This window comes from Camelus bactrianus, chromosome 35 (genome assembly GCF_048773025.1).
Source record: "Camelus bactrianus isolate YW-2024 breed Bactrian camel chromosome 35, ASM4877302v1, whole genome shotgun sequence".
In the NCBI taxonomy this organism is placed as follows: Eukaryota; Metazoa; Chordata; class Mammalia; order Artiodactyla; family Camelidae; genus Camelus; species Camelus bactrianus.
Genome location: NC_133573.1, coordinates 11,421,740 through 11,565,918, shown reverse-complemented (window position 1 = coordinate 11,565,918; position 144,179 = coordinate 11,421,740). Strand labels below are relative to the sequence as shown.

Below are 144,179 nucleotides of genomic sequence, written 5' to 3'. Positions count from 1 at the left end.
GGAAAGATATTCCATGCTCTTGGATTGGAAGAATCAATATTGTTAAAATGGTCACACTGCCCAAGGCAATCTACAGATTTAATGCAATCCCTATTCAATTACCCAGGACATATTTCACAGAACTAGAACAAATCATAATAAAATTTATATGGAACCATCAAAGACCTAGAATTGCCAAAGCATTACTGAAGAGAAAGAAAGGGGCTGGAGGAATAACTCTCCCAGACTTCAGACAATACTATAGAGCTACAGTCATCAAGACAGCATGGTACTGGTACCAAAACAGACATATAGACCAATGGAACAGAATAGAGAGCCCAGAAATGAACCCACAAACTTTTGGTCAACTCATCTTTGACAAAGGAGGCAAGAATATACAATGGAATAAAGACAGTCTCTTCAGCAAATGGTGTTGGGAAAACTGGACAGCAGCATGTAAAACAATGAAGCTAGAACACTCCCTTACACCATATACAAAAATCAACTCAAAATGGATTAAAGACTTTAACATAAGACAAGATACAATAAACCTCCTAGAGGAAAACATAGGCAAAACATTATCTGACATACATTTCAAAAATTTTCTCCTAGAAGAAATAAAAGCAAGAATAAACAAATGGGACCTAATGAAACTTACAAGCTTCTGCACAGCAAAGGAAACCAGAAGTAAAACAAGAAGAAAACCTATGGAATGGGAGAAAAATTTTGCAAGTGAAACTGACAAAGGCTTGATCTCCAGAATTTATAAGCAGCTCATACGACTTAAGAAGAAAAAAATAAACAACCCAATCCAAAAATGGGCAGAAGACCTAAACAAGCAATTCTCCAAGGAAGATATACAAATGATCAAAAAGCACATGAAAAAACGCTCAATATCACTAATTATCAGAGAAATGCAAATCAAAACTACAATGAGGTATCACCTCACACCAGTCAGAATGGCCGTCATTCAAAAATCCACAAATGACAAATGCTGGAGAGGCTGTGGAGAAAGGGGAACCCTCCTACACTGCTGGTGGGAATGCAGTTTGGTGCAGCCACTATGGAAAACAGTGTGGAGATTCCTCAAAAGACTAGGAATAGACTTACCATATGACCCAGGAATCCCACTCCTGGGCTTGTATCCAGAAGGAAATCTACTTCAGGATGACACCTGCACCCCAATGTTCATAGCAGCACTATTTACAATAGCCAAAACATGGAAACAGCCTAAATGTCCATCAACAGGTGACTGGATAAAGAAGAAGTGGTATATTTATACAACGGAATACTACTCAGCCATAAAAACCGACAACATAATGCCATTTGTAGCAACATGGATGCTCCTGGAGAATGTCATTCTAAGTGAAGTAAGCCAGAAAGAGAAAGAAAAATACCATATGAGATCGCTCATATGTGGAATCTAAAAAACAAAAACAAAGCGTAAATACAGGACAGAAATAGACTCACAGACAGAGAATACAGACTTGTGGTTACCAGGGGGGTGGAGGGTGGGAAGGTATATACTGGGATTTCAAAATTGTAGAATAGATAAACAAGATTACACTGTATAGCACAGGGAAATATACACAAAATGTTATGATAACTCACAAAGAAAAAAATGTGACAATGAGTGTGTATATGTCCATGAATGACTGAAAAATTGTGCTGAACACTGGAATTTGACACAACATTGTAAAATGATTATAAATCAATAAAAAGTGTTAAAAAAAAAAGTAAATTCAGCAAAGATTTATTGAAAAAAAAGTAAATAAACCCAGGTTATTTGATTCCAAAGTCTGTTGTTTTTTTCCCCCATTATACCACAAGTACCAAATTAGGCAGATCTTTAATTATTTGATAGCTATGATTAAATTTTTGAACTATAATCAAAGGATGTAATTTAAAAAGAAAATCATTGCGTTTATATTCCCAGCACTGTGCTGAAGGAAAAGCTTAGAAAAAGAAACTTATACTCTGATCAGGGAAAAGGGCCACAGAGCCAGGCAGCAGGTAGGACAGGGAGAGAGCCACAGCTACCCATCCAAGTGCAGGCCCTACAGGCCTGGGTGGCTTCCTGGAAGAGACTGTGGTTGGACCTTAAGGGCACAGGGTGGCATGGTGGTGGTCAGGGGGAGGTTAGGGAGGGTGGAATTAGTTGACTGGAAAAGAAGTAGCTTTAAGCACAATCTTTACCCTTGCCAAGCCTGAAGTTTCCAGTCTGGCCCCTTAAGGGAGTGAGAACAGAGTCCCTTGAGAGCCCTCCCAGCTCTGAATTCCAAGACTGCCCAAGGGAAGAGCAGAAGCAAAGGCCCTGGGGCTGGATGGAGCCACAGTGAGGTGTTGGTTCACCCTGGAGCACTGCCTGCTCAGAACATTGGCTCTATGTTAGGGGACTAAAGGGGAAAGACTGCTTAAGTGCTAAAAAGATTGGACTTGGTGCTTTAGGCAGTGGGAGCCATTGTAGGTCCTAGAGGAGGGAGGTAGTCCAAACCACTGAGGAAGCAGTGAGGAGAGAATAGGCCCCTGCTTATAAACTGTGTTAGATGTTTTGTTTCTGCTGATCCATTCTCTTCCCTGCTCCGGGCTAAGGAACTGGCATCAAGGATGGCATCAAGGGACTCCCTTGCTAAAGGAGGTACAGCTGGAGATCAGAGGAGGAGAGAAAAAAGTGTGGGCATTTACTCCTTCCCTCACCACCCCCTCTGCCCATTCCCTCCTAGCCTGGCTGAGCTCTGGCTCTGGGTTGGCTGGGTTCCTCTGCCCACGTTGCTCCACCAGGTTGCTGAGGGGCGGGCGGTTTCCCTCCCATCACCCTCGTGGCCCAGCTGTCTGCTGTAGCTAATCCTTGGATGTCCTTAACTTTGCATTGCTGGAGGAAAAAAAATACAGGATGCTCTGTTAGATTTGCATTTCAAAGAAATAAATATTACCTGACAACTGTGGTTCACCTCTTGGTGGGTGTCGAACCAAAAGACACAACCAAGCCAAAGAGAAGAAGGAAGGATTTATTACTTGCAGCAAGTAAGAACAGGGAGCTTTCCCAAAGCAGTGTTTCTCTGAACAGCAAAACGGGAAATTTTAAGCCATGGGTACATGCACATTCATGACGGGATTTGGACGGTAGGCAGAGTCCAAACTTAAGCTGAAGTCATGAGGGTCAGAAAAAGTCAACATCATCATCTCTCAGATTCCAGTTGATCTGGTTTTTGAGCTCCTGAGGCAGGATTTAAATTCCCCAAAAAGCTCAAGACAATGCTTTAGACTAGTCGTGACCAATGAAATGGAACTGGGAGTCTTTACAAGGGATTTGTTTTCTTTGCTATTGTCGCTTCTCTTTGTCCTTTTGTTCTCTAAAGATCATTGTCCCTGAGACCTGTTCAAGGACAAGCATTGTGGCCAGGCTTAGATCTCAGAAAGACTTGGGCCAAAAATGGCTTCTCTTATGACAAGAAAGCCATGTCTAGTTCTCTTTCTCTGGGGACCCTCTGCCCTATCTGCCTACATAATAAATAATTCTTTCTGTGTGTGTCTCCAATATGATAGCTATAAGTAATCATCCTAAAAAAAATTGTTGTTTAGATGAAGTTCAAATTTAACTGTGCATCCTGATTTTTATGTGCTAAATCTGCCAACACCATTGGAATCCCCCTAACCCTGCCCACAGGCTGTGCTGGACCTTTCTTCTTTGTTGGAGGGAAACCCTTGGACAGGGCCTTCCATTTCCTGCTGTTTCTGACCCACACACAAGCCATCCTCTTTCCATTGAGTTTCTTGGCATTGCAGAAGCAGTAGGCCCTGCCGTTCAGGGAGGGTGAGGTTTGCCAAGCCTGATCCCCCCGAGCCCAGGTCGGTGGCCAGCACACAGTCCCTCCTTCTGCCACTGCCTCCCATGGTCCCTGATGCACAGAGACCCTGAGGGACCCTCATGTGAATCAAGAAGCCAGGTTATCTGCGCCAATGCAGGGTGCATTTGGCCTGTGCCTGAGAACGACAGCTGAACAGACTCAGCCTCCCCGACAAGCTGGGCTGTCTGGGAGGAGACCCTTGTGATTCCCAGGGCATCATGGCTGGAGGCGGCCGGGGCAGTGGAACAGCCTGGGAGCCACAGATGTGAATCTTGCTTTGCCACTTACTGGATGGGTGGCCCTGACCACTCTGAGCTTCAGGTTCCCCCATCCGTAACCTGGAGACATGCCCACTCTCAGGGGTGTTGGGATGAATACATATGTAAAAATTTTGGCACATAGAAGGTGTCTCAAAAATAGGAATTATTTGTAGATATCATTCATTGTATATGTCTGTCTCTTCTGTGACTGTGGGCCCTCGAGGCCAGGAACCATGTCTTCTCAGCATCTACCCAGGGCCTGGCAGAGGGCAAGGCTCAGAAATGTCAAAGGAGTGTGAGGTAAGCTGCGTTCGCCATCTGACAAAAGTTGCAGAATCAGCAAGAGAATGCTGTTTCTGAGTTAAGCTTCTGGGGCAGGAGAGCTCATTATGAGGGACCAGATCCAGAACTTTCGAGGGCCCTGAATCCTGTGTGAGGAACAACAGAGTTAGCACGAGCCCTTGGATGGCTTTTCCAGCTCTCAGGCACCCCCCCATCTTTTTTGTGCCTGTGATCCAGCTTTGCTGACGTGTTGAGTATAAGCTTTGTCTGTTTGCTATGAGGTCTAGTACTGGGAAGTGGGGAAGGGGCAGGGGCAGGGCATTCCTGGGGCAAGAGACCTCCTGCCAGAGAGCAGGCAAGCCCTCCCACAGCCCTCTGGCACCTTCTGTCCCTGAGGAGAGCCAGGATTTCTCCTCCAGGGCCACAACTTGGCAAAACCAGCCTGTTCTTGGTTGGTTTCCCCCGGGCCACAGCCCACTCACCAGCTCTGGGATGCCCTGGGCCAGAATCCCAGGAGTTTCAAGTTGGATTATCAAAGGGGCAGGGGTGAAGGGGACCTTTTAGGGAGTACAGCTCAGATGCCTCTACTCCCAGGTAACAGTGGGACTTCTGAGGACACTGGGTCTACTGCTGGAGCCAGCTGACTGCTGGCTTGATGTCAGGCTGGCTGTGGGCTCCATCACAGACCACCCAGCACAGGCTTCATCTGGGCTTTGCCAAATAAACACAGCAACACCTGACCACACAAGACCAGCCGCCTCCTGGACTCGGACCTCCCCATGCCCACATCTCACTGAATTCAGTGCTTGGAGCCAGGTCAGGCCAGGACAGAGGTATGCCAGTGGAGGCCAGGGAGATTGGAACCACTGGGTAGGTCAGAAGGCCTGTCCATCTGCCAGGGGGACACAGGCCAGAAACCTACCCAGTCCATATCCCAGGCACCCTTCTGCAGAGAGGAGGGAGGAGGGGATAGAAAGCTGAGCTAAGCTGTCCAAGTGACATCACCCAGAGGAATCATTTAAACGAAGTCATCTGATGAAGTCTCTGGAATGGACAAAAGGTGTTTTGCTTTTCTTTCTCCTTTGTGGTTGGTAGCTTATTGGGCAGATTGGATCTACCTTATACAACAGTTAAAAAGCTGTTTTCTCTGCAAGTCTGAGTTGTGATGTGGATCAACTTGGGACCTTGCAGCAAATAGAGGAAGTGTTTCAGCAAAGTCAAGAATTACAGAGTCATCGAGGCCACCCGGGGGACCAAGGGTGTTTTAAGGACATGTCTGAGGCTGGGGTCCAGGACGGCATACTTGTACATCTGTTGTAAAGTGGACTTGAGCCATGGCATAGAGATCTTCTGAGTTCTCTCTGTCTGGTCATTTTAGCAACAAGCCATCTCTCTGTGGCCCCGTGTCAGGGGCCAGAGGACCTGAGCTCGGAGCGGCCACAGGCTGTTGACCTGCAGGAGGGCTGGAGGGGCTCCCGCTGGCCGCAGCTGAAAGAGGCCCCCACACCCCACCCTCTCCCTGAAGTGCGTCGTCCTGAACCCATTTAAGTGTCTGGTGGGATCTCTGAGAGATGTGCTCCAGCCTTTCTCAAAGGATGGCAAGGACCCTGGCACAGCCTCCTGGCCTTGTTTCAGGAAGGCCCTTGGAGATCACGCAGTCTGTTTCTCCTGCCGGTTGGTGAGCTCTCTCTCTCTCTCAACAGTGGCTGCTTCCCTCCTGCCCCCATTCTCTTGTGTATTTGTTGACCTGAAATAAATAGACTGCTATATATTTCTCCAGCAAAAAAAATAGGCTTATTCGAGATCAGGAGAGAATTGCAATTTGGGGTCTGTGACCATGGCAAGCCATGGGCAAGTCCTCACACAGCAAGGAAAGAAGAATGCTTTTATAGAGGGGAAGGGAAGTCAGGATGCCGCTGGTAGGCAGAACCAATGGCTTTTCATTGGCTGAGTACTTGCCAGGAACAAAGAGGAGTCTTTCTTCCTCCTGTTAGGCTCTGCTATTGTGACAGGGCGTGAGAGCACAGCCCGCAACACCCCTACCCCACCCCCTCCCCTCTTTTGGTCTCTTGACTCTATTTAATTGAGGTTTCTGTTTATTAATTTTTTACATATTCCTTCTGCCACCCCTTCTTTGCTGTGATCTGCCCTGGGGGGCTGACAGATAGGGACTGCATCACCCGTGTGCCCCTGCTTCCTGGCTTCTGCTTGGGTTTGGTCAATGGGAGGCACCAGTAGAAGATGGCAGGGCAGGGGGAGAGAAAGGACTAGGTGTTCATCCCCATCTGTACACATACACACACACGCACACCACACACACAAATAGCCCCCTCGCAGGTGACACAGTTCCCTCCCCTGGTCCCTTCAGCCTAGAACTGTTCACACTTCCTCGGAATCTGGTTCTAGGGGCTTTGACATCCCTTCGGCTCCCTTAACTGTGTCCACACCTTTGACCAGTCCTTTGATTCCTTTCAGTTAAACCTTTGTGAGTCCTGCCAGGAAGACCACCTCAGAGAGGTCCTCGCTGCCCTTCTAACACCCTGGACACCTCAGGGCCTTTACAATGGTTCCGGAAAACCCCCGGGCTAAAGACTGGGTCTCAGCTGAAGGGCAATGTTAACGCTACCTGTTGCACTTCTCAGATTCCCTTCCCTCCAGGACCTCTGAAGCCTGATGACCTGAGAAGGTTTGGAAGCTCCTGCCTCTGGACCTGTCTGCCACAGAGGTCACCTTCCCTCTAATCCTAAGACGTTTCTAGTCAGTGGATGCTTTGGCAAAATCATCATAACCTTTCTAAGAGACAAACCCACTGGATCTATCCCAGGACCCTGGGAAGATATGGCATCTCCTTTACCATCACCATCACCACCATGATCTCAAAAACATGAACAGAATAGCCCTGGGGTCAAGTGTGGGTCACATGTGGCAGAGGCTGGGATAAACGGGGCTCCAGAACAACCAAGGGAACTTTATGCCTTGGGCACCTGCAAACTGGAAGCTGAGAGCTGGCTCACTTTCCACCTGACAGACTCATTCAAGGTCCAGCTCAGTTCTCAAATGTCACCTCCTCTGTGAGACCTCCTTCTCCAGAATTAATTATGGATTGTGTCCCCTCAGAGTCTGGGGACATATCACATTCTGTTAGTTATTGGTTTACCTGCTGACCCCTGTCCTTTCAATCAGGACTTGGGTCAGGCAAGTCAACATTTTCTAGATGTTCACAAGTATGTATGACAAAACATGCCTCAACTTTAACTTGCCCAGGATCAAGGCCAAGAAATTAACCTAGACAGTTTCATTTGCCTTTCCTGAAGACCAGTGGGAACCAGGAACATCCTAGGGTTTTCAATGGTTGGAAAATGAGCTCACTTCACAGGCGTTTCCTTTGCTTAGATTAATAAGAGGACAAAATGCTTGACCTCAAGTCAGGAGACCTCAGCTGAAATCCACACTCCACTGCTTGTTTCTGGGTAACCCTCAGCAGTTGACTTCAGCTGTCCTTCCCTCAGGCTCCTCATCCAAGAAGCCCTGAACACAATAATGGATGCGGAGAGCATGGCCCTATAAGGAAGCTTGGTAAGGACAGGAGTCTGGCTAAGCCCTAGTGCTGCAACCCTGAAGGAGCCACACAGCTAGAAGGGAGTGGTGGCCCCCAGGACTGTGTTTGGCAAAACAATAGATGAACTGCTTGATTTGGCTCTGCACTTGAGGACACAGACACCCCAGATTTGGAGAGGGAGGAATTGGGGAGGGCGCTTGCTGGAACTGTTTGGTTTGAGACGAAAAAGAGGAGACTTGGGAAGCAGAGAGAGAGAAGGAAGGAGGAGCTGCCCTAGGGAGAAGAACTTGAGGGAAGGACAGACTTAGAGCAGACATTTCTGAGTGAGTGCAGAATAACATCTCTTCCTCACGAAGTCCTCTATAAGGCTTACCCTGTGCACCAGTGTCTTGGCGGTAGACAGGTGATTTAAGGGGCTACAGTGATGAGCTGAGACTAGTCACAAGGGAAATGGGATGAGGAACATGACTGTCCCCAAAGCCCTAATCACATTGCACTACACAAGGATGGGCTGATTTGTAAGTGAGTATAGCAGGCATGTAACAGAGGGGTGTACTAGTGCCCTCTCCACATGTTCTAAGTCTTGCCCATTCAACACCCCCTCCTCCCTGGAGTACGGCCACAGAGTAGGAGTCAGACCTTCTTGCAGACACCTAGACTTTTGTACACAGGAGATCCTGCCTGGTCAATTAAGAACGAGCTTCAAAAAAACAAGGTTCTACCATATAGCACAGGGAGCTATATTCAGTACCTTGTAATAACCTATAATTAAAAGGAATACAAAAAAGAATATATATGTATAACTGAATCACTATGCTATACACCAGAAACTAACACAACATTGTAAATTAACTATACTTCAATTAAAAAAAAAGAGAGAATGGGCACCAGGTATAGGGTTGAGACCTAACACATGTGCAATTACTCCATTTCTGAGTGCATAGATGACAAAAATTGCTACAGAAAGAAGAGAAGCAAGTTCAGAAAAAACAGAGCTAATCCAAGATGAATTAAGCTTTTGTTGCTCTAGGAGGAGGGAGGATGAAGAAATGTCACTTTCTCAGAAGGTCCTTAAGAACATGAGTTTATAATGGTTCAGTAAGCCAGGTCATTGCTGATCTGAGTGATAAGAAAACAATTAACATAGATTTAATTTCCATAGGACCTGAGTGTTCAAGACGAGGGTAGTCCCTTCAATGACTCTCTGCCCTGAAAGTCCTCCTTGCTACCCCAGGCTGCCACATTATCTGATCTGGTGACTCCTTCCCTGGAGCCTTGGCTGGGCTCCTCACTGCTCTCAGGTGCCACAGGACTTTATCCCTTCCCATCCCGGGAATATCTCATCTCTGGCTCTGCTGCTGGATCCAGACACACTCTTCCCACGCCCTCCAGGACCTCTAGTGAATTGGCATCTCTGTTTCTGGCTCCCACAAAAACAGGGAAATTGTTAGGCTGTTTTACAGCCGTACTGTAATTCCAGGACTGTGGGATTATAAGGTCTGCTTGAAAAATGAAGTGGTAGGCAGAGGAGTGAAGCAAAGAAGGAAAAAATAGAGAATTTTTTTTTCTTTCTTTCTTTCTTTCTTTCTTTCTTTCTTTCTTTCTTTCTTTCTTTCTTTCTTTCTTTCTTTCTTTTTTTTTCTTTTTCTTTTTCTTTTTTTTTTTTTTTTTTTTGGTGAGAGTATGAGAGAGAACTTTTCAGTAAAAATTTCTGCCATGAGTGAAAGCAGAGAGTCAGGGAAACCCCTGCGTGTTCAAGGCAACAGAAAATGGTAGCTTGGATTAGAGTGATGGCCGTGGAGATGGGGAGAAAGAGCCACTTGTAAACCATATTTTGGTGATAGGACCAATAGTACCTGCTAATCAGGGTGGATGAGGGGCTTGAGTAATCCTTTTGCTTAGGCATTTGGTGTAAATAACTTCTGGTTTGGAGACTGGCGTCATTGACCACACACCAGGCAAGAATGTATAGCAGACATTTATTTTTGCCTCAAGTGGGATGGTTCTGGCAGGAGCGTGGAATCGGGCTGTCCATCCAAAGAGCAATGCTGTCATGTGAGGGTGGTGGTTACATCAAAGCAAAGAAGCTGCCACCGGCACTGTTGGATCTTGGAAGCTCTCAGAAGCCTTGGTTATATTTGTCTTTTGGAATAGGGTGCTGGAAACATGATGCAAGATAGTGAAGATACAAGCTGTACTTTTCTCAGAAATCCACCAAATGCACTTAAACCTCTTCAAAGAGTCCAGGAAATAAACAAGCTTTTAATTACACATTACAATGAAAAAAGAAACTTACATTTTTAAGGACAGATAGACCAGTGGGACAAATGCCTTTTTAAACTTTTTCCTTCTGATTTTAGTAGGACATAGCAGTTGGTTCTTCGCTGGGTCCTGAGCCATGATATGTTGGCTTTCTGGGAAAAAGGGAAAGGAAAAAAAAGAAGAAAGAAAAAACATCTATTAAAGAATTCCCTTCCTCCTCCTCCCCAGAGAAATGCCAATAAAACAGTGGAAATACCAAAAATTTGCTTTAAAATGTGTCCATGGGTTGGTTAAGTGAGTGGCAGCAGGGCTGGGGTTCTGTTCACTGCTTTGAAAACATCTGACAAAGGATGGAGTGGGGTGGTCAGGGTGAGATGGGGAAGTAGGGAATCAACTCAGCCTAGAGTCCAGGGAAGTCAGGGGATGTGGGAGAAGGGACTAGGGAGGGAGGGACATGGGAAAGAGGGAAGAGAGCTGGGGAAATTTGGAACTTCACAGCACATGACAGCATTGCTGGTAACCACTACCATATGTTGATCATGAAGTTGCAACACATGCTGGTTTTTCTTTTCTTTCTTTCCTTCTTTCCTTCTTTCTTCCTTCTTTCCTTCTTTCTTCCTTCTTTCCTTCCTTCCTTCCTTCCTTCCTTCCTCCCTCCCTCCCTTTCTTTCTTTCTTTCTTTCTTTCTTTCTTTCTTTCTTTCTTTCTTTCTTTCTTTCTTTCTTTCTTTCTTTCTTTCTTTCTTTCTTTCTTTTTCTTTTATCTTTTCTTTTTTGAGCAAAACCTTATTGTGGAGTCCAAATCTTTAAATTGCTGACAAACAGAGGGTTTACCTGTTCACCTCATGCAGGGATTTCCTCTTTGGGCCCCCTGTAGAGAGTGGTCTCTTTACATAGGTTTGCAAGGCCAAAATGTCAGGGCAGAGTCTAGTTTAGAAAGAGATTTCCTCTGGGTGAGTTTAAAGGCCTATGGGATTTATGTCATCTTTCCCATCTTTGGATGGAGAAGTAAACAGGCCTGACTTCACTGCAAAGAAAAAGCTTGGCTTAGTGGAGCCATGGTGCTTCTTAATTGACTCAACCTCATCCTGATTCTCACAGTGCCCTGTGCCACCCCCATTTTCCCAAACTCCAGCCTTGTCTTCCTCAGTCTGTGGCCTGGACTGTCCATCCCACAGCAAACGGGTGAGGCCATGCCACTCTCAAGCATTCTCTGGTCTTCATCCCAGCCCATCCCCCCTTATCATCATTTTTGCTCTAAAGTAGCCACCCCTGTGCCTGCAGCCCTCAAGGAGGAAAGACTGGGACACATCACTAATCTATGGAGCTGACATTTAAAGCAAAGGCTTCGATACATGCCAAAAAATAGGAAAGATGTAGACTGAAATAAAAAGTTGGTCTATTTCTTTTCAATCCCCTAATCACTCAGTTCCTCTTTTTGGAGGCAACCTCCTCCACCCCCATAATAATTTCTTGTATGTCTGTTGAGATATATACTATGTATCTGCAATCAGAACCATGTATGTTATTAAAATTTTTTACAATAGTAGCATATTTTACATAGTGTCTGCAGTTTTTTTTTTTCCACTTAATAATTTTTCTTGGAGAGATATTCATTTTGGTATATATAGAGCTACCTTTCCTTTTTAATGGCTACTTAGTATTCCATTCATACCTTGGTGGTTAATTTTATGTGTCAATTTGGCTGGGCCATGGGGTGTCCAGATATTTGGTCAAACATTATTCTGGATGTTTCTGTGAGGGTGTTTTTGGATAGGGTTTACACTTAAATTAGTGGGCTTTGAGTAAGAAGATTGCCTTCCATAATGTGGGTGGGCCTCATCTAATCAGTTGAAGGCCGGAATGGAAAAAAAGCTGAGTGCAAGCAGAGTGTTTTTGAACTTGAGCTACAACATGGGCTTCTTCCAGGCTCTCTAACCTGGATGCTTTGAACTTGAACTGCATAGGTAAAAAAAAACTCATCAAATTGTACACTTTGAATATGTAGTTATTGTAATTCAATTATATTTTTTAAAGCTATAAAAATCTTGAGTGTCAAAAGGTTAAGTATTAATGCTTTCTTCCTTTCTGTATTCCCTCTAGCACAATCTTAATCTTTCCCATGTAAATGAATGCTTCAGGAAAATTAGAGAATGTTACATACTCAAAAAGGCAAAAGGGCAAGCATATTAATATTTTTCCAAAATATCACCCCCAGTTAGTTACAAGTTTATATTGTGAGTAAACCCTCTACCCCATACCCTGCTCATCTCTCATCACATTCAAAAGGCCAGAAGCAACACTATCCTGAACTGTCAGATCCCCAGACACCAGCTGTGGTCACTGACCTGCAGAGTGGGCACAGCTGAGACCAGCTACAGCCTCCAGAGCAGGAGCTCATTGCTGGCCTTGAGGGCAGAAGCCTGAGAACATCCATGGGGCTGATGCCTTTTGTTGCTCCAAACTGAGCTCTCCCTCCCTGGCTGCAAGCTGTGGGAGGAGAAAGATAAGTCAGAGCCACAGTGCAGCCTGCAAGAGACCAGCTGAGAGGCTGGGGCACTCCTCATTGCTGGCAGCCTGTGCAGATGTCCTCCTGCCAGGCCCAGACAGGCCTTCGGCAGGTGCCTTAGATATAGGGCTGGACACTGGATGAGCAACCAGAACGTCCTATTCCAAAGCAGCCAATCCCTTGTGGCACAAGCCAGAAGCAAGAAGAAAATGGATGCACGGAGTGAAGGAGGAAGGGCAGTCCACTCCAGGTTATGGCTGAAAGGTTTTGACACTAGTATTCCAGCCCCACTTCATTCCAGAGAGGGGCAGGGGCTTTTTCAAAGTCTCATGCTCACTGCAGATCAACAAGCTCTGAATCTTGTGGCTGGGATGGTCTGAGAGTAGAAAACTCTGGGAAACTTTGTCTTCTAAGTAATTTTCACTGACATCAGCTGTTGCTATGGGGACCCCCTCCCTCCCCATCCCAGCCTACTCTCAGCCCCTCGAAACCTCTGACAGAAGGATCTACTGGGCTCATTCTGTTTCCCTTGGACTTCAGAGGACAATATTCTCCATTGTATAAACTGCACAAAAAAGGTCAACCAGTCTTGCCCATCCCCTGCTCACCCAACAGGGACAAACATTAATGGAATCTGCATTGTTTATTACTTTTAAAAATTATAGTCCAGGTATTTGGCAAGTTTATATTTGCAGAATAAAGAGAGGGATGCTTAAATGCTCAGATCTTGAAAACTCTGGGTTCTTTAGTCTCACTTACCCAAGACCCCTTTTCAGCCCCCAATTCCAAAGGGAGCTGGTAATTCTCCCAATGTGCAGGATTGTTTCAGCTCACAGACCCAGGATCCTTGTATTTCCTGGAGACTTACATTCTTGGTTATGCTTGGCTATTTGTCTTCACTTTAGATGTTTAAGAGCAGCTGTTAACTGAGTGATAAGGGTGGTGGAATATTCCATTCTCAGTAAGATGTATTTGTTGGTTGGTTGGTTGGTTGGTTTTTTGCGGGGGTTTAGTAATTAGGTTTATTTATTCATTCTTTTTATTTTTATTTTTTTAACATTTTTTTGTATTGAGTTATAGTCAGTTTACAATGTTGTGTCAATTTCCAGTGTAGAGCACAATTTTTCAGTTATACATGAACATACATATATTCATTGTCATATTGTTTTTCACTGTGAGCTACCACAAGATCTTGTATATATTTCCCTGTGCTATACAGTATAATCTTGGTTATCTATTCTACATGTGCCTGTCAGTATCTACAAATTTTGAACTCCCAGTCTGTCCCTTCCCACCCCCCTCCCCCTTGGCAACCACAAGTTTGTAGTCTATGTCTATGAGTCTGTTTCTGTTTTGTATTTATGTTTCCCTACTTCAAAAAGACACCTGCACCCCAATGTTCATAGCAGCAATATTTGCAATAGCCAAGACATGGAAACAGCCTAAATGTCCATTGACAGATGATTGGATAAAGAAGATGTGGTAAATTTATACAATGGAATACTATTCAACCATAAAAATGACAACATAACGCCATTTGCAGCAACATGGATGTCCCTGGAGAATGTCATTCTAAGTGAAATAAGGCAGAAAGAGAAAGAAAAATACCATATGAGATTGCTCATATGTAGAATCTATTTATTCATTTTTAATGGAGGTACTGGGGATTGAACCCAGGACCTTGTGCATGCTAAGCTTGTACTCTAACCACTTCCCCCTTTCTCAGTAAGATGTATTTAGAAGATCTTACCATTAAAAGTAACATCAGGTGAACAAAATGTGCAAAGAATCCCAAGATCAAGTAAAAATCAAGTAAATCAAGTAAATCAAGTTAAAGCACAAGTGAGGGATTGAAAAACCAGCAAAGGCAAAGCGTTCAAGAGCCTCATTTTACCTTGGCCAGAATGTGACTGAGAGTCAGGGTAAATTAATTCTGCCTAGGTAGGAAATGCTTGATACACATTGTCAAGGTCATGAAGGTCTGGACTAAAAATTAGGGAGCCCCATTTCGTATTTTTCAGAAATAGCTTAGAGGCAACTGGTCAGACCAGAGGTGGCATAGAACAAGCTACTGGGCAGGGTTCAACCAGAGAAACAGAATGGGTAGGAAGTATTTATCAAGAGAATTATTGCATGGAATTGGCTTAGTGACTGTGGGTACTGGCTGGGCAGAGCTGAAATCTGTAGGGTAAGCCATCAAGGAAGGCAGGTGGAACTCAGGGACATGGATGGAAGCTACTGTCTACGGGTAGAATTCTTCTTCACGGAAGCCTCAGCTCTGCACTTGAAGCTTTCAGCTGATTGAAATAGGCCCACCCAGATTATCTAGGATGATCTACTTTACTTAAAGTCCACTGATTATGGACTTTAATCACATCTGTAAAATAACTGCACTGCAACACCTGGATTTATGTTTGATTGAATAAGTGGAGGCTGTTAAGCTGACACATGAAAAAAGCCATTGCAACAGATTCTGCCTGTTGACCTCAGTCTAAGACATTTTCACAAAGTCCTCCTGAGAAATCTGGACCAGTCAGTGAAGTGGCAGCTGGGGCACCTAAGGGATAAGTCCCCCTGTGATGGGTGAATGGAGAGGCCCAGCCCAGATTATCTAGCACTTTCCAGCTGTGTACCAGGTGGGACTTTACCCCAGGGCATCGCAGGACAACCAGAGTATCAGAGCTGGGTAAGCCTTTAGACACTCTGAATCAAACTCTCATTGTCTATGGAGAAAAATGGGGCCCAGATCAGTAGAACAGCCAAGACCAGCCAGAAAAAGAACCAAGATCTCCTGCAAGAATGGGGGAAAGAATTAGAAGATTGAGAAGATGAGGAAAGAAGGAGGAAAAGGGCCTGATGGAGAAGGAAATGCAAACAGCCTCAAATCTCAGAGTCAAGAGGGACCCTGGGACTATTTCAGTCTACCCCTAATTGCACAGTTGGGGAAACTGAGGCCCTAGAGGGGAAAGAAGTTCCTCAATGTCATTCTGTGAGTTCAGGGTAGAACTGGAACTGAAGCCAGGCCCAGGTCTCCTGAGATGGTGCCGGTCCCCCCACTGCCTTCCCAGGGAGCTGGAGACTCTAAAGGCTGCCCCCTCATCCTTGGGCATTTGGAGACTGGCATTCTTGGAAAAGAAGAATCAATTCATTGATCTCAATAATTAGTTTAGGAATCAGAGCTCTGGGGCACTATGCCATGAGAACAATTCCAAACTCAGTCTCTGACCTGAAAAAATGTAACCACCTCTGTCCTGTGACCAAGGTGTCATCCCCACCCCAGTCATCCATGCAAAGGGTGCCAGGGAAGGGCTAGGGGGCTCGATGCTGGCCTGTCCCATCCCACCCTCCTAGTTCTCATCTGCAGAGGTGCACAGGGTTGGGGACAGGAGTCCTGTGGATGGCAGGGGATGACACTCTTCTTGTTCCATCTTAAAAATAGCAACATGGAGCACAGAGAAATCACCGGCTCAGGGCCATCCAGCGAGCTCCTGACTAAAACTCCAGTCCTCTAATTCTCAATTCAGCACCTTTGTTTGTTTTTTTTCTTCCCCCTCATTGTTTTCCAATCACTTACAGTTGATTCCAGCAGGGCAGCCCAGCATCCAGGCAGTGCTGTGACAGTGCCTGAAAGCATTCGTACTGTGCACTCATTGCCAGATGGAAGGTAGGCAGCCTTGACAGGGCTCAATAAGGCATCATTTAGCTGCTCATACTCATATATTAGAGGAGAAGTATTCAAGTATGGGGTTGAGATCTCATGTTTAAAAAACAAAAATCACAGAGAGAACTACCGTGGGCCTCTGGGAGAAACGTGAGCCTGGGCCTGCTCGGAGGCTGCGTAAACAGTGGTTATGAGCACGGCTAATCCCAAGCCCACTCGGGGCTCTGCAGGGCGCGTCAGCTCTGCCTGCGGCTCGTGAAATCCCTGTTCCAAACCGAACCCCTTTAGGGAGGACGCTAGCCAGGCCAGAAAGCCACCGTGGGTCAGGTCACAATGATGCTCGGAGAGACCCTGTGTCACGGAAGGTCACATTTCTGAATGACTAATGCTCATATCAGATGCCAAAGCTGGGCAGCAGTGGGTTTGCAGAGCTCTAAAATAGATGCTCTTCCAAGACTAAACAGTTTCTTTTATCTGTGATTCAGGGTTGATGACCCCATTTCGGGATGGCCCATCCATCAACAAATATTTACCAAGCTGGGCTCAGCGCTAGGTGTTTTGGTATTTAAAGAGGTTTAGAAACTTGCCCTGGCCTGCCAGGAGCTGTCTTGCTGAGGTAGTTAAGACAAGCTCATACACCGATACTGAACAGAACCAGCCTGGCTGTGCATAGGAATGGCGCCCTCTGGAGTTGTGTGTCATGACAGCCCTGGCCACGGTGGTCAAGGCTGGAGAGCTCAGGGGAGGAGAAGATCCCGGTGGGCTGAGCCGGTTGGGGAAGATGGCTGTTCACTGCCTGCACCCCTCCTCTTTCTTTCTCCTGCTGGCAGTCACTGGTTGGGCCTTTTGACAATGACAGAGGGCAGAAGGCCTGGTGACGGGCCTGCTTCTGAAGCACTTGAAGGAGGAGGGCATCTGCGTGGCAGGCAAGCCAGGTTGCATGTTCATGCCAATTTCCTTGGGGTCTTCTGCTGCATCACCCCGCCATGCCCAGCTGGCCCCTTGGCAAGTCCCCATGGCAGGTTTACTGGGGGCAGCTCTCCATCATGCTTACTGAGGCCCCTTGCCACTTCCCATTTCTCTAACCAATTTTGTGATGTCAGGGGCAAAAGTAACCAGCTAGCTTTTCCAAGCATCTCCCCTGATGCTTTTCCCTAGGGGGAAGTTTTACCTAAAAATGTTACTAAAATTTTACCATGATAGATAGGTTAACTTCAATGGAGTTAAGTGGTACCCTCCCCAGCCTCCTTTTTTGAAACACCAATCAGGAGGTGGGGGGACTTAAGTCATTATTACCTTGATGTGGGTTGTTTGTTCAGCTTTGCTGCATCAGCAGAAACCGAGTCTTAGATTAATGGTTCTCAAACTGTTTAGTCTTAGAACCCTTTGCACTCTTAAAAATTATAGGGGACACCAAAGAGCTTTTGTTTATCTGGGCTGTAGGTCAATTTCTGGTGTACAGCACAATACTTCAGTCATATAGGAACATACATATATTTGTTTTCATATTCTTTTTCACCATAAGTTACTTACTACAAGATATTGAATATGGTTCCCTGTGCTATACAGTATAAACTTGTTGTTTATTTTATATGTATTAGTTAGTATCTGCAAATCTCGAACTCCCAATTCATCCCTTCCCATGCCCTTCCCCCCACTCCGTAACTATAAATTTGTTTTCTATGTCTGTGAGTCTGTTTCTGTTGTGTAAGTAAATTTGTTTTTTTTTTTTTTTAAGGTTTCACATTTAAGTGATATCATGCGGTATTTTTCTTTCTCTTTCTGGCTTACTTCACTTAGAATGACATTATCCAGTTTTATCCATGTTGTTGCAAATGGCATTATTTTATTATTTTTATGGCCAAGTAGTATTCCATTGTATAAATATACCAGAACTTCTTTATCTAGTCATCTGTAAATGGACATTTAGGTTGTTTCCATGTCTTGGCTATTGTAAATAGTGCAGAAGCCATTCTTGACTTCTTTCTCTGCTCCCCACTCTCATCCCTTCTGTCACCAACTCTGTCAGTTACACCTCCTGAATAAAAATATCTCATATCTATACCTTTCCATTCTACTGCCACCATCTTACTTAGTATGCCACTATCAGTCACACATATATTTCTTTGACAGACTCCTCTCTCCAGTATGCCCACTTTAATCCATTCCCCATACTACATCCAGAATAATCTTTCCAAAGTGCAAATCTGATAATGCAACTCCCTTGCTTAAAACCCTTCAATGGTCTCTCATACTTCACATGAAGTCCGAAATAGCTTATGTTAAAGAATATTACTTTAGAAAAATAAAATCATGATTCTCATACAAATATACACTTAACACGTCAAAGATTTTATTTATCTCTTTATTTAATGAGAGAACCAGTAGTATGTTACAACCAGTTCAAAATAGAATTCAAAGTACCACACCTACATAGGTCAATCAGAAATGTTGAAATAACTTACAAATAGATGCAAAACTGGCTTTTCCTATGGGTGCTGGGAAAATGCATGTGACTCCGTGGATCAGAATTCATCTTCAGGTCTATAGACAAAAGATATTTTGCTATCAGTTATCTATAATTTATAAGCTTTAAATAACTCCAAAGGCAAAGAAAGGCACAAAGACCCTAGAATCAAATCATCCAGAAGGGTGACTTAGACAGCATACCCAGTTGGCTTTTTGGTCCATGCCAAAGCCTTTCTCAACTTTCTCCTGCACTTATCAGATCTTCTTGATCTGGCACAGGCTCTCCTGTTTCACCTCAGCTCTTACTCTTCTCTTCCCATTCCTCTCCACAACCCTCCCCCGAATCCCATTTCTCTAACTGTACTAAATTTCTTTCAGATTGGGATTATGCTAGCTGCTACAATAAATGAACCCCAAAACAGTATTGTTTTAAACCATTAAAGTTTATTTCTGGGTAGGGAGGGTAAGCTCAGTGGCAGAGCGAGTGCTTAGCACTCACAAGGTCCTGGGTTCAATCCTCAGTACCTCCATTAAAAAATAAATAAATAAATAAATAAATAAATAAATAAATAAACAAACAAACAAACAAACAAACAAACAAACCAAATCCTTCCCGCCCCAAGCAAAAATATAATAATAATAATAATAATAATAATAATAATAATAATAATAATAATAATAATAATAATTCCTTGTTTGTGTTACCATCCAGTGTCACCCTGTGGCTTTCCTCTGTTTGGCGGTCCCATCTTGGGACTCTGCCATGCCCCAGGGCCTCAGAGTTCTCTGCACTCAGCCATCAGAGAATGAGGGGAAAGGAGAACAAAGACGTTGTGGGGGGAACCACCCCACTCTTATTAAAACCCCTGGCCCAGTTTGACTCAGGTTGTTACTGCTCACATTCAGTTGGTAATAACTCTTCACACAGGCACCTGGACATAAGAGGTGCTGGAGAAGGGATGCTAGGAAATGTAGTCCCTGGCAGGGCCATGACCCTTTCTGCTACACAAACATCCCCTACTCTGTCCTCCCTCTCCACTACACTTGTTCCACACTATTGCCTCTGACTTGGCTCAGCCTTTCTCGTTCCCAGCCTAGTTTCCATCTACTATCAGCTTAGGTGTCCCCTCCCCTGGGAAACCTATGCTGTAGATTAGATGCTCTTGTTCCATGCTTCCATAACACCCTCGTGACCCTGTGACAGCAGATATTACCTCTCCCATAGTGACCACAATGGCTTCCTATCTTTTCCCCTCCAGACTGTAAAAAACTACAGAGGAGACACAGTATCTTGTTCATTCTTATATCCCCATCCTGTGGTATATCCTCAATAAAAATATGCTAAAGTCACATGAATAATATGAAGCCATTATTTAAAAGAGAAAAGTAGGTTAAACTTTGCTATTTGAAGATCTTCAAACTTGCCCTAATTTATTTTATTGTGGATGTTTCTGTATGACTTTCCCCTAGAAATAACAACACCAGAAAGGATAAGCTGTTTGCTAATAGTATCTAAAAATTATTTTCTCCCCCAAGATGGTGTGCATGTTAGATAAAAATTATCCAGACAAATCTTCGGTAATCATATTGTTCTCCCTTAATACACAAGTAGTATGCTCTCTAGTGGTTGACATTTAGCCACCATCTCATGGTCCATTTCACAGAGTCCTAGCACAGGGAAAGCAGACCTTAAGAGCTGGTCTGATGCTATGTTAAATATAATTTATTTGGAATATGGATTGATTTTGGCTTATATAGATGAACCAGATAACTTTCCCCCATCGTATCTTTCTATTCTATCTTATTGTTTTTATTTGATTATATGGTTTTTTTCTGTCTGCCACATTTTATATCAAGACAGAATAACATAGTGCTGCACATGAGAATTACCTGGAGAGCTTTTTCTATTTCCAATGCCCAGGTCAGACCCATAACAATTAAATCAGGATGCCTGTGGGTAGTAGCCAGGTATCAGTGGTTTCTAAAGATCCTCAGGGGAGTCTAATGTGCTGCAGAGTTTGGAAACTGGTGTGGTAAGTTTTAATCTCAGTTCTGACAAATACTGGCTTTGTAATTTTGGACACGGAATTTAACTTCCTTGTGGAGTTAAATAATATAAAAGTATCTTCCTTATAGTGCTGTTGTAAGGATGAAATGATTCAAAATAAACAAGGCCACTGGACCCGTGCATAGCACACAGGAAGGGCTATGGAACTTTGTGTGTGTGGCGGGGGGTGGTATTGTTAGTCTACACCTGGTAAGTGGAGAAATGGCATAATTCATTCTGAGCTAAATTGCTACCACCCCATTCCACCCTTTAGTGTAGCTTGGCTTAACTATAGTCTCCCAGATAGTTTGGAAGTATTATTCAAACTAGGATAATTGTCCGTGGACAACTCCTTCAATGTTGCAGAAGTAAACAAGGTCTCTGCTCTTCTAGAATTTACATTTTTGTGGAGGAGATAAATGATCAACAAATCCACATATAATTTCAGGCAGTGTTCACTGAGGCCATGCCAATGCAATAAACTTTACATTGAATTCAGTGTGGTCTTCAGCTAAGAATGGCAGAGAGGAAGGCCTCTCTGTTCCCTAAAAGGAAGTGTACTTTCCAAAGAGTAAAACCATGTATTTTCTTAAAAATGTAAAAGTTATAAGTCACATACAAATACAGAATGAAGACATGTCAAAGATTTTATTGATTTAATTAATTAATTAATGAGGGGGACACAGAGGTGTCAGAACCTGTTTAAAGGACAATGTTAAGTGCTCACTTACATTGCTGAAAGCAGGAATAGGAAATGAACTTACAAATAGTTGCAAAATGGCTTTTTTCAAGGAGGGGTATTCAATACAAAGTTCAATGGACAAGAATATTTCCTCTTGCTATTAGTTATCTATAATTTAGAGCTGAATAGATGTCAACTGAAAAAAAATACGTACAACTTGAAAGTTGAGAATTACATTTTATTTAGCAGATTTACTGAGAACTTAAGCCTGGGAGGAGAGCCAGGATGTATAGATCTGCCTTTTCCTAATGCATTTCTCCCCCTGCTCATGAGACATTTTTCATATCAGACCCATTCCTTCTTTTTTATGGACTTTACTGAGAGCCTACTCTGTTTTGGCCACATACTCATTCCCTAGGTTCCAGGACTTATACAATATTATGTCATAACCAAATTGACAGTGTTCTTGATTGGTGGTTCACTAGTAATACTTTTTGTGATGTCTTACCACTGTCTCCGGTATCCATATACATTGAAGCTAATTTGTGACTTGTAAATACCTGATTCTGTTCAGGTAGTTTTAGGTTTTGATGACTTTACAGAAGTTTTGACAGACATATTGTTTTGGCCACTTTTGCTAATTAGTTTGTGATTAAATTTTTTTTTGATTTAGTTCTGATTAGGGAGGTTGCAGCATTAGTGATACTGCAATTTCTGATAACTCCTGCAAACTGCCAAAAAGGAAGAGCTTTATCAGAGACATTATTTTTGTCCTTCTCTGTTTTCATTACTTCCCGACCCACAGCCTCAAAATTATTACCATTTGACAAGCACCAGACAAGAATCATCTTCAGTTAGGCAGACAGGTTTCACGGCCCACCCTCAGGGGACCTGAACTCCATTATTCCTGAGTACCATGTTGTTGTTTTTGTTTTTGTTTTTTACAGTCTTCTTCATTAATGTACATCAAAAATAACAAAACTTGAATGTGTAGGCTTATTTGCTTGTTTCTTTTAATATTTCCTGTACTTTTATATTTAGAAACATCGTTTTATTGCTGTATCACATTTCCACACAAAGACCCCCCCTTATATATTTTAACTGATTTATAATACTGGACATTGATCAGGTCATGGCAATAGCAGCATTGTATTTCCAACTTTTACTTCTTCTGCATTTTACTAAAGGCCTGGGTTTTCAATTTCTTTTGTTTGTCCTTAGCCCTGCCTTCCACTCCCCTGAATGAATAATTCAAATCTTTAGGGTCCTCAAACCTGTCACTCAAGCCTGCCTCCTTCATCCCTAGAAGATGACCTTCTCTCCTACTTAACTGAGAAATAGAGTCCAGCAGCCTTGGACTCTTGCCTGCCCACTAAATCTTCCTGTTTTCAGATCCTTCCCTCCATTCATGGAACGAAGGATTTCTAACTCCTCCTCAAGAAGAAAATAAGCACCATCTAAATTTCAACCATCTGAATGTAATTGGCTGTATTTCTTTCCAAGGCAGATTTTTTTTGATGCTGTGGGCTTGGCTCATAAAAATGAAAGGAATTGTAAGGAAAAGTGCGAGTTATAAACAGTGAAACTCAAAATGCAGCGAGAACAACTTTTGTAAGGGCATTTATTCCCCCAATGTGGGGATCAGGGACTTTTAAATCTGTTCCGCACTGGAAGCACTTGATGTGAAAACATTTCACATTATCTTCCTTTTTCCATGTTTTAGTTTCACGGTTTTAAAAAAGACGGCAAAGCTCTTGTTTCTTTGCGTGGATTTTTCTGTTTAGTAGAACATTATAAGCTGCTTAAATCAGTTAATCTATTTTAAGAGATTTATTGACCATCTACAGTGTAAAAAGCTATGGTGCACATGCAGAAAGAATAAATCACAGGGACATGTGTTATTCGTCTTCTATGTTCTTATTATCTGCCACACAGAGGCTCTCAGATGTTTCTTGTCTTGAACATAGTATTTGCCCTTAAGATGTTGATGGTATTACAAAGAACTTTGGGGCACAGATATGAAAATGAAGCTTATGGCACAGTGTCGGGGAAGGGAAGATAATCAGCAGTATCAGATTCAAATTGGATTAAGAACTGGAAAAGGGTGTTGGTTTTGTTGATTACAATATTGCTAGTGACTTTCAAAGTTGTGGCTTCAGTATCACAGCAATATAAAGACACAGTTTCTGCCTAGTTGGGGATACATGTAACATTTAGAAAAAACAAGACCACCAAGACATAAAGAGGACTTATCTAAGCAGTGCAGTTTTGTTGCCAGAAGCTTCTTTACGAAGGCAAAGAAATAATACAGGAGTGGGTGAAGTAGAATGTCACTTCCCTCTCCAAGTACCTTGTCAGAATAGTTTTCCTCCTCTATTCCAGGTGGGAGACAATTTATGGTTCTTTTTAGATTGCCTCTGTGGGGTTTGGAACCTGAGGGGTGTAGTCCTCCCTCCTCCTGGGTGCAGACACTGTATCAATGACTTTGTATCTGACACAGTGTCATTGCTTTCTAGCAACTGCTTCTTCTGAGCTAGTGTTAAGGTGATTGCACACTGTATATCAAAGGATTAATTGTATGGTATTAAATAGGGCAGTAGGACACAGAGAAGCCAAAGCCAACTATTATATGCACCAGCCCTGAAGTGTTAGCCTTTGGCATTTAGATTTGAAAGAAGCCGTCCTGGCTTAATATGGTTTAAGTAATATGAAATTTCAGTGTAAGCTCCAGTTTAAACTGACAGTCATAAATTGTTTTCTCTATCGATTATTGAAAAATCTGAGGTCAGATGATTTAAAACAGCAGTTTCTTGTGTGGTATAAGTTCAAATGTTTATTGTACAATTGAATGAGCTTAAAAGTCTGCTGCAGGGTTGTCCTCCTTCATAGTAATGCTGTACCAACAAGAAGACATTTTGAGAAGTTGTCATAATTTTAGGTCTTGGAAAGATTTCATATATGGGTGATTTTTCATGAGTGTCTTAACCATAAACAATCTAAAAGCTAGGTAGCTAGGAAGGAAGCAAAGACAGGCTTCCTCAAGCTGTATTCCTTTCCAGCCCTCATCATGGACTTCTTTAAACAAGTGTACCTTGTTTATATTTCAAAGTTAAATATCTTTCCTCAAACATGCTTTATGCCTTGGTGCCTTTGCATATACTATTCCTGCTCCCCCAAATTCTCTTCTCTAAGGTCACTTTTTAAAAACTTTTTTGAGAAAAATCTCAAATATGCAAAAATAATGAAATGGTATAAAAATCTCTTATTTACTCATTACATACCTGCAACTAGTAGCAACCATTTTGCCAATTCCACTTAGTTTTTTTTCCACAATTGTTTTCTTGGTGAAGTTCCTTGCTTCCCAGCCAGAGGGATCTGGTTTCCTCCCTGTGTACCTCGAAAAGTTACTGCATACCTTTTGTATGTACGTATTCAATAGCACTAATTACACATTAGTGTGATTGTCTTTTTAAACTTTTTCTTCCCCACAATAAGATATACCTTCCTCTATGAAGTGTGTATAGTAGTAACTTATTAGAGCATTTGGAGTATTCAATTAAATACTTGAGTTAAATGAATTCTCCAAAAATAGTAGGAATAACTCATTTGTAACTGTACATAATGGTAAACAACTATAGATACATGTATAGTGTACATTTAGCAAAATTTTAAAGATAATCAATTTTGGCCTTTATCTGATGAGAGTCTTTGTCTCCTGAGGCCTTTATCAGTATGTTCTAAAACATTGCTCTAATTATATAGTCTTAGGAGATACTGAGTTGTGGGAAAATATGCTGTGTTTTGGAAAACTAAAGAGTAATGATTTAAAACAAAAACAAAAACAGAAATACAGACAGATCCTCAGTGAATCTTCTGGGATGGGTGTGGTAATCAAATGAGAAAGCAAAGAGAAATTACTCTCCTGACAGTAAGTGCTTTCAAAGATTTGATATTGTTCCTTTGAAACAAGTGAAATCAAACATATTTTTTTAACTTATATAAGGTATGCAAAAGGCTTACAAAAATAACACAAACCATGCTGTTTAATCCACTAAATACAGTACCTTTCCTACACTGGTGTGTCCATTCCCCACGCTGGTAACTTATACGAGTATTTGCTGCATTCACTACCTTTCCATATTACTAGGTTTAGAAGTGATCATTATTTTAATTATATTCTTATTAATTTTCTTTCCTGAATGCAGTAAAAGGGAAAAATTAATCAGGAATAAGTGTTCTGGAGCTGTGTGTTCCTAGTTGCTCTCTTTAGAGAAATTTTACATTATAAGACCAAAAAGTAAATTTTATGTATGTTTTGAAAAATACTACATGGAACTTAGAAATATCAACTGTAATCAAAAGTAAATAGGATAGGGCCTATATATGAGCACAGGATAGGTGTTCAGTGATGAATCTTTTAAGATCTCAAGGATAGATTTTCCAGATTAGTACTTTAAAATGTAAGTTGGGGTTCTAATGAAATATAATTAATTCAATGAAGATTTGAAAAATTGAGCTTTTAATGAAGTAGCACTGAACTTATTTTACCATTTCTTGGTCCTTTTGATTAGACCTATGATTTGTTTAATATTCAGGGATATGACTCCGAAATGAAATTTGAAGTGTCACTAATACTAGAAGATATAATAGTGGGTGAGTCTGTGACTTACCCATGGAAGAGAAGAAAAGAGATTTTTATAAATTCTACATGTGATAAAAATAAGGGAAAATTAAGCTCCTAAGTAGTTTGGTGTGTCACGTCTTTCATTTAGTAATTGAGTTTGCATGGTCTGTTCTTTTGACATGAGTGTTTTCTGTACAGCGCAGAGCTTTTAACTTATGACTATATCATGCTTAGCAGAGTTTGCTGAGTTGATTTCAAACTGATTTCCATACACAATATTTTAGTAGATATATCTGATTGTTCAATAATTCACCTAATCATATTAACTCATACATCACATACACTGTGCAAAATCCATTGCAGTAAAGATGAGCCATTAAAAAAAAAATCAGCCTTCAACTGGGGAGCCACCTTGCAAATATAATTATCTCTTGTAAGACCTTTCAAGCATTGAAGGATAAAAGACCTTGCCTTTGAGCAATGCAAGGAAAAAGGCATGTTACTGAACATATTTATTTAGAGAGTAAAGTATAAACATTTTATAGCCTCAGAGAATGGTTTCTTTTGGAAAGCTCTCAAAACAAGAGTTGCTTAGGAATGGTTATAAGTAATTATGTAGTGCTAAGAAGCAGGATGTCTTAAAAGGAACCAGATTTGTATGCTAGCTCTATCCTCCTACAGCTCAGTGAGTGAACTTAACACATGCTATTTCACTTTGCTGAATTTTAGTTTCCCCATGTGCAAAAGGGCTTAAGTAATATTTAATTTCACAAGGCTATTGTGAGGAATAAGTGAAGTATATATGTAAATATACTTGATTTATAGTGTATTCTCAGAAATATCAGACGATTCTGAATTAGATATTGTGACATTGTTTATCTTATTGAAAGATAAAACTTGGGCTGCTTGTCTAAGAGAATGTGAAATGCCTTCAACTGGTAAATTGTTTTTAATCATTCAGGGTGGACTAGAGAGAGCTGTATAATAAAGATTGTTTAAAATAGTGTTGATAAACCTTAGATATCTCTTGAAAATATCCTATATTCAGATTTTCACAAAGAGGAGGAAGATAGATTCTGTGAACTTTAGATGGGGGAGCTTCCAGTCCTAGGTGAGATTTCTGTATCACATCATTAGCAGGGTTGTTTTGAGCACTTAAAGCAAATGGTGCCTCCTGGGTTAACTGTGGGATTCACTAACTAGAGGCATAAATAATTTCCTTTTTGACTGGATTACACCCTGGTAGACTAAGAAAATTCAGATAGCATGATGGGATTTCAGCAAGGTGTTTGGCAAAATCTCAAGATGTTCTTCTGGACCAGATAAAGACTTTTGTTCAAAGGTTGTTGACTAATAGGAGGAGAACAGCCTCTGGCAGCTTTGTCCTCAGGGCTGTTCTCTTGCTAGTGACTTAGATGGAGACCTTGATTACATGCTCATCATGTTTTCAAATGCAGGAAGCTGAGGGAGAGTCAATCTGAAGAGTGTCAGAATCTAGATGGAGAATTTTTTTTTTAATTGAAGTTTAGTCAGTTTGCAATGTGTCAATTTCTGGTGTACAGCATATTTCAGTCATACATATACATACATATATTCCTTTCTATATTCTTTTTCATTATAGGTTACTATAAGACATTGAATATAGTTCCCCGTGCTATACAGAAGAAAGTTGTTTACCTATTTTACATATAATTGTTAGTATCTGCAAATCTGGAACTCCCAATTTGTCCCTTTCCACACCCTCCCTCCCCCCGTAACCATAGGATTCTTTGCTATGTCTGTGAGTCTGTTTCTGTTTCATAGATAAGTTCATTAGAGTCTTCCTTTTACTTTTTTTAGAGTCCATATATAAGTGATATCATATGGTATTTTTCTTTCCGGCTTTACTTCACTTGGAATGATGATCTCTAGGTCCATCCATGTTGCTGCAAATGGCATTATTTTATTCTTTTTTATGGCTGAGTAGTATTCCATTGTATAAATATACCACAGGCTTCTTTATCCAGTCATCTGTTGATGGACATTTAAGTTCTTTCCATGTCTTGGCTATTGTATATAGTGCTGCTGTGAACATTGGGGTGCATGTATCTTCTCAAGTTAGAGTTCTCTCCTGATATATGCCCAGGAGTGGGACTGCTGGATCTTACAGTAAGTCTATTTTTAGTTTTTTGAGGAATCTCCTAGATGGAGAAAATCTTGATAGGCAAGAATGTTATTAAGATGAAATTTGATTGCAGATACATATAAGGGCTCATGCTTGTGCCTCTGAATCCAACTATAGGTACAGGTGGTAGCCTAACAGGATCAAATATGAAAAAGAATAAAGGGTTTTATGGAGTCACTCATAGGTGACATGCAAAAAACATCTGCAGCCAGTACAGTTTCAGACTGTATTACTTGAAATTTGTTAAACTAGCATATGGGAACTGAGGTCTGGTGTGTTGTGACTGGACTGATCTTCCCTCATTTAAATAATATGTTGTACAACTGGAGCATGTGTATAGAGGAGAGCAAAGAGAAACTAGTGAGGTAGCTGGAAACATGTAGTTAGAAAAGTGGTTTAAGTACCTGAGTGTTTATTCTAGAAAAGGTAGTATTTGGAGGCATGTGTTGACTGCCCTTAGGTGTTAGGGGAGCACTTACTCGGAAGGGCTAGCAAACTAGCTCAAACAGTAGAATTAAGACCAATAGGTGAAAGTTAAGTGACATGGTCAAAATCTTGGAAAGTCTTTAAAGCATTTGAAGGTAGCTTAACAGGAAATACTTCCCCATCACTAGATAGGAGATAGTGTGGAGGGGCTTTTGGCTGATCTGCTGGATCATTACATACTTAGCTGATGGATATTATGTTTCTCTGATAAATAAGTATATTGGACTAACCATAGCTTCTTTAAACCTAGAAATTCTGATATTGGGTTATGAATAAATACGTGACTCTGACATGAACAATTTGTGATGATCTCTCAACTTAAATTGGTATGCCTTTTTATTCTGTTGTATTAACATAGGATCAAACATCTTTTCTCTGAGACAGTATCAAGTTTATACTTTAATTTTATGAAATATTTATTTTAAACCATTCTTAAAGTGATAGTTGTGTATTACTTTATCTCATAGGTAGTCTCCTTTTTATGTCTTTGTTACTTCAAGTAAAACAATGTTTAGTGGGGGAAGATGTCTAAGGATTATGATTATTCTGAAGACGCTTTCCTGGTTAATAATGTAATTGATAAAATGTTTTCTTTCACAGGTGGTCAACCTGTTGATGGGAATTTTGCTGACTGTGGAGGTAACGCATCCAAACTCAATGCCAGCTGTCAACATTCAGTATGAAGTCATTGGCAATTACTATTCATCTGAGAGAATGGCTGGTATGTCTTTAGTTGAAACCATCTCCTGCTAATTATGCACACACTTGTGACTTAGGGGAGGATTGATTAAATTATGTTTGTTATTATACTTGCTGAGGCATAAAATGTTTTCCTAGGTTTTTCGAAGATACTTTGAGAATTATAATTGAGCATTTATAGCCAGAAAATGTAATGGACTGCTAGAAGATTTTTGAGAAATATGTATTGTACATTGGTCATTGATTTCTGTGGGGTACTGTGGAGAGAGGAAGGAGAGAAGGAATTACAAAAAGACTGAGCCTTTGGGGGTCAGCTGACTAGTGTAGCCGAGGATGGGAGATTTGCTTGTGAAGCAAAATCTTACAGTCAAGTATAAAATATGAATTATTTGAATATTTGGTGATATCTTTTGCTCAGGGTACCAATTCTAAATATATTTCTGTTATTTAGATGAAGACTGGACATTTGGAGTTAAAAATAGGGTACTCCTAGAACATTCATGGGAATTACCTTTTAAACCTATTTAATTCCCTGAGAGCAGTATTTTCATTATTTATCTTTCTTTAAAATACAAGTTTAATTTTATATTAAAAATTATGTTAGGAATTTAATATTTGAACAGAAAATTATCCTTCAGACTTTTCAGGGTGAACAATTTCTTATTCAGAAAAATTTCACTTCAGATAAATGTTCCCAGTTCACATGTGTTATATTTGTAATATTACAGGATCTTCATCATAACATTTTTAGGTTATCTTTTATCATAAAGTTCTGCAGTTCATTGCATTTTGATCTCTGATCTATTAATGAAGTTTTTTTTTTTAATTTGGTTGTTAATTCAAGTGATTCATTGTCCACAGGGCTAACCTATTTCTAGGAGCCAGGTAGAGTTTTGTTGCCATCAGTTACATATATTGTAGTGTGATAACACTAATAGTTGTTCATACTGTGTTTTTAAAGTTGTGTTTTTTTTAAATGAGTCTCCTGGTTGTCTTTTCAGATATAGTCTGATCCTTTGGTTTTGTTGTCAAATTGAGAGCAGAAATACCAAGAACATATAGAAACTATTCCTTCTAGTATTTGATTTTTTTTTTTCTGAGTAATCTTTTTTTTTAACCAAAATAGAACAATAAATAAAATTGTGCTGAAGCTGCTAATGTCAGCATTTTCCCTTGTCGTGTGTGTTTCTCCTCAAGCTGAGGCACAGAAAAAGACTTACAGTCATTGAGATTCTTGGAGGTCTGTGCACTGGTTCTTTCAGAACTGCAGGGAAGAGGTCACAGGTTTATTGCCTGTTGCATGAGTGTTATCGCTGCTGCAGAGAAAACCAGATGTATTCATTATCATATTTTTGTTGATTATAATTCTGTCAAAGCCATGTTATTGAGAGACTATAAAAATACATAGTTCCTGGCCGTACGATAGTTGGTATTTCTTTGGAAACTGAGTTTCCCACAGACCCAGTGTTACAGAGGTAAGTTAATTTCTGGTCATTGGCCTGATAACTGATTTTTTTAAATGAGGTTCATGATTAGTTATTTTGAATCAGCCAAACAGGAAATGACACTTAGTGTATATGAACTACTTCTGCAGCATATGCAGGCTGTTTTTCAAATATGAATGTGTCCTTATTTATATTCACATTGGAGATGGATGAAGACTTAGGGGCGTCCTGGAGAAGATGCTGAATGTGGTGGTGGGTAGGTGGAAACCTGAGGCTCATATCCGGGCATCTAGCCCCTCATATTCTGTTTGCTTTATTGGTTCATAAGTACTGGAGTGTCTTTGGCTCCAGGCATTATATGTATTTCCCACCCACCACCCCATCTCGCCTCTGTTTTGCTATTTGTTGCTCCAATGGAAGATTTTGAACTTCACTTTAACTATTATTTCAGTACTTTAAGAAATGGAAATAAATATGTAGTCTTCCGGTAGCAGAAAGCTTCTAGAAAGCTGATTGTTTGAATTATAAATTTTGCTTTCACGTTTGATAGTACCTATCCTGTTTAATTTCATATTTTGTTTATATTTGATTTCTTCCCTTTGAGTGCCATTTTGCATGCTGCAGCAGGGAAGTCCTTTAAATCCTTATCATTTAGCTATCCTCTATCCTCTAGGAAAATTTAATGAATTTCCAAGTGACAAGATGATACATGACATTTAGTGAATAGTGTGAACATTAAGCATTGAGTCTACTCATTCGTCATTGTTAGTGCCTGAAAGGTTCTTAATATCCATCCAGAGTCACAGTCCATTTTAGATTTGTGCTAAGAAACTCATCAAGTGTGGTTTAGTACTGATTAAGTTACATGGGTGCTTTTTGAAAAAATTAGTGAACATGGATTAATGTAGAGAAAGGGAACAGCCTGAGGAAGAGTTGAGCAAAGAAGAACATAGACTGTGTGTAGCAGAGAAGCTAGGGTGAAAGGATGCGGAGCCGGGAGTCTGGATGTCAGCATGGAGTGGGGGTAGGGGGAGGGATTAATGGAGAGCCTGGAATTTCAGATTGTTTATTTTATCTAAAGCAAGAGGAGACATCTGTAGCATTCTGTGTTTAATATATCTGTCTTTTAAGCAAATACCAGCCTTTCCCTCTGGCTGAGCCCTTCTTATGTCACAAAACCCAACTTGTGTCATTTCTTTCATATTTTTTCCTAGATTTTACAGGCAAAACTAGTTGTTTCTGCTTCTGTTGTAGCCCTTGCCACATTGGATTATAATTGTCTATTTGCACATCTTCAGACTCTCAGACTCTGGGCAGAGATCTTCTCCCTAGCAGATTATCTGGCTCATGTGCCATCCTAAATTAGTGTCAGTGAGTTGTGGCAATTTAATAAGAAAAACAAAGGCGTTGAGTTTCTCAAACTGTATTAGTTAATGCTGAGGCAGATTTTTTTTTTACTCTCTTGGCCTTAGATTTTTTTCCATAGCCAATCTTGAAAATACTCAGTTTTTTAAGCTAGATTTAAAACATTATTTTGTCATAAAGAGTTTACTTTTTTGGTTACATGAGTAGCTTATTTACATTTTGGTTTTTGTTTTCTTAGATAATACCTGTGTTCTTTTTGCTGTGTCTGTTCTTATGTTTATAATCAGTTCAGTGCTGGTACATGGAACAATTTCTGTAAGTATATATATATTCTATGTTTTTAACTTTTAGTATTTGACCTTTTACTGAGTGATACTTAGTAATTTTATATATGTGGTTTCTGCTTTTTCTCTTCAGTATCAAGTGGGTTGGCTGATTCCGTTCTTCTGTTATCGGCTTTTTGACTTTGTTCTCAGTTGCCTGATTGGTATCAGTTCTCTCACTTATTTGCCAAGAATCAAGGAATATCTGTATCAATTAGTAAGTGTGTATGCTAATTAAACTCTTTATTTTAAGTAAAATATTTACATAGAAATTTGGAGTCATCTTAGGTACTATTCTTATTAATCTGTCCTCTCTATTTTTTAAAGTGTTTTAAAATAATTATTATTACTACTCTTACTGACCATGTTGAAACCAGTAAGATGAAAATAGAATATCTTCTTACCATACCGTTTGGATAATCCAGTATAAAAAGTCCCTAAAGATAGATATCATAGAACTTCAGAAGTAGTTCAGCTTTTGTTTTGAGCATATGAAAAGTATTATAATTCAGCTGCATTTGGCACTCATTGGAGTTTTAGCTTTCTGTCTTTGCAAGCATCTGTAGCAAATGTTTGAGTGCTTACCATATCCTTCACTCTATTCTAGGCAAATTGTTGGTGAATGGTTTAGATATAAACGTAAGTTCCTTCTCTTCAAGGAGCAAACCATGTATTTGGGGAGCTAAGACATGAAGATCTTACCTGTGATAATGAACCAGGACTGTCCCATGACAGTAAATGAGGCGCATGGCTTAATTTGGTATTCTTAAGATGTGTTCTAGGTTATCACAAAGTGCAAAATGGAGGTGCCATGGCTGAATATAAGTGTGTGTATATGTTTAATTAATAAACTGTTTTTTAGAGCAGTTTTAGGTTCATAGCAAAATTGAACAGAATGTACAGAGTTCCCATATACTCCTTCCCCCACCCTACTAGCCACATCCTAAACCACAGTGGTACGTTTGTTGTAATTGACGAACCTGCATTGACACATCATTATCACCCAAAATCCTTAGTTTACATTCGGGGTCATTTTTGGTATTGTCCAGTCTTTAGATTTGGACAGGTGTCTGATGACATTTACTCCTCATTGTAGTATCATACAGAATTGTCCCTGCTTTAAAAATCCTTTCTGCTTCACCTACTCATTCCCCCCTTTTTTTATAGCCTGATTTTCCCTATAAAGATGACCTCCTGGCATTGGACTCCAGCTGTCTCCTGTTCATTGTTCTTGTGTTCTTTGCCTTGTTCATCATTTTTAAGGTGAGTTGCTTACTGAATATTTGGGGAGCCTTTTGGACTGTGACACTGTCCATCTCAACCTTCTTGTTGGTTATCTCCTTTCAGTTCACAGTGAGTGAGTGTTTATTCTGACGTAGTACAAGAGATTGCTTTTAGGCAGTGTCCTCCCTCTTCCTTCCAGGCAGTGGTTGGAAATGCCAGGATTCTTCCTAAGTGTAACACTATTATGTTTTAGGATGTGGCTCATGATCTGGACTGAAAATCTGTTAAAATTCCCAAGGTCCGGAAACAGAATTTCTTCTGTAGCACAATGATTGCCACACCTGAATTGAAACGCCAACTCTGGTTTCTCTGTAAAACGGTGATAATAAAACTTGTGACATTTAAGTGAGAGCAAGAAGAGAAAGCGCCTGTGTTAGGTCCAGATGGATGTCACTTCCCTTCTCCATAGAGAAGACATGGGGGAGAGCATTAAAAGTCACCTTAATTTTAGAGCAGGTAATCTGTTGAGTTTTGAGCATATGTAAATTTTGTTTGTATTCTTTTAGGCTTATCTAATCAACTGTGTTTGGAACTGTTACACATACATCAACAAAAGAAACATGCCAGAGATAGCTGTGTACCCTGCCTTTGACGCACCTCCACAGGTGAATGACCTTTCAATATATTTAAACTTCACTGACCATTATTGATTATTCCCAGAAGAAAAATCTGGATCTTGACTTTCTCTTTGATGCCATAACTGTGGTTTCAGGCATGGGTAGCTTAAGTCCACCAGTTTCAACATTTCCTAGTTGGAATCCTGGGTACGTGGGCTAGAGACACTGTGCACTGCTCATCTCGTCCTGTTCAGCCATTAGGTTTGGTTTCTAAGTGGTCTCCAAGAGTTGCATTTTTGTGGGGAGATCAGACAGGGAACAGCAGTGTGAGCAATGCCAGGCTCTTGGCTTCTGGAACTTCTAAAGTTAGGGTACCATCAGCTGTAGTATATGTTGCTTTCAGAAACATTCACATGATGCAGAGGGGAGGCTGCATTTCCTGTGGGGAGACGAGTGCGGTGGGTACCTCTTGGGGCCCTCTAGTTGCTGCTATGCTGTCTTCCCAGGTTTCCAGCATGTAGATTATATGTGACCCATGTAGGGCCAGCCTGTCACATGGGAGTCACTTAGGTTAAAGTTCCACCCTCCTACGTAGATGTGCCTTTTACCCTAGAGCAAATGATACAAGTACCTGATGCTTGGAGTACAGATTGTGATGAAATTCAGGATCCAGCCACTTATTGGAGGCTTCATTTAGCATGGTACAGAGGGGCCCTTGTCCGAGATCCTCAGTTCCTAACATGTACTTGACATTGCTGCTTCATCAGTCACACTGGAGCAAGGGGAGGGCGGTGGCATGTACCACCTGTCAGGGTGTCCTGGTGGCATCAGGGTCAGTTCAGAAGCAAAGCTTTGTCTGCCCTCACCCCGTCCTTCCATCCATGCAGCTCTAGCAGTCTTGAATCAGACGTGTCACCTGCATGTAAATAAAGTTACAGGTTTTTAGCTTTACTCTCAGGAACTGCAGTTGACCCTTAGACAATGAAGGTTTGAACTGTGAGTGTCCACTAATACGCAGATGCTTATAGTACTATGCGATCTACAGTCGGTTGGATCCACAGATGTGGTACTTCAGATACGGGGGGCTGACTGTAAGTTATACTTGGATTTTTAACTCTGCGGAGGGTCGGCGCCCCCTAACCCCCACATTGCTCAAGGGTCAGCTGTACTTAGCTAACAGTGTCTTCAGCTCTTCTCCGTGCGTTTGTATACCCCTATTTGAGATATGAAATCTGAAAGCTGAATTATTTCAGATAGGATCTGAAAGGAGAACTAAGTTCAATATAATTTTTTTCTCTCTTCAGTATGTTTTGCCAGCCTACGAAGTGGCAGTGAAGATGCCTGAGAAAGAACCACCGCCACCCTACATACCTGCCTGAAGACATTCTGCCTTTGTCAATAAACTGTACTAGCTTTTCATCTTGTTTATTTTCAGAATGCTGCAATACAGGGCTCTTCAGACTTGTTTGATACAAAGTACATTTTCCTTTGTTTAAGCATTTATTTTTAAACACTAACAAGCTTTTTGGACATCTATTAGAATTCAGAGTTCGTTGTTGCTGTTGAGTATATTACATTTAAATAGTTGTTGAAGACAATGTAGGTTAAGCAAGAGCAAAGTGCCATTGTTTGCCTTTGACTAGGGGGTAGGGAGGGGGTACTCTCCACACATTTTCTTTTTTAACTCTGCACTTTCTTTATATAATAGTTTGCATTTTGGTTATTTGCTGCCCTGGATACTTCCAGGCAGAATGAATTAAATATTCAGGGTGAGTGAGTTGAGTATAAGGTCTGGACTTTTCAGCTATGAAAACAGGAAAAAATACATAACATTTTAACTTGACTGTGGAAGATGATGGTTGTATGTTTCTAATTTGTATGTTTCCATCTTTGTGATAAGATGCTTTAATAAATCTCTTAAGTATTTGTTGGCTTTTTTAATCTATTACCATTTTTGGTATATGAAACACAACATTTTCTATTACAGTAAACTCAGACTGCCAGGCTTTTAATTTGAAAATATTTCTTTAATCCAGTAACTGAAATATTATTGAAAGTTATGGCAAAAATGGTACTTGAATCCCTGGATAGAAGTTACACTAACATTGATAGAAAAATTATATGATTAGTATAGTGAGCTATGTTTTTATGTTGAGATAATTTAGTCAGGGAATGAATTCATCAAGAATAATTCAAGGTAAAATGTATCAGTTGACCTTCAGAGTATGTTTTACTGAAACCTTTATGGTTTTAGAATATTTCAGAATCAGGGATGACTTCTCTGGGGTAGGTCTCACTTTGTATAAAACTGTAATGAAAATCTCAAGATCAGGTTTTCTTGATTGTTGTTGCTGGCTTAAAACTATTGTTCTCTGTCGAAGATCATGCTAAGCAGTATTTAGATACTAACCCAGCTGGTACCAGCCTTTTGATACTGGTGCAGTTACATCACAGTGTGAACACATCAGGACCCTGACCTGGTGGGGCCCCTTTTAGTGCTGGGAGTTTGGCCTGCAGTCTACACAGCCAGGCTCAGCAGCCCCAGCTGGGCATGCTCCTCTCCCTGGGGTGGAAATGATGGACCATTATGACCGCTCATCACTACTTCATTCGAAGCAGGTTTATCTCCTGGAAAAGAACATAGACCTTAGACTTTAAATAAGAGAACAGTCATAGAATATGTTAAATCCCAATCATTTCCCCCAAGGAAGAAGAGAAATTTACTGTTAAGGGGTCATTTTCCAGTAGTGGGAAATCTTGTCACATAACAGGTAAATATCCTAATAAATATGCCAAAAACTGTTTGCCAAAACAATTTTTAACAGATTAAAAATTAACAGATAAAAGTCATTTTTCTTCCCTCTGCTAGTTCTAGAGAAAAACTTTAGTAGGTTACTTAGTGTATTTGATTCTAAAATGAAGGTAGAGACAACATTGAAAGATAACTGTTGAAATATTTAGCCCTGTTTTTAAAAATATGTAGCAACTTCACCTTAAGTGAGTAGCTCATACATTTCACCATTCTGACTCTGAAATTTGACACTCCCTTCGTATTCCCACAAAATGTCTCAGGAGGTATTGATGCCCTCCTAAACCACGAAGTTCTGTTACTGTTTCTAACTTCAGTTCTGGTTTTTATCATTCATTGTTAACTACCGAACCTTCAAAGTCACTTTTCTCTTGGCCTTCAAAATATTTTATTGAGGTTTGCCTATCCTTTTAATCTAATCAGTTCCCTTCTCTTGCTGTTTTCATCCACATTTACATTTGTCCATGCCACTCTGGTTTTAGCCATCTTGCTTCACTTTCTCAAGTTTTACTCAACAGTAGGAATGTAGCTGCAAAAACTTGTAGAGTTCTGTTTCTGAGTCTTGTCAACCTGAGAGTCCTGTGAGGATCCTGTTTCCAAAATTGAGCTCACCATAATATACGTTCTCTCTGGCATTAGCACATTTGCTGTGTTGGGAAGGGTGGGGTCTTTCTGTTGGGTTCCAGTTCTCACTTCTGCATAATCTTGAGCAAAGTTTAATGCAATTCAACTCAGAAGTTTTCAGCATGTACTTTGTTTCAGTTGCAAGAAATGCAGGAGTGGGCAAAATGTAATTTAAAAAATTCCTTGGTCTTATTTTAGTGGGAAGAGACAAAAGACTTAAAGTTAACTGTAAGCTGTATAGTAAGTGATAGAGCTAGGGAGGAAAAAAGGAAACAAGGAAAGAGGATGAAGGGTGCAATTTTAAATGGCAGGAAAGTCCACACTTAGAAAGTGACACGTGAGCAAGACCCGAAGCACGAGGGAGGAAGAACATCCCAGGCAGAGGGGCTGGTGTATTCAAAGCCAGTGAGCTTGGTAAGTGGAGAGGGAGGAGAGTGGGCAGTGGTGGGTGACAAGCTCAGAGAGGTGTTACATTGGCCATTATGGGTCATTACAGGGATTCTTGGTGGCAAGAAGCTACAGGAGGTTTCCAAACAGATGAGAGTCCCAAAATGACTTATGGTACAATTTCTCTGAGTCTGTTTTCTCACTTGGAAAAGGACTCATAACTCACAGAGTTGTAAATAAATGCTATATTTCATATGCCTACCCTGGTACAGAGCGTAGTACATGACAAAAAAATCGGCTGCTGTAAAACAGACTGTACAGAGGAGTTGTTGAGAAATCACATAATGTATTCAGACAAATTTGGTTTTAAACCCCAGTTCTGCCACTGATTGACCACATGAGCGTGGCCAAGTTACTTAACCTCTGTGACCTTTGATTTGCACAGTATCTTCCTAAATGAAGACGGTACAGTGCTTCTTGGCACAAGGGCAGACTTGTAAGTACTCAAAAGAATATAACATGAAATATTTAAAAATTCTTCAGTAAATAGTCAATTCTGTAAATTGGCCATTTCCTCCTTTGACCCCCTCCCCTCCCCCACCCCCATCTACAGCACTTAGCACAATGACCTACTCAAACTGGGGTTGTTAGTGGTGTAGTAAATGTTTACTGAATGAAACAATTTGTCTCTACAAAATTTTCACTGATAATAGATTCTTTTTTTGTATAAATTGGGTATCATCCAAATGTGAGGCACATCACATCTACATTTAAAGGGTCTTAAAATATGAAAAGAAGAGACTACATTGATAAATTGTACATTTTATTCCTTCTGTTTGGTGGTGTCCTGATCGCTCTGTTTTCCCATCTGTGACTAATTTGTTTAGTCATCATGGAACTTTGTTCTAAGTCTAGTTGTTCCAATGTTCCTCGTAGGCAAATGTTGGTGTGCCATTTCAGGTCTCCTTTTGCTTTCAGAGAAGGAATGCATTGTAAGTAAGCCCAGGAGTTGACTGAACGAAAAAGTTGTACCTTTGCTTTTCTGAGGTTGCTTTGTTTTTCTATAAAAGTCATGACTTTAATTATGAGGAAATAATTTAGAAGCAAGATGAATGTTGCCAAAGACCATGAAATTCAAACATAGGAGTGAGGCAGAATGGGCTGGTGGAATGAGCAGTGGATCTGGATAGTTGAAATTAAATTCCCCACTTCACCAGGCTATTACTCTCTCATCTTGGGAAATTTAACTAGGATGTGAATTTCAGTTCCTGCATCTAAAATCAAGAAGATGCAAATTCCTGACCTACGGACTTATTGGAGGCATTCTTAGGATCAAGTGAGGTAACAGACGTGGGAGGGTTGGCAGCTATAAAGCCCTGTGCAAATATTATCATGGGTAAGGGTGGGGGGCGGTGAGCAAGGAATGGCTAGAGGAAGTCCTGAAGAGGGAAAAGGAAAGTATTTGACCTAAAAACCAGAAAAAGAGTAACTTTTCTACCTGTTAGAAAGGAGCTTTGTATCTCTCATCATTCAATTAGGGAGCTCAAAATCTGGACAGGCTATCAGGAAACCTGACTTATATTCCTGGCCCTCCTCCCATCAGTTGAATGACATTAGTAAATAACTCTTTGCAAACAGGTGGCTGACCAGATTCCCTCTTCCTCTGCCCTTCCTTGACTCTTGTTTTTTATTAAACAGTTAATTATCTTTTAAAGAGAAAAATAATTGAAAAACCTACATATACATCCATTTAGATTCTATTTCTGGTACTTTTTCTCTTTTTGTAATTCCACATTTCTGTCATTCTTTAGCTCCCAGAGGACATGTTTTAACATTTTTTTCCAGTGTGGTTCTGCTGCTGCTGAATTATTTTAGTTTTTGTCTGTCTGAAAATGTGTTTTATTTACTTTTGTTTTCAAAAGATATCTTCCCAGGGTATGGAATCCTAGGTTGTCAGGGTTTTTTTTTCATTTGTACTTTAAAGTTGTTGCTGCGCTGTCTTTTTGCACACATTGTTTCCATTGACAAATTTGTTGCCTTCCTTAACTTTGTTCTTCTGTATGGAAATTCCTTTTTAAATTACAGTATAGTTAATTTACTATATATATTTTTTCATTACAGTTTATTATAAGATATTGAATATAGTCAGACTTCTAGACTTTCCAATTCTAACTATTTATTCTAGGGGAAAAATAATAATTCACAACAATTCACAAAAGGAGATTCATTGAAGCACTGTTTATAATTTAAAAACAAGTATAAACCAAATGTCCCACAATGAGAATTGGTTAAGTAAGTGGCGTATACAATGGCGTACAGTATAGCCCTTAAAAATGATGTATTAGGAAAAGAATTATAACAAAAAATTGTTGACAATTCATTAAGTACAGAAAACAAGGTATAAGACCACAATATACAGTGTGATCTCATTATAAATAAAAATATATGAACATATAAGCAGAGAAAAAGAGGTGACACCACAGCATATCTTTGGGGTGGGTGGTATTATGGATTTTTTTTTTTTTTTTTTGCTTACTTACATTTTCCAGATTCACAGTGACATTACTTTTACAACAAGGAAAAAAATCTTAATTTTAAAAATTAAGATTGTATATAATTTAAAAAATTATATATTTTTTAAATATGACCTAGAAAAAAGCCTATGGGTTTCCAGACTGTATAGAGTGTGGAAGGCAGAAAAGGAAAGGGCAAAGGAAACAGACACTTGGTGCAGAATCAGGCTTATACAGCAGCTCTGCAGTGGGCCCCCATCCAGGCCTGCAGCCAAGACGTCTAGAACCAGGACATTGCAGATTCCCTCAGCACAGCAGTTTCCTCCAGAGATTGTTAAATGCAGATTCCCGGGCCCAGTCCCAAACCATCTGAATCAAAATATCTGGGGTGGGGCACAGGTCTCTACGTTTAAGACCCTCCTGTTAGATTCTTGTGCAAGCATTAGGGCATGTGTACAATTAGGCCTGCTTCTCTAGGTTTCTGGCCCAGAGTTGGAGAGGACTGAACCTGGGAGTTTCTGTAAGTTTCACAGCTGGACATTTTTGTTATAAATCAGTAAAATCAGGATGTGAAGAAAATATCTTTTGGCGTCCAGCTGACACCACAGCTTTGCATGTGTCCTGAGGGCTTGGCTCCTGGGAGTGACAACCTGTTGGATGACGCATTCACTTTCCAGTGGGCCTGAGCAGAGAGCTGGTACAGGTCCCCTACTCCTGGGACATCAGGTGGCAAGAACACAGAGACCAATCCACTGAGGCTCTGTCCTTCAGAAACTGAAAAGAAAGTGGTTAAATCAGCTAAAGCCAGGGGCCTCTTAATGAGAGACTGACCTGGACTCAGAGATGAAAAAGTTCTTACTGAATCAAGAGAGGAAACCTCACAGGGGTGCCCATCCATCATATTATAAAAAAGATGAATAAAGAAATTGTGCTAGATCACAGTATAGTTTTTAGCGATCTGCTATACTTCCTGTAGAAGGTTTATATACCCCCATTAACACAGGCTTGCCCATGTGACTTGCTTGGACTTGAAGTTCATTGACTTGGGGGTAACACATGAGTGAAATGAATGGAAGCAACTTCCTTGCAAAAATGTTAAGATCTGTCATCTGGCTCCACCATCTCTCGTTTCTTTCCTTTGCCGCAAGACCAGCATATTCCAGGTTGAGGCAGCCCCTTAAGTCTGGGTATCAGAATGAAGAAGATGTAGATACAGGAAAGACATAGCAGAGCAAGAAATAAATCTTTGTTGCTAAAGGACCTTGAGACTTTGGAGTCATTATCAGAGCATAATCTAGCTAGAGCTGAATGATAAGGAACCAGTCATTTAGAATTGTGAAAACAAACTAGCAGTATGAAAGTGATTTTTTACAGAAAGCTATCCATAATATGTATTCCCTAGCCTAGCCAAATAGTTTTAATTTTTACACATGCCAATGTGCAAACGTGCTGAAACAGATCATGACGCTTTATGTTGCTTCTTCTCCTGAATTTCTTCAGAGAAGGAGCCTGGGGTAGAGGAGGACCAACTCTCCCACTAGAGGAGGCCAGAGGAAGGGCTGTCTGTGCGCCCATGCCCAGCACAGAGCCGTCTCTTGTCAGTAGAGTGAAACCGAGCGAAGCCATTTCCTCAGCATCATTCACCCCTCGGAAAAAATAATGCCAGGTTATTTCTTTTCCTACAAACAATCTTTCATGCCTGTTGACTATCCTGCCAAGGGAGGGCTAAAAATCAGCCCTGTTCTATGATCTTTCATTTCCTGAAGTCCTAGTCCCATGATAAATATTTAACCTGCACGCAGTGAGGGAGAATTTATAGGAATTCAGCAGTGAACAATGCAGCCATCAATTCTGCCCTCCCAGAGCCTGCAATCCAGTGGGGTATAGAAATAAATCAATTCAATATCTATCAAATAATTACAAACGGAGTAAGTCCCATAAAAGAAATGGTATGCTGTCATAGGTTGGAAAGACAGAGACAGTATGAAAGAATTTACTTGAAACGAGAGTTTTTCAAACTGCTGACTAGGAAACAGTGAATCATGAACTCTAGATGTTCACAATCAGATCTTTAAAAAAAAAATAACAGAACGGAATGGAGGTGAATAAAACAGAAGGCATTAGAGTGGGTTACATGTGGTAAGGGTAAATGCTCTTACAGGAAAGTACCATTTCTGGTTCACGATAAAGAACGTGGTTGCTACAGTGGATAGTGGTAAAAATAAGCTTGAAAAAACTAAGATATGGCTTCAGCGAAAATTGCTCTGAAGAAGGAAGACATTACATCGATGGCTAATGAATTGGTTGACTTTTTTTTTATTAAGTAGTGAAACTTAATATTCATGCTTATATCTGTACAGTGAAACAATAAAAATTAATTCAATTTTTACTAAAGGAAGCAAAATTGCTGTGAGTTGCTCTTTTCAAGTATTTATTCTGTTGTTTTGAATAGAAATAGATCTTGAGTTCTCAATGTTAATTAATAGCAGTAGGCCATTTACAGAGCTCTGCAGAATTGCTGGCAGTGATACAAACATGCAGCCTATGTTTCAAAAATAGTGCTCCTCTCTTCCAGAGCAGCCAACATTGCCTGCAGCCTCGTCCTATTCCCAAACAACTCTCATGTAGTTAGGGAATTGGTATCCAAAATTACACAGACATAAAAAAAAATTATACAGACATTAGAACATGAAGTTTAGACTTAATTCCCACAATTTCTGTTTATTCTCAAAGATTTAATAAAATCACGACCATTCCATGATTAGTACCATCTTAACCCCTCTGGCAATTAAAAAACAAAGGCAGCAACACATCTGTAAGTCACTGCACACGTTCATTTCTGCACATTTACCTGAGTGTTACTCAGGTGGATTTTAGTAGTGGAGAAACTATACAGCTTTTACTGTACTATGCTATACTCTACAGAAAAACTTCCATTTTGGGCTGGAGGTGTTTTTGGGGAAGAAAAAAAAAAGCGATTATATTTGTTGTCCAAGGACTTGGTCTTGCCTTTTCTTTACCAGATTTAAGAAACTTTGGGACATTTTTTGGACAATATTTTTTCCAAGGCATCCACGGAATTTAAGACCTTTTCACCTGGTTCAGAAGTAGCTCTTCTGAACTCTCACCCTCTGGGTCTCAAGTTAGAAACATATGTCTCTTCCAATACAGCATTCAGAGAGTATGTATATGTCAGTATTTTAAAATACTTACACATACAAGTTCGTGGATATTCAAGATACTGGTAACAGTGGGGCCACAACAGTGGGGGTCAGGGGATAGAGATAGTTCATTTTCACTGGATGTCTGCAGCAGATACCATAGGTTAGCTCTTAACACACATTCCAATCCGGTTTTTCCTTTGCCTTCCTCTCTGTAGACCTAAGAAGCTGAAAACGTACCTTCCAAGACTCCCTGCCACCAGGCGGGGCTGTATGATATATTTCTAGCCAATGAGATGCAGGCAGAAAATCTCTACATTTTGCCCTTTGCCCTTGTGTCTTCCCTCTTCCTTTGGCCTTGAACGCTGACATAATACTTGGAGGTCAAGCAGCCTGGGGGACAAAATTCGCATACCAAGGGTGGAAGGAGAAGACTGGCTCCTTGAGTAGCTCCCAAGATTTACACTACTGTGGGAATCCTAATTATATAAGAAAAATAACCCGACATGTTCACTCCTTTGTACCTCAGTAGCGATGCAAAGCTGAAAGTACTCTCAGCATTTGATAGTTTTTTGTTTGTTTGTTTTTGTTTTGTTTTGTTTTCTTTTTGTTTTTCACTGTTTGGACCAAGTATATGCATTACCTATTCGAAAAATAATTAAAAAACTAAAAACAATGCGAAGTATACATAAATCTTTGTTACTTTTTTTTCTTTTTTTAAAGTTTTTTTTTGGGGGGAGAGGTAATTAGATTTATTTACTTACTTATTTTTAGAAGAGGTATTGGGGATTGAACCCAGCACCTCATGTATGTGCTCTACCACTTGAGCTATACCCTCCCCCCTCCTTTTTTGTCCTTAATAGTTGAAGAAATTTGTTTGGACTCCTCACTACCTAAACATTTAGGTTATCAAAAAGTTATTCTAGTCTTTTCGTGAGCATGGCTACAACCTAGGCCAGTAGCCACTAAGTTAGTGACACACCAGAAGCCTCTGGGGCCACCTGGATCTCTTTGCCAGAAGAGTTGCCTTTGTGTTTGTTTTTAGAATTACTGGACCACACATGTAAGATCATGAACTCATGGGAAGAATTCTGGAGACACCAATTTATCAGACAATTTTCATTTCATCCAAGATGGTATAACATGCATAGATGTGCATCTGAAATCATCTAAGTTACTGGCAACTAATGTGTCCTGTCATTCACCAAGAAGCTAAGAGATTCTTGATTTATTCTGAGCTCTTTGATAAGATAATGCTCCCTTGTGGTACTTAAAGGTAAAAATTATAAGATAAAGTTAACAGTCGCAAACAACAGAACCCACTCTAGCTAGAATAAGCAGAAAAAGGTTATATGAAGGGTATGATCAGTCCCACTACTAGTCCAAAATGCATATGAAAAGCCATCCATTCCTCAAGATACCTCACGGCCATTTATTGAAAAGGAATGCCATCTGTTATAATAAATATGTGGTGACTATGCGTATGAATAGTGCACGATATGCAGCCCGGGATATCAAGTGACTTACATAATTCCTGGAAGAGGGTGAGAATCAAGCTTGGAAGCCACACAGTCATGAAACACTCCCAGTCACATTGCAGGTCAGCTCTAGGGGACACCTAGAGCCACTGCTGATGGGCACAGACAGCCTAGCTCACCTTGTTTTCCCTGGGCACTGTATCCAGCTCTTCCCTCCCCATGGCTGCTTTGAAAGCTAGCTGTCTCTCCATCCTCATCAGAATGAAGACGACAAAGTGCTTGCTTCTTCTCACCACTAGCTGCTGAAACAGAAAGGCGAATTCATCTGATCAATGAAGTCTAGGTCATTTGCATATATGCTAGCTGCAAGAGATGCTGGGAATCAAGTTGCTGGCTTCTACTTAGGGAGGTGCTGACTCATAAAGTTGGAATTTGCAAATTGAGTAAGGGTGTTCAAAGGCTTTGAGGATCATCCAAAGAGCATGATGATGAACAAATGACATATGTCCATGAGAGCTGGCAGACATTGTGCTGGACAAGAACTTCTCACTTTGGCGTTGCTTCTTTCAGTCTTCTTAGTGTCCCCTTCCCATTATAACATTCTAGCTTCTAAGATCCTCTGAAATAGGTGAATTCTCACTGGGAGTTGAGAGACATTTTCCTTCCTTACGACTCTCACTTTGCTAATAAGTTGCTCCCACTAACACTGACGGAGTTGTGTCGATTCTGTGAGGTTTAAAGGGATGAGAAATTGAGAACCACTGCTCTGTGGTGATGAGAGTGGAGAGGGGTGTAGTGGGGTGGGTAGAGAAGATGAAAGACGGGAGGTGGGACGACCAGGTGCCAAGGCCACAAGGTGGGAACAAGCTTGGTGTCCTGCAGGACCGAGGAAGGCTAGTGTGGTTGATGTGCGGAAAGCAGAGTAAGTTCCAGACGTGGTCAGTGAGGTAGACCTGGTGGCCATGAAAAGGAGTTCGGATTTTACTGGAAGTGAAGTTGCAAGGCTTAATAAGAGAAGTGATTTTAAGGTTACTATGTGGAGTGTAGATTTCAAAAGGCAATCGTCTGAAGCAAGAAGACCAGTCAGGATCTGTTGGAGCTCGTGTTTGTTGTCATGTTTTACCATCCAGCTCAGAAGTGACCCCTCTTTTGGAAGTCTTCCTGGTTTTGTCAGGCAAAGCCAGTTTCTCCTTGAATTCAGCATGGTCCCTTAGACAAGTACACTATTGATGCTTCTTTTTCTCCCGGTAGACTGAGTTCCTGGAGGGTCCCCTGGTTGGCCTCCAGCCCTGTGCTGCCACAATCGCTCTTCTGGAGGGAAGTGGGATAAAGGGAGAGCCTTTGAAGCCTGTCCGTACAGGCTGTCCTTCCAGCTAACGGGGGCTCTCTGGGGAATGTATGTTTGACTTTCTATTCCCGGTAATATAAGTTCAAATGTTTACGGATGTTTGAAGTTGGGATGAAAGCATTTCTATTCATGCTGCTAGAATCTGTGAGGCTTTTCTTTCTTTCTTTTTTTTAACTTGGGTTACTTGGCTGGGGAAAGGAATGTAGTGTGAGGATCAGAGTGAATCCTTGAGGCAGGTAAACCTGGATGGAGCTGGACGGCAGAGTCCCGGCCTTCTAAACTGGGAGCCTGGGGCGCCGGCCAGAGGCGCCTGGAGGTCGGGAGGGCGAGTGGAGGGTCAGGCAGTCCCCGGGTTGTACAGGTGAGGCAGAAGTTTCGAGAGAGACAGAGCCCAGCCAGAAGGCTCCGGGCCCAGCCCACCCAGACAGGGAAGGGCCGGGCAGCGGGCCGGGGTCAGGTACCGCGCCGCTGGCCAGCTTGTCCCAGACATTCCGCGTCCGCGGCGGCGGGAATGCGCGGGCCCGGCTGCACGCTGCCCGGGGCCGGGTTCGCGGGGCGGGGCGTACGCCCGAGGGGCGTGGCCCAAGGCCACGGGGAGGGGCTCAGGGCCGTGGGATCTTTAAATGAGCAGCCCGCGGGCCGGGCACCGGCCCGCGACTGACCCAGCCAGCGAGTGAGCCACTACCTGCCGACAGACACGGGCAGCAGCACCGTGCTGCCAGTCATGCCGCGCCACCTCCCGGGACTGGTCCTGCTGCTCTGGCCGCTGCTGCTGCTGCCGCTGCCGCTCCCCCCCCCCCCCGCCGCCCCCGGCCCCCAGGCCTGAAAGGGCTTCCGGAGGTTGGGGACTCGCGGCCCAGGGGGCAGCCCTGGACGCAGTCCCGCTCTGGCCGCCCCCACCGGCGCGGCCTGTGCAGGGGTCGGCCAACCTGGCGGGGCCCGCCGCGCAGGTATGGCCTGGGCGAGGGCGGGAGAGGGGCGAGGGCGGGAGAGGAGCCAGGCCGAGAGGGACGCCTGGCAGGAGGGCGGGAGGGAGATCCAGGGCCGGTGCCAGCGGGGTGGATGGATGGGCACGGGAATCCAGCGTCGAATGAGGAGGAAAAGCCTCCGTCATCCGACAAGTGTTTCTTCCATCCCAGTCTGCTCCAGACCATGTTGCAGGAGAACAATCCCCTCCCCAACGAACTCTGGAAAACTGAGGTCCAGAGAAGGGAAGGGAGATGCCCAAGGGCACTCATAGCCAAGGCTAGACTTTGAATCTCTAGAAGTTCGAACTCCAGCAACTGCCCCCCTGAGATTTGGGCAGGGAGGATGGGGCAACTGTGGGAACACAGGGTACCTCCCAGCTCTCTGACCATTTCCACCTCTGGTTCAGTTCAATAAACCCTTCCTGAGATTCTGCTTTTAGTTCTCTGATTGACTGGGCCCCAGCCCCAACCTGTACTCTCTTACATTCTCAAACACTCAAGACACTTTGGGTCTTTGGTGAACAATTTCATTTCTCTTTTGGGTCAGTAGTTGGTTCCTGTGGCAGAGCAAATCTCCTAGAGCAGCAGAGCTGGAAGATCATCTGACCGAATCCCTAAAAGCACATGTAGGGAAACAGGATTGTCAAGCCAAGGGGACTCAGCAAATCAGTGTCAGAGCCTGGGGTAAAACTCAGAGCTCAGGTATCCCAAGCATGGGTTTTTCTACTGCTCCAAGCTACCGAGCTCTTAATATGGTTTATATGAGATTTTATCTTCATTACCAAAAAGTCCAGCTTCAGACATGTAAAGAGAGGCTGCACCAAACCATTTTCTGAATGTTGAGTCTCATCTGGCCAGTTTCATCTGCCTCAGCCTGATTTGTGTTGTTTACCCCTCCTGCACCTTTCTGGATAATGTTGATGAAAAGCACAAGGGATTCTTCCCTGCCCAGCTCCACTGGGATGGATTTGAAATGGTGAGAGCATTGTCATTGAGACAGGCTGTGCCAGGGTTTACAATGGTTAAATTCAGCTGGTAGCTAGTTGGTTGCTCCAGGCCAGGCAGGAATGGGGATAGGGGAGAAACTTGTCTCCCAGAAGTAAATATTACCTCTGGTCCTGATCCACTTCCCTTGGGGATGGAACTGGGAGAGGGAGGAGGGATTCTGCATGGGGTGGTCATATTTCCCCTAAGCAGCACTCATCCTTCATTACCTGGGATCCAACTCAATATTGAATGATAATTCTTTAACAAACACCACATTGCACTCTTTTCCAAATTCCCTCCTTTTTGCATCCAGAAATTGCTAAGCTTTGCTATGGGCTTTTATTTCTAGTGGAACTATCAGAAATTAACAATTACTGTGAATAAGGAAGCATTTTAGGAAATTCAGATTCTCCATTTTCTTGGTTTCTGAGAATCAAAGTGCTGTTAACTAGTAAAGAGGAATGAGATTCAAAAACAGTGAGGAGAGGGTCCAAATCAGGAAGTGAGCAGATAATCACAGAATGTCCTGCCATCCGAGTCAGGCCCCCTGTATTTTCTATTCCTGTGGTAATAAATTACCACAAACTTAGTGGCTTAAAACAACACACATTTATTATCTAGGAATTCTGTAGATCAGAACTCTGACACTAGTCTCACTGGACTAAAATTAAGGTGTCAGCAGGGCTGCGTTCCTTTTGGAATGATCTTAGGGGAGAATCCGTTTCTTTGCCTTTTCCAGTTTGTAGAGGCTGCTCTCATTCCTTGGTTCATGGCTTTCCCCCTCCGTTTTCAAAGCCACCAAAGGCAGGGTGAGTTCTTCTCACATGCCATCTCTCGGATTTCCTCTTCTGCCTCCCTCTGCCGCTTTTATGGACTTCTGTAATTACATTGGACCCACCAGAATAATCCAGGATAGCCTCCTCATCGCAAGTCTTTAATCACACCTGCAACGTCTCCTTTACTACATAAATTAACATACTTACAGGTTCTGGGGATTAGGATATGGACATATTCACGAGGTGGGGAGGATTATTCTGCCCACCTCACCCTCTGTAACCGCCCATAGATGATTCCATGTGAAAAACCAAGTGGAGAAGGAAGGAATCCTGCATGTTTACTTTTAAGAACATAACCTAGATATTAGTAAGGGCATCATTTGGGTGTTAGTGACAGGATTGCTAGATACATAGTTTTCCTTTTACTCCAGTTATGCAAAAACATCCAGATCCATCCTCCAGAAAGATTTTCTTCTTCTTTACTCTTGATGCATAGCAATCAGGGATGAAATTAAATTCTGGAGTTGTTTAAAAAAAAAAAGAATTAAATCTTTTTGACTTAGCTAAATACATGACATACAGCATATTTCAGGCTGGTGGCTCAAAGTCAACATGCAGGATATTGACTAGGTATATGAGATAATGTTGATTTCTGTGGTGGAAAATGTTGCCTCAGAGAGAGGCAACCATGCAGTGAAAAGTCCCTTTGGGATAGGAGTTAGGAAACCTGGAGTCCAATCTATGTTCTACAGCTTTCAAGCTCTTATACCTCCTTGAGACTCAGGTTTCTCACCTGTAAAATGGGTATAAGAACAACCTCTGCATCTCTGACATCACAGGGTTGTGGTGTTGGAATCCTATGATCGCCAAAAGGTTATTGAAAGTAGAATATTATTTACTTTTCTAATTAAATACATCTAGGAATCAGGATAAAACCAAGAGGATAGTTTTCAGTTTTTAAAAGAAATCTATATAGATGCATAATTCCTATTCCAGACAGGGCTTTTTCTGTCATCAACTGCTTAGCCTAGGAATTTATTTTGAACAAATAAATACCTATTCTTTCCCCCGCTATCCACGAAGTAAATTGCCTTCTTAGAGTAGCATCAATTTCCAGCCCCCTATTAGGAAAGAAAAGACCCTAATGACACTTCATGCTCAGGTATCTCGTTTCCATTTAGGGCTTGGTGTATATGATGTGTGTGTGCGTGTGTGTGGGGGTATGTGCTGGAAAAGAAGGAGCAATGACCTGAAAAAGGCTTCTCTCTTAGCCTGGCCAGACTTTTGGACTTGATTTTGGTGGCTAGGAGAGAGAGGAGAGTAGAATGAGTTTGTCAGAAGGGAATGAATAAGAGGAGGTGAAAACAGAAATGTACTATGTAGTTACAATGTGCCAGGTCCTTTTGTGTGGGAAAGATACAAGTTCCTTGAGGGCAGAGAATCTGGCTGACTTGTTTTAGTAGCCCTTTGGCTTAATACCCAGTAAGCTTTCAAGAAAAAAATTTGGTAAATGAAAAATGAAAGAGGTCACTAAGAGAGTTCGGTGGGGGCCGTAGGATGGAGATCAAGTCAAAATCTCTGCTTCTTAAACAAGACATGCTCACAAAGATGCAAATGCAATACACATGGATCAGATTAAGTTCCATGTAATCTGCTTCTTTCCACTTTCAAGCTATAGCTCAGCGCTACGTGCACCGCAAAATCCACTAAACATGAGTGAATGACCAGTTGGAGGGAGAATTTAGGGCCACTCTGGAGTAGTCTTCACCACCTTGGGAGTGGAGTAAAAGAATGAAGCCACCAGGAGAACACGTGTGCCTCAACTCAAACTGCCGTTGCCTGAGGGGTCTGTGAGGCCTGGGCAGGGGAGTGAGCCGTGAGGCTGCCCTGTCACATGGTTCAGGCACTGTCCCGTTGCCTCAGGTGCACAAAGTGCCCAAGAAAGGTCTGGAATCCATTTATTCCTGAGAGTCAAGAGGAACCTTCGAGCAAAACTTTACGCAGAGGGATGAGACTCCAAGTGAAATGTCAGGACTTAGCCAGTCTATAGGAGAGATGTTTAGGGAAAGTCACACCTTTATGTGAATTCTCACTAGTGCGTTCTGAAGGCCTCAGTGCTTTCAACATCCAAATGGAGGGTGGTCTTGGGCAAGTGAGCAAACAGGGGTAATATGGGGTCAGAGGATGCTGTGTTGCCTGGTCTCCAATCCCAGAGCTCTCCAGGTGGGAGAATTGCCAGGTTTCTGACTGTGGTCTGATCATGGCTTGGTCATTTCTGTTCCCCACACCCTTATTTGCAGGTGTTTGCAAGAGCAGGCCCTTGGACTTGGTGTTTATCATTGATAGCTCCCATAGTGTACGGCCCCTGGAGTTCACCAAAGTGAAAACATTTGTCTCGTGGATAATCGACACTCTGGACATCGGGGCTGCGGACACGCGGGTGGCAGTGGTGAACTACGCTAGCACTGTGAAGATTGAGTTTCATCTCGGTACCCACTCAGATAAGCAGTCCCTGAATAGGGCTGTGGCGTGGATCACACCCTTGTCTACAGGCACCATGTCCGGCCTGGCCATCCAGACAGCGATGGATGAAGCCTTTACAGTGGAGGCAGGAGCTCGGGGGCCCACTTTCAACATCCCTAAGGTGGCCATCATTGTGACAGATGGGCGGCCCCAGGACCAGGTGAACGAGGTGGCGGCTCGGGCCCTGAGCTCTACGCTGTGGGTGTGGACCGGGCAGACATGGAGTCCCTCAAGATGATGGCCAGTGAGCCCCTGGACGAGCATGTTTCCTACGTGGAGACCTATGGGGTCATTGAGAAACTTTCCTCTAGATTCCAGAAAACCTTCAGTGGTAAGTCTTTGCTTCCCACTAGAAAGGGTGTTATAGTTAGACATCGTGTATCCAAAGAAAAAGAGATTTATTCTTTTTTTTTCTTTCTTTTGGTGGAAATTTTAAGGAAAACTTTTATAAATGTTTTTTTGTGCTTTTTTTTTAATGAATGTAAACACAATTTGTTGATTAGGAATATAGAGCTGCCTTATATATGTAACTTGGTTTGTTCATAAAATCTTCATGTTTGCATTAGAAATGTGAAGTTCTGGAAGTATCCAGGATAAATGATCCTGTGTTCCCTGATGGGGGTCAGGAAAATAAATAAATAAATAAATAAATAAATAAATAAATAAATAAATAAATAAATAAATAAATAAATAAAATAAAATAAAATAAAATAAAATAAAATAACTCAAGACACCTCTTTTCTCCCTTCTGCCCACCACAGTTTTTCCAGATGTTTTCTTTAGTTTTACCATCTCTAGGTTTAACAGAACCCTGTTGGTTTTCCTGCAGAAGACGGGGAAGTGTATCCGTCCACAGAAGAATCAGCTGGCTTGCATTCCAGCGGAACTGTCGGAGTGCACACTAGGGAATACTCCAGTTTTCAGGTTGGCTCTTTCTCAGATTACTCCTTGTGGATGGGCAGGATTAGGGGCCAGGGAGACTGAGATTTCAGCTCACTCGTGAGCTAGTGCGAAGCAGGGTATTTTTTGTTTTTGTTTTTTGATCGTTCTGTTACTGTCCTCCTTTCTTCCTTTAGGATAGAGTTTAAATACGAATATGCTGATTTAATTAGAATTTTTAGCATGACTCAGCCAAATCCACGAATATGAATCCATTCAAAGCTGATGTTTGCTTTCAGTCACTGATCGGTATTGCGAATTTGTGGGACTCAAACTTTTTAATTTTAATTTTAAATTTATTTTTGTTTTTCTTCTTAAAGTTTCTATTTCTCTCTGTATTCATGCTTTATGTTTTTTGTCATTTGGAGATAATCTTTCAAAGCCCCCTATGGAATTATCCAGGCAGGTGTGGACAGATTTCTAGTTCAGGTGAATTTTAGCAGTGTTATTATTACTATTTTTTTAGAGGAGGGATATATTTAGTTTATTTATTTTTAGAGAAGGTACTGGGGATTGAACCCAGGACCTCCTGCATGCTAAGCGTGCACTTTACCACTTGAGCTATACCCGGGCACTGCCCTGTTCAGGTGAATTTTAAAATGTAGATACCTTTGGCTATATAATCTATTCCACATTTTGTATTTTCAACATGCATTTATTGATCACTGACGATACAAAGAGAAAGGTAGTCCCTCTCCACTATCCAGCAACAGTCTGAGGGTGTGGATGAGACAAACAAATGGATCAATAATTACAATTGTAAATTTCAAGGAGACTTTTTATATAAATGAAGGTGAAACTCAGCAGTCAACAATTTGTCAGGAAATGGGAGATGAAGTCTCGGTCAGGACCTAAGCCAGACCTGGCTGAGGCCCCCTTGTCTTTCCTGCCCCAGGACACTGGGCCTTCACAAACTGTCCTTGGCTTTGGTGGCATCTACTCGGCATTCATTGGTTTCCCAAAAGAAAATGGCTTTCTTTCTCCCAGGAAAACCCCTTGTGCTTGTGGGTGAGAGCTTTTCCATAAAGATACTAGTCTGTAGCAAGGCTGGGTCTCAAAGCTAGCACCTGGGGTTGGGGGTTGAAGGACATAAAGTAACAAGCAGTGAGTGGCCACCTTTTCATTCTGGTACAAAAGGCCTGCTTGTTCTGGGGAAAAATATTCTTTCTATGGAAAAAAGACTGAGGGGTAGCTTGTTGTAGTCAACGGGCTGGAAAGATTATTCCATGAAAAGGCCCTTCTTAGGAAAATATTAGCCTTGTCCTGTTGCCAAAAAGTGGAGACTGGGTAACCTGCCATGGGGGTGCTGGCCTCCTCCAAAAGGCCTCCTTGGTTTCTCAGAAATGACTCCATTCATTGATTCTTCTATCAAAACATGTCACTAGGAAAAAAAAAATCCAAAGAGATAGAAATGACTCCAGGAGCAAAAAGATGGAGATGCAGTTTAGCTAACATCATCTTATTTATTGTGTTTTTCCTTTTCTTTTTACCGGTTTGTGTATAGCATATGAGTTTATTCTCCTGGCAGATAGGAGAGCTCCTGAGGTAGCATGCATATACATTTGAGTTCAGGAACCCATGTTGCATATTCAGAAGACAGTTACCTGCATTGCCCTCCACCATTTGCATGTTCAAACACGTATTGGTGCCCAAGAGTGAGTGGGTTCCAGGCCGAGAGGAATGTCTGAGTGTGAATTGTTTAGACACAAACTATAGAACCCTTGCAATCTGGGTTCTGGTTGCAGTGGGACCACTAGCTCATAGAACTTCAGGAAGTACTTTATTGTTCTCCCTGTTTCTTGTTGGGAAGCAAAAGTCTTTTTTTCTGGTCAGGTGGATATGCTGAATAAAATATCAAATTGCCTGCCTCCTGTAAATGTTTGGCTAGGGCTCCAAATTCAAAATTCCCTTTCTCCTTTGAGAAGTCAACCGTAAGATCTATGATTTTAAATTAGTAACATTACTAGTTACTAATTTAAACATTACTAAGAGTGGTATTTGTAATAGGCCAGGGACAGAGGAAAAGAGCCAGTTTTTATAGTGAACTAAAGATAGCATTGGAGAGGAACCCAGAGAGCAATGTGTTTTTGACATGGGAGAGAAACTATCTAAAATGCTTCTTACATGTCAACGCTGACTGTTATAAATTTCTTTGCACTGCTCTGGACCTGTGCATGCTTGGCACACACCAGGGCCAGCACGTGTGTGTCAGTGACGGGGGAGGCAAGCACCACTGTGAGTGCAGCCAAGGCTATTCCCTGAATGCTGATAAGAAGACGTGTTCAGGTGAGGCCTGCTTAGGGGGTGGTGGCTGACTGCGACTGATGCGGGGACTCACTCTCTGGGCTGGAGACTGGCTTTATGCTTTTCTCCTCACTGCCTTTTGGCTGGTTTTCTGTTATTAACAATTTTCCCTGAGAGGGAACAGGAGAAGAAAAGTGAGATAATACATAAAACAGCCTATGGTGGGACTTACTACTAGTTTTAGAGAGAAGGGCCAGTAGGGAAAAGGGCTAGTGTGGAAAGGGCCCAAACTCTTGGTCTTTTGAGCATTTGAATTTTTTTCCTGGATTTATTTAATTAAATAATTAATTAAATACAAGCTACTCTGGCCTTTGTGACTATAGACACTCGTGGAATCTAGAAATGGAAGAAAACTTAGGGAGGTTCTCACACATCGGCCATATGAGCCATCACATATAGTCAGTGAAGAATGGGAATTAGGTCCATTTTGTAAAATCCTAGAAAAAAGTTTTTGAGAGGAAGAAAACTTAGAGATTGTTTAATTCAACATACTCATTTTATAGGTTGTGAAACTGAGACCTAAGGAAGGGAAAAGGATAATCCTCGTCACGGGGCCTGGTAGTGAAGGAGCCAAGACCAGGGGTCATCGGTTCCTATCCTCCATCCCAGTAGTCTCCTTCTTGTGCCGGTCTGTCTTGTTTCATTAGCATTGTGTGTGTGTGTGTGTGTGTGTGTGTGTGTGTGTGTGTGGTATGGCCCACAATCATTTACTCACCACGCTTCCGGTATGTTGACATTTGTCCTGATCGTCTTTTGATAGCTATTGGTAAGTGTGCTCTTAACTCTCATGGGTGTGAACACATCTGTGTGAACGACAGAGCGGGCTCCTACCCCTGTGAGTGCTACGAGGGTTATACCTTAAATGAAGACAGGAAAACGTGTTCCGGTAAGTGGGGCAGGGGGCTTTACTATTGCTTCCCTGTCTACCTGCCTCCCTAGCCAGCGTTAGGGAGGGGGTCCATCGATGGGGAACTTGGTCTCTTTTCCTCTCTCGCCATCTTGGGCTTTTCCCACCTCTTATTAGAAACGTTAGAAACAGCAGCATGTGTGTATCATGACCCACATGTGTGAGTGTGTTGTTCATTTCCTTCTCTGTACCCAGCCCCCAACAGTCCTTTCCAGATGCTAAAGACACTTTAGTAAATTAAAGTTACATAACACTCCACAAGACACTTATTACTTTTAAAGGGAAAACAGTAAGTTCATAGTGGAGAAACCTGGTAGACACCACTTCAGCCAAGTGAGCAAAATTAATGTCACCAGCAATGGCACATAGTGATGTTGTGGATCCCCTGACATGATGTTCTGAGGGCCCAACAACACATCTGTGGTATACTTGCTGAAAACTCAGAATCATGAGGAAGCCTCAGACAAACCCAAATTGAGAGACATTCTACAAAATACTTTTTCAGTAATTTTCAAATGTGTCACTGTATGAAAGGCAAAGAAAGGCTGAGGAATTGTCCCAGATTGGAGGAAATTAAGGAGATGTGACAACTTAATGCACTTTGTGATCCTCGACTGGATCCTGGACCAGAAAAAGAACGTTAGTGGTGGAACCATTGGCAAAACTTGAATAAGGTCTATAGATTAGTTAATAGCATTGTATCAGTGCTAATTTTCTGGTTTGATAATGACACTGTGCTTGTATAGGATGTTAACATTTGGGGAAATGGGGTGAAGTACAGGACTTTTTGTACTATTTTTGCAACTTTTTCATGAGCCTGAAGTGATTTCAAAATGAACAGTTCAAAGGTTAAAAAATAGTTTAAAAATATGTCAGTACAGAGAAAAGATCACTGAGTGGCAATTTGGGTCTTGAGTTCTGATGCTGCTCTGAGTCAGTTGGTCTCCTTTGGACTCAGTTTCCTTATTTCTTACAAGAGAGGGTTGAGCTATGGTTTCTTCAAACTCTAGTTCAATCTCTTTCTGAATCTAGTATAATTAGCCCCACAACTGTTGGAGTCCCTCAGATTCAGCATAAATACAACAAACCTATAAGGAATGCCTTACAAAGTATTTATGAGATACTCAGATTATGAAAACTCAGTAAAAATGATTGTGAACATGAGTTGAGGAAGATAGAAGAATAAGTATTATGTGTGTAGGATTTTGTTTTACTCAGCTAATTTATTGGTAAGAACAAATATGACTGATGGCTTCGAATGGTTTCTAATCAGTTTTCTGCTTCTGCATTTCTACCTACAAATAAGAAGATTGCTCTATATGGGTAATAAAAGACTTTTCCACGTTTAATTTCTTTCCTTCTGGACTTTCGTTTGGCAGCTCAAGATCAGTGTGCGCTTGGTACACATGGCTGTCAGCACGTTTGTGTGAATGACAGCGCTGGATCCTACCACTGTGAATGTTATGAGGGCTACACTCTGAATGAAGATAAAAAAACATGTTCAGGTAAAGTCCATTCAATAAACCCTTTCACATGTGGCTCTTTCTACTGTGGTGAAACCAACTTGCAATTTACCAAGAGAAGATTCTTAAAGGTAATGTAAAGAATCGGGCCTCAGACATTCTACCATGTTTACAGACCAAGACACAGTGCTCAGAGGGCAACGAGCTCATTAGGTTTTGCAAACATAGCTTACTTCAGACAATTACTTGGAAATGGGTAGGCAGTGGGGGATATGAGAAAAGCTAATTGAATGCAGGGTCCTTATCCAGGAAAATTTTATAGCTCTGTAAAGCAAATAGGAAACTTTAGAGGAAGTCAGTTGGACAGTAACTATTTGGTGTAACAGGCTGAAAGTGATCTTTTTCCAATTAAAACTTGGCCTGGAACTTTTCTGTAGCGTTAATCTTAAAGCTGGATCGTTTCAGTAAAGGAGACTTTGTAAACGACTGAATTAGACCCACACAGATCTTCCAGTAAGTTTGAAGCAAGTCCTTTCCTGACAGTTTCTCGATGATCAATCTTGGGTGAATCTGAGCCTTATGACTTGGTGAGGGAGCCCATGCCAGCACTGCTAATCCTCATTAGTTTGATTTAAACTCACTGGCAGAACAGGGTGGCATTTATAATGTAAAAACACACCTTAGAGAAGCTCCTAGCTCTCCGAGTGGTGTTTCATTTTAGCATACTCAATATTTTTTTTTAGGTTTTATGTGTATTTTCTTCTCCCTTGAGGAGATACATTACATGACCTTTTCAAAAGGGATTAAAAGAAGTGGAATATCACCAAGTCCCATTTTTTAAAAACATGAGATCAGTACAAGAGTACTGAGCATCTGTTGATTCCCAGGACTGTGCTAAGCACTGCGGGGCTATAAAGTGGAAGCTTCTGCCTCTGGGTGCAAAGAGAACCAGCACCTTAAGGAAGCAGGGACTAAGTAGTCAGGGGCTGGTGGTACTAAGGGCGGCAGAGGCAGGATGTCCGGGCCAGACACAGAGGGGGTGGGGCTGGAGGTGGGCCTTGGAAGGTAGCGAAGGTTTAGATGGAGAGCGGCAAGGGCAAGGGGCGTGGCTTGTGTTGGTTTGTTCAAGGGTGGAGGGACTAAATCACCTGGATGGAGAGGACTCATGGTCACACATCTCAAACCATCACAAATATTCCCACTTGGTACTTTAAACTGAGGCCTTTAAACAGAAGGCCTGGAAAAAGGAAACAAAAACAAATTTAGATGTAAACTAACAGATATTATGGAATAAAAACGGAACATTTTACTAAAAAAAGAAATCAAAGACGATTTTCAGTTAAAAAACTTTATGAGGAAACTGAGGTACAAACAGATTAAGTGACTTGCCTGTAGTCACTTGATTGCTGAGTAGCAGAGCCAGGATCTGAATCCAGGTACTTGCTCTGGTGGTGACACATTCTCTCAAACACTAAGCCATACCATCTCAGGGTAGAAAGCACAGGAGAGCAAAAGGAGATAGAAGAAAAAGACAAGATGGGGCAGTTAGTATTTTTCACATTTTAAAGTAATAATGAATCCATTCTAAAACTGGGTGCATGACATGGGCCAGATACCCTGCAATGACCTGCCTACCCCTTGCTGGGCAGTGGGAAGGCTTGTAAATTAAATGCGGAGCCGCAGATCGGGGGCCGGAGGCTGCAGACTTGTATACTTGTTATTTCTGGAGCGGCTGCTAAGCTGGGATGAGGGGAAAATGAAATGCTCTGATATTTTGCTGCAAACATCTGAATTGTAGTAGTGAAGGAGAGTATCACTGTGAAGGTTGGGAAGACTAGGGGTGGATTACATAGGGCCATATGTTTCATGAAAAGTATTTTGTAGGCAATAGTGAGCCACGGAGGGGTTTTGAGCATGGAATGACACTTATGAGAAGAGTTAGAGGGGAACAGATAAAATAGTTTGGCTCCTTTAGTGGCCGAGGAAGAAGCTATGTCTCCCAGGAAGCCCTTGCTCCTTGTAACGTACTTACTTGTGACAGGTAATAAGTGCTTCCTTATCCAGTCATACACCATCGTCATCACTGTCATTGCTGTTATTTTTGTCTCTATCTCTGTGCGCGTGTGTGCACATGCATGCAAGCCATTGTTTTCTGTCCCACTGTGTATGTATCAAGGGCAGGCCCTCAGTCAGTACAGTCTTTTTTGTGCAGCATCAGTTTAGCTCCAGGTGCAGGCCAGGTAGGTCCCTAATAAGTTATTTTTGGTGATGGCGAAGATAATCCTTTGTATAGGTGGAGACGTTGGAGGCATTTATGGTCATCAGGAAACGCCAAAGGTAAGTTCTGGAACAGAATCAAGACTCAGTGCTGCCCCAGTGCTGTAGGTAGGAAGAAAAGAAGGTATCCAAGATTTCTACAAGAAGTAAAAAGGAAAGTGGTGCAATAAAAGGTGAGGCTAAAGAGATGTTAGGGAAAAGGGAACCAGGTCTTCTGAAACACTTCGTTGATGACTGAAGGAGTCATTTGCTGTACTTGTTGGGATCAAACCAAAGGTTCTTTTCTCCCAGAAGTTTGGGTTTGGTTTCCTATTGTAATCTGTGAATATTTTATTTCCTGCCCCACTCCTGGTCAGTTCGTAACAAGTGTGCTCTGGGCTCTCACGTTGCCAGCACATTTGTGTGAATGACGGGACCGCCTCTTACCACTGAGATTGTTACAATGACCACACCTTGAAGGAAGACAAGAAGACATGTTCAGGTAAGACTGTCCCTTTAAGCCTAATTCATGTGGCTAGGACAGTCTTCTAGGAGTAAGCTTTCTTGTCTCCAAGTCTGGAGCACAGTTCTGAGTCTTGCTCCTGGTCAGAATCCTCCAGTGGTTCCCAGCTGTCGTCAGAATGGAATAATTCTACTTTTCCACCAGGCATTCTTTCTTCTGCGATCTGACTTCATCATTTCTCTGGGTTTTTTTTTAATACAAATTTATAGATTAAATAAGCAATGATGGAAAATAACAGAATAGGGGTTGGAGGAAACTATTTCAGGTTGGGGGGCTCTCTCTGAGGAGGTGACATTTGAAACCTGAGAACTGGCAGCAGGTAGGTTGAGACTGGAGGCTGGCAGGAGGAGGGGGAGCAATGCTAGGCCCTGTGTGGTGGCTTTAGAGGGGAGAGAAAGTGAAAGGCCACCAGTGTGACAGAAGCATGACCAGCCAGGAGGAATGTGGTGTAAGATAGTTTGGAGAGTTAGGCAGGAGCCAGATCATGCTGATATCCTGGGGCAAGGGAAATTCTATGAGAAATGGGAAGTCATGGAGAGTTTGAAGCAGAGGAGTGACATAATGCTGTTTATATTTTTAAAAGTCACTCTAGCTGCTGTGTGAAGAGTAGATTGAAGAGGATGGAGAGCAGAGGAAATCTAGTTTGGAGGCTATTGCAGTTGGGCTGGGACAGTGGCATTGATGATAGAAGTAAACTGATTCCAGATATGTTTTGGAGGGAGGATGAATAGGGCTTGGTGATAAACTGGATGTTGGGGATAGAATGAGGGAGGAATAAGGATGGCTTTCGTATTCCACTTGAGCAGCTGGGGGGATGGGGCATCTTTATTGAGGGAAGACTGAGAGTGAAGCATATTTGGGGAAGAAAACTCAAGGGTTTTGGACTTGTGTTTTTTATGCTCCTGTAGATTGTAAGCCCCAGCCCCGAAGGGCAGTCGATCTCTGTATTCCTAGCATCTACCATTATACCTGAGAGTTACTCAGCAGATATTTCTTCATTTGAAGTCAAGTATGGATCAGTTCTTGGGGAGGGTGACAATAATAAGGACCAGCTTGCTTCTAGAATTTGAATACGTCTGGGTATACTGTTGCCCGACCTAAGTGTTTAATCTTCAGAAAAATCAGTCTTGGGCATTTTTTCTTCTCCTGGAAGGTGAGGATTCCAGCATGATTTGTAGTGGTTTAGGCTCTGACCTCGCTTGTTTTAGCCATTCACTTATTTATTTGTGCAGCAAGTATCCACGGAGCTACTGTCATATATCAAGTACTCTGTTAGGTCCGGAGGAAGGACCTGGAGACAGATTAATATTTTGTGGTTCACAGTGTACAAGTATTGCACTACTTTTGTTAAACTTATTCCTAAACATTTTATTCTTTTTGATGCTATTGTGAATGGACCCATCTGTCAACTTTCAATTGCACAACATCCCAATTTTCCATGGGGTGTTTTATTGAGGATGTTACACTGAGCCCCTTCTCTCACAGAGCTTACAGTTTGTCAGGCAAGATACACTGGAAAAGTGTCATAGGTACCAGTTTTATACTTTGTACAGGGATGATGGGCATGTACTTGATATTCAGTAAATACTTCAGGGCTAACTAATTAACCAGTTGAGATGGGGATTTGAGTTGGCTATCACTGAAAGTTTCAGTAGGATTTGGACAGCTACATAGGTTATATTTAATCAAGTGAATTTGTGGTCCCCCAGCCTCGTATCTTCTTTGTAGCACATGGGAGAAAATGTAGGCAGAAAGGACTATGCCCTGTCCTCAGGCAGTACTACTACTCAGCTGGCAGATAATACGCGTTTTCAGACCTGGGAAGTTACTCTTATTTCTGTTAGGCAACTTTAGGGGCTACAATACTGAGTAGGAATAGCTGCCTCACTGAATTACAGAAAGAAATTGGGGTTAGAATTATCATTCTCCCAGGTATAGAAACCTGAATTTTTAGTTCCAAAGTATTTATGGGTAAGAACTAGAATTCTCAGTTCAAACCATTCAGGGGAGTAAGTCTGTATAGGAAATCGGGAATTACCTAGTTTTAATCCTTAAAATATTCTAACCACACAAATAGAGGACCGTTTTCCTCATTTTCATTTCTTATTGAGGACACAGGATCACAAGGAGATTGCCTTATCTCTGCATTCTGGGCATCTTGTTGTTGTTGTTGTTGTTGTTGTTGTTGTTGTTGTTTAATTAAAAAATGCATTTATTTGGGGGAGATAATTAGGTTTAGTTATGACTAGAGGGAGGTACTAGGGATTGAACCCAGGACCTTGTGCATGCTAAGCATGTGCTCTACCACTTGAGCTATGCGTGCTACCGCTTGGGCTATACCCACCCCCGCATTACATCATCTAATTAAACACTTACTTTATATCATGGAAAATTTTAGACAACCACAAAAGTTGTCTAAACCACAATATAATGAACTCTCTCATGTTACCATCCCACAGCTTTGACAGCTGTAAACTTTACCTCAGTATCTCCTAACTCAGTTTCTTCTGTGACACTCAAATTCCACAGTATTTTCTCCTCTTTCTTTGTGCTCTTATATCCTTTTCTCTTCTAGAGAAATGCATTTAGGTAAGTCTTAAAAATGGAAGTACTGAAGCACAGATTTCCTGATTTGCTATGATTTCTAATTAGCTGTAACACTTGTGTATTGTCCTTCTCATCAGCCATTGAAGAAGCATGAAGACTCATCTCCACAGAAGATGCTTGTGCGTGTGAAGCCACACTGGCATTCCAGGATAAGGTCAGCTCGTATCTGCAGAGGCTGAACACCAAACATATCCTTTCTGGAAGGTTTTCTGCTTCTGCTTGAAGCAAGCTGGGGTACTAAAATTGGGCCGACATTCCACAGGATAAGGAAAAAATTCATTAAGTTTTAAGATGGGCAATAGTAGCACATAGCTTTATTTTTTAAATTTAGAATTCTTTTCAAATGTTTTAATAGACTGTTATGCCTATCTTTACTTATGTGCAAAAGCTGTGTAATTATTTCTTTTCCTAGTGCTTTTTCACAGATGTAGAAGCTCCTCACTGAGCTCTGTTTAACAGATGGTGCTATTCTGCTGATTCCTTACTATGGCTTTCGTATTCAGAACGGGACAGCTGATTACCAGGGTGTGACGGTGCAGAAGACACTGAGCTGTACACTCTCTCTGTCCAGCCCAGTGGTCAAAACGCAGACTTCAAAATGGAACATAGTAGCACCTCAGCAACCTTCCAAATCAGTTGTTTAGCCAAAGAAGTCACTCAGGAAAAAGTACTTTTTCTTAGCGCAGCTCAAGTGAACTGACAACACCATTCTAGTGATCCCAGAGGAGTGGTACTCAGACTGAGATGGGGCCACCCTAGGCGTCTGCAGAGACCTTCAAGGGGTGTTGGCGGGGCTGGGGCAGCACAGAAGATGTTAAAGGAATCAGTTTCCAAATCCTGCACTTCCTTACATTGATCTGCCTAAAATGTGACTGGGGGTCAGTTGGCATTCTCTTTTCTCACCTCTCAGTACCACCATTCTCCTAACTTTATATAAAAAGGGCATACCTCTTACTCAGCCTACCCTTGACTAAGGTGAATTTCTTGGAAAAGTAAACTCTCCAGAGAGCCAAATAAAGGGTAAACTCAACAGATTATTAACGAAGCCCTTATAGACACATGTCCCCCAATGCATTCCATTAAGAGATACATTTCTAACCAAAACTTACCTTTTGTTTTAAATGATTTTATGTCAGAATTTGTAATTTGTTTATTGTTTAGATCAACTGCGTGCCCAAAATAGTTGTAATAATAACTCAAATGAGATAATTTAAAAAATTTAGAGCCCATGGTCAAAGAAAATTAATTTAAAGGTTATTTCAAAATAAATGTGTATTTGCTTGTTGTCTGTATAAAGTTGACATCAACGAAGTACAATAGAGTGATCAAGAACAGATTTCCAAGATTCAAAGTAGAATAAAATTCTGTAGAGAAAGTAGAAATACAATTTCAAGGAAATATTTTATTTTAGAAGAATGATAGTCGTATTAATTCAGTATGGTATTAATATTACATGGGATACATTTGAAAGACAGATTTAAATTTTATTTTAAAGAGTCACTATTTATAATATAGCAGAAATTGCGTATTTTGTAACTAAACTTAAGAAAATTTTCATATAATTTATATATGCATATAATTTAAATATGTGTATATCCATATAATTTAAATATAAGATGTCATTTGTCAAAATTACTTTAGGGGATATCTGAGCAAAAATGTTTGAAGACCACTGCTTTATATCATGCTCTCTAAAGAACAGAATATCTGAGTTTTAGAGTAAATTAGATTATTGATGAGAAAACAATTTTACTCTTTTTGTTCAAAATAGAACTTAAATGTTTTTTCTTGTATTGAAGTGTTTGAAAGTGTGGTTGCATTTTCTAATGTCTAAAAATATGTGGTGTTAGCCTTAAAACTTGCCACTCGATGACATTTTGGAGAAGTTGCAAGCAAATGAATATGGACAAACACATCGTAAAATAGCTCAATTTTTTCACCTGGAAACATGGAGCGCTTGGTGCATTTAATAATTCGGCACACTTCAATGTTCCTGCTAATAATTTGCCATTACAAATGCTTGAATGTTACTGGATAAGTAGTGTGAGGACCTTCTGGAAAATCAGTTTCATTTTTCTAAGGAAATAAATGTCCATATCCTTAAGAGCAAACTTTAGTGTCTCTAAGCTATGGCTGTGAAATAGTTGGTAGTAAATAGAATGTAAAGTTTCATATTTCTTTCTTTCTTTACTAATTGAGCCATTTAATTTTTAAATGTTTATATTAGTAAGATAACCATACATACAATGGGAACTTTTGATCTATTTTTTTTCTTGGTAATATTTATAGTATAAACCAGGCTTATTATTGAGAGTGTAAATTGTACAAAGTATTTACACATAAAAAAATCATATCATTAAATTGAGATGAATATAATTCAGAACTATATCTTCAACACTTTTGGTTTTTGATCATTTTTGCTAAAGTACTGCTGAAACTGTGATCAGGGATTATAATACACGTACCTAAATATAGTTAACACACATCAAGTGAACTGTTATATGCCATTTTTAATTCATTTTAATGTGAGAAAGAAACACACAACTAAAGACTTTAGTTGTGAATTAAGAGTATTATAACTTTTTACCAAGGACAAAAAAATCCTAAGTTTACTTCATCGTTTTACTTTAGGATCCAATCAATAAAATTATGTATTTATAAATATTACTATAACAAATAACAAAACCTAATGTTTTTAAAATGTTAATGATAAGCCTAACTTTTTTCACTTACATATTTGATACATATAATTTTTTCAGCTTTAAAGCTTGTAACTTTTAGAAGAAAACAATTCTTTAAATTGTATACTACTCATTCTTTTTTGGTTTATGTTGTCTTTAGTATAATAAAAACATCATTATCTTTATATATTATTGTCATTTTTTTGGGGGGTGACATCAACTTTGTCTATTAACACATTTCCTTAAATTAAGCTGAATTAACAACTGTTTTGAATATGAAACAGTTCCTTGTCACAGGACACACTGTTGTGGCTCTTTCTACAATTTAATTTCATGCTTTTAAGATTACAAATGTAAATTCATGTTAAATAGAAAGGCTTGAATCAAGAATCTTGTGGGAGAGGGAATACAACAAAATTACTTAAATTTAGATAAAATGATGAGGATACATTAATATATGCACCTGAAAAGCAAATGTAACCTACAAATGTAAACCCAGGAACAGTAAAAAAAATCTAAATATAAACTGTAAAGAGAAGAAATGAAAAATGAACACATCATGGCAGTATATATTATATGAAACATATATTGTTATTTGTGAACACTTTTGAAATGACCTAACACAGAGCAAGTTATTATTTTCCAAACTTGTTTGAGCACACAGTTATATTAATATATCACCAAAAAATGGTGCTATAGGAGGGATAAATGAGACTGAATGTGCAAGAACTAGGGAAAGGAATTAAAGAGAGATGAATTTTCAAGAATGTAATCATCAGTAGTTTCAACTAATCATGTCTTAAACTTTGACCGGTTGATTGGAATCCCCTGGCTTGGATAACTGATTTTTCTCTTGGGTCCAGTATAGGGAGTCCATGAGCAGGTGTCCACACATCTTAGGAATGTACAGTTTGGTGCTGAAAAAAGATACTCATACATTTGAAAATAAATAAATATATTATCTGAATGGGATAGGGGTTAAGTTTGGAAAGAATTTCCCAGGGAGACCTGATTTGTATGTTTGACTAGGCACAAATGACCAAGAAGGTAGGAACATCAGAGGATATATAAAATGGCTTTGGAAGCAGACAGGTGTGGTGGGATGAAAAAAGCAATACTGGCTTGTTTAGAGTAGGCGCACCAACATAAAGACATTCTAAGATTGAAGGAAGATCTGCTTTTAGGTGGGGTTTAGATTTGATAGGAAAGAAACTGGGACCATTGTCAACTTTTGAGTATGCCGGGTGAGGCAATAGACTCAGGTCAAAGGATTTGAACCTTATTTGCCTGAGATGGGGAAAGCCTCTAGGTGGGGAAATTAATTACTGCTGCATGAAGTACGTCCTAGATTATATACAACAGTGGTAGCTACAAATATGGTAAAAGTGAAAACGAGAGATAAAAAACAGATGAGGCTAGAGGGGAGGATATAGCTCAAGTGGTAGAGTGCACGCTTAGCATACACAAGGTTCTGGGTTCAATTCCCAGTACCTTCTCTAAAAAGAAACAAGTAAGTACACTTAACCCCCCCCCCCAATAAAACGATACATAAATTAAGAAAGAAAAAAAAAAAAAAAACAGGTGAGACTAAATAATTTCATGCGAGTTTCTGCCCTATGTCTAAAACTGTGGTCTGTAACTCTCCAAGCATTCAGAAAGGACAAGGAGAATTGAAGGAAAAAATAAGACAGAAAAAGAAGAGAATATAGAACAGTCGATGCCAGGCAAGAAAATACCAAACACCTCAATCACTTAAAAATGGAAGCTATGCCCAGTGTCAATCACATGCTGTAACAGCCCAAAGCTCACACAGATTCCCTTTTATAAGGACCCTCGGGTTGCAGTTAACAGCTTAAATAAACTGTTAAAAACTTCTAAAACAAACAGAATTGACACAATCTCCTACCCTCAGATTGCTCCAGGGAGTTCTCCAACCCCCAAAGGCACAAAGTAAGGTTTGCAACCTGAAAACGCACGTTTGTACCAACATTTGGCCAACGGTGCCAGCCTGCCAAACGCCGTGAATGACTCTGCCCTTTCAACAACGCTGGGACTTTTCGGCTTACAAAACACCCCATCGTCAGGACTTCAATGGAGTGGACGCCTTTACGCCTGAGTTGATACCGACCCCTCGGGCGAGCTCCACCGCGACCGTCCGAGGCGTGGCTGGTCCTCGGAGCCCGCCCGCACGGAGGGCGGCTGAGGCGACGAGGCAGAGGGGTGAGGGCCGCCGCCCTGGCCCAGACGCACGACAGTAAGGCCAAACCGCAAAGCTATCAGGGCCCATTCCCACTTGGCCCCGCGACGTCCGCGCGGGAGTCCGACGCCCCGCGAGGCGGGGCGACGCCGGAAGTGTCCCTCGGCGCCCTGGACGGCGGCGGTTGCGACCGGACGGCGGCGGTTGCCACTGGATGGCGGCGGTTGCCGGCGCGACAGGAGCTTGCCAAACCCGCCGGTGCTCTAGATAGGAGATTTAGAAGTTTATTGTTGCGGGCTCTGACTGCTGGGCTCGTCCTCTCGGGGTCCCCAGGATGTTATTTTACCCGAGTAAGAAAGTGAGTTTCCCGGGGTTCGCCCTCGCTGCTCCTCCGATCTCTCGTCCGGCGGGCGATTCCCGCATCCTGCCTTAGAGGCCAGGCGTCGTGATCGCGGCTTCGCCGTCCCTGCTCCCACTTTTCTGCCTGGTCCAGCCTCGGACCTCCTGCTGAGCCCCAGCTAGTCCTGGTGGAGCCAGCAGCCCTCTCGCACGATTCCTTCCCATTCCCTCCCCGGGTTAGGTCCTTCTGGGGGAACTGCAGGACCTTGCGTGCTTCCCTATCCTTCCTCCGCCACCTGTTGCTGATCCAGTTGACTTAAATTCTTTGGATTATCACAGGCCGCTGAGCAGGAGAAAAGTAATAACAAAAAGGAAGGCAAAGTGTGTGTGCAAAGAGAATATGGATTGATGGTATAGGTTTATACCTCCATTACCCCCTCCCTCCTTTAAAAAAAAAATCCATCAGGTCACTCCTCTCTCGGGTTCTTTCTCAGTCACTCACCTTGTCTTGTGTGCAGTTCTTTTTCCCAAATGGCGGGGCCCGGGGCAGTTCAGGGGACTATGTTCATTTTCATAACGGCTCGCACTTCTGCAAGGCTGGCCGTTTTTCGTCTTCAGCCTTCGTCTCGAGTAGACCCGTTCCCAACCCCTTCGTGAAGAGCTGTGAGAGTGGGTCTGGTTGTTTTTCAGATTACCATTCCCAATAATGTGAAGCTGAAGTGTGTATCTTGGAACAAGGACCAAGGATTCATAGCATGCGGTGGTGAAGATGGATTACTTAAAGTTTTGAAATTGGAGACACAGACAGGTAAATGAATGCAAATCCAAATGTTTGAACTCGACGGAAAATCATTTGTTCAGTGAGATTTGCTCATGGTATTTGTCAGTATGCAATTCTAATTCTTTCAAAAGGAAGAGAACAAAACCCCAAACATTCTGTGGTGTTTTTCTAGTTTTTTTTTTAATAACATTCAGAGAGTATCACATGTAAATGTTAGACGAATTTGGCTGAAGTTATTGATGGAAAATGAAAAAGAATGAGGAAAGAAAACTAAGACACTGTGTTGCCCTAGGCAATGTGTGTTATTGTGCTGTGTTATTAGGAGACCAATAAAAATGATGTGAATCATCATTTCAGTAAGGTTACAAAATCTCACATTTTGGCAGATTATTTGCAGGTTTATGTTATCCTTTCTGATTTTCAGATGTGTGAATTAGTATGCACCTAGTTCCCAAGAACAGAAAATTGGATTAAAAACATTTTTATTAAGAAGTCTCTTGTGTTTTATGGCTTGATTTCTCTTTTTCTAGTTCTCTGGAATCATAGCAAACTGTTACACATTTTGTTACGATCTAGTGTTGCTCCAGGTTGGAGAGCTAGACAATCCCCAATCTAAATTGTAGATCAAGATGAGGAGATTGGAGTTGGAACCTCAGCTCTGCCATAAGACCTCTGAATGTCTTTCAGCACATTGCTGACTATCCTTGGGTTTTAGTTGACTTTTTTGTAAAATAAAGGATTGAGCGAATTACTTTTTGGATTCCTTACAGCATTGCTTCTCAAGCATTATCAGACATTAGGAATCATCTGATGAGGTTGTTAAAATGGATTTCTGGGCTCTAGCCACAAAGTTGATCTGGAATGGGGTCTGAGAATTTGCATTTCTAGTGATACTGACGTTGCAGGTTCTCAGACCACACTTTGAGTAGCACTGCTTTACAGCTTTGAAGTGGTATTTAGGAATATTAATTGAGAACTTTCTATGTTTGGGGTGTTTAACCTTTAGTATCTCATTTGACTTCACAATAACCTTGAGAGGTAGGTATTCCAGATGAGAAAACTGAGGTGCTGAGCAGTTAGTAAATGGCCAAAGGTCACATAGGAAATAAGTGACACAGATAAGATTTGAAATAATGGGAATAGAAAAGAGTTTTACTTGAGTCAAACTGAGGACTGTAGGCAGGAAGCAGCCTCTCAGGTAGTTCTGGGAAACTGTTCCAAAGAAGATGGTTTTATCTCCTGCTGAAACAAACAGCATCAAACATGACAGTGGTACATTCCATCAAGGAATGTATATGCTTCCTACACAACGAGTAAGTCTGGCTTTGGCTTTGGCTCCTAGGAAGAAAGCCTTATCATTGAAGGAGTACCAGCACTGAGCATTTATATTTATCTCTGTGTTCAGAATGGACATTCTTTACTTCTGGACAATGCACGCTTTAATGATTAAAACAGATACACAAGATGTTTGATAGGCTACAAAACAGGCTGTTCTAGTTAGCATAAAGTTTAAGTTAAATAATAAATAAGCCAGAATGACTTCCCCATACTTCAATATGTGAAAATTTCTTCCATCAGAATTTAGTTTGTCTCACTTTTCAAGCCCTCGTTTTTAACCACTACACAGAGGGCTCATGGACAGCCTCAGTAGAGAGAGAATAATTGTTTTGATGTGTTAAATTAATTCTATGAAATAAAAGGCAGATTTAGAAGGTAGATACTTATGTACCAATTAGAGTTTGACCTCTGATGTTTAGCAATTTAATCTCTCAATGCTTTAGTTTTATTAACTGTGTTAAGAGAAAATAATTTTTGTCTCTGTTATGTTTTTCAAATATATAGGTACATATGTGTATGTATGTATTTTTTGTTTTGCTTAAAACATGTAGGAAGTTTTAATTACATTAAGAAATGCACTTATGTTTAATATTGTAGACTTTTCAAGAAAAAAATTACTTCTTTTCCTGTTCTGCACTTTTGATGAAGTATGGTTAGAGTATTCTTTGCAATTAGTGAGCAAGATGGCATATAGATTCTTGAGAGTCTTGGAAGATGGAGTAAATTATTTGTTTTGGAACTTAATGAGTGTAAATCATATTTTAAAGAGATGAATATAAGAACTATTACTGGAAGATTGTTAAAAGGTCAGTCTATTGTGTTTAATAAGCATAGTTGTGATAAAACAGATCCTCCAGTAACAATGACCAGATATTGCATGCCTAGTACGTTTGAAGTACTGTGTTGTACTAAAGATGCAAAGATGTGACTTTGTAAGTACCATTTTGGAGTTTAGCTACAAAATAGCTAAGTTATTATCATTCATCAATATAACAATCCTCTACATCAATAAAACACCTTCTATGGCATCATTTTAATGGCTGTTTAGTATTCCATTATGTTGGTATATATGATAGTTTATTTAACCAGTTCTAGTGTTGGACATTTAGATGTCTTCATATAGGTTGTCTCTAACAATATCTTCATATCTAAAGATATTTATTAAAGATATTTCTTTGTGTAAACCTTTAATTACTTGCTAGGATAAATTTCTAGAAGTGGAATCCACTGGATCAAAGGTCATGTACATTTATAAAGCTTCTTCGTATGTTTAGCCAACTTATCTTCTAGGAAGTTTGCACTACTTTGCATTCCCTGTGGTGATGTACTAGTTTTCACTCCCTTGCCTTAGAAGGAAAGGGACTAGAACCAGCATTAGCCTGCAGCTTTTTCCATCAGGTTAAGATGGGGAGGCGGGTAACCTTCTTCTCTCACAAGCCAACTTCCACATGTTTTGCTGAAGCCCACCTCCTCCCTCCTTCCATGGACCCTATTACTTTTTTTATCCTCTCTCTCCTTTGAGTTTCAGTTTGATTTCTCCCTCTTTTCTCTCCCTCACCAGTGATTTTCAAGTTCCAAATCCAATGGACAGCTTTTATTTTTGGTTCCTATCAGCATTTGACCTTTCCTTCTGTCTTGAATCATTGTTTTTCAAGACAGAAGAACTGAAGTTTTAAAATTATTGTTTTATTTCTATGTGTTGCTTTTCCCTCCTTTTTCAGTCTCTTTACTAGATTTTCCTCTAACTGTTGGAATTCCTGAGAACTCAGTTCTGAGCTCTCTTCATTTTACGTTCTCTTTAGACTTATTCTTTCATTCCCATGGCTTTAAATGCCATCTGTGGGGTGATGATTCCTAAATAAACATCTCCAACCCAGTCCTGATTTTTCAGACTTGGACATCACCACAAGAATCTTTCATGGGTTTTAAATGCCTTATTTTATTGGTGCCTTCTTTCATCATGCCTTTTAAATCCAAGGGTTATTGGTACATGCTTTTAGAAGAATTCTGTCAGTATTACCCAATTTTTGTTCCCATGCCAGTCTGATTTGTTTCCTCATTGGTCATGAGGAGTTTAGGAATGTAACTCACTAGAGTCTTGGAATATTGGTGGCTTTGCTCTACTTCTACCTCATTGAAAACTTTTGGCTTTTTTTTTTTTTTTTGACATCAGAACTTTCAGGTGAGTTTTGCAAAATTTTCAGCATGATCAAGTTCTGGAGTTGCTGCCAGCAAAAGACAATGTTTTGATGTGGATGATACTTGTTCAGCATGTAAAGTGGAATTCCAAAAAATTATTCTCATCTGTCAGAATATATTTTGTGAAGAGTCCTTTACTGAAGAGTTTAACAAAGAAAAAATATGCCTGCTGTGCAGAATTATGAATTCAGACCATATAAACAAAGGGAAAGATGGAACTATTTCATCACACTTTCAGATATGTTAGATCCTGTAAACCCTTAGAATCACATATCATTAATTTCACTTGGTTACAGTGACTGTTACTATGGCATTAGAATGGATTTTCAGTGCTATAAGAAACATGTTTCTAGCAAATGTTTTTAGAATACTAGAATAAGGTTTAAGTGTATAGAACAATTTTTAAAATTTCAGTGAGTGAAAGAACCTTCTGTTAAAAAAAAAATGATCCTCCTAATGTATATCAACAACATTTATTCTGTCTTAATTGTTTGACAGATGATTGTGATGTTATATATGTGCATTCTTCTTAATGTTACCAAGACAGTAACTGGATAATTAGAACCAGTGGTTTTAGAGGAACTCAGGTATTTTTTCCTGAGATTGTTTTCAGAATAAAGAATATTTTTCATAATATTTTAAGATACATGTTATCTGAAAGTAGAATTTTATTTAGCATCAACTTTTGTAATTCCCATTCTCACAAATTCTTAAAAGAGTTTCATAAATTCGTATTTTAAAGTAGATGTTTTAGATGCTATATTTTACACGTATTAGTCAGATTTTCTAAGTGAAGATTAATGTACTGAGATGACATATTAATGTATTATTCTCTACAATACGATTAGTAATCAAGGAGAATAAATCCCTTTAAATAAAAAAGTCTTTAAAGGCATACATTGCTCTTTGGATAAAATCTAAAAAAAAAAATTTTTTTATTGTTTCCTGCAAAGACTTCCTAATTTTTCCTGTGCCCATCACTTCTGCCTCCTCTTGTGCCATTCTCCCCCAGTTCAACCAAATCGGCCTTTTTTCAGTTTGTCAGAGGCTCTACACTTCTTCTCAGGGGCCTTTGCCTCGCTGTTTCCTAGCCCAGAATACTGCCCCCCTTTCCCTGCCTTGCTTGGCTTTTCCCAGATTCTCCCTCAGTCTCAGCATAAATATCATTTCTTCAGAAATCCTTCCCTGGTTCTCCCTCCCGCCAGTCTAAATTAATCCCCTTCTGTTACTGCCTCTTTTTATACCTTTACTTCCCCAGTTTATAATTATAAATATACTATATATATAATTATATATATAAATTATATATATTTATGTGGGCGTGTGAGGGTGTATTTAATATCTGTCCCCTCAGTAGACTCCAGGCTCTCTGAAGGCAGAGGCCTTAACTAGTTTGTTCATCATTTATATTCAGAACCTTCCACAGTACATAGGTCAGTGTGGACATTCAATAAATATTTGTTGAATGAATGAATGAATAAATATAAGGTTCTGTAAAATCTAGTAAAAACTAGTTCCCAAAATCTTTGCTTTTTGATCAATCTTATGCTTTAGAGTTCTCAATCTATATCTCATAAATATTTTTATGTGTTATCTTTGGGGAAGGAATAAGTAACAATAATAAGTTATATATTTAGTATACTGAATAAACAACGTCCTTTACACATTTTTGCTTTATTTTTCCAGAAAAACATCTTTGCAAGAGGGTACGTGTTATTGTCCATGTTTTCGCCATGAGAAAAGCAGATCAGAATGAGGCATACTTAAATCTTTCTAATATTATCTGGGAATAGGAACTCCTTTCAAAAAAAGCAAAAACTGTCAAAATTTTATAATCTGCCACTTACATATTTGCCACACTATTTTTTTGTTTTTGTTTTTTTAGATGATGCAAAGTTGACAGGTCTTGCAGCCCCTAGTACCCTTTCTGTGAATCAGACTCTTGAAGGTCATAGTGGTGAGTCATGTAAATTTTTAAATCATATTTCAATAGTATTAACTTTAGGAATTTAGAAACTGTCTACTTAATGCAACAATGTCATCATTTTAAATAATGGTAATATTTTAAGAAATCATTTCTATTTAGCCATAATTAATAGAGCCTAGAATCATTCACCAACTTTCAGATGATTAAATAACATCTTCAACAGATGTGAAAAAAATGTAGCTATTTTATATATTAAAAATACTGTTATCTGCCTGTGGATAGGATATAATCCTTTTTTGGAGTCTGTCCTATGGTCCCAGATTAAAGTAGACTAAGAGGCATCTGAATGCACTACATGAGCCTAGACTGAATCTTGAAATGACAAAAACAAGTATCTATAAAGGACATTATTTGGACAGTTGATAAAACTTGAAAGTGGGCTGTGGGTTAGATAATATTGTACCGTTACTAAACTTTCTAATTTGTAAAATGATTTTAAAAGAGAAATGCCCCTGTTCTTAGGATATACATACTAAAGTATTTAGGGATTAAAAACTAAAAGAAACCCCATTTGGTCATATAACCCAGAGGTTTAAAATATGCTCAAGAGTTTGTTACTAATAGAATGGAAAACAAGGTTGGAGGGGGGAGAGAAATAGGGGACACATCAACCACCAACAAATATCCACCCCCTCCCCTGACCAAAAAAAAGTACTTCGTATGATGTCCTTTGGGCATCATAATCCTTGAGAGTCAGGCAAATTGGGTAAATCTTACTTACATTTGTTTCTGTTGTCAGATATATGGCAGCTCTTGCAGCTGATCCTACAGGGACTTTAGCTGGCATGGAATAGAAACAAACGTGTTAAATAGGGTTATGCGTTCTTGTAGAAATGAGTAATAATAGTAACTACATCCTGTGAATATCTTTGAGTAGTATTAAAGACTGGTTAGTTGCCCAGGAACAGTATTGATTTTAATCTGCTCTTGGTTTTTACTGTAAAAATATAAATTTGAAATTAACTGTGGCTTCCTTTTTGGTCTCTAAACTGTTTTATAATTTTTTAGGTTCTGTTCAAGTTGTCATATGGAATGAACAATACCAGAAGTTGACTACCAGTGATGAAAATGGTCTTATCATTGTTTGGATGTTATATAAAGGTATATTGGGGGAGTTCATTTAATCTTTCACAAAATGGAGTCTGGATTACAGTATCTGAATGGGGAAATAACTTCTTTGAAATAGGCCCTTTTTTAACCAGCACCAGAAGGAGTTCACAGGGGTGGTATTTCTGAATTTATGGCTGCCTACTCTTCCCTTTAACATTATTTCTTTTGAACTGTGACCTTGCATTAAGAAAGTGAATTAGGTGACTGTTGGTTATCTCCAAACTGAACTTAGACTCTTAGCAGTATAGTTTCTGCTTGAGATAGCCTTTTTGTTTTCTTTTTTCTTTTTTCAGGTTTCCAGTAAGAATTGGTTTCTCTGTGGTCAGTGGCTAGAGTTAGTTCAGTAGATAAGAACATATTTATGAAGAAGTCAAAGGCAGTAATTCATTTCCTTTAATGAGCCAGTCAGCTTCCTTTTCTTCCGTGGATACAGATTTCATCTCGGCTCTGACTGCTGGCTCACAAGTTGTGCCTTTTGCCCACGAGAGAGAGAAGGATTAATTTATGTGCATCACTATTGCCAGAAAAATAACTGAATAATACACATTCTTTTGAGGCTTGTAGCCATCATCTTTAAATGAAAAGGGCCCCTTGGTTCACACGTGTTGTTTTGAAAACGTTTAGGGTATGCCTTTTAAATATTCTCAATTAAAATATGCTGTAGTACGTGAATTCATTTATTTATGTTTAAAGTTTATGTCTGTATGTGTGTGTGTAGGTAGTAGAATGTGAAAGTACAGGAGATTAAACTTTGTCTTCTTCCAAAGTAGGTCTTCTCTGAGCCTCGATCTTGACTTGATGATACCCTGCTCTGACTAGTTATTCCACATTGCATGATTATTTACCTGGCTTCAAGCCAGAGTTCCCTGTACAGAATGTAGTAAAGGCTTTTAAAAACGAAAACAAAACAAAATAGCCTTGGGATTTATCTCACATTTGGTTATACCTTGAGTCAGGTCACATCTCACTCCAGCCCCATGTACAAGAACGTTTTTGTCACTCAGCATTAGGGATGTGATATCACTAATGTGATATGAACAGTTTAAAATTTTTTTCAAGCAGGCTTAGAGTTTTTACATAATATGCTGATATTTAATATGCCTATAATTAATCATTGGAGAGTTTATGCATACTTATAAAGGTACTGTAGTTATTCTGTTTTTTCCCTTGGTTATGCGAGATGTACTCAAGTGGGAAAAGCTGGGCTTTGAGGAAAATCAATTGTTTTGTTTCTTCCAAAGCAAATGAAGTTTTATTTTTCACTTAACAGAAAAAAGGAAAGAGAAAAAGATTATGAAAATGAATATATGTACATATATGCATGACTGGGACATTGTGCTGCACACCAGAGACTGATACATTATAATTGACTGTACTTTAATTTAAAAAAAATTCATTCCAAACAAAAAAATTAAAATAAATTGGTGGGAAAATGTAAAAAAAAAGAGGAAAAGAAAGCAAGAAAGAGGAAAAAAAAAAGATGGGCATTTATTGTGTTTTCTGTGATAACCTTTGAAGCAATTATTAGTTAAGACCTAAGTTAGTTTTTGCATCTTGTTCTGTTGGATTTGAAGATTTTATAGTTTAATGTGTCAAGTTATAGAAAACTTTGTAGTTATTTATCCCATTGTGTATTTTATGGCATGTTTTCAACTCTGAAGTACCATTTGTTAGATGGGAGTTTCGACTTGTAATTAGTTTTTATTTGTGAAAACAGGCTCGTGGTATGAGGAGATGATCAATGATAGGAACAGATCAGTGGCTCGAAGTATGAGCTGGAATGCCGACGGACGGAAGATCTGCATCGTGTACGAAGACGGGGCTGTGATAGTTGGTTCTGTGGACGGTAATGCATTTTTGCACCTAGAGCTAAGATCAAGATTTAGCTGACATTTTTGATCTTTAGAGGTTTAAATTAATTGTCATATGTTAGCATTCTGATAGAAAAATAAACAAGAAAAGAGAAAATAGTTACTGTACAATTTGATGACTTTCAAGAATCATTTATTTTCAAGTATATTCAGGTGAAAAATCAATTTAAAAGTTTCCTACAGTAGCACTGGAAAAAATGAATTTTTCAGAATTATTTTAAATATATCTGCCTAATTATATGAGTTATCTTTACATTTGTTAGACTGTATTATAAATACGTAAATATTAGTTTCAAAAAGTATGTAGAGGTCTAACGATCACTTTTTAAACATTGAGATGAAAATGATATATAACATTAGTTTCAGGGGTATAGCATAATGATTCAGTATTTTTATATATTATGAAATGATCATCTGGTCATTTTTTAATAGAAGTGAGCATGTCATTGCTGTGTTTTGTAGGCTAAAAACCTATGTCTTTAAAATTCTAGTTCATCTATAACACTAGGGCTTCTAAGAGTTTGGACTTTTGTTTTAGTGTGAAATTCTGTCCATTAGAGAAATAATTTATTAAAAACATTTTTTTGTACAGAAAAAAATAAATTTTCTGAGAGCCTTCAAAATGACAGCTGTAGTTCTAGGCACTAGGTAAAACAAAAAAAATTTTTCAGATCTGGATCAGGAGAGATGGATGAGTAACCAGGCAATTACAATGCCTCATGACAGGTGCTAAGGGAGGGAAAATACAGCAACACGTGGAAGAAGTATGCAACCCAGAATCAGAGGGATCAGGGAGGGCATCCTGGAGGAAGTGATGTCTATGCTGAGGCATTAGCTACAAGGGCGGTTGGTGTGTACAATGTCCTAGACCTAAGAAACAGCATTTGAGGAGGTCCAGAGGAGTTGAACTTACCCATGTTTAGGTTATTGAAACAATTTTGAGAATCAGTGTAGTATGAATCGAAAGGGAGAAGGGTTGCATGTGATGAAATTAGGATCTTAGCCTAGATTAGTGTCTGACTGAGGACATACCTCTTTCTTTGTATTGGGGGCAAAGCAGAAAGGATAAGTGGATTCAGTTCTGTTCCGAATGTTTGAAAGTGGGAATGGGGGATATCTCTTTTGAAAGCTTTTATTTTCTTCCCAAAGTAGAAGTGAGTAGGAGTGAGGTTCTGAGTCAGAGTTTAGAAGAGAAGGAAGAAAGCTGGAAAAAGCTGCTATTTCAAATGCTCAGTAGGGTGTTTGACACATAGTAGGTGCTCAGTATTGACTGAATAAGTTGAACAAATGCATGAATGCTGTGAGGAGTGTGAGGGCTTTTTCAGGAAACAAAGATTTTCAGAGAGGTTATTGGAGAATCATGACCTTGAACTTTTAATGAAATGATTATGTTTTATGTTTTGTTTTAGGGAATCGCATTTGGAGAAAAGACCTGAAGGGTATACAGTTATGCCATGTAGCCTGGTCCACAGATAGCAAAATCTTACTTTTTGGAATGGCAAATGGAGAAATACACATTTATGATAATCAGGGGAATTTTATAGTAAGTATATATATTCTTTACTTTTATTTATACAGTTTTATATGATTATTTTCTATATCATTCACATATGTATACAACATTTATTTATTATGATAGTTTATGTAATCAAGAAAGTCTTCAATTCAGGTTTTCCTCCAATCGTCTAAAATTTTTTAGTTAAAAAACTTCTGGGTTGCTTTAAGGTAAATTAATGCTTTTAATTCTGATTTTCTGGTAGCTGGAAAGGACAAGACCTCAGCGTATTGAAGCTGAGGGATTATGGGTAGGATGATGTGTAGTTTAATCTTTGTGTCCTCTAATACCTGAAGCCAAAGTTTCCATTAGATACCAAAGATATTTTTGTAGCAAGCTGCTAAAGATTGTAAAAAGGATGGAAGACTTAAACATCAGGTCCTGAAAAGAAGACAAAATAGAATAGGCTGAGGAAGCATAATATCAAGAAAAACCTTGGCTTTGTGAGATCTGGCTGTGATGGATCTCTGACCTTACTTCTGGGGCAGTTTTTTTGTAGGGGAGGGTAGGTGATTAGGTTTTTATTTATTCATTTATTTAAATGGAGGTACTGGGGATCGAGCCCAGGACCTCGTGCCTGCTAAGCATGCACTGTACCACTGAGCTCCACCCTCCCCCTACTTTTGTTTTTAGTGAGGGTTAAGACGTTACATAAATCCACTCATTGGTGGAAGTGATAATAACCAACCAACTTTTACATGACACTTTGCTATTTTCAAAACACTTTTGTGTACCTCGTGTCATTGAGTCTCATAAAAACTCTGGGTTTTTTTTTTTTTTTAATCTTCATTTTACAAATGGGGAAAACTGAAACTCAGGTAAAGTGATTTGTCCATGATTGGTAAACCAATAAGTGATGGAGCTTGCATCCCAAACCAGATTTTTTAAATTTTTTCAGTGTTCTTTATATAACACTCTGATTCATACTGACTCCTGTTTTAAAATATAAAACACTAACCTAACTGATTTTATTTAGATGAAAATGAAACTCAGGTGTTTAGTGAATGTCACTGGAGCAATCAGTATTGCTGGAATTCATTGGTACCATGGCACAGAAGGCTACGTGGAGCCAGATTGCCCTTGCCTTGCTATTTGTTTTGACAATGGGAGATGCCAAATAATGAGACATGAAAATGACCAAAGTATGTAATTTTTCTTTTTTTTAAATGTGGAGAATTAAAAAAATATTTAAAAATTATCTTTAAGATGATAAAATTCTCTAGGCTAAGTTTTTCACTATAATTACTTCATTTTTTCTTTTTGACTAGATCCTGTTTTAATTAATGCTGACATGTATGTAGTCAGCATCCAGTGGAACCACACTGGCAGTGTGCTAGCTGTGGCAGGTTCCCAGGAGGCCAACACTCAGGATAAAGATGTAAACGTTGTACAGTTTTACACTCCGTTTGGTGTGGTAAGTGTATTAAAGATTTTGTCTTCTTTCTATTTAAATATGCAGTGAGGAAGGGGGGAACTGAATGGAGGGAGGGATATGAATTTGTCACATTTTTTAAAAGGGACATCTCAAGTAAAAATGATGAACCATCAGGTGAATGTCTTTGAATGTTATCCCCATATTATAAGTCTTCATGGTTGTATTTTATCATGGAATTTATTTGATAATCTGTATATTTAGGACACCTGATGTTTCACATAAGAAATCACTAGGGAGTAGCTGAGAATATTTTCTCTGTGATCTGAACATGCATCTCCTTTTACAGCTGGTTTTTGAGTAATTTTTAGTGTAATTTAGTTGTTCGAGGTTAATTTTGGGGGGTTTTAATATGATATATTAAATATGCATAGATATTTAAATATACATATCGGTCCTTTTCCCAAACTTCTAATAGTTTTAATTTGTTGTGGAATAATCAATTATTTTAAGACAATCTATCTTAATAATTAATCTTAGGTGATACTACATTAAAATATAAGTGTTGTTTTCATAAATACATATGCTATCTTCCTCAATAGTATTATTAATAAATTTAATTTTGGAAGAGAATTTTCTTTAAGCAGCAGTAGAAAAGATCAAATAGGAGGATTCATATATTGTACATTTTAAAGAATTTAGAAAATGAGAACTTAGTAGTAACTAAACTTAATACATTTTTGCCTATTTTATTTTCTAACTTTAGACTATATTCAGTCTCTTTTGGACATCCTGTTGATTTTTATAAATTCATCATAGACTTCAATAATACGTATTTTTGGCTGCACAAAAGCCTATACCAGTTGCTCTACTATTTTAATATTAATATTTTTTATGTATTTTCATAATTTCTCTAAGGGTAAGAAATGGTGTCAGCTGATGCTGAAAGTTACCCAGTACAGTGTGCTCTTGAGAGCAGGTACTCTCTGTACGTTGTCAGCTAATAATATTTCTGGTAGATGTAAAAGCTAAGGAAAAACAAAAGCATAGTTCTCAAGTTTCCTAAATAATTAAAAATCTGGATTCTAGTTATCTCGATGTTGATAGCCTCCTTTTTAATTCGTGTTCTTTATTGGTTATTTTTGTTTGTTGCCATTATCTAATTTATCATTATATTATTTTACCAGCTTATTCTTGTTAGTTCAGTCTTCTCTAAGTATAAAAACATGCGTTCAAAGGTCTTCTTGCTTTGTCTTGCAAATCAACGTGTTATGTGTTAAACTGGAAACTGTAAGTAGTTTTCGGTATAGTTGTAATTAAAAGTATCTAATAACAGTTCCTTGAGGTATTTAGTCACTTAATATTTTTTGTTTTGTTGTGTTTTGAATGAGTGAATATATGAGGGATTTATTTTTGGATCTATGTTATTAAGATAGAGAAGGTAACTTGAAAGGAGATTACTTAAGGATTTAAACTTAAGGAAAACCTCAGGGAAGGATTTGCTTTTGGTTCTGAGGGCTAGGGCCTTCTGGTTTGCACAGTGTGGTCTTAGCCATGGAAGGGGATAACAGAGCATGTGGTTTGTAGTCAGGTTGACCTGGCTTTGGCTTTGAATTCCCTTTCTACAGTGTAGTTTCTCTTAGAGAAGTCATTTAACTTCTAAGACTCAGTTTACTTATTTCCTGAAATAAAGGTAACACCTCATGACATTGTTGTAAAAATTAAAGGACATGACAGTGGGAAAATGTCTACCGCGGTGCTCAATGGATGTTTTCTAACAGTTGGCTTCTCCCCTGCTGCTGCCACCCCCTGGTGTGTTTGCAGCGTTGGGAGGTGGCCTTGCTCTCGCAGTGTGGGTTGTCAGTACCAAGAGCGATGTGAGAGCCTGCCTATTCCCTCTGGTTTCATACAGGCAGCAGGACAGATAGAGTGGACCCTCCTAGGTTAAACCTTTTCCCCCCCATTGATTTCCCTGGCAAAATAGAGTTTAATACATTTGACTTTAGAGCATACTTGCTTAAGAACAAGGCTACCAGGATGATTTATTGAAATTCTAGGGATTATACTCTTGTGTCAAATAAGCAAAGATTAAAAATGTTTTCTTTCTATGGCCACATTAAAAAAAGTCTTTGTATTTGTTTATTCATTTGTAAATTTAGCCATAAAGCAGAGTGTGTTAGCATATGAAGAAATTAATTTGACTGCATGATACATTAATTTACATAATAGATTTTTTTTTTGAGTACTTGTTTACCAAGGGATCTATTAAGAGATAGGGAAACAAATGTGGATATGATAAAGTTAGTGCTCTCAAGTAGCTCACTGTCTGAATTCTCTGGAGCCCTAGAGGGAGGGAAGAAGGCAGGAAGTAATATTTAAGTTGTATCTGTTTAAGATGCCTAGGAGAACTCCAGGAGGATGAGGAACAGGATAGGGGAGGCACAGGGGAAAGAGAAGGATGATTTCAGGTGGAAGAGATACTATATGGGCCAAAGGCATGGAGGCACGGGCCTGCCCTCCTGTGTGAGAACACAGTCATTATGGCTAACTAGTAGGGTGCTGAACCAAAGCGTTTTGGGCAAAGGGGAAAGGCACTGTATACTATGCTAAAGAATGTGATGGTGAGCTATTGACTTTTTAAAAGTATTAAACATTTTTTAAAGCAGAGTAGGATTTGATTGGATTTGTGTTCCTGCATGATAACTGTGGCATCGGAGTGGAGACTGAATTTGAAGGGTGGGAATGATAAAGAGGCAAAAGGTAAAAATTGCAGTTAGGGGGCTATTACCATAGTTCAGCTAAGAAAGGAGGCAGCCATAGGGGAGCACAGAAAGGGGTGAAAGCAATAGGGCTTGCTGCCTGCTTGGCTGTTGGGGGTGGGGTGGGGATGAATGAGATGCAAGACTTAAGGATTGAGTTTACTACTCCAATATTTCACTGATTCTACAAAGCACAGTTTTTTACAACTCTAAAACTGGGATTCATCTTATAATCAGAGTTGTCCTATTTTAATTAGTGTGTTTTTCTTTCCTTAGTTGTACATAAAAATAAAGATGCATATTTAAATCTCAGTAATCTTAGATTTGATGAAATTTGATACTGAATTCTTTGGCTCTAGTTTGTAAACTTCTATCATAATATTTGTTTTTCATCATAGAAATTGAAGGAAAATGATTTGAAGTATGTAGCAACTTTTCATAAAATATTTTTTGTACCACTTTTGATCTCTGTGAAGTGATTTTATTTATTTAATTGTGATAATTTAGGTTAAATATAATAATTTTTTTTCAGCATCTGGGTACTTTGAAGGTTCCTGGAAAGCAGATTTCTGCACTATCTTGGGAAGGAGGTGGACTGAAAATTGCACTAGCTGTTGATTCTTTTATATATTTTGCAAATATTCGACCTGATTATAAGGTATCATGAGCAGTTATAAAAAAAGGTATTTTTTACTAAATAGTTTTGTAATAGCTGGAAGTATAATGTCTGTTTCTTGCTTATATTCATAGCCATTTTATTTAGAAGCCAGTTGAAAGGAGGGTTTTTTAGTGTGAAGACCTTAGAACTAGTAAGCTTTTCTAGGATACTGTATATAATTAGTAAAATTATTCCTGCAGTCAGGGTCTCAGCAGGAAACAGAGGAGTAATTGAAGAGAGATTCATGAAGGGTTTATTACAGCAGTATGGACAGGGCTAAGGGGACCAAGTAAGGGATGACAAAGCCAGCACCCAAGGACTAGCAGCAGTGGGCAAGAGAAGGAGTATTGTTCCTGGAACCCACTAAGCATGGTGGCCATACAAGAGGGGCTGCCCTGTGGGAGCACAGCCACTGCTAGCTGGCTGGGCAGAGACAGCTTGGGGAAATAAATACTTTCACCCAGTTCTCTACCGGCTGGTGCCTTTTATTGGCCAAACCCAACTGGAAAGCAGAAGGCAAGGTAGCTCAGGTGATGGAGTTCATAGAGGTCATCCTCCAGGGCAGAGAGCAGAGCAGAGAAGGGCAAAGTGGATCAGGAGAAAGTAAGAATAAGCAATGTAACAACTAACCATATTTTACCTTAAAGTTAACATTTGAGTCATAACGAGATCTGAAGTATGGGATTGATCTAGTAAACTACTAAGAATATTTGTTGTGAAAAGACTTACATATTTAATTTTTAAAGGTCAAGCACCTTGGAGAAATGGCTGATTCTAGGACTAGGGTGGGGAAAGCGCAAGATAAGCCTGGAGCATCTTACAGTGCCAGGAAGTAAGGAAGTGCTCAAAAAACAGAAAGAAGGGGGCGTGCCAAAGGGACAGAGGAGCCAACTTGAAAGAGCTCAAGGCTGGAACAATCTCAGCAACGAAATAAATGACGTAACGTTGGCTTGTCACCCAGATGATAAAATAAATGTCCATGAGTACAACCAATGTCAATAAATTATTAAATAAATAAATGGGGGGGAAGAAATAAATCTTCTTACCGAAGTATTCTAATTATTTAGACACCACCCTCCAGGAGGTGGAGAGTAGTCCCTCCCATTCCCCCAACTTGAGTGTGGACTGCATTTAGTGGCTCACTTCCAAAGAGCAGAGTATGGAAAGGGGGAAAAAGAAAGTGACTTGCAGCGGAGAAACCCGGCAAGCACTACCTTGTCCAGGCGAGCGACGCCAGCATCATCGGTGATGTCACGTGGAGCTCACATACCCCTGCTGTGACATGATGGGCAGAGCTCTTCACTTGTGGGGTGGTCTCCCCAAAAACCGATAATCCCCTTCTTAGCCTGAGAAAAGCAGCAGACAAACCTGAATTGAGGGACATTCTACATTAATACCTGACTAGTACTCCTCAACACTGTCAAGGTCATCAGAAACCAGGGAAGACTGAGAAACCGTTACAGCCCAGAGGAGCCTCAGGAGACATGATGACTAAATATAGTATATTCCAATTGGGATTCTGGATTAGAAAAAGGATATTAGGGAAAAACAAATGAAATCTAAATTACGTTTGGAGTTCAGTAAGTAGTAATGTACCAGTGTTGGTTTTTCAGTTGAGACAGATGCACTGCGGTAATGTAAGATGGTAACAGTAGGGGAAAGTAAGTAAAGAGTATAGGGAACTTTGTACTATTTTTGCAAATTTTTTTGAGTTGAAATGACCTTAATTGGTTTATTTTTAATCACATTTTTCACCTTAGTACAAGTCCCTTTATTTTTATTTTTTATTAATTTTTTTAATTGAAGTGTTGTCAGTTTAATTTCTGGTGTATAGCATAGTGATTGTTATACTATTTTTGCAGTTTTTATCTAAATCTAAAAACTTTTAAGGTAAAAAGTTTATTTTGAAAAGTAATCATGGTATAAAAAATAAACGTGACTTAGCTTTGAATAGTAAACAGTGTTAATAATGTAGATAGTGAATATTGATTTATTCAAAATTACATATGAATTTTTTGGGAAAGGGAAAGCTGTAAGTTCTATAATCAATATGCATGTGATATGGAAATCGATACCAAACAGTTACAGCTAAAAGAGTTGTGAATAGCTATCCTGGGAGGAAATTAGGTGGGGGTGGTGGGGAGAGGTCTGCATTTTGTTTTTGTTTTAAATAAGCCATGTAGAATTATTTGACTATAAACTATGTGCATATGTTACTCTGATAAAAACAAATATGAAAAACATGGATGAGAGGAAAGAGGCAGAGCTCCTATCTCTGAATTTTGGCTTGGGGACTCAGAATTGAACTCCAGCAGGGGTCACTCCTTCTGTTGCCCCCAGGCAGCTGTTGTTGATGGAGGAAAAATCTGAAATTCTCACCACAAATTAAAATAAGGAAAGTTAAACTAAATTTATTTTGAAGCATATTTTTAAGCTGTCTTTATTACTCTTAGATTTTTTTGTTATTTTATTGAGAAAAGGTCTTAAGCTGAATATTCAGCCCTTATCGCTTCCATTTCTAAAGAATGTATTTTGTCACCACTGATAAACCACATATCTGCAATATTTCTAGAAGAAAATGTAATAATATGACTTTCCCAATGGTAATTTCTTTCTCCCTTTCTCTCTCGTCCCTCCTATCTTCCCTCCTTCTGTTCCCTCCCTTCCCTCCTAACACAGTGGGGTTACTGCTCAAACACTGTAGTTTATGCGTATACCAGACCTGATCGTCCAGAGTACTGTGTTATCTTTTGGGATACGAAAAACAATGAGACGTATGTTAAATATGTCAAGAGTCTCATTTCCATTACTACCTGTGGGGATTTCTGCATTTTGGCTGCAAAAGCTGATGAAAATCATCCTCAGGTAGGTGTTCCTTGATGTCCTAAAACTTAGGTGGGTTAACTGCTTGGCAGAATTGGGCTATGGTTATCCATCTTCTCAAGCATGGCCTCTGTACTGGCAGATACAGCAAAGTATTGGGTCTTTTGGCCAGGTCTGTCTAGACTTCTGCTTGGAAAACTATGTGACTCCATTGGTTCTGTGTTCCCTGATTTTTTCTCCAATCAGTTAATCCATTGGCAGTTCATACTGACCAGTACTGAAGCTTCTTGTCTCTGGAATATATTTAAAATACCACAGTTCTTTTCCAGTTTAAAATTCCATAAGCAGAAATGAATAACCAGATGTCTAGTACAAATGCTCAAGAAATTATGTAACAGTGACCATTTATAACAATTTGGGTAGCTTTGACATTCAGAAATGTACTTTTATGTGGAGTTATATTACTTTAAAAATCAATGTCTCATAAAATAAATAATATAAATAATGCCCTTTTAAAAATATGATATAAATGTAAATATTTTCAGAAGTATGCAAATTTTTCAAAAAAGGACTCATTTATCTTTAGCTGTGTTATAAATTATTTTATCACATTAAAAAGTATAGAATTTTTGGTTTAAGGTGGCCATTTGAACAGCCACATTTGGCTCTCTTCTCTCCTGAAACTCATTAAAACAACAGGAAAAGTATTTTTAAAAAAAGCCATACGCCCATAGGGACCAGAAAGGGAGAGGAAACGGGATCATAATTTCGGGGGTTAGAGTAGGTGAATTAGTGGCAATTACCTTAGCAGACTCAGGAAAAATGAGATCCTCAGCCATTAGTGAAGAAAGCAAAGCAGCAGCTAGTTTTTATCACAGAATCCCAAAGAGACACAGGACTTGATGGCACCTGGCAGCAGAAAGAAACAAACAGAAAAGCAATTTGAAAGTACCAGAGATTATGCAGGCAGGAGAAAACTTCGGGGAAAAAAGAGAGGCATCTAAAGAAGCAGATTTCTAGATCCCCTCCCCACTACTGAGCTCATAAGGAGCTGCCCTTCTACCTCCAGGGGAGACTGGTTTGCCCCCAGAGAGTCTGCACTACAGAGCACCATGCATCAGGAAGGGTGAAGGAACTTGCTGAGAACAGGGCAGTTAAATAATGCTGCCCTAGGCTTCTTTTCCCACTTGGTTCCCAGGACAGATTTCACCAGATCAGGTGTCATAATGGCATTCGACTTGTCAACCTCAATACTTTGGAGAATTGCTTTCAAATTTCTGAGGGAAAATGACTTCCCATCTTGAATTCCACACCTTAAGCTAATTATTAATGAAATATGAGGGTAGAATTCAGACATTTTTAGATATACAGGATCACCAAAAATATACCTTCCAAGCTTCCTTATCTTAGGAAGCTACTTCAGGATATGGTTCAGCAAAATGAAGAATAAACAGAAAGAGAAAGAATCAGGGTCACCTGACAACAGTGGTAAAGAATGGTACCTGCTGACAGTTATGCACATGCCGAGGCAGTCGTCAAATGAGAACAGGCCACGTGGCTCCAAAAGAAATTCAAGATGAAATTAATAGAATACTTAATGTGGTTTAACTCTTGAGGGGAGACGTACAAACTGGGGGATAACTGTGGACTTGAGTTAGTAGTAAATACCAAGAAAACTAAGCACAGAAAAATAAAAGACAATTATCCACTACAAGGAAAGCAAAATATGCTTGAAAGGAAAATAAATCATGTTATACCTGACTCAGCTGTGGGCCAAAATAGTCAAAATGCTATTCTCAACTGGATTTTTTTTAATTAAACATTTTTGAAAATTGAAGTATAATGAAGATTTTAAAACTGAAATCCTGATTTAACAAAATTCTAGTGGACCGATGGAGGGATGGGTGTGCACTGCTGTGTGATGGGAGCCTGGGAAAGGGGTGAAGGAGGGCTCCACACGTAGCTATCTTGGTGGGTAGTGGTTACGTAATGCGCCAGGCTGAAACACAAGTAGCATTGTAAGCATGTTACTTGGATTTGTGGAGGTAAATATCAAAAGGATGACGTACAGGAGCTGGACGTAATTACTCTAGGGAGCAAGAAATGGGAAGTTGTGGGGATGGGGGTCTTCTTTTTTTAATAAGAAGTCTTATTTGATCATGTGAATAATAAATATGTAAACCATTTGTATTTTGTGACAGTAAATAAGCTTATTTTAGTTAGTGAAAGAATAAATTATATTTTAGTATAATCCTTATTTAGTTTACATGTATGAAATTAAACAAGTTTTACTTGAGGTACTGAGAAAAAAAAAGTCCACATGCATTGAAAGTTGGCTTATTTGAAGTTATTATTCTAATCAGGAATATGTCTATGTAAAATAATGTTCTTAGTACTGGATATAGAGAAGGTGACTAATGGCAAAAAAAAAAGAAATTATTATTAGAATGTAAAGTGTGTAATGTGCTTGATTATTTTTCCTAATATTAATTATTGATAATTATTTGTGTGTGTGTAAATCACTGGGCATTTTAAGTTATTTTCATTAGGTTAGATTTTGTTTTTTCTGAGTTAACTGACTTTTTTTTGAATTTCTATCGTATATAGATTGCTTCAAAGGAGGAGAACGATATGGAAACATTTGGTGCAACGGTAACAAATTAAGTTAGCTCTTATATACCTGGATATAGGATAAAAATGAGTTTTGAGGTTGTAGCTGATCAGGAATTTTAGAAGTATAAATCGTGAAAAGTAGCCAGTGTACTTGTGTTTCTTAACTGATCTCTTAAAAACCGATGTTCCATTAAGTCGAGAAATCAGCCTTGGTTTAATTTTAATTCATATTTCTTTATTTTTGATGCTGTAGATTATCTTTGCTATTCTTTGCACTTAATTTTATCAATTACTTCCATATTAGTGATACTTGAAAAAGAGATAAGCATGTTCGGTTACCATTATTTCTTTTATTAAAAGTGCATCAGCAAGAGGTTTGATATTTTCTATTTTATTTGTTCACAGTTTGTGCTAGTCCTTTGTAATTCTATTGGCACAGCCCTGGATCCCAAATACATTGATATTGGTAAGGAGATGTTAATATTTATTCCCTCTTTAATCAAGTTTTATTTGTGAAACGAATTTAAAAGTGCAACAATGGCATTATTAATTAGAATGGTATTCTCTAAAGCAAGGATGAGCGTACTTCCTGGCTTGCCAGGCTCAGTACCAGTGTATGCCTGTTGTGGTAGAATTATTAATAACTCCCCCATTTCACTCTCAGAAGAATCCCGCTTAATACAGTAAATGATAAGGTTATTTTATCTAAAATTGACAATACTCTCACAACTTCCATACTGTCATCATTTGCTTTAAATGGGAAATATAACTGTTATAGGAATCGGTATCTAACCTAATGATTCGTATGTAATAAACTGAGGATTATAGAAAGAATTTTGCCATGGAAGCACTTTTATTAATAAACTGCTTGTAAATACTTCTCTTCCATAAAAAACACTTTAGCTGCTTGTGAAAGTGAGTTTGTCCTTTCCAGATTTTTCTAACGAAATCAGTCTGTTAATAGGGACAGCTTAAAAAAATCCCTGACTTCTTGTTTTCAGAAGACACTGTTACTGTGGATTTACCACTCCCTCTATCCAATAGCTATGAAAGTAACCATTAAAAAATTACAAATCCTGTTCTAAGGATTTTGTCAAAATGGTTTAGCAGTTATCTTATGATTTAGAGCAGATGGGGTCAGTGAAAGCTGAGCAAAGCTTGGGCCTGGCATCCCCAGGGGCTCTGCTGCCATTCTCAGGAGTGCCTTCCCACCAGCTGTTCCCCAGAGGAAGGCTTCTAGCTCCCTCTAGAGTTTGATAGTGGTATACATTTTGAATAGAGAAATCTTGGCAATTGTAATAAAATATTTTTAAAAATATGATTCAACTACACTGAGTTATTTAGCATATAAAATTATTGAAGTTGAATCTAGACTTATTAATCTATTCAACTAACACCATACCATCAGTCTAGTTTCTAGTTCCTTGTTCAGTTTCTAAGTCTCCTACTGCCTTAATTTATTTTTTTGGACTGTGGCAAGAACTGTGTAAATGGTAGCTTCTAACACCATTTCTTTATTCTGACCATATTAATGATTACTTTGTAAGTATTTGTAAATAGAAAAATATGTTTTGTACTGTTTAAATTGTGAATTTAGAAACTAGGTACTAAAATGATCTTTTATAAAAGTTTTTTTATTTTTCCATATTTTGTGTGAATGTGTGTGTCTAATTTTATATTGTCTAGTTTGTTTTGGACAAGTTATTTTACTTCCTTAATCCTCTTTTTCTTTATATGTAAGATGGATTTGATGGGACTATTTCATCAAAGGATACACAGTAGGGATTTACTTAAATGTTCTCTAAGAAATGGAACAGATGAAAAAATGTTTAAGAGAACATATTCCTAAACTAGGAAGGAACTTCAGAGAATTTTCTTTTCTAAATTAATGAGGAAATATAAGACATGTGAGATCAGAGGGAAGGATAAAGGCCTGAACCGGCCAGTGGTGGTAGTGGAGATGGGAGGAAGGACTGAGAGTTTTTAAATCCACCTGTCAGTTAGTGGACTTATGGGCCATTTCCATTTTTTTGGCTGTTATGAATGCTGTTATGCACATTTGTGTGTGAGTTTTTGTGTGGGCATATGTTTTCATTTCTCTTGGGTATTTACCTAGGAGTGGAACTGCTGGGGCATCTGGTAATTCTATACTTAACATTTCGAAGAACAACCAAGCTGTTTTTCAAAGTGAAGGCGCCACTTTACGTGCCTACCATTTCTCTATCATATTTTTGCAAATACTTGTTACTGTCGGATTTCTTGATTCTAGCCATCTTGTGGGTGCAAAGTGGTATCTCATTGTAATTTTGACTTGTGTTTGCCTGGTGGCTAATGATGTTGAGCATCTTCTCAGTGACTTAGTGGCCATTTGTATATCTTCATTGGAGAAACGTGTATTTAGATCTTATTTGTCTTTTTATTATTGAGTTCTTTACATATTCTAGATACAGTTCCTTATCATGTATATGATTTTCAAATATTTCTTGCATTTGGGGGTTGTCTTTTCACTTTTTTTGGTTTTCTTGGGGGGGGGAGTTAATTGTGTTTATTTATTTATTAATTTATTTATTTTTAATGGAGGTACTGGGGATTGAACCCAGGACTTTGTGCATGCTAAGCACACACTCTACCACTGAGCTATACCCTCACCCGACCTTTTCACTTTTTTGATGGTGTCCTTTGGAGCACAGATACTTTTAATTTTGATAAAGTCCAGTTTATCTACTTTTTCTTTTGCTGCTTGCGCTTTTGGTGTCATATTTAAGACACCATTGTCTAACCCAAGGTCATAAAGATTTATACCTAAGTTTCCTTCTCAGTTCTATAGTTAGGTCTTTGATCCATTTTGAGTTGATATTTTTGTATAGTCCTACAAGTGCTTGACTCTTTTCTGATGCCCCAGACTGTGTGGAGTATATTGTCTGTAAAATGAGGTATTGGACTCAGTGATCACTGAAGTCTTTTGAAGCACAAACATTTTGTGATTCTGTCTAACTGTAACCTAATTGTCTTTATGTTCTTTTTACTAGTACCATTATTTGTTACAATGACCAAAACCCATGTGATAGCAGCTTCGAAAGAAGCATTTTATACCTGGCAATATTGTGTGGCAAAGAAGCTCACAGCATTGGAAATTAATCAGATCACACGGTCTCGAAAAGAAGGCAGAGAAAGGTATATCTTTTGATGCATAGTTTTTAGTAACTCAATCATATCACATTTAAATTAGACATAGCTATTACAAATTGTCATGCCTGAGAACTATAAATTGTTTTAATTAGCAGTCATCTTCTTCCTTCACACATACTTGAGATCTTACTGCAGTCGTCCCTTTCCTTTAAGACTCACTCATGTACTAAGATAAGAGTTATAACCCCAGTTTAAAAAAAGAAATTTGGATATATGAATTCATGTGGAAGCAGAAAAAAAAAACAGTTGAAAAATACTGTATCTTGTGTTCTCAGTAGTTCTGAAAGGCTCAATGGGAAGGGTCTTTGGCCTCTTTTGGGGGAGAAAGTGGATCTTGGGAGAAGTTGGGGCAGAAAAGTCTAGCATCTTCACTGAGTGAGTGTCCTTCATGAACCAGCTAAAGAAATTCTGGGTTTTGTTTAAATAAAGAAGGTGTCATTTCCTTTTTCCTTATATTTCTGTCTGGGATATACTTACTAGTTTTAATGACTTTGAGTCTGTTCCCTCTGGACCTCAGTTTCCCTGTCAGTAAAGTACAGTTGACGATGGTGATCAGAGCCAGCACTGACTGAGTACTTCTTATGTGCCAGACTCTGGTAAGTCTAGTTAGGACTCTGATTATTCCTGTTTCACAGAGAGGAAACTGAGACACAGAGACTTAAATGACTTGCCAGAGGTTACCAGCTGATAAGGAGGGATGGGACATGGAGCCACTCTGCCAGATTGGCCTTCCTTGTGGTTTCCTGCTTGTTTTAAGGAAAGGATGTGGGTCACACGATCTTTTGAGAGACTCCTATTTTAACCTTCAACTTTTATTTTGTGATAACTAAGTAGAAATATTATGTTTGTACTTAATAGAAATGTATTAGAAAGCAGAAACTTGGTACTTCTAAATTGATATACCTCTCTGTATTTAATACATTTCTATTACATTTATTTGACATTTGATCTCCCTATTACACTGATGAAAGTACAAATGTGACATCAATTTAACAATGACAAAATTTCATATTTTAAAGATAGAAAATGACTTGATTTTTGTGTGGTCATACTGCAACTATAATTTCTTAAACTCCCTTTATATATCAGGCTCTGTGCATGTGTGCTTTACAAACATTTTATTTCTGCTTCTCAAAAACTCTGCAAAGGGGAAATTGTTAACCTTATTTTACAGATGGAGAAATTGCATCTGAGACGTTAAATAACTTGCCCAGGGCCTCATAGCATTTCTATGATATGTCTTCTCTATTCACCTCCATTCATTTTAGTATTTTTTTCATCAGCCATTATAGAGCCCCTGACACTCTGTGACAGGCACTGGAGATGCAATCTTTGCCTCCAGGAAAACCACCATCTGGTGGGAGAGACAAGGACACTAGCAGTGATACTGCGGTGTAAGCAGTACCACACAGGTGCCCGAGAGATGGTGCACAAGGTGGGGCAGCTTCATAACCCGGTAAGCACAGGGGAGGAGTCTTTACTTCAGAACAAAAATTCCATTCATTAGAGCTTCCCAAGTACACTTCACTTCTACCTTTAGTGAGCACAGCGACAGGAGGGAAGTTATGGAGAAGCAACAGAGCAACTTAGTGCATTGGAAGTTACTGCTAACTGGTGTTCACTTGGAGACTAAGGGAAGGTATCTCTTGGGGCTTACTGCAGTTCACTGGAAATATGTGATTCAGCGTCCAGGTATATTTTTGGCACAGCCTTTAGGAACATGGCACTCACATAACTAGTAAACACCTTGTAGATAGTTTCTGCCTTTATAAGATTGAGCTGGGCCAAGAACTGTTTAAAATAATCAAGATATTTATATTAAATAACAATATTCATTGGTGTCATCCAATCCTTTAATTGTCCTAGAGATCATGAATAGTAAAAAATCTTCCTTATACTGTCATTGAAATTTGAATTTTTTTTTTCAGAATTTATCATGTTGATGATACTCCTTCTGGGTCAGTGGATGGGGTGCTTGATTATAGTAAAGCCATTCAAGTAGGTGATTTTATTATTGCCAGCAAATGTTAATATCCGTAGATTTGGAAATACTGTAGTTTTATTTTGAGACCAGAAAAAAAATTATTTCCAGTGAATAGCATATTTTTCTAGTAATTCTTTTAAAAAATTCTATTCTGAAAAACTTTTTCTCGATCTGCTTTTTTTCTTCTTTTGGTTTTTAAAAAAAAATGTATTTTGACATAATCATAGGCTCACAAGAAGTTGCAAAAATAGCGCATAGAACCCCTTTACCCAGATTCTCTCAATGGTGGCATGTAATGGTAGGATAACATCAAAAGCAGGAAGTCGACATTGGTAATGGTGCTGTTAACTAGACTATGACCCAGTTCCTCACTCAGTTTTCACTAGTTTTTACACGTAGGTTTATGTAACTTTATCACCATAAAGGAACTTGCCTCATGCTACTTCATTTCCACACCCTCTCCACCCCCACCCCTGTCCCCTGGCAGTCACTAATCTGTTTCCGTCTCTATAGTTTTGTCACTCTGAGAATGTTTTATGAATGGAACCATATAGCATGTAATCTTTTGAGATTGGCTTTTTTCCCAAAAAAACCCAAAACCAAAACCAAAAAAACCCTAGAGACCCATCCAGGTTGTACAGAGCTGTGCCGTTTGCCCCTCCTCGTTCTGGCACGTGCTGGTCCTTCTGCCAAATGTTCATCTTTTACAGCTAAGCCCAGGCTTTTACCTCTCTTCACATTTTGGTGTAAGCTTATGCTCCTCCCTCTGTGCTCTCATAACTCCTGAGTTGACCTCTCCTCTTACCATACTGCGCTGTCTTTAGGTGTCAGTCCACTGTCTTCCCCAGTAGACTTTGAGTAATCCCTGAGGGCAGAGATTTCTATGCTTAGATGCTATAATTGAAGTATTCTTCTTAGTGAATTTCATACTACCTTATACCAGATTAGTCATTCAATAAATATTTGTTAAAGAGTAACATTGATTTATTTTAGGGAACAAGGGATCCAATTTGTGCCATAACTGCATCTGATAAGACATTGATTGTGGTAAGTTGTTAAAAAAATTATTCTATGAATGAGAATTGTTTAAATTGTAAAAATAGAATAAAGCAGTATGTTTTGGATTTGAATTTCATCTTTGGGCCCCTCCAGTTTTACTACGTCCAACATAAGAAATAAGAACGTTTTAAAGATTGCCTCACAAATTATTAATCATTTGCAGAAATAGCAGTTTATAAAAGCAGTAGAACTGTGGCCAGCTGGGGAGAGTCTGACACTGGGTTGAATGAGCCCTATAAAGGGTTGGCAGATGTGGAGAGGACTGGATGGTGGTAGTGGGTCTTGGAAAGTTGCCTCCTTTATGTGGCCTGTTAGTTTGTACCGGAGAAGGTACTTTGGCTCAGTCAGTTTCACAAGGCTTAGTATGAGGAGGTAGTGTGTTTGCTAGCCAGTAAAGTAAAGTAAGTCTGTGGCAAATTTTTGTTGAATTTTTCAAACAAAATCAATGTATCAATGTTACAGTGTCTTTTCTTGAGCTCTGATATTTGAAAATATTAATTTTAGAAATAAATGTTTAATGTAGTAATGCTGGTGGAGTCACTGAATTTGAATTATGTAAACAGATCCTTGATAGTGTGTATTTCCAGTTCTACTTACATTCTTTAGACATTAGCTAAGTTTATGGGGGGAAAATCTTAAGAACGTAGTGTTCATTGTTCCTCACCTAATGATGGTGTATGTTTTAAGCAGTTTATCTTACAATCAGATCTGAGGAATCTCTTGTTTTCTTTTTAGATTCTTTGCTATACAGGGTGGGGTTTTTTGTTGTTGTTGTTTTGGTTTGGTTTGGTTTGGTTTGGTTGTGTTGTGTTTCTGACATTTGCAGGAAAAATCAAAAAACATGCAAGTCAAATCAGTCACAAAAATTGACTTAATTCCTAGATGACAGGGTGTACCTATGAGAAACACACTCAAATAGTTTTAATACCAGCCAAAAATTTTAATGGAAAAGATATCTTCTGCATTTAAAACTTTCCACTGTTGAAATTCAAATGGTTTTTAGAACCATTACTTTTTCAACCTTTTTAGACCACAGGACCCCCTTTCTCAAAAACAAAATCTTACTGTGTACCTCAGCATATTAACTCTTTTAAAGACTATACCTCCCTTTTATACATTAAAAACGTCCCCGCTCCTGGCCACCCCGCTCTCCCCAGCCTTTCTGATAGGCCCTCTGCAGGCGCTGCAAGAGCAGTGATGCTCGGATTAGACCGGGGCGGGCGGGCGGCGGGCGGGGGGCGGGGAGGGATGGCTGAGTGCGGCCTTGCCCTTCTTCCCATTGCCGTGGCCTGAGGCACGGCAGGGTTTGGAAATCATAGCTCTCTCCTGTCTGTTGCTCTAACTCTTGGTCTGTCAACCTTAAGGCTTGTACAGAGTTGCATAGAAACTTACGCTTTGTTTTATTTTTAAGGACATTTAGACTAATACTCATTGTATCACTGCTTTCTGATCATCTCCCTTTGCCACAAACTAGTATCACATAGATGGCATAGGAGAAAAATGTAGACTTTCAGTAACAACTGTTTCCTATAATGATCTTATATTGATGTTTCATATAAGTGCTTTATATTTTAGCTTTTAATATACCCTGAATATTAGCCAAGACAACTGTAAATAACCTTAGGTATTTCTTCCTTGTGATAGAAAGCTTTGTATATTATCAAAGAATAGGTTTCTGATTTCTTTCTTGAATGTTACATTTAAAAAATTAGATCACCTTCAGCTACTTTAAAAAGATTTTAATTAAATTAGGAGGTAAATATGTACTCAGAACATATTTCTAAGGATGGAATTGGGAATTCACTATGACACCATCACTTTGGCTTTGAAACAGTTGTATGAACATATAGGGAGACCTGTAGTTGTAATATAATGTTATGATGTTTAAATATGCTTTCATAATCAAACATATTTTCCATAGAGTCGTGAATCTGGCACCATTCAGAGATACAGTCTTCCTAATATTGGTTTGATCCAAAAATATTCCCTTAATTGTCGAGCCTGCCGGTTATCCTTGAATTGCAACTCCAGGTAAGTCTGAAAACTTCCCTCACTTAGATGTTGGACTTAGAAGTTATTCGTTGGGATTGCTGCACTTATGTAATAAATGCAAAGACGTGTGTTTGTTTTCAACTTAATAAAGCTCAATGTGACTTTACTATACTGTATTTGTATTTAAACATCGTATTTACTATACTGTGTTTAGTTTAGATATCTTTCTCTAACTGGGCAAAATATAGAAATTCTAGTGTCATATTTTAACTTATTTACACACCAATTGCTTTAATCCCTTTGGATATTTTTTTCTCACACGGAAGCAAAATGGAAAGCAGCCCACATCTTCTATCAAATTTATAAACATGTGTTTAAAGCCAGTTATTTATTTAAAGCTGTTTCTCCCTGATTCTCAGGTTCTGATGAACTAATTTTGAAGCATGGTGGTAGGTGATTATATCCATGATCGCTGGTGGCACTTTCACAATTTTCCCTTCTCCAATTTCACCGTTTGTAGTCGTCTTGCAATCATAGACACCGCAGGAGTTCTAACCTGCTTTGACTTGAATGCTCGGGTAAGAGACAGCACAGGACAGCAAGTCACTGGCGAGTTGTTAAAATTGGAGCGAAAAAATGTCTGGGATATGAGTTGGGCCAGAGATAATCCTGATCTGTTTGCAATGATGGAGAGGACAAGGATGTATGTTTTCAGAAACTTGGATCCTGAGGTAAAAACAAGAAATGAGCATTAACAGTGCATAAATAATGAGCCAAATATCAAAACCTGAACATTTCCCCTTTGTTTCTTCAAGAGTTTTATTGGCGTTGGCTCCATGAATTTCTGAAAATAAATAGAAACATTTCTGTGGAATTTAAAAATATTTGGTCTTAAGTGGGAATAATATTTATCCTTTAAAGATTCTCTACTTTCTCTGAAAGACGCTTCTAAGTATTTCTCTCCTTTTTAAAAGATGGAACCATGGTCACCAACTGTATAGCCTTTGTTTTTTCCCTTGTTAAAGTGAAAAAAAAAAGAAAGAAAGGAAGAAAATAGTGTTATTTACTGAAATTGCCCAAACAGAAAATGTGGTTTTGAAATTGCCTTATCTTTTCATACTTCTGCCTTTCTGTCCACCTTATTCTGTGCTTACCTTGTCTTAGTTGTGTTCACATGAAGTCCGTCACCCACTAATCCATGTTCTTTCTCACCCTGATGGTCTTACTGTGCCTCACCTACGTTCTCTGAGGTATCAAGAAGCCCCTTTTTCACTGATTTTCAAGTTACAGTTTTATTTTCTACTTGTGGCTCACATCAGCTAATTTTTAGCCTCTGAATTTTCCTGCCACTTAGTCTGCTCTGTATCAGCCGTTAGATGTTGTGTTTAGGAAATTCAGAATCATTTGAGTGGTAGCCTAATCAAAACAGCATTAAGAAAGTAAATCTTTTAAACAATTTTTGAATTATTAGTGGATTTTCAGATTGGAATTTTCGGTACTCCTGCTATATTCCACTACAATGCATAATAAGAGATGACTTGATAAATGCTTTATGTCATTAATTGATGTTTGTTTGGACCTATAGTTTCCTTCTTGGGAAGAAATTGCTTGCTGGGGCCCCTGAGCTACTGAAGTTCTTCTGTAATGACTTATTTAGTGGTAAACTATTTGCCTCTTTAATATCCTAAATTATTTTCGTGTTTCCTCGTTTGAGCCCTACTCAGAATCTTTGGGTTAGTAAATGACCTTATGTAAATTGCTCTCAAAGGCTTTTGTTGAAGTTTTTAGGAGTCTTAAGGATTTTTGTAATTTTTAGAGCCTGGGGAATGGCTCAAAAGAAAGGTGTTCAGAGCTGCTGCATTTGACCTGTATGCATAGGCTGCTTTCAAGGATCTGAGGGAAATTTGACCCTTGCTACAAAACAAGTATGAAAATTATCCCTTGGGATCACCTTGAGGATGGAAATAAAATACTTTCTAAATGTTAGGGTCCTTTTTCCATCCTTAGCTCTACTTACAGTAATTCTGAAATCATATGCCTAGGAAAGGGGGAGGATTATGCCTGGCTGTCCATAATGTGTGTGTAGCACACATGGTTAATCTAGTACCAGGGTAAATCTTAGCCTGGTGGAAAGCATTCCTTGAGTAGTTTAACAAAACAGCCTTTTATTTATTTATTTTTGGAGTTTGTTGTCCGGCTTGGGAAGTTCTTCAGTTTCTATTAGATTTAGAACTAGGTGAATTTCTTATAACCTTACCACTGACTGAATTTCTTTATAAATCATGCTGTGCTGTTCTTTTCATTCATGAGAATGCTGCCTGGCTGTGGTCCCTGCTTGGTTAGTTACTCTGCTGTTTATTCCTCCAGCTGCTTATTGACTGAGCATGTGAGGACATACTCTTCAAAACAGAGCTTACTAGAACTCCTTCAGGACACAGTGTTCTGTATTATTTTTCAGGAGATAAGCTATTATTTGATGGTTAATGTTGAGTACATTTTTATCCATTTGAGTGTTACTATGAATTCTAGAGTCATACCTTTCCTTAAGTTGCAAACCTTTCTTCAGATTATGTGTGAGAAAAGGGTGCCATTTGTGTACAAAGTTCTAGTTCATTGATAAAGTACATTTTCTTTGAAAATTAAAAAATAAGTGTTTAATGTTGATATTCCCTGCTTGATCCTTTCATCTCCAGTCACCCTCTCAGGGTACTGATTCAGCTCTTCTATTCTTTGTCTTGGATCTTCCCTCTCTTTGGTGCTATTTTATATTCATAGTCCTTTCATATCTCATATTTTCATCAATTAGTTTCTTATTTTTGTACATTTGCTTCTTTTCCAAACAAGGGTTTTCTAAAGTTTTGAATCTGTACCCACCATATATGTATACTTACTTATTTAGAAGAGAACATCCTTCTCTTTTAAAGGTATGTGCTGAAATAGGAGTGAAATCTCATGATGTCTCTAAATTTACTTTAAAATACTTTAGCCAAAAAAATTGACTGAAGCGTATTTAGCAAAATGTTAATTATTTAGATGATGGGTATATGGGTGTTAATGACATTCTCTTTACTTTTTTGTTGTTTTGAAAACTTTGATAATAAAATTTAAAATCATGATATGTTAAAGAAGGGAAATTTTGTACAATTAAACTTTAGTATTTGTTTTTGTTTTTAAAGGAGCCCATTCAGACTTCTGGATATATTTGTAACTTTGAGGACTTAGAAATTAAATCTGTTCTTTTGGATGAGATATTAAAGGTAATTCTTATTAAGAAACAATTATATTTTTGTTGCTGGCTTGACTAGGATTCATTTTTGCACTGGGCAGTGCAGTGTCCTGGTTAGGAGTGTGGATTGAGGAGGTCCAGCCCTGCTCAGTCACTTACACAACCTTTTTGCTGGTTCCTTCATCTTTTCACCTTCATTTTCCTTTCCTGTTTATAAGCCTCAGTGTTTACCTCTATAAAATGTGGATGGTAATAGCACCTATCTTATACGATTGTTATCTTACAAGATAATTTATGAAAAGCACTTAGCACAGTGGGAGGAACTGAAAACAGGTAGGTGTTGTCATCGTTATTTTTATATTAATAATAGAGATACTGAAGAAATATTTGATAATTTTCTTTAGTCTTTTTCTTGTTCAGGGATATTTGAGTAACCTTTTGTTTGGAGGTCCATTATCCTCCCATTTTGTTTTTAGGTTTTCATAAAATACTCTAATTCCAGATAATAGAATTCAGATAATTTTTGAATCTCTGCTTTGGCCTTCATTGAACATTCTTTGAGAATTTTTTACTTTAAGAATATATTGAAAATTTGCCTTCACTTTATCTAAATATTTACTTGTCTATGTACCATGTATGTTTTTTGGAATTGGGATAGATTTAAAATTTCCAGATGTTAGCTGCATTTTATAGCATGTCTTCATATTTTGGTTTATGTGTAAATTGCAGCTCTTTTATTGTGAACCAGTTTGTTGCTAATCATGCCTGCTCTGCAGCAGCAGGATGGGTTTCTACCCTAAACTTGGTTCGCATGTCAAGAGTGATGACACTACAGACATACCAAAAGGGTGCAAGAAGATATTACCTACATAATGGGGTTTTTAAGAGAGAAAGGACAGGCTTCCCAAGCTGGTCCAAAGATGGTTTGAGAGCAGGGAAAGGAGACTGGCTTGGTTTTTTGGGGAGGTGGGGGAGTTAGAGGGTGGGGTTAGGGTGAGGGTTTCCATGTGTATGTAGATGTTTGTGTGTTTTGAAACTCCTGTGGCGCCAAAGGATGGACCACTTGTTCTTTCTCATCACCTTGCCCAGATGTGAGGCAGAAGAAGGGAGAGGGATGAGGCTTAAAAGTTGTCAGCTGTCAAACATCAGAAAGGAATGTCTGAGGTTTTATTGCAATCTAGATGTTTTAATGATTAACATTAGGTAAACACCAGAACAGTATTCTAGAAAGCTGTAATCTGTATGTGGAAAGATACATTTGATAGACTAGAAAAATAAATGGAAATAATTTTATAAGAATGGCTTCACTGTACAATCTACTTTTGTAGTGTTAAATTTGATTTTAATTTAATAATGTGACAATATTTGAAGGAATTGTAGAACATTAGGTAATTTTTTCTCACCACAAACAATACATTTTTCTGGGTAAGAAAAAACTATGAAAAACTAAGTTTATTGCTTTTAAACTACATTTTCATTTTTAATAGTATTGATTGTCCATTCTAAAAGATGATGTTCTTACATTTTCTCCCTCTTTCTCTTCTTTTTTTGTTAGACATACTATTTTTATGTTGTCAAGATTTAGAACTTGACACTTTGTTGTGTAATCCTAATTTTCAGTTATTTAGTCTCACATTAAGAGACAGCTATTACCAGTTTTTCCTGCATTTTCCTTGTACATGAGTTATTAATTTTGATTAATCTTTTAGTTGGCTGGATTTCATGATTGTAGTTTTTTTCAAGAAAGGCTCATAGTTGCAGATTGCTTTAAGATCTAGAATGCTTAAAAATGCCTGTGATATTGTTGGCCTGATAATTATATTGACTTTTATGAAGAATTTTTAAAAATGCATATTTAAATTGTTAGATGTACTTTAAAATTCTTGATACACTGGACACATTTTTTGCATATATAATTCTAGAATAAAGAATATCTATAGTACTGTTGCCCAGTTTACGGGCAGTTGTTAAACTGTAAGGAAAACCAAGTTCTCTCTGACAGTTTTGTTTTCTGACTTACTATGTGCCAAGCCATAAAGAAAAGAATATTGTCATACCTTAGTTCCCACTGAGGCCTTGTCGACCCAGGAATTGTTTAGCTAAACTGTGGATTCCTTCAGACATACAGTTTTCAGAAATAACATGAGTGTTATACACCTAAAACTAATACAATGTTGTATGCCAATTATATCTCAGTAAAATAGGGGAAAAAGAGAAATAACATGAGAACTTTCTTGGAAGACTGGAGAAGGAATGCAAAAAGAAAAGAAGGGAATTAACATTTACTAAAGTTCCTTCATATGAGGTGTTCATTTGTCTTTGCATATTTTTGTTTATTTGTCATTACGACTGTACTTGGTAGATATTACACAGACCTCATTTGTAGATGAAGAAGGCTCTTAGTGGGTAAGATATTTAACCAAAGTTCATCTATTCGTTGACTCAGCAAATATTTATTGAGGTCTAGTGAGACAGTTTCTGGCCTCAAGTGGAGGAGCTGGGGAGATGGACAAGACATTCAGCCACCGGAAGAGGGTTGGGGATGTGGTTTAGTTGGTTGGTGTATCTCTTCTAAGGTTTGAAGCAAGAGAGCATGAGGTCAGTTCTGAGACTGCAAATAGTGTGAGTAATGCAGCTAGGCACTGTGCTAAATGTTTGATATGTTTTCTCAGTTAATCCTCACAATGCTTGGAAGTAAGTTTGATTATTCCATTTGTCCAAAGGAAGAATCTGAACAAGTCTGCATAATTGTGAGGGACCCCTTCTACCACTGTCCCCTTTTAACCTCAGGAAGGACTTGTGGGTTGGGGCTGTTTTCCAGATAACTCAAGAGATTCATATATGGGAATTTCTTTTCTCCCTGGTTTTGCTCATAAAATGATGCAGTTCCTGTTTTTTTTTTTTTTTTTTTACTGTAAAAAAGAAATACATATTCTACAGGGAACTGTTTGATTTTTTTTTTTCTTTTCACCTTTACTTTCAGAATCCAGAACATCCGAACAAGGATTATATCATTAACTTCGAGCTTCAGTCCCTGCGAGATAGCCGAGCACTGATTGAGAATGTTGGAATTCAACATGCATCTCAATTCATACAGGACAATCCACACCCCCGACTTTGGTATTTAAAAAATTCAACAACAAAAAAACCTCCCCAAATGTCAGGTGTAAGCCTTACGGTCTCAGCTCTGTCTTCCTCTGCACTCATCCTAGCCTCCTGATGGGAGTTGACTTCCATTCTTGCTCTTTTAAAAATACAGAAATTCAGTTTCGATTTGGAAGTACTCAACAGAAGCATAAAATTATATGAACATGGATAAATGTGTTAAAATAATCACTTCCCACCATGGTTCACTAGAAACAACAGGTGTAATAATTGAATTCTGATTCGAGACTTGTTTATCAGTAACTTGCCATATGCTTTCCTGTTCTTTTGTACTAAAGGCGCCTGCTGGCTGAAGCAGCTCTTCAGAAGCTGGATTTGCACACTGCGGAGCAAGGGTTCGTGCGCTGTAAGGATTACCAAGGCATTAAGTTTGTGAAGCGCCTGGGCAACCTACAGAGCGAGTCCATGAAGCAGGCGGAGGTGGTCGCCTACTTCGGCAGGTTTGAGGAGGCGGAGAGAATGTACCTCGATATGGACAGAAGGTCAGTGACGAAGGTGCTGGCACCCACAGTACTTCTGGAAATTGCGATTTTTTTTTTTCACAAGTGGGAATTGTAAAATCATGTGTTTCAGAAAATAAATTCATTTTGGATTACAACCTGGATATTCTGCATGACCTTCATGAATTTATGCTTTGTAATTTGAGGGCAGCTTTATTCTCTTTTTATACATGTAGTAAGGGCTGGCCATGGGTTAGTTTTTTCATTTGGTAGGAGAAAAAAGTCATATATGGCTGCAGAAACTGGAAGCTTTAGCATTTATCTACTAAGCTGATTGTTTGGGTTCTCTTTTTTGATTTAAGCCTTTTGTCAAGGAGCATGAAATAAAAATCAAAGATATTAGGGGATTGAGTTTTATTCTTCATATTTCATTTGATTTGTAGAAAATAATTATGAACTTCATTTCAGCTGTGAACATTATATCTAATTTTTATTATTTCTACTTTTAAGAAATTGCTAATACAACTTGGGCCCTGACAAGAAGTATAAAACCAAACATGTAAACATGAAATAAGCCTGATCATGTCTTAAGAAATTGATGAAAAGAAGTGATTGTTATTTAAATCATTATTTTGCCAAGTAACTTGAAAGTCTAGGAAAATAAGAGACAGGAAATTGTTTCCTTTTTCTTATTCCAGGTTCTCCCTATTGCCTCTTACCTGATGGGGCTAAATTTTAAAGTGTTTGGAGAGTTACCTCATCTGTCCATTCATTGCTGTGTATTCTCAGTGCCCTAGAATTGAACCTAGCATGGAGTAGGCACTTGATAAATATATGTTGAATGAGTGAATGAATGAATGAATGTCATTTTTTTGTAGAGATCTTGCTATTGGCCTCCGGGTGAAATTGGGAGATTGGTTTAGAGTACTCCAACTCCTGAAAACTGGATCTGGTGATGCAGATGACAGTCTCCTTGAACAAGCCTACAACGGCATCGGAGACTACTTTGCTGATCGACAAAAGTGGTAGGTAACCTATGTGGACCCCCTCATCCATTTACCCAGCACTTAAAATTGTAGCTGCCTGAGTACTCCCCTGTGACATAACGCTAGGCCTGCCTGAGTACTCCCCTATGACATAACGCTAGGGCTGCCTGACTACTCCCCTATGACATAACGCTAGGCAAATGAAGGCCATCCTTCCGGCGCCTAAATTCATGTACTTCTAGATTCACGTTGAGGAGCAAGAGCTCCTTCAAGCTGTCATGAGCATCATAAGCCTTCGGGGTTTCAAAACTCACAAAACTTACATTTTAGTTCCAGATAACTTTCTGCTGTTTGAGGATATAGTTTATATTTGCTTGTTTTGTTATTACAGATTTTTTTCCAGAAATCATTGGCTTTGTTCTTAAGTTATCATTTTGATCAGTATGCTTATTTATTTATGTCAGTGTTTGGAAATACAACAGTATATCAGATTAAAACAATATGTCTTAAGAATATTCAAAGGCATTCTGTAATGAAGATGATGACTAGAGTAATACTAGTACTGGAATCCTAATGAAAGAACATTTTTGGTGAAATTTGCTTATTTATCAGGAAACTCATGCTAGTTTCATTATTTTTAAAAGTTTTTTTTTTCTTTCCCTAGGTTGAATGCTGTGCAGTATTATGTACAAGGCCAGAACCAGGAGTGCTTAGCTGAATGTTATTATATGTTAGAAGATTATGAAGGATTGGAGAGTCTTGCCAATTCACTTCCAGAAAACCACAAGTTGCTTCCAGTAGGTATTAAAAATTTTAGTTTTTGGAGCTGTTAGGTTACTTTATAAGGTTTTTATGTTATAGTCAGGAAATGTCCTCTGTAATACATAAAATTAAAAATTACTACAACTTTACAGTGTCTTAGATGTAGAATGATGCTTTAGTTATTAAAAAAATTGTCAGTATGCTTGAAAATGGAGAGAAAATTGTCAGTCATATTCCTACTATTTTAACATGATCATAGTGTTGAGTAGGGTTGTCAGTTTAGTAAAATTATTTTAAAGAGTTAGCTGAAAATGTGAAATACTTACAGATGAAATGACATCTTGTCAGAATTTTACTTCAGAATAATCTGAGGTGGGTCTGAGGAGTGGTGTGTGTGTATGTATGTTGGAAATTTGCTATGAGAAAAGTTTAAAAAGATAGCTTGACTTTTATTAGGCTACATTAACAATAAAGGGTTTAATGTTAAAAAAAAGAAACTAAAAGCAGAGTTCTCTTTAATTTTGTTCTATTTTCTCTTTTTAAGCCTCTTTAATTGTTGAATGATGTAAATGAGCTTGTATTTTATTTGTTTTATCTGAACTATAAATCACTGAGCTGTATGATATCTAGAGAGATAAGAGCTCTCAACTACAGGGTCTGGACACATATCAGTTGTAGGTTCTCCCACAATGTTTTGTCTATTAATAGATGAGCAAAGAATTCTGATAATTCAGGTTTTTTCTTTATTGTGAATCAGAGCAATTATCCCTGTAATAATGGCATTTTCACATACCCTTATTCTCAATCTTATGTGTTTACTGAAGTAGGAAAGAAACTGAAATTACTTACAACATAACCCTGGATATAGGGACAGTGAATCTCATATTACTGTCATCTGTTACGTGTGTCTGATGGTGCAGAAAAAAATGTTGCTGAAGGGTATCCAGAATAGTAATATTATTGAGTAAATACTAATTATAGCTATAATAACAATAATTAAATAATTAAAGTATAGTTTAATTTTTAAAATTGAAGTACAGTTACAATGCGTCAGTCTCTGGTGTACAGCACAATGTCTCAGTCTTGCATATACATACATATATTTGTTTTCATAAAGTATATTTTAATTTAAACTGCAAATTTTAAATAAAGTTTTGAAGGATTTTTTAATAATTGGGAAAACGAACAAAATATTTTAGTGGGGAATACAGTATACAAAACTGTATATTATGATTACAAAACATACATACACACACATACATATATAGTCATAGGACACAGATGTTAGGACATTCCATCAGAATATGGAGAGAGGTTTCTTATGGGTAATAAGAATTATGAGTAGCTTTACTTTTTCATATTTTCTAATTTTTTTTACCATAAGAATTACTTTATAATCAGAAAAATATGACCATCATTTAAAAAAAGATAGTTGGGTACACAATGTACTTTTATGATATTTCCCAAAATCTTTTAGGAGTGGGGATGCAGAGAGAAAAACTCTAACCAACTAGATAATAATAAAGGAAAAAAACCTGATATTCTGAAAATGTCGAGTACAGCCCAGTGGTTATGACTGGTTTTTGTTGTGGTTCTCCCTCTTCTGTTTTTGGTCTAGCTTCCTGAACTGATGAGTGGTCAACTTGTCTGGGGCATTTTTTATAGAGGTATTTGAGAGCTCTGTGAGTGTGAGGTTTTTCTTAAGCCTCTAATGATTAACATTGAGTGTAACATCAATTGCCTTAAAGGTTTTTTTTGCCCACTAATGTAGGGTTTGTTTTGGAGCTTGGCATTTCTGTAAAATAGCTACTGAACTGAGAGAAGATACGAGTGCAATATCATTAGAACCTGGTTAAAAACCAGATCCTCGGTGTGAGTCACTGATTTTATAGAACGTGATGCCTTAGCATCCTTTCTGGTTTGTAGCCTCTACCTCTATGTCTGTTTAAAAGGAAAATTGGTAGCCACCAGTGAAGTTAATATTCATATATCCCTATGGAGTTTTGTAAGTTAAAATATAAGTGATTTCCTTGTTCTGTGAAATCTGATAGTATTGTTTTGTCCACAGGAAATAGCACAAATGTTTGTGAGAGCTGGAATGTGTGAACTAGCAGTGACTGCATTTTTGAAATGTAATCAACCAAAGGCAGCAGTGGATACCTGTGTACATCTCAACCAAGTAAGGAACTGAAATCAAAGTCACCGTAGTGATGCTTTAAAGACTGTTGCCAATGTAAGGGTTGGAGAGCTTGAGATGGATTTTGTGAAAGGAGTCAGATGTCCCTTACTTAGTTGAGGACTAAGAAAATGTTGGAATGTGCACTTACCTCTTGAAGGGCTACCATTAAGGGTGACCCACTCGTAACTAATTCAATATGGGAACATGAACAAAACTGCTTTTAGTCTGGCAAGTTTTTGTCTGGAAGTAATTTCATAATTTTCTGCATTTTATTAGGATTGGGTTTTGTTTCCAATGAAGGAACAGTTAACGGTCATTGCAAGAGGAAGGAACTGAATTGCTTTATCAATATTTATTTTGGCAAATCTATTTTCCTTTCCCTATATAGAAACCATACATTTGATATTTTTAAGAGCTGGAACTTAAATAAAATTAAAGTACAGAATTATTGAAATTATTGACTATCAATGTATTCTTTTAAGTATTTTTTAAAGTATTTTATAAAGCTTCATTTGCTTTATAAAAATAACTTTAAATGTTAAATCCGGTAGGATGTTTTCTTAACTGAAATTGCATATTTTGTATTACTATAAACAAATAAAGAATTAGAATTGTAAGATTAATGTGATTATAAACTATGAAGTTTTCTTTTTCAGATATACTTCGTAAGCATATCTTAGGTCATTGGATTATTTTGACACATGCTTGAGTCGTAACATTTACAGTTGCTCTGATTTTAAGTGATTTTTAAAAATAGATACCAGTTTTTACGTTTTGATATAGTCTTATGTATTCTTATAAACTTAAAGCTTTATTGTGTGTATTTTAAGACATCTGACTGTAAATGCTTGGGTAACTGTATGTTATATATATTTTTCCTCAGTGGAACAAAGCTGTTGAATTGGCTAAAAGTCATAGCATGAAGGAAATTGATTCCCTGTTAGAGAGGTATGCATGCCATTTATTGGGAAAGAATAAAACTCTTGATGCCATAGAACTCTACCGGAAAGCCAGTTACTTTTATGATGCTGCTAAACTGATGTTTAAGGTAAATGTAATAAACTTTGTGAGTATTTGGTTTCTTCTAGTACTAATTTTTTATATACCAAAGAGTACCTTTTCCATTTTCTTTGGAAACAAGTATTTGTTATAGCAAAATCCCTCTCATTCCGTTGCTATTATAACTATGTGTTATCTGAGTATTATTACCTTTTACTAAAAAGGCTATTTATTAATTTTAGCACCTTAATGATACCTAAGCAATTGTATATTTACTTAATATCAAAGTTAACAAAGAATTATAGAATTTTAAGGGACCGTAAAGTACAAATTCCCTTAACTGAAAATTAAATCCCCCTGACAGTAGAATTTTGAGTCCTTTTAAATGTTCAAGTTTTAAAGACTTTACATTTTTCATAGTATGCATTTGGAGGGAAGATGACCAGTACAGTATTAATGTATACAAATGTTATATTCTTTTCTGTTCTTTTCCCATTTGATTTAATGAAAAAGGAAAACTTTCCCTCCAAATCATTTAAATAAACTTAAATTTCTGAAGGATGTACCGTGTTAAAGCCATCTTATTTCTGGGTACTTGGAACATTACTCTAAAAATCTCTTTGTTACAGAAAATACTACCCATTCCATGAAAGCTTTCTTCCTTCTGACTTAGTTTTTTAGCAGCATCTATTATTTTCTAAGATGGTTATGAGCTCTAACTCCAATAGCTAAACACTAAGGAAAGAACTAAATACTTACTAGTACTAAGGAAAAGAAAAAAAATTTTTTAATGGAGGTACTGGGCATTGAACCCAGGACCTCGCCCATGCTTACGCACATGCTCTACCACTGAGCTATACCCCCAAGAAATGGGTTTTAAAATATTTACCATAAATGAGTAGTATTTATATCCCATCATACTGACTTTCCTCCTTTTTGTTAGAGAATCATATTTCAGAAATGATAACTGTACAAATACAGTTTAAGAAATATCTTCCATAACTCTTTAAATGTTTAAAGATTGCAGATGAAGAGGCAAAGAAAAGAACTAAACCTTTACTTGTTAAGAAGCTCTATGTACTATCAGCTTTACTTATAGAGCAGTACCATGAACAAATGAAAAATGCTCAACGAGGAAAAGCTAAAGGAAAGAACTCAGAGGTAAGGTAGATTATTTAGTAACATTAAATCATCAGAAGTGTTCAAGGAAAAAAGAACTATCAAAATTCTCTTTATGGACAGGACATTTAACTTGTTTGTTTGAATTTTCTTAAATGGTATGAGGGAAATGAATGACTGATTTGGAATTGGTACTCAAATTTAGACATTGCAACTTGCAAATATTGCAAATTATTTTTTTACAAGACTAATCTGTAATCTTTGTTTAAATTCCTTACTTGGAAAATCCTTTCTAACAATGAGTTTTTTAAAAGCTTTTCTAGAATATGTACATTCTTTTAATGTGTGATTGAACCTTACATTAACTTAAAAGTGAATTAATTCTACTTTAAAATTTTATCATACCATGGGGAGAACCTTCTCACAATGTATACATATGTCGAATCAGCATGATGTACACTTTAAAAATCTTATAATTTTTAAAATCAATTATACCTCAATAAAACTTAAGACAAAATTTAATCATACTTGTTTAACAAAATATGAATTATAATGGAGAAACTAAGTTTGGAATGAGTTTTTTAATGATAAAATCTGCTAATTTAGATATTTTAATGTATAACAATTTCAGAAGTCATCTTCATTGGAAGACCATTGTTATGGTGGTGCTGACAGAAAATGTGGGTCTGCTTTACTTCTAGGCCACTTCTGCTTTGGCTGGTTTGCTGGAAGAAGAAGCTCTGTCCACAACTAGTCGTTTCACAGATACTGCGTGGAGGGGGGCTGAGGCTTACCACTTCTTCCTCTTGGCACAGAGGCAGCTCTACGAGGGCAGTGTTGACAGTGCATTGAAGACAGGTGGGCCTGTTAACCTAGTCTGTGTAACATGCCTAAAAAATTATAAATTGAATATGAAGGGCCAACTCCTTCACTTTGCCCCTATATTAGTTTCAATAACACTTTTTTTTCTGGATTTATTTCATATGTTCAAGATTTGCTATCTGTGATTTGTTTTGTACATTTTCTTTTTGAAGTTCTTTTTATTTTTTAATACATGGAAAGCAGTATATACATGGTTAATAGAATAAGCAGAAGTTTGAGATAAGGAAAAAGAACACTTATAAAACATTCACTATCACTATTTTATTTATGCAAAGTTAAACACTTAACAGCCCAGTCCACATTCTTGTGTGTGTTTGTGTGTATATATATATATAATATAAATCTTTACATATTTAATATATAATATAATATAAGAATCAATGTATATTATTTAAAATAAATAAATTAAATAAAAATAAAATAAGTATATATATATTTAAAAAAAATTTTTTTTACAATGCTGGGAGTATAACAGACCATACTTGTGGGACTTTTTAAAAGACAATGATCTGTTATCAAATACTTCCACATTAGTAAATAGATATCTATAGCATTTAACTTTTTAAATAAAAATGATACTTATATAACAGTTTCAACTAAAATAGGAAAAAATGCAAAGACAAGAGTAAAATAATCTAATAACTTATAAAATAATCTTAAAACTCCAGGATAAGCATCACTAACATTTGAGTGAACCTCCTTTTAGACATTTCTCCATACCTATAAAATTGTATACAGTTTTACTTAAAATAATATCACACTGTAAATTATTGCCTATGAACCTGTGAAATTAGAGGGTATTCTTTATTGTAATTCAATGAATTTCCTTTTTTAAAATTTCTTCCAAATGAGCTTTGTTGTAAACACTTGACCCCAACACCAGTGTATAGGAATCTATTGTAAAATACATGAATATGTTGCTTTGAATTGTTTTACGAAGTTTCCAGTATTATACTCTAACAAGATATTTTTGAGATTGCCAGGTCTAGAGAATAAAAAGATACAATTTGGTTACTAATCTGTTATTAATTCTCTAGTGCATTTTAAAGAGAGATTATATCTGCAGTGTAGAAATATTGAAAATAAGACACGGTAACTGTCAAAATAAATTGAACTAACAACTTAGAGTCTCATTTTCATTCTTTTTTCTCAAAGTTCTATTGTTTCAATAAGACAAACAGAAAAGCAATAATCTGTTCAAAGAAACACAAAGAGAAAACATATGATTTCATACTTTGCTTTTTTAGCAAAAAGAAACAGGATATATTATTTTGAGTATCCACAGAAATATCTGACACACTTATATGGAACAAAAGATGTGTGTTTTGACACCTTTTTTTTTTCTTTTTTTTAGTCTGTGTGTATATTTCTAAATGGCACAGCCACATGCATTATTTGGTGGTGGTTATTTTCATAGGCCCTGAGTTGTTAGCTGGGTTTGCAGAATGTGGAGATCATGTAGCCTCCATCCTCCTACTGGTTCTTCAGTCACTATTGTTTTCTTTAAGTTTGCTTATGTTCGTGTAGGTTAAACTGAAACAGCTTAACATTCTTTCCCATGCATGTTCGTGATATCATGATTGCTTTTAAAAATCTAAATTGTCATCTCTTTCCTAGCTCTTCACCTGAGAGACTATGAAGACATTATCCCTGCCATTGAGATCTACTCTCTGTTGGCCCTCTGTGCATGTGCCAGAAGAGCTTTTGGTACCTGTTCAAAAGCTTTTATTAAACTTGAATCTTTAGAGACCCTCAGTTCAGAACAGAAACAGCAGTATGAAGATCTTGCTCTAGAAATCTTCACCAGACATACTCCAAAAGATAACAGAAAATCTGAACTGGACAGCCTTCTTGAAGGGTAGGCTAATTGTAATTAGTAGATGTCAGTCTACCTTATTAAAAGCTTCGATTTTTATGCCTAAATAGTGTCACACAATAATTGAAGCACTAAATTTTGAAGTAATCTCCTTAATAGTATACCCTACTTTATTTACTCTTGTAAGTGTATTAATGCTTATTTGAAATTTACCTTAAGATGTTTTTCATTCTTCAGTTTTCTTAAGTGTAATAAATAAAGTTTTAAGTAATTAGAAGTTTTAAAGTATAATTGCTTTTCCTCTTATTTTTACAGAGGGGAAGGGAAACTGCCAACATGTGTTGCCACAGGAAGCCCAATCACTGAGTATCAATTCTGGATGTGCAGCATATGCAAGCACTGTGTTCTGGCTCAGGAAATCAGTAACTACAACTTCTGCCCCTTGTGTCATAGTCCAGTGGGATGAAGGAGTGACAAACTATGTATAATTGGAGTGTTTATTGTAATAAAGTTAACTCTGAACATCTTATATGAAAATCAGCATTATTATTTCATAGTTGTATTTTATACAAAATTTAGTATATAACATACATGGTATATACACACATATATAAATTATGTATAATTTTGTGTGAAAATATAACTGTTAAATGATGCTAACTTTCATAGAAAGTGTATAGAAATCCATCATATTGTCTGTTGATCTATCTTGTGGTTGTTTATATGATGCTATGGAAATATTCCAAACAAGAAATTTTTTTCTCACAGTGTCAGGGTTACTAATTCATTAAAAAGCTTGGTGCAGAGGAGGAGGGAAGCATGGGAATGGGGCAAAGTTGAATTTAGGGAATTGACATAACCTGTAAGAGAAGGAGGTTTAACAGCTGTAATACTGAAATGAGCACTATATGTAGCTGTATTTAATTAAGTAAGTTTATTGAATGTCTTCTCTATTTTATTTTTAGAAGTGAGGAGAAGGCATTTTAAGACTTTTTTTACAATTTGAATTATTTGTAATAGCTTATTTTTTATATAGATTTTCCTTTTTTATTTACCCTTTTATATCTTGAGATCCACCCAGCCAATTGGCCTTTGCCTATACTGTCCACCTCAGGGCTCTCAGTGACCATGGCTACTGAAGAAGCGGGTACCTGCATCTCCTGGATCTGAATTCACCATCTTTGTCCTTGAAAAAGATTATCTTTACTCTATTAATGCAAGGTCCCATGATACACCTCATTTTCCAAAAACAGGAAGTTTAAGGGTCATCTGCTCCTTTCTCTCCCACAGCCAATTTTGTTAGTTTCTTGTGGCTGCTGTAACAAACGATCACAAACGCTAGACAACACAAACTCACCATCTCACAGCCAGAAGTTCAATGTGGGTCTCACTGTGTTGGGAGAGTGGTGTCTCTTTCTGGAGTTTCTAAAGGAAACGCTGTGTCCTGGCCCACTCTCGCTCCCAGAGGCTGTGTGCCTGCGCTGGCCTGTGGCCCCTTCCTCCACCATCAGAGCCGGCACTGAGGGGTCAGTCCCAGCACACGGCCGCACGCTGACTGCACTTCCGTAGTCCACAGCCTCTCTGATCTCCTCCGCTTCCATTTTTGAGAACCTCTGTGATAACTAGTTGGTCCCTTCTGGATAATTTAGGATAATCTGTTTATCTTAAAGCCAGTTCATTGGCCACCTTGATTCCATCTACAACCTTAATTCCCTTTTGACATACAACTGAACATGTCAGCTTCTGGGGAGTCAGGCACAGGCAGCTTTGGGGGTGGCATTATCTGCCCAAGCATCCAAACACCAACACCCAGCTGGATCCTTCATTGATTCCTGATTAATTCTGCAGTTTTCTTTTCCATCTTTCTCTTCTTTGAGCCAGTGTTCACAGTGGCCATACATCCTGGTTTCATGGACAGTCCTGGACTTAACCCCTTTCAGTATCAATCAGGTCCTGATTTAAATGGTCACTTATACGGTTGCTCTGTGAAGTTCCACCGGCCAGATCACGGAGAGTTCCCCAGTATCACCCAACCACTCACGCGCACAGCCTCTGCCCCACTCTACCCTTCCTGGACGCCCTGCACTCCATCCTGCATCCAGGCTTCAAGTGTGGACCACCACGTCCTGTCTTTTGTTAAACTGTCCCGCTCCGTGGAGGCACATCTGCTCATATCTGCTCTCTTGCCAACACTTGCTCCTCACACGGGCCTCTGTTACTAACTGTGAAGTACAGTGGAGCTATGTTTTCCTTCCCTTCCTGAGGGTGAGCTCCTCGAAGGCAGAAGGCGTCTCAGATCTTCAGACACTCACCTAAGACCCCTGCACGGGGTTACTCTCAGCAAACATGGACAGAGTTGAGATAACGGCATCCGTCCTCCTGGAAAACTGCAGAGGTGGAAAGTGTCGCTCCATCCTCAGTTTATAAATAAATGATGTGCTGACGTGCCAGTGGGTATCTGTACAAGTCCCTTCAACCCTATTCATTGAACCACAGTTGTTAACTGTAGAAGGAATTAGAGGATTTTTAGAATCCCTGTTTTGCAGCCTTTATGGAATTACTTGATGCAGGCAATGCCTACTAATGGATGAATCCAGGAAATGAGTGTCGGTAAACCTGGCAATGAGAAGATCGGGAGGCCGCCACCTCAGCCCACTGACTGATCTCAACCGTGAAGCCCGGACCCTGACGCGAGGCTCCATGGCTCGCACAGCTCTGCTTGTAACGTGCTCTTCCCCAAACACTGCATCGGAGATTACTCAAGCCTCTACCTCCCGTTTACAAAAACTGATGACTAGAAGACCAGCCTTATGACCCGAAGGAACAAACAGACAAGCCCTGTTTGGTTAATATTCTGCAGGGCAATTGATTTAATTCCTGAAACAAGGCAGTGCACCTGGTAAAAGGGGGGAGGGGCTTCGGCGCAGTAAAGGGACTTGGGAGATTTCACAACTACATTCAGTGCATCAACCTTGTTTGAATTCTGAATCAAACAAACTGACTTGAAACAGACATTCATGAGCAGTCGGGGGAATCTGACTCTGGACCGTGTTTGGGTAAATGTCAGGCGCAACAGTGGGTCTGGTGATAAGTGAACATGTCCATTTTTTCAGAGATACACACTGAAACACTTGGGAGTGAAATATTACTATATCTGACATCTGCAAAAAATAGATTGAAAAAAGGAAAATATGCAAATCAACAGATGAAGCAAATGTGAAAAATAAGACAGCTCTGCTTCCAGATATGTTTGAAATTTTACATCCAATTAAAAAATACAAATAATTACGTATGTGCATTAAGTGATTAAGTTAGTAAATGAAATAGTTTTCTCCCAACTGTGCAGCAAATATTCTCACCAGTCAGTGGGAAAGTCAGACCTGAAGAGCTGGGGTCAACGGGGAAAGTTTTAGGACCTAAGCCCGTCACGAGTCTGCTCCGGACTCACATAACCTCCATAAAATCATGTGCCGGCCTCGTTTTACACTTGGAAGCCACACAACCAGGCAATGGGCCTCACTTGCCACAAACTCTGCTTCTGGTCTTTGCAAATAGTGGGCAAGCCCCCCTCCCCTCTTCGTCCTCCTCAGGGTCCCATGTGTCCCCTGCACACAATGGATGCTCAGTTCCTGCCCCTGGGATGAATGGGAGGGGTGGCTGGCTGGGCCTTTGCACAGTTGCGATACTGTAGCTCATGAATGAATGGATGAGGCTCATAAAAAAAGACCATGTTTTGCAGTGAAATTCCTTCATGGTCCTTCTGGGTCCAGAGACTCCTTTTCTACAGACATTGCGTCTATAAATCCATATCTACCAGGCCAGGCTCTTGAGTGAATGACTTACCACCTTCCTACCACAGCTCCAAGGATGCTGAAAGCCTCGGAGCCCATTTGAAATCAAAGGGAAGGTTATCTCCCTGTTGAGCTACATAGACTGAAACGAGGGAGGCAGAGGTGAGAGAGAAGCAGCCTGCTCCTCCTGAAACTCTAGGTCTGCTGGAGTTCAAATTCATGAATCTCCACGCTGATCATTCCGTTGGTTTTCTGCATAAAACAAAAACAAAAACAAAAACAAAAACAAAAACAAAAAAACAGAGGCACTGGTTTGCATTAGAATCTCATAATATGCTATAAAATCCTTGCCAGAGCCAACATCTAATTTAAGAATTATCTCTCAATTTTATGTCTCCCACTCCGCCTCTGCCTCTTCCTGCTTATCGGCTTCTCCCTTCCCTCCTCCACCTGCTCCCTCCCTCCCTTTCTGCTTCTCGCTACCTCTCCCCCAGGCCGCTCCTCCCCACCTTCTCCCCTTCCTCCCCGCAGAGTAAATGTGGGGTCTGATGTCTGTGTGTTGGAGAAGTCGAGACAGGTCATGTGCTGGGAGCCGCAATCACCAGATCTGGGGCAGGTGGCAGCAGAGCTCTGTCCCGTTGGGTCTGGTTTATAAATACACCTGGAGAAATCGGCTCAGCTTCATGGGGTCTCCAGAAATCTGGGTGCTGGGACAAGGCTCACAAGCCACGCCAGCTCCTTCTGAGCCTTCACTTCTCCCGCCCCAGCACCTCGCTCTGCTCACCCGTTTCCCTCGCTTTTTCTGTCCTCTGGAGAGCTTGCTCCGAGGTTGGAGGAAAGACTCACAATCGACCCAAGAGGAAACTGATCAGTGGGAAGGGTCCTGGCGCTTCGGTGCAGACACTGTGTGTGGGCTCCCACCACCTGCTCGGCACACCCAATGTTCTCACTAACTGTGTTCACTCTCCAGCCACACCTGTCGTGGTCCTGCTCCGTGGGAGACGAGGATGCCACCGTGGACAGGACACAGAGGGCCCTTGGAGTCCAAGAATGTGGGTCACAGAAGCCTTGCTCATGACAGGCACAAACTGGAAACATCCCACAAGTCCTCTGATGGGTGAGTGGTCACACAAAACGTTCTACATCCAGTCCATGGAATGCCACTTAGCCGTGAGAAGTGACTCCTTCTGGTAACAATTCTCTGTGTCCTGTCTGTTCTGATGGATACATGAACCTACACGTGGTAGAATCGTGTGGAACTAAATGCACGCCCACACCCGTGCACACGGGCACAGGTGGAGCTGCAGGTCTGGAGAAGGGGGTGGGCTGCATCCGTGTGGAACCCGGGCTGTGGGCTTGTGCTGCAGCCTTGCCAGATGTCACCCTGGGGGGGACTGGACAAAGGGCACGTGAGGCCTCTGCATTCGTCTTTACAACTGTGTGAGATCTACAATGATCTCAATAAAAATATGCAAACTTTTTTAAAGGAGAAGAGTGGAGGTAGCAAGAAAGAGGGGAGTCCAGTGACTGCAGTGGACTGAGTGTCTCCCCCACCCCCAATTCATATTTTGAATCACGCTGGTGCCCACAGTCCTGGGGGTTATTGTTTATTTCTTCTAGAAAATGTCTAATGAGTTGATGTTTTTCCCCGTAAGTGACTTCAAGGTCTGTTGCTTGCAACCAAACGGGTCCTGACTGACAGCATCCTTTTGCTACAAGCTCTGCCCTCTTGTGCTCAGTGAACTGAGTTCTGGGCAAGACTCAGGGCTGGGTTCTATTTCCTGGTGGATTACAGATGTTCTAACCCCAGCCCTGGGAGCCGGGGCCGGCGGCAGCTCCAGCCGTTCCCCCAGGAGCCCGCTGCCCCGTCCCCCAGCAGTCCCTCTGCAGGCCGCGTGGGCACGCAGCACTCACACGGGGGCACTGGAGCACAGCTCCTCCCCTGCTCCCTGCCTCCCATCGCCTGTCACAGAGCAGGGCTGGAGCTCTGGGCACTTAGGCCTTATTTATTACCATGTACTGTTGGCACTTGATGACACATAAATCTCAGATTATGAAGTCACCGTTCTACATATTCTTGGCTCAAAATGAGCCTCAGGATCAAGTTACCAGGGAAGCAAGCAGGAGGGCATCTTCTAGGTGCCACGGCTCTTACGCTGGGAATTTTGAAGAAAGGAGTCTTTCCTGCCCAGTGACTTCCATCCTGCATGTGATTCAAATCCTGGAGCGTCCACTCATCCTTGAGTCAAAGGAATGGATAAGTGGAAGAAGGTTTGCAGACGAAGAAAGAGGCTCAAAGAAGTGGTGGCTCTGGCCTGAGGTCATGCAGCTACGAGTGACTGATGGAGAGAAATCAATGGGTTCTCCTGCAGACTCTGTCAGGACAAACCCGTGCTGGCCTCTGTCACTGACAGCATCCACAGCCTCTTGCCTCTGGCTCTACGTGTCCTGCAGATAATCTCGGGGGTGTCCCTGAGGGGCCCCTGGTTTCCTCAAAGTCTTCCTCGTCTTTCCTCCTTTTCTCCACCCAGACCTCAGGCGCAGCTGTTTTTCCTACCATGGACTCAACGGATCCTTTCTCTGCCCAGCCACATTCCACTGCTTCCCGCTTTCTACCTTTCTTTCCTCTGCTGCCTGAAGTCAGCTTTCTCACCAGCGTCCCACCTCCTGTCCAGCTGGCCTCCCTGGGGGGCACCGAAAGCCAGGCTGGGAGAAGCAGCTCAGCCTGCTTCCCCCTTCCCGAGGTCCCCACAAGCCTGCCAGCCCTGTGACAGCCACGCTTTCTGCGTCCACGGCCCGAGTCTCCCAGACTTGGACCAGTCCTGCTCCTTGTCCAAGCAGCACGGAGGGCCCATAGATCAAGTTGCAGGTCTCAATATTGGGTTTGGATCCTGCCTTTGGCACCAGTGGACACGTGACACCCTCACCGAGGCTCATTCCGAATAATCCTTTGCACTTTCTGCCAAACTGTTCCCAAAGGGTCCTGTGTGTGTGTCCCGCTGGGGTTCCAGGGCACTGCCACATCCCCACTAGCTTTGGGTATTAGTCTTGATTTTGTCCCCGATAACCCCGACGCTGCTTTCCCAGCACCATGTGACCGCCTGCGACATCACTGTCCCTCCCATGTCCATGTCCCGCCTGGGTTTCCTCTTCTGCCGTCGCCTGCTGCAGGGCACATCCTGGCTTCCCCTGTTGGAGAAAACCAGGGCCTGACTGTAAAGCAGTAAAAACAGGTTTTATTCTGGAACTATTGCAATAGGAGAAAAGAGACCTCAGTGTAGACCTGGGACAACAACAGGGAAAGTGGGTACTTGTGGCCTAGGTGCTGGCTGGGGGTGGCTGGAAAATGACACTGGTGGTAGGGCACTCCTTTGCTGGGGGCAGGAGGGTGACTGGACATCACCGGGGGCAGGTAAGGAAACTGATTAGATATGGAGGGTCAGATATTCTGGCTAAACCGGCTTGATAGGATGTCCCCCAAACTGGGCAATGCAGAGCCTGGAGATGGAGGTTGGTTGAGAAGATGGGTCAGGGGAGGGGCCTAGAGCTGACCAAGGAGGGTGTCCTGTCGCCCCCCAGGGCCGCCATCTCTTCTCTTCCAAAGTTTGGAAAACACTAACCCTCGTCTCCTCTTTGCTGGGATGTGACGGCGTCAGGTCTTTGTGGCCAGGGCACACCTTCCTTTGAAAAGGGACCATCCTGCAGGTGCCTGGCTGTTTGCTCCACACTTTTCACTCCCTGACAAGGTGGGCCCCCGTGACCAGTGCTCCCACAATGGTGCAGGCCAGTTAGAAGCAGCAGGGCCAGGGCTGGGGGCAGGACGCCACTCAAGTGTTGCATCAGAGTGGGGAGGGAGCCCCCCACTTCCTTCCACCCTGAGTCTGTCCTCGCCAGCACCCCACCCTCCCACGTGAGGGTCCACAGGTCCACGGTAGCTCGGGTGTCCTCTCAGTGGTCTATGTGGGACTTCATCAGAGACCAAGCTGGTGGGAACCCAGGTCTCCTGACCTGCCTTTCCTTCATTCCTTCATGTTCAGACCACAGAAGGTGGGGCTCCCCTTCCTCCAAAGTGAGAGCCCTGCCGAGTCAAGGAGAGTGTGTTTGGGAAACAAATTCTTGCAAGGAATTTGGCGTTGACTGTACTCATGGTCCCAATCAGAGCTACCACCCCCCTCCTCCTCCACCTGCTGCCCCAAACCCCACTAGCAATTCTCCAGGGACAGACACCATGTTTCCTTTTGCTCTGTCCCCTGGGGCTCTCCCAGCACAGAAAATGTTACCTTTTGTAACCCAGGAGAGGCTGTCCCACTGTCCCAGCATCCTGACAGCTCTGGCATCTATTCAAAATCACGAATGGCCACCTACAGGGTAAAGGTGTCAGTTACCACAAGGACTGGGGGCAGCCACTGGTGGGGGCTCCAGCCATCAGGGGCTCACAGACCAGCCCCAGGGCTGGACCAGTCAGGAGAGCAGGCACCCAAGACTTGGTGGATATACTGCCCCAACCAAAAGAGCAGGCAGATTTAGCAGGACCTGTGCTGAACCAGCTGACTCTGACCTGTAGATACCTTTGCTCCCCCAGCAGCCCCCTAGCCGTCAGGCACTCACTGTCCTCTTGAAGACCTATTCTTTTGAGAGCTTTCATATGCATCTTCCCATTTCAAACTCCTAATAGTATTGGAGGGTGTGTCAGGTGGCCGTGATTATCCTCAGCCTGGAGAGGAGGAGCCTGAGGGCCTAGGGGGACCCGTGGTCTGCCTGGAGCTACGCAGCCCTGAAGGAGCCGGGCTGCAGGCCGTCTCCTGTTATTTTTCCCTCTTGCAGAGAATTCGCCATGATCTCTGCCCAGAGGAATAGGCTGCTGTCTGAGGCAACGCTCCTTGGAAGAGTCCAGAGGAGAGGGGTTGGGGGCAGTCTCGGTGCCCCCCGCCACGAGTGACAATCAGTGGGGCTCCAGTGCCCAGAGGGAGGGTAGAGGGCACGTTCCTGGTTCCTGGTTCCCGGGAGCTGTCGGGGGCCCTCGGTGCACAGTGAGAAGGCTCCATGGTGCCTCGTCCCCCGTGAAAGATGGTCCACGGTGAATGCATCTCACATCCGTGTGGGTCAGAGTGAGTTCGGGGACTTCATCTCTGTCCTGCTCCGAGCAGGCGGCACATAAATTGTGCTTCTGGTGGCCCCCTGGAGAGAGGGTTGACAGCTGGCGGGGCGCCTGCTGGGTGTTAGCGGTGTGGAGAGGTCCCGACAGCGAGGGGGGTGCATGCAGGTGGCAACAGCGCCGAGGGAGCCACAGAAAGGGTGCTTCTCTCTGCATTCCCCACGTTCCCTTCCAGGTCCATAGAGTTTTGTTCTTCTCAGTTGTGAGAGGAAGAGAATGAGGGATTTATTTCAGAAGGTTTTCTGAAAACCCCTCTACACAGGTGGCCAGGAGCTGACCTGTCGGGCTGACAGATGAACAGCTGAAGTCATAAAGACTCCTAGGTGACATTTTTGTGAGAGTTATTTCCAAGAGGGTCACTGCTGGTGAACTGCAAGGGCAAACTCACACTTGGTGTTTGGTCCCTTAGAAAACACAGCTCAGAGATCCAGCCCAGGGCCACGAGCAGGGGTCAATTTCCAGGGTCACCGAGAGATAAACACATCTGAACTCTCCCAAGTAATAATGGGCCCCGGTGTCCTGTGCAGGAGGGACACCAGGCTGACCTCGGGGAACAAAGCTTGGCCAGCACGGCCCTCCTCTTTCAGGACCAGATGGCACGGGTGGGACCCACACCCTTTAGATCTTGTGGGTCAGATTCCAAGTCCCCCGGATGTCCCCTAAGTCTGAGACTCAAGTTCCGGATTTTCCTTCTGCGATCTGGGCACAACCACTCAGGCCAGAAGGATGCTGTGGGGCTGGGGAGTGAGCTGAGGAATGAGGTCATGACCCTTTACTTGTTACGGAAACGACAGGCCAGCCAAGAAACAAGCACCACTCGGAGGGTTGGAGTACTCAGATTTATTACGCTGGCGGGCTCAGAGGGGCTTCTGCTCCGAAGCTCTGAGCACCTCCAAGACGTGCACATGAGGTTTTATAGGGTTAGTTACAATTATGGGGCTATTAGCCAATAAGGTTCAAACAACAAAAAGCAAGGAATCAGTACACTGGAGCTTATCAATTTGGAACAGATTACATTACTGACACTTGTTGAGCTTGGATTTACGAGTTAGCTTGTTAGCCCAGTAAACTGACACTAAACTTCAGATTTACGAGTTAGCCCAGCAGAACTTAGATCAGTAAACCTACACTTATCACACTTAGATTTGTGACTTAGCTTGTTAGCCCAGCTGGGCTTTTCCTTCACACTCTGAGCCACGGTTTCCTCCCTTGTAAAATAGGAATAAAAATAATTCTCACCTCCGGTTGTTTTGAGGATTGAATGAGAATTGAATATGTAGAGTTCTTAGCGCATAAAAGTGCTTAACATGCTATCAACAATACTAATAGTAAGTTTTTATTATGACTGTTGAGTATCGAGATGAGAGATTGAAGGAGGGTTTCTTTAAGGCTGATGATAGGTTCTGGGGTCCAGGCGCCTTTCCTAATACTCCGGGTGTCAGGTATATGGGCAGCTACTTCTGCTTGGTAAGCTTAACCCTAGCTTTCAACCTTACTTCCTGCCTTCTCTAGGCCCTCATGGCTTCTCTGCCTCAGAATCACCCTCCAAGAAGACCTCATCTTCACTATTTCTGGTGCTGGGCTGAAGGGGAACCAAAGATGCTGGCCCTGGCTGCCTGGGAAAGGCAGTGCAGGATGCATGCTCCGCTCACACCAGAGCACTGAAGACAGCAGAAGGGGCTTTGCTCATAAACTTAAATCCCAGCTTGGTTTGAAAAGGTCTCCACTTTCTCTTTCTGAGCCCTGGTCCCTGTGTCTCTCGGCAGCTTGAGCCATTGAAGAGCGTACCCAGCATCCCAGCAGATTTCTCAGCAGTTGTGCTGGCTCTTGGACTCCTGTCTTCTGACAGAGTCACGTAAATCCTGAAGACTCTGAACTGCCAATCCCTTGTCCATAGCATCCTTGGCCTTCTGACCAAGACCTAGCCTCGTGACTTTGTAGAAGCAGAAAGAGTGTTGGACTTGACCTTGGGAGATCTGGGTTCAAATCTTAGCTCTGTCGTTCAGTAGTGACCATGTGACCTTGGGCAGAGAGATTTACCTTCCTGAACCTCAGTTTCTGATGAGTGAAATGAGGATGGTAATATTGTCTGGGGGGGTAGAAAACCATTTCTTGGTGAAAATACCCTGATAAACCTTGAAGTAAAAAGAGAGTTATACAGTGTTATGTCCAGTATGATCACATTTTTGGAGAAGTAAAATACACATGCACAGAAAAAAAGCTGAAAAGGCTATTCACTGAAATGTATGGTGTTATCTCTGGGTAATAAAATGGTAAGTGATTTGTAATTATTTTCTTTGAGAATTATTGTTTTTAGAACCATACATTAATATGCAAGAGCAAAATGAAAGGTATTTTCTTTAAAAAAAAAAAGATACATTTTCCTCAAGGTTTTATCAGTTTAATAAGAGGAGATGCACAAATCTCTCTAAGGCACACAGGGAGGGACTGGGTGAATTGCAGCAGCTGGGCTAGTGGTGTCAGACTTTCTTGAATCACTGCAGGCAAGAGGTGAGAAAGCCTTCAGTAAGGAAATGAAACTTTAGCTAGGTCTTAAGATGACAGAGAAAGCCAGGCATATTTGGTGAATTTAGGTAGGTAATAAAGGTGGCTCCCAGCATCATTAGCTCAGCATTCCAAAATGGTAGTGGCCAAAACCAATAAATTCTTTTTAAACATCTCTTATGTGCTGGATCTTGTGACAATTTTGTCCTAGTCCCTGTGAATTTATGTTTTTTAAATAAGATACCAAGAATCTTTTAAACATTAGAATTAAGAATTTGGAAAATATGAAATGCATCCCCCAGAAAGCAATGTTCATGTAACTGTTGTGTAGATGTACCCCCTTACACATATATTTATATATTCAGTTCTTTCTTGTCAGTTGCTATAAATCTTAAAAGTGCAGCATGAGAGAAGAAAAATTCAGATTCACTTGAAGCAGTAGTTCCGAGCACACAGAGAAGAAGACAAAAAAAAAAAAAAATGCACTTTCTGGAAAATAGTTTCCCTGGAGCTTGGGAACAACCACTGGGCATGCTCCCCCTTGATCTGATGCTGGGGGTTCCCAGTGTGAAGGGAGGGGCTGTCTGGTGACACGGAGCAGATTGACTTGATCAGCAATGCCAATCCAACCCCAAGAACATGGGCCACCACTTCTCTGACTGATCAGTTTTAGATATAAATGGTTACAAAATGTTCTAGGGCAGCCAAGGGAGATCACAAAAGATCAAAGCAATCTGCACGGGGGGAGGAGGTGGGCACAGCTGGGAGTCGCCAAGCAGATTTGGGGGTCTTCAGTGAAGGGCCACGTCTCCCTGTTCATGTTTATCCCGGGTCCCTTCTCCCTGCACTCAGCTCAAAGCCAATCTGAGCTACTGAATATGTAAATACCTTCTTAAGTCTTTGTGCCTGGAACATGTTACAACGTTTCCATATAATGTGTTTCTTTGCCCTCTCCTGGGCCTGGGTCACTGGCCATGAACACACACTTGGCCTTGGTCACAGGTCCTGAATTAGCACCCTGGACCTGGGTCACTGTTCCTGAAAACACACCCTGGGACTGTGTCACTGGCCTTGAAGGCACACCATGGGCCTGGGTCACTGACCCTGAGGGCATACCCTGGGCTTGGTTCAATGGCGCTGAAACATACCAAGATGGATTACAGTTTTTTTCCTTTTTAGTAGGATTCAGATCACTTTTATTTGCTTTTCCATACTTTAGTGGTGGAAATTATCAAATGAATGTAGTAACTGAAGGTAAGATTTTAAAAGCTACTATTAATACATCAAATCATCATTCATTTAAACCATTGGCTTAGGCTCTTAAAATAGACTGTGATACTTATCTGTCTGTATACTCATTCACCTATATCTATTTATATGATCAAATTTATTAAGCTAATTAATGGTAGCTCCCTAATAGCACACATGCCATTCTCTCATCTTATTGTGATCATCTACCTATTCATCTAAGAGATGGTCCTAGGAAGAAGAAAGAATAATTTGGGATAATTATTTTGTGAAATTGTTTTTCTTTTACCAATTTTCATATATATTATAAATATTTTGAGTGCTTTGGTAATTCCTTATGTCTTCCACAAGATAATTTAATTGATCCCTTTATTTGACCTGAACACACATATACACAATTACAAAGACAAACATAAACAAACTTACACATATACAAAAATGTCACAACTTTTCTAGCTACTTCTGTCATTTCAAAATGGGTGCTGCACTTTGACATAGGTTGGTGGCTTCTTTGCTCTCTTCATTTTTTTTCAATTTATTCCACAATTTTTTACTATTCCCAGTAGGTAAAAGGCTATTTGAAGTTTCATAGCACTATTTCTGACACTTTCGTGATGAGTACTTTCTTGTTGTATATAGGTTTATAAAAATATGGGAATGTATTTACTTATTTTTAAAACTTTAAACTGGGCTTTAGCAAGGCATGATGGAAAAAGAATGAGAATGTCTCTATGTGTGTCTGTATGTGTATAAGAATGCTTATGATGTTTAAAAGTGTGTTTGTGATGTGTGTTTATGCTTTGTATTTACAATAAAAATAAAAATATTTCATATTAAGTTCAATAATTTATGTAATATAACTAAAATATGTATGTATTATACTTTGTATGATAAATAATATAGATATATGATACATATCATATAGACTTATGAAGTATATAATATTTATATATATTCATAATATATTTATAAACATGTAAAATAAGTATATTTATTAATTTGTAAAATATATTTGTGATGTATTTATTATATTTGTAGAATGGACAGCTAATTGAATTAGAAGATGGCTTATGTAAGGATAGGAGTGGAGAATACTTTACTCCCTTTAACCCTGTTCCAGCCAGAAAGGGTGAAAAGTTAGAATCACTGCTTGAGTCATTAAAAATGCTGCTTGATGAGTAATCAGGAGTAATGGGTGTGCTCCTTTCTGCCTTTGTGCCTTCTTTATATTATCTAGATTCTGTATGTTTTATTTTCTGCTTGTGATTAGAAATCTGCAATTCATTTAACAACATTTATTCAGTGTATTTCCTGGGAACCCTCTACTTGGCAATAGAAGATTAGAAATGAAGTAAATAGTCTTTGCAAGTAGAAGTGCTTATTTCATACACCTAACTATGCATATATTTTACTTAATTTGTTTAAAAGTTTAGTTCTTACATAACTAAATTTCTACTTTGTGTCCATATTCATTTTATGTATGTATGTATTTTTTTGAATTTCTATATTTTCTTCCTGTATCCCTTTTTTTTTTTTTTTTTGAGATCCTTCTCTTACTCTTTTCTGCTATCTCTCCTATTCTGTTCTCTGTCTATATTCCTAGTTACCTGCTAGCCTCATTTCCCCATGTGACTTGTTTGACCCTCTGTGGAACAGCCTATTTACCACCACCTCCCACTCCCTTTTTCTGCCCCCTCTACCCCATCACAGTTTTTTGTACTCAGCTCCTGTGCCTTAGCTAACATGTAGAAATCATACTCTACCAAATCCTTGAGAAGTTAAAACTAAATATCTCCACTAGTTTATGAAAACAGTTCTGTCACTCTCTGATCTTTAGTTTCTGGATCTTTACATATATTTGAACACCCAGCATATCCATGGTTGAAGTGATACAAAAGAGAGCAGGGGTTTACAAGTGTTAAGATAACAGTGAGAGAAGAAAGGAGATGAAGGGAACATTGGTATAGTGAAAAGGAGCATGATCAATGGATTATAGGTCTTGGTGGGTTTTAAGGATGGTTGGAATTGGGTTATTAGGTAGAGTGAACCCAAAAGATAAAGATAGTTTGAGTGTAAGAAGCTTGACATTTCAATTAAGGAAGGTTTGTAGTTATTGTTTCTGAAAGTTTAAAGTCAGTAGCTTAGGTAAGTGGAGTACAAGTACATGGAAGGAGAGGAGTTCAAGGAACTAAGAGGATAGGGTGTTGGAAGTGTCACATTGATGTTGCTATCACCCCAAGTTAATATGTCTATGTAAAACCGAATCATCAGTGTTTTGAATCACAATTCTGGAGACTTCTTCCTATTTGATATGGAATCAAGTATCATTCTGTATGGATACAGAACCAGCTGAAAACTTCCACTGGTGTCCTATTTTGCAATCTATACATTTACCAGTTGTCCATAATAATATTTTAAGAGCATTTGTTAAATTCCAATCAAAATAGGCACAGTCAGAATGATCTAAAAGCATTGCCTGGATCTATCAATCTAATAACAAATACAATTCCAACAAACATTTATTTACTATTATTCTACAGCCATATGAATTTTTTTAAAGCTATGAAATAGACTGTCATCTAAAGGAATTTAAAATCTAGTGTATAACCATATGACAAGTAGAGAGAAGTTTTTATTGTATAATGCCTTGTCCTTATGAACCTATATTCTAGAAGTCAGTGGGTCTAAAATGGGAAACTGGTAACAGAAAGTTAATGTGAAAATTGCTGAAGAAATGGATCTAGAACTAAACTCAGAAGGTAATCTTTAGTAATTCAGATATTAAAACATTGGAAATACTTTTACCCCAGGGTCAAAACTCAGGGGTACCAGATGCCAAATTTAGGAGAAATATGTGTGTATGTATGTTATGTATGTGTGTATGTGTATGTATACCTATGTACGGTGTGTGATAAGCATATAATCATTCATACACATTTATATTTGGTTTATAGTATGTGCATCCTTCCTTGTATTCCCACAAATGTTCTTTTATCATTGCTTTTCGTCTTAAAACGTGATGATTGATTATAGAACTACTACATTCAATATAAATGAAATGTTATCTAAAATAAAAACAGTGTTGGAAATAGCTTGTAAAAGGTAAAGCACATCATAAAAGATACTGTATATTTGTTGTGTGTTTAACTTTTGACTCATTTAACAAAATATAATTATCTTTTCAAAAGATATTTGCAAAGAAGTGAAGATTGTCAAGGCGCACAAGAAAACTTCATTATCATTCCTATCAAAAGACATGACTTTCTTCGCCCTTGGGCAGAGTGTGCAGGGACTAGCGGGAGTACCTCTTCATGTCCTTGGAGTAGTCTTTATTTATAACAGCGTTGCCACATACTCAGCTGGTATTTATCTAGGCAAGTTTTTTCCCCGTCTCGTATGATTTATATATATTTTCATCATATCAAACTGTATAGGCTGCAGTTCATTTTTCTAGGAAAAAAAAACTCAAGGTACCAGATTAAGTTGCTTGAATAAATTGTATGTTTAAACTTCGGGAATGTAGTGGGATGTTGCTGCCATCATGTCGAAAAGGGGTAAAAACATTGTTTTATGCCTCTTTAGAGCCAGATTCTGTGTGGTGCTGAAATAATCATTACTGCACTAAGCTCTTTATGTACATTAGCTTACTTAATCATTCTGGGGAGGATTGATATTTTTGAAGTTAGTGAAAACATAATCTTGTTCATTCTATCAAAGAAGGGAGTGATACACTATTTAATTAATTAAAAACAGTGCAGTATCCTCTGTTTACAATGTTTTATGCTAAAGTATCATACAGTAAGTAACCCTAGGGTATATCTCAGAATAATAAGTGCCTCTTTATATTACACTAGCTGCTTGTCCTGATAAATCTCCTATTTATGCAGGTTTATCTAACCATCACTTTTGAAAAAACAATTTTAAAGTTGTTTTTACATACTTGTTGTGAAGGTGAGTTAAAAGAAAATAGCATTTTTGCATCAAAATAATCATTTTTCCACCAGAGGTAAGGAAAGTCATGTCAATAAAATAGATGACATTCATATTTATGTTTGCTTTTAGAAAAAAAATTTGCAGTGATTCGTTAGTGTTGGCTGATGGTGGCAACAAATCTGATTGTTTTAATTTGGTTCTACTGAATGGCAATTAAAACACACATCTGTACGCTGCAGAGAGTAGCTTACTTCATTGCCACCTCCTGCCTCCTTGGCAACTGAGGTGAAGGATGCAAAGGCAATATTTATGTTAAAGTATTGTTTTGCTTTAGCACCACGATTTAAAGTGAAATAGGATCTGTTGAATTTGTATGAATATAAATATATTTATATCACATTAATATGTAGATTAAATAAGGTATACTGAATTATGAAGTTATCTGAATTTCTCTAATACATGCACTGAGTAATATGTATAATGATTAATTTTATGTGTCAGCTTGGCAGGTTACGGCAACCAGTTGTTTAGTCAAACACCATTCTAGATATTTCTATGATTTTTTTAGATGTGACTAATATTTCTTATCAGTAGACTTTGAGTCAAGCAGTTTACTCTTCATAATATGGGTGAGCCTCATCCAATCGATGGAAGCCTTTCAGAACAGAGACTGAGGTTTCCCAAAGAAGCAATTCTGTCTCCAAAGTGCAATTTAGAAACTACCTGAGTTTTCCCATTCTGCTAGCCTGCCCTGTGGATGTAAGACTTAACTATGGACTCAGGACTGCAACATTAACTCTTATGTGGATTTCCAGCCTGCCAGCCTACCCTACAAATTTGGACTTGCTAGCCCTACAGTTTCATGAGCCACTTCCTAAAAATATCAGTCAATCAATCTCTCTCTCTCTCTCTCTCTCTCTCTCTCTCTCTCTCTCTCTCTCTCTCTCTCTCTCGATATCCTACTGGTTCTGTTTCTTTGGAGACTGATAGAGTATGGTATGAACCTATCAGAGGTAATCCATTTCAGTGAGGTAGTCTTTATATTTTTACAACAAAGCTGGCTTATGTAGTTGTTTGATGTCGAGTATTCATTTTATAGGCATTGTGGAAGCTTCAGGAATACTCAGATATGCTTTGGGTCATGCGATAGGAGAATGCTTAATTAAGACCTCTGAGAACAGTTCTTTTGAGGAAAGGTAAGCTGCTTTTGCCTTTTTTGGTTTACACTCTATATAACATTTATTGGTTAGATACTGTAGCTTGTGAATACACATATTGTAACAAATATATTTTAAAGAGAAATATATGTAAATGTGATGGATATGCATATATATGTACATATAAATACATCTAAATATGCATTTTTATCTTTGCTGGTTGAAATATAACTTTAAAAACTACTTCTAATTACAACCTTACTACTAATTCCATATATAGCTTTTTTTAAAAAATTGGGGTAAAAAAACACATAGTAAAAAATGTACCATCCTAACCATTTTTAAGTGTGTAATACAGGTAGTATTAACTATATGCATATTGTTATGCAACAGATGTTTAGAATTTTTTCATCTTGCAGAACTGAAACTCTGTATCCATTGTACAACAACTCCCCATTTTGCCCTTCCCCAGCCCTTGGCAACCACTGTTCTGCTTTCTGTATTTAAGAGTTTGACTATTTTTCAGCACCATTTATTGAAGAGACTATCTTTTCTCCAATTTATATTCTTACCATCCTTCTGAAAGAGCATTTGTCTGTATTTATGAGAGTTTATTTCTGGACTCTTTCTTGTCTTCTATTGGTCTATGTTGCTGTCTTTATACCAACCAACACCATACTGTTTTGAGTACTATAGCTTTGTGCTATATTTTGAAATCAGGAGGTGTGAAGCTTCTGGCTTTATTTTTCTTTCTCAGGATTGTTTTGGCTATTTGGAGTCTAGTCAGATTCCATATGAAATTTTAGGATTTTTAAAATTTCTGCAAAAAAAATTCTGCTGAGACTTTGATAGGGATTGCATTGAATCTATAGATTGCTTTGGGCATTAAGGGAATTTAATAATAGAAAGTCTTCAAATCCATGAGCATGGATATCTTCCCATTAATTTGTAGCTTCTTTAATTCTATTAGCAATGTTCTGGAGTTTTCACTGTGTAAGTCTTCCACCTTGGATGCTGTTCAGTGTGTATAGAAACACATTTGACTTTTGTGTTGATTTGGTATCCTGCCACTTTGCTGAATTATTAGTTCTAACAGATTTTATTTTTGAGTCTTTAGCATTTTCTAAGTATAAGATCATGTCATCTGCAAACAGAAGTAAGTTTACCTCTTACTTTCCAATATGGATGCCTTTTATTTCTTTTTCTTGCCTGTTTGTTCTGACTAGAATTTCCAGCACTATGTTGAATAGAAGTGGTAAGAATAGGTAGGCATCCTTGCCTTGTTCCAGATCTTAGAGGAGTGCAGTATTAGTAGTGGACTTCTCATATATGGCTTTTTATTATGTTGGGATAGTTTCCTTCTATTTTCAGTTTGTTGAGTGTTTTTATAATGAAAGAGTGTTAAACTTCATTGAATGTTTTTTCTGCATCAATTGAGATAACTTTGTGGTTTTGCCCTTCATTATGTTAATATGGTATATCACAATAATTGATTTTCCCATATTGAAACATTATTGTTGTATTCCAGAATATATCTATCTTGGTCATGATATGATTCTCTTAATATGTTGTTGAATTTGGTTTCCTAGTATTTTGTTGATGATTTTTACATCCCAATGATTTTAGTGTATGGTTTTCTTTTCTTGTAGTATCTTTGTCTGATTTTTTGTTTTTAGGGTAATGCTGACCTCATGGAATGAGTTTGGAAGTATTCCCTCCTCTTAATTTTTTTGGAAAAATTTGTGAAGGATTGGTATTAATTCTTCTTAAAGAGTTTGGTGGTATTCTCCACTGAAGCCATCTGGTCCTGGGATTTTCTTTGTAGTGAGGTTTTTTAAGTTTTGGGGTTTTTGTTTGTTCTTATTGAACCAAAACACTGTTTACAAAAGTCTGTTTACAATAGTGAGTTAATTTCTGGTGTACAGCATAGTGATTCAGTTACACACACACACACACACACACACATATATATTCCATTTCATATTCTTTTTCCTTATAGGCTATTACAAGATATTGAATATAGTTCCCTGTGCTATACAGTAGGACTTTGTTGTTTATCTTTTTTATGTATGATAGCATCTGCAAATCCCAAGCTCCCAGTTTATTCTTTTCCCACAGATAACCCTGTTTGTTTTCTACGCCTGTGAGTCTGTTCCTGTTTTGTAAAAAGTTCATTTGTGTCACTTTTTTTTAGATTCCACATATAAATAATATCGTATGGTATTTTTCTTTCTCTTTCTGGCTTAATTCACTTCATATGACAATCTCCAGATCCATCCGTGTTGCTGCAAATGGTGTTATTTTATTCTTCTTTATGGCTGAATAGTATGTGTGTTTGTGTGTATATATATATTTTATATATATATAAACATTATTGATATTATATATTATATATGTGTGTGTGTGTGTGTATATATATACACACACACACATTATAACTTCTTTATCCAATCATCTGTTGTGTTGATGGACTGTTAGGTTGTTTCCATGTCTTGGCTCTTGTAAATAGTGCTACTGTAAGCATTGGGGTGCATGTATCTTTTCAAATTAGAGCCTCCTCTGAATGTATGCCCAGGAGTGGGATTGCTGGATCATAGATTAAGTCTATTTTCAGTTTTTTCATGGAATCTCCATACTGTCTTCCATGATGATTGCACCAAGCTACTTTGTTGAAAGGTTTTTTAATTGCTGATTTAATTTCCTTACTGGTTATATGTTTGCTCAAATATTTTATTCTTTCATGATTCAGTCTTCATGGCTTATATGTTTCTAGAAATTTATCCACTTCTTCTTATGTTATTTGTTGATATAAAATTGTTCATAGTAGTCTCTTGTGATTCTTTTTATTTCTGTGGCATCAGTTGTAATATCTCCTCTTTCATTTCTAATTTTTGTTATTTGAGTCTTCTCTTTTTTTTTCTTATTCTAGCTAAGGGTTTGTCAATTTTGTTGATTTAAAAAAAAACTCTCAAAAAAAGCTCTTAGTTTTATTGATTTTCCCTGTGCTTTTTCTATTCTATATTTTATTCTTTTCTAATCTTTATTTCATTCTTTATCCTATATAAATATGTATTTTAAAGTTATGTTTAATTATGTAGTGAAGTGGTACTATAAGTGACTTCTTGCCTTTTTTAGTTGTCTCATTAAGATGTTGGAGTTAATGAAGGAGGTATAATCTACCACTACAAGAAAATAGGGAGATCCATTCTCCATTTCTGAAACTCTGGTTTTATATAAATGGAGAACTAATTGAAACTGAGATGTAGAAACTAGCTAGCTCCTCTTAATTTATTGTCAAGCTGCCAACGAATTCCTTAATTATTTATTGCTACGGATACTGTATGGACACTCTGCTGCTAGCTTCCCTGCCAGCTCATCTGGGCTCTTACCTGGCCAGAATGAAGTGTTGGTAGCTATCAGATGAATATAATAAAGGGGGGCAGATAAGGTGTCAGAAGGTGTCAGGGAATAAGCTGTATGTTGGATATATTTAGTTTGACTCTCTAAATTCACTTCTTTCTAAAATCTTCTATTCTCTTCTCTTCCCCAGGAGGCTATATTGAGAGCCTCAACATAATCTCTTTAACTCTGGATTTCAGTTGGATTTGGCCAGTGAGAAGCACTGGCAGATGAGAGGACAGGAGCATATTAAGGCTAGGGTATTTTTCCTCCTAGTTCCTTTTCTGCAAGAGGTGTACCCAAATTGGCTGTATCCCTATTCTGAAGGTCATGGCTCCTTTCAGGCTTCCATTACCATTTATTAAGCATTGTTTTAGTTGACATTCAGGCCTGTGGTAACAGCTTGTTATTGTAGCTAGCCCCAGAATTTTGTGCTGTGCCTTGTTATTTCCCTAAATCCTGCCCACATCTCTGGAAATAGTTTTCTTGTCACTATCTCTTTAAATTATCTAATATGAATGTATTATGTTTCCTATCAGTATCCTGACTGATACCAAAAATAGTATCAGAAGTAGCTTTAGGATTCCAGAACTAGGTTGTGTATTTGTATGCCCAGATAACCTCCTTACTGAGAGTAAGTTATTAAAATGATCACAAATTGTAGATGGGATTAAGTCCAGGGGAGGGCCAGACTGGGAAATTAAGTATTCACAGCATTTAATCAATCTGAGGGATAGAAGTTATTGTAAGACTTCTGGGTCATTTGGCTTCTTTAAACAATATTGGAGAATATTCTCAGGGAAAAGGAACACGTTTAATTGTATGAATATTAAGTTTTCTTATTGAGATGAGAAAGGAGATGGCCACTATATTATAGCTCCACTCACCAGTGGCCTTAGCATACAGGAAATCATTCTAGTGAGTAGAACTTCAGGCTGGTTGACCACTTATCATAGGAGAGATGGCCTGAGGTATAAATTTATACTAATTTATGGTTGGGTAGCCAGGAGCTTATAATAAGATTAGAACATGGGAAATCAAAAGAAAATGTGAGTGAACCCCTTAGAATGGGCACATGTAAAAGGTGTGTACTTTGGAAGAAGCTCTTTAGTCAGCTGGACAAGATAACCCATCCTGTTAATGTCAGGTCAGCCTCTCTTCTTTCTAACCATCCCAGCTCTTCCTCAGTAGGCTCACGGAAAAAGTGGCCTTGGTGACAGTAATGGTGACTTTGCATGAGTGTGGTAACTTGGACTTCTTCACACTGGGACAGTCCGTCAACAAGAGGATTTACTAGGATGTGAGTATCTAATTCGCCAACAGTAGAGGTCCACCCTGAGTCCTTGGTATAGCACATTCATTGGGAGACAAGCTGTCATCAGGTTTACTACTTTGTCGTTAGGTTGCCCCTCTTTTAATTTGCCTTTATATGAAAAGATTCATATCCTAGGCAAGAATTTTTCTTCTATACTATCTTAGTCCATTTGGACAGCTATACAAAAACAGAAATTTATTTCTTGTAGTTTTATATGCTGAGAAGTTCAAGATCAAGGTGCTGGCAAATTCAGTGTCTTGGGAGATTCTGTTTCCTGGTTCATAGACATAGCCATCTTCTCCCTGTATTCCCACATCGCTAAAAGGTCAAGAAGTTTCTCTGGGTCATTAATCACATCCATGCAGACTATCCTCATGACCTAATCATCTCCCAAAGGCCCCACTTGCTAATACCATCACATTAGAGGGTAGGATCTTAACATATGAATTTGCAGGAGGCAAAAATATTCAGTTCATAACATCTGCCTACTGTGTTTATGCTAGCGTCACTATTCAAAGACTTAGATGCCATATTCATCCCTGTAGTATCACATACAGAATTGTCTTTGACTGGAGACCATATGATAAGACAAAGGAAGTGTGTCAGCATGATAATTACAGAACTCACTGGTGGTACTCTGTGACCCATTAAACAGAAATGACTGGCTTGATAGAATGGTATCATGGCTTGGTGCCTATATAGATTTTTGGTGGAGTAGTTAGGGTTTTCTGTATATACTATCATGTCGTCTTCAAACAGAGACAGTTTTACTTATTCTTTTCTTATTTGGATGCCTTTTATTCCTTTTTTTTTTTTTTTTTTTTTTTTTTTTGCCAAATTGCTCTGGCTAGTACTTCCAGTGCTATATTGAATAAAGGTAAGGATGTTAGGCGTACTTGTCTTATTCCTGATTTTAGAAGAAAAATTTTCAGCTTTTCACTGTTGAGTCTGATGTTAGAGGTGGGGTTGTCATATATAGCCTTTTTATGTTCCCTCTATACCCAATCTGTTGAAAGTTTCAATCATGAGTGGTTGTTGAATTTTGTTAAATGCTTTTCCTGCATCAATTGACATGATCATATGCTTTTTATTAATTTTGTTAATGTGGTATCTCACAATGATTGATTTGCAGATGTTGAACCATCCTTCCATCCCTGGAATAAATCCCACTTAATCATGGTATATGATCATTTTAATGTATTGTTGAATTCAGTTTGCTAATATTTTGTTGAGAATTTTTGCATCTATGTTAATCAGGGCTATTGGCCTGTAATTTTCTTTACTTGTATTGTCTTTTTCTGAATTTGGTTGTACATTTAAATTTAACATCCAATTTTAGTTTACTTTTGTATATAATATGAGGCATGGGACACATTTCTGTTTTCTCCTGAAAGAGATATTTAATTGTACTGATGATCTTTATGGATCATTCCATGATTTTTTTAAATTAATTTCATTTGTACAGATACTCAACATTGTCTTTATCATAAATTAAAATTTCCTTTTTACATAGGCTTTCTTCTTGTCTCTGTATCTCTAATCTGTTCCTTGATATATTTTTCTACTCCTATGCCAAAAATGTAAGGTTTCAATAATTAAAGCTTTATTGTATTATTTTCTGTGTGTTTGGAAAAGTCTCCACTTATTCATCAAAAACCAGCTGCTATTTTTGCAAAATTATTCTTCTAGATACATTTGATAGTTTCAGTTATAATTAAAACATTTTGATTTGTAAATCTTGAGTTTATGTGTCAAATTGGGAATAATTACATACTAATAATCAGAAATAAGGCATGCTTATATTTGGAATACATAGCTGAGTTCAAAAGAAAAAAATTTCTAAAAGATGAAAAAAACTGTAATTTTATAAATGCTTTAAAAGAGAGGGGGGAAAAGGACATTTTCTGAATATTATAATCAATAAGGGAACATATAGCCTTAGTGATTGATTGTCTGGAGTTGAATCTCCCTGGGCATAGAATATTCACATATATGTGCCTAATGGATAATTAAAATCAAGATTGTAACCCTGTGTCATTGCAAGTTGGAATGTGGATCCCTGAATAATGTAGCAATGGATAAAAAGTTGTCCCATCAATGAATAAAGCTGAGAATATTCTCCATATTCTATGAAAAATGAGACCTATATGCAAGCTGCTTATCAGATTCTGTTGGCAGTAGTTCTCTTCTGGCAGTAGAGCACCTCCAAAACTGTGGTTCCTGTGGATGTGAAGATTTTCCCACGATGGCTGGTTGGACAAGGTCTTAAATGTGTGTGGACCTGAAGATAATGGCAGCTGTGTAGTAATCAGCTTTCCTAAATCTCCTCCCTAAATGAAACAAAATAACTTCACAACTGTGAAAATCCCCTGTAAAATCATGGCCTGAGCATTATTGAAGACAAGGAATGTTGAAATTGCAAAATAACTGTGAGTAAAAAGGGAAAAACCAACAAATTGCAGCAGAGGATCCTTTACATTCCCATCCCACCTGGCTCGATGCAAAGCTTTGCGGTTTGCAAAGGTAGACCAAGGAAGACCACACAGAAGATAGAAGGCCAAGGCTATCAAAGGGTGATTTGGTATGAGCACTAGAAGGGTAATAAACGTTCACTCTGAGAGTTCAGAGAAGGGACTATAGGAAAAAGATTTCAAAGTATATGTGATTTAAAGGGTCAGATGCCCAGATAAAATGTTAGTTGTGTAACTTAAAGGGCCAGGCTTGCCCTAAAGAACTGGGTGTAGGATTTAAAGGGGCAGGGATGATTTCAAAAAAGGATGAGATTTAGTGGGATACTCTTACAAATGCATAGCTTCTGTTGGAGAAAAAAAGTTAAAGAGGGAAAAAGAATTACTCTTCACTTGAGTGGACAGGTGAAAAGGAGTTGAAAGGAAAAATTTTAGGATCCTGCAGGATGAGAACCACATAATTGGAGGACTTACAACTACTCAATCCTAGCAAAACAAATAATAACAGGACAAATTAACAGAAAATGTTTATTCTCTCTCTCTCTGTCTCTCTCTAATTATGGCTTTGTTTGTAATAAAATATACATAGTTGAAAGTTTTTATTTCCTTTATTAAAACATTGAAGACTGTGATGCCAATGAACACTGGCTGCGGACTTGGTGGAGTCAGTTTGTTATTATCTCAGTTATTGCATGGTCTACATTAATACCATTGTCACACTTTCCACAAAGTATACGAGGTGACTGTAGAAATAAAATTAATTAAATTAGAGAACAGTAGATTGCTTACTTCCATCCTGGTCCCCAGTTTTCAGAGTATGGCTACTATATTCTTTCTGTCTACATTTCTTTCTGTTGTGAACATACAGTGACATGTGCTAGTATTATTTGAACAAATAAAGCTGCATGCAGCCAAGCATTCTTTTATATGTACCAGACTTTTATTAGTACATATTTTGCTTCTTGTCATTCCTCTTTAAAAATGCTTTATATCTAGAATTCAGAAACTTTTTAAAGAAAAAGGCATATTCAAATTTTTTTATCTAATATTATTTAATACATGTATTACCCCATAGAATTTTATGATAAAATAATAACTATTAGGATTCTTTTGGAAACACTAAATTATACATGTTAACATCAGAGAAATCAAATACTCTCCTAACACAAAATATTTTTAGTAATATCAAAGATTTGATTTAGTAATATCAAATGCTTTTATATTTTTGGGCTATGCTGTCAAGTACTGTAGTCACTTGCCATATGTAGCTATTTAAGTTTTAAATTGAAAAATCCATTTACTTATTCATAGGAGCTATATTTCAAGTATTTAATAGCCACATATGGCTGATAGTTACAGGGCAGATATGGACATTTTTCTTTATCATACAATATTCTTTAGGACATCACTGTTTTAGAAGAATGTGCATTTTACTTAGATTGACTTTGGCTTGTTCAAAAATAGCTCACTTGCCTTTCCAAGACAAACCGTCTGTATTGTGATATGTACATATGTTTATTATATGTTTTAGTTATTTGAACATTTCATAAGATTCTTTTACTTGTTAACATATAGGTACAGCCAGGATAAAACCCGAGAAACAAAAGCCTCATTTGCTGGATGAAAATCAAACAAAAGATCAGGAATTTGTACCTAGTCTCAAGGACTTCTTTGCTACTATTTGGATAAAGTAAAATGTTTTACATAAACAAGCCAATTAAATTGACATGTACAATTTTCTAATAGTGGATTTACCGATTTAATAAAATAACTATAAAATGTTCAACTTAAATCTAAGTGGGACTTATGAAGTCTTGATTAACATACTCATCTTATAGATAATGGAAAATAAGATGCATTGTGCCTAAGTGGTATTGCTAAGAGCTTGGTTAGTGTCAAAGACTGGTACTTAGTATTTTTTCTTCTATTGCTTTTAATTTTACCTTCATATTATGTTGTATTTTTTCCCTGTATAAATAAATAAGACATTTAATGAAATGACAAACAAAAATTAACATTGTCTTTTTGTTACACTTAAATGACTTAGACAAGAACTCTAGAAGTAAACAAATAACTCTAACAAACATTTTATTTTAAGGAAATTATCTCATCTCAGTATCAAATGGAGAACTATTTGTTTATTTGGGTGAGAAACAAGGCTTATAATACAGACTTGGTGGGGTTAAAAAAACACTTCTAAATAGTGATTCTGTATTCAATTTGTTTTCTCTTCTACTGCTCATAACTTCATTCTTTCTGTTGCCTGAAGAACTGTATTTCTCATGTGTAGATTTTATCAAGTCATTTTCCAGAGTACTTCACAGATAAATCTCACACTATTTCAGTGTGTGGGACTTTGAAAACTCTTCCCAGTAGCATCAACTGAATTTTCCTACCTCATCTCAGAATTTTATCCCCATCTCCCCCACATTCTAGCCGCTTGCTCTTTCCTGGACATACTGGATATTTTTATAATTCTGTACCTTTGTAGATGCGAATCTCTCTACTTCAAATGTTCTTCTCTCTCTTCTCCATTTGAAAGAACCTCCTTGTCAAATCTTATTTTACATTCCCAGGCAAAATGAGTTTCTCCTTCCTTAATGCTTTCATAGATGTTTGTTGAAAATATGATATAATATAAATGTATATACTGGATGTGTATATAAATATATATGTAGTACTTTTATTATACTAGTTTAATTCATCTTAAAATGAATAGATTTATTGTATAAAATCAGAAATTTTGTTTACTTGTTTTCCTTCACATGAGGGTTTAGTTTTTTATCAGATTATGAACTCTTCCTAGTAATAAATTATATTTCATTCAGCTTTTTTAATTTTAACTTTTACAAAATTATTACATGTATATATTTTAATTACATAAATAAATTAGGCATAACTTCAGAAAATTTAAACATGATTTTTTAAAAGATTATTGCCAGGCAAAAAACAAAAACAAGTCAATTCTAATATTTCTTTCTTGGAAATAGAGTTCTTTGATTACTATTGTTAGTCTACAGAATAATATAATGTTTGGTTAATAATCTTGGATTTCTGACTGACATTTGTCTGGATGGGTAACTCAAAGATATTTTAATCCTTTTAAAAGTTTATTAGAAGAGACTTCCAGAATGTCAGAGTGAGGAGCTTAGAATATCTTTAGCCCCAAAAAGCAGTAGTTGAAGCTGACAAAATTGTCAACAGTCATTTCAAAACTCTGGAAATTAGGACTACACTTTGAAAATTACTGATCTACTCTATTAGAGTTCTTCCTACTTACCCTAATTCTGAAAGCACTGTTACAGAGCAGGTTCTGCGTATGTTATTGGTTTGTAGATTCACTGTCTTGCAACTACCTGTCCCAGGAAGAAGGAAGGTAATGAAAACCATAAATCACATTGTGATATTCCTAACACATTGCCACAAAGCAGCCAAGAGCAAAACAATAGTCAAAATGAAGTTGCCTGCCAAAGACATTTTATGAAATCCCATAAGGGCACAAAGGAGACTCTGGCCTCCTGATAATGTTTGATTTTTCACCCAGGTGGTGGTTACATAGTTATGTTCACTTTGAAAATTTATCAATATGTATAATTGTGATTTGTGCATTTTTCTGTACACCAGTAAAATATTTACATAGAAAGTTGATTGGAAGTTCTGTACTTCGCAGTTGATTTTCAGCTGTTTTTTTTTTTTTTCCTTTTAGAGTGATCTTTCAAGGACACAGCTATTTAATAGTTGAACTCCCCGTATCCAGTATTTTCTTATTGCCTAGCATAATGAAACTGACAGCCAATACTTTCTTAGCTGCATTGGGATCTCAGTTTTCTGCTTTACAGATGTGCTTGATGTTCCCAACTAGTTGTTGAGTTCAACTGGATAAACCTAGAGTCCTCTTCTGGGTCAGTGATCCTGTGTTGTGGGTGGGGGACACTGTATTTAGACTGCCATCCAATCCTCTTGGTTTTTTAAGTCTATTCACTCTTGCTTTCAGTCATACTTGCTGCCCTTAGTTTCTAAGATTGTGAAGCAAAATGTGGTTTACTTCTTCTTGACTTCCTACCTGCAGCCTTATTGTTCACCCCCTGAAATCTCCCGATTCACTTCCAGTTCCCACTATTTCCTTAATAAATATTGCCCTTAATCTATTTGTACTTTTTTGCTTTCTAATGAATGAATTTGTCTATAAATGTCTACCTTCTAACAAGCACTCATATATTTACTGTGTGGCTGGGCACTGTCCTAAGCACTTAAATATTAACTCATTTAATTCTCTTAACAACCTTATAATGGACATATCATTATTTATAGATTTTCTTTAGTAACATCTCATACATTTAGATACAATTTTTATTATTCTTCAGTTCTGAGCATTTTAAATTCTCATCATTATATTTTCATTTAAGCCATGCATTATTGGGAAGAGATTTATAGTTTCTAGTTATTCTCATTTCTCTTTTTAAATAACTGATTGTTCAGATCAGTTAATACTTTTCCATATTTTTAATAGTGTTGTAAGCTATGCCTCTGTTTCTGAAAAAGCTGAGTTAAAACACTACTAATAGATCTTTAGTTTTCTTGAAATCTAGGCAATGTTTACATGACTTATTTTGTACATTGTATGAGTTTACTGTGCTATCTTCATCTAATTTACTATTTTCTAACTATATTTCTTCTCCTCTTCCTCCTCTTCCTCATTTTCCTGCTTGTGTTTACCTCTTTCTAATCCCTTATGCTTGGTTGAAAAGAAAACTATGTCTCATAATTGCTGTTCTCTTGATGTGAGATTGTTAATATTTCACATCCATTCACAGAACCTATGAGTGGCTTGGTTTCATTTTTGGTAGCAAAACTATGTGAATGCTTGTCACTGTGGGCATACTTCTTGCTATAAACCATAAATGCAGGCAGTTATCCAATAATAGCTCTCAGTAAGACACCTCTCATTTTAATGTTTTACATGGATTAAGTTCTGGTTTTTTTCATTGAGCCATTACTGCTTAGGAGCAAAACTTCACCATCACTCCTCTAGAGTCCTTTAGGCCCATAGATTCAGCCCCACTCACAAATTTGTATTTCTTATAAGGTTCAGGTTTGTTGTGGTATTTATCATGCCTTTAAGTTTTTTCTCTGTCTCTTGATTTAAATCTATGTTTGCTGTATGTTTAGAGCAGAGATAATTGCATCGATGTATGAATTTTCTGTACTATATTTAGCTGATTATTTTTAACTATGTTTTCTCTTCCTCCTTTCTTTTAGGATTTGTTTTAATTCCAGAAGGTGCAATTGGCCAGTTTCTGGGAGGTATCATTGTTTCCAAGTTACAAATGTCTTGAAAAAGCCTTATGAGGTCTGTGGTGGTTACATCTGCTGTATCACTTGTTCTACTTGCGTTAATAATCTTTGTACGCTGTGCTCCACTACCACTTGCTGGGATCAGTGAAGATTATGGCAGGTAAGTGTAACTTTGTGCATTAGATTTTTTTTTAAGTTATAGCCAGTTTACAATTTTGTGTCAATTTCCAGAGTAGAGCACAGTTTTTCAGTTATACGTGAACATTCATATATTCATTGTCACATTCTTTTTCACTGTGAGCTACCACAAGATCTTGTATATGTTTCTGTGTGTTGTACAGTATAATCTTGTTTATCTATTCTACATATGCCTATAAGTATCTACAAATTTCGAACTCCCAGTCTGTCCCTTCCCACCCCCTGCCCCCTTGGCAACCACAAGTTTATATTCTATGTCTATGAGTCTGTTTCTGTTTTATATTTAAGTTCGTTTTTTTTAATTTCACATATGAATGATATCATAAGATACTTCGCTTTCTCCTTCTGGATTACTTCACTTAGAATGACATTCTCCAGGGACATCTATGTTGCTGCAAATGGTGTTATACTGAATAGTATTCCATTGTATAAATATACCACAGCTTCTTTATCCAGTCATCTGTCGATGAATATTTAGGCTCTTTCCATGTTTTGGCTATTGTAAATAGTGCTGCTATGAACATTGGGGTGCAGGTGTCTTTTTGAAGTAGGATTCC

General features: G+C 39.0%; 2 protein-coding genes, 1 long non-coding RNA gene and 2 pseudogenes across 5 annotated transcripts; 4 read left to right on the top strand and 1 right to left on the bottom strand.

Annotated features, from left to right (window-relative positions):
* Window positions 1-9,572: 9,572 nt before the first annotated feature.
* LOC123619157 (uncharacterized) lies at window positions 9,573-12,855 on the bottom strand. The gene is made up of 3 exons (XR_006727698.2): window positions 12,538-12,855; window positions 10,225-10,342; window positions 9,573-10,086 (listed from the first exon to the last, which is right to left on the bottom strand). It is a non-coding gene; the product is annotated as an uncharacterized LOC123619157 (long non-coding RNA).
* A 15,820-nt stretch (window positions 12,856-28,675) lies between these two features.
* Window positions 28,676-36,430, top strand: LOC105074786 (lysosomal-associated transmembrane protein 4A-like). Its single transcript, XM_010962421.3, has 7 exons — window positions 28,676-28,705; window positions 29,432-29,552; window positions 32,579-32,655; window positions 32,758-32,880; window positions 33,831-33,926; window positions 34,454-34,552; window positions 35,809-36,430. The coding sequence occupies exons 1-7, from the start codon at window positions 28,676-28,678 to the stop codon at window positions 35,881-35,883; spliced, it is 621 nt and encodes a 206-aa protein (XP_010960723.3). The 3' UTR covers window positions 35,884-36,430.
* A 10,947-nt stretch (window positions 36,431-47,377) lies between these two features.
* Window positions 47,378-65,942, top strand: LOC105074795 (matrilin-3-like; annotated as a pseudogene).
* A 290-nt stretch (window positions 65,943-66,232) lies between these two features.
* On the top strand, window positions 66,233-113,675 carry LOC105074779 (WD repeat-containing protein 35). Of its 3 annotated transcripts, none has more exons than XM_074358144.1 (28): window positions 66,267-68,313; window positions 68,985-69,102; window positions 74,498-74,569; window positions 75,608-75,700; window positions 77,427-77,555; window positions 78,990-79,123; window positions 80,112-80,277; window positions 80,404-80,549; window positions 83,799-83,924; window positions 86,604-86,789; window positions 89,355-89,399; window positions 89,766-89,826; window positions 92,390-92,534; window positions 94,478-94,547; window positions 95,527-95,580; window positions 97,514-97,623; window positions 98,105-98,162; window positions 100,761-100,841; window positions 103,794-103,930; window positions 104,254-104,457; window positions 105,294-105,440; window positions 106,066-106,198; window positions 108,232-108,342; window positions 109,226-109,390; window positions 110,362-110,502; window positions 111,162-111,318; window positions 112,960-113,200; window positions 113,474-113,675. In XM_074358144.1, the coding sequence occupies exons 1-28, from the start codon at window positions 68,290-68,292 to the stop codon at window positions 113,622-113,624; spliced, it is 3,405 nt and encodes a 1,134-aa protein (XP_074214245.1). In that variant the 5' UTR covers window positions 66,267-68,289; the 3' UTR covers window positions 113,625-113,675. The 3 variants fall into 3 exon arrangements, 2 of the variants coding, with proteins under 2 accessions (XP_074214245.1, XP_074214244.1); XM_074358143.1 differs by having other exon boundaries at window positions 66,268-68,313; window positions 98,105-98,315; XR_012504184.1 differs by lacking the exons at window positions 112,960-113,200; window positions 113,474-113,675 and having other exon boundaries at window positions 66,233-68,313; window positions 98,105-98,315; window positions 109,226-109,290; window positions 111,162-111,298.
* On the top strand, window positions 72,332-72,859 carry LOC123619143 (E3 ubiquitin-protein ligase RNFT1 pseudogene; annotated as a pseudogene).
* Window positions 113,676-144,179: the final 30,504 nt, after the last annotated feature.

What these genes read in the sequence shown, in the direction of transcription:
- LOC105074786 (XM_010962421.3), top strand. Translation starts at nt 28,676, where the DNA reads ATGTGTATAGAGGAGAGCAAAGAGAAACTA. An exon ending in AGGAATATCTGTATCAATTA is followed by an intron (nt 32,881 to 33,830) that starts GTAAGTGTGTAT and finishes CTTTTTTTATAG; the next exon opens with CCTGATTTTCCCTATAAAGA. An exon ending in CCTTGTTCATCATTTTTAAG is followed by an intron (nt 33,927 to 34,453) that starts GTGAGTTGCTTA and finishes GTATTCTTTTAG; the next exon opens with GCTTATCTAATCAACTGTGT.
- LOC105074779 (XM_074358143.1), top strand. Translation starts at nt 68,290, where the DNA reads ATGTTATTTTACCCGAGTAAGAAA. An exon ending in TTTACACTCCGTTTGGTGTG is followed by an intron (nt 80,550 to 83,798) that starts GTAAGTGTATTA and finishes ATTTTTTTTCAG; the next exon opens with CATCTGGGTACTTTGAAGGT. An exon ending in CGAAAAGAAGGCAGAGAAAG is followed by an intron (nt 92,535 to 94,477) that starts GTATATCTTTTG and finishes TTTTTTTTTCAG; the next exon opens with AATTTATCATGTTGATGATA.